Source organism: Urocitellus parryii, chromosome 14 (assembly GCF_045843805.1).
Source record: "Urocitellus parryii isolate mUroPar1 chromosome 14, mUroPar1.hap1, whole genome shotgun sequence".
In the NCBI taxonomy this organism is placed as follows: Eukaryota; Metazoa; Chordata; class Mammalia; order Rodentia; family Sciuridae; genus Urocitellus; species Urocitellus parryii.
The window spans coordinates 2265509-2385269 of NC_135544.1; the positions used below are offsets into that span (position 1 = coordinate 2265509).

At 36.8% G+C, this 119761-nt stretch overlaps 3 protein-coding genes and 1 pseudogene across 3 annotated transcripts; 2 read left to right on the forward strand and 2 right to left on the reverse strand.

Annotated features, from left to right (window-relative positions):
- Positions 1-262: 262 nt before the first annotated feature.
- Gtf2e2 (general transcription factor IIE subunit 2) lies at positions 263-76546 on the reverse strand. The gene is made up of 8 exons (XM_026414050.2): positions 75728-76546; positions 71741-71910; positions 52786-52877; positions 33010-33117; positions 30219-30401; positions 21370-21463; positions 2040-2155; positions 263-797 (listed from the first exon to the last, which is right to left on the reverse strand). The coding sequence occupies exons 2-8, from the start codon at positions 71904-71906 to the stop codon at positions 681-683; spliced, it is 876 nt and encodes a 291-aa protein (XP_026269835.1). The 5' UTR covers positions 71907-71910; positions 75728-76546; the 3' UTR covers positions 263-680.
- Lin28a (lin-28 RNA binding posttranscriptional regulator A) lies at positions 25031-25659 on the reverse strand. Its single transcript, XM_026414051.2, is given in 2 exon segments — positions 25031-25560; positions 25563-25659. Coding segments are annotated over 2 exon segments (627 nt in total).
- Positions 64971-65325, forward strand: Smim18 (small integral membrane protein 18). The gene has a single exon (XM_026414052.1). The coding sequence runs from the start codon at positions 64971-64973 to the stop codon at positions 65256-65258; it is 288 nt and encodes a 95-aa protein (XP_026269837.1). The 3' UTR covers positions 65259-65325.
- A 3821-nt stretch (positions 76547-80367) lies between the features above and the next one.
- Positions 80368-81880, forward strand: LOC113200559 (programmed cell death protein 5 pseudogene; annotated as a pseudogene).
- Positions 81881-119761: the final 37881 nt, after the last annotated feature.

Genomic DNA, 119761 nt, shown 5'->3' on the forward strand with positions numbered 1-119761 from the left:
AGCATTATTTTCTAAATCCAACAGGCTATAACACCAATTTGTCCTTTTAAAAGATAACATTAACAATTACATCTAGTGTATTTTTTATTGCATTACTTGCTAATGAGAGGCATGTCTTGTTCCAACTGGGAATCCACATGCTCAGTACCAGAGTAGACTCCAGTCTCCATAACATCCCAAGCACACACCCTGAGCAAGTCCAGGACTGGAGCTGGTTGCTGCCATTTCGAAGAATGAAAAGAAACAAACGGAATTCATTAACTTCTTCAAAATCCTTCTACAATGATTTTATTATAAATATGTTCTTTTGGAATAAACAAATATTGCATTCAAGACTATCTGCCAACTTGCTCTAAGGTAATAAAAGAGAAAAAAATGGAACCAGGAACCATCTAGAAGTAGAGACAAATAGCAAAGACACCTGCATATCGTGCTAAGTGCCTTTCTCCCAAGAAGGAACAGAAGGTCTAGAGGGAATATCACATTTCTCATTAGCCTATTTGATTAAAATAAGCTGTGAGTTTGGTAATTTGCACTTGTTCTGTAAACTGAACTGCTCCTTGCCTCAGTCCTAAGAAGCAGAATGGGAAGACAGCCAGTCTTCAGATCCCGAGCATCAACAACAACAACAAAATCTTGATTGTGTGTTTGTAACTCTTTGTTCAAGACAAAAGTGTTCCCTATTTGCCAGGAGTAATGTCAGAGTAATCCTTCAGCACTCCAGCCAAGTGTTCGTTGTGAGTCTTAAAACGTCGTTTTTTCTGTGAAGCAGGTTTTTTCCTTCTCTGAATAGGAGCCTAAAGGAAAAAACAGAAACAACAGTAATTCCCAGGTGGTTAGGATAGTCAGGATTTAATAAGCAAGCTCAGAAACCTGCAGCAAAGGATGCAGAGTTTCCCCTGCTCTGTGACCCAGCCTCACATACACCCATCCACAGCACACATGCCAACCTCCAACCAGACTCAGTACTTTCTGTTACCATAAAGTGTGAACCTACATCAGCAATAAACAGGTTGGCCCCATAACTTACCAGAACTATTCTAGGCACTAAGTGGATAAAACAAAAGAGAGGCAGTGAAGCTCTTGGGTTTTTGTCTCTGTTAGACTTGAGTCTAAAAATATATCCACCATCATCAATTTAAAGTGGGGGACCTGAAGTAAATACTGAGATATAGCAAAACAGAAATGGAGAGACACAAAGATTTGTACTATTATTCTCCATTCTGTATATTTAAAATATTAATAACACATGATTAAAAATCAATAAACTAATAATAGGTCATCATGAAGGGCTGTAATTACACATTTGTGGACAAATCACTGGCATTAAATCTTCCTTTTTGAGTCCTAAAAATTCACTAAGGCACACACTGCACACACCCAAAAAGACACAAAGCATGATGATGGCAAAGGACAGAGGGAGAGTCTCACATGTTAGTAAATTACTCCCCACCTGGCTCCATTCTTGAACTACAGGAATCTAGGTTTTGCTTAGCTGATACACAGCAATTTACCAGTTTTATGTGATTACTAATGCCTCCTATGAGAAGAATTTAGGCACTACAAAGAAAATAATATCGGGTTCCCAAGGGACCTGAAAATCAACAAGGACAAGTCAACATGATCAGAGACAGCAGAACTAAGTGACGAGTCTACAAAGCTCACAAAGCAAGGGGAAGAAAGCACAATTACAGTGCTAAAGGCCAAGCAGATGAAGATGCAGGCTCCTGTAGAAACTGGGATAAGTGTGTGCAGAGAGTAGGCAACACTGAGGCCCCAGAGTCAGGGAGGCATGGCTGGAGCTCAAGAGCTGACATAGTTAGAACAGGCTAAAGGCAATGGGAAGCTCTCCCCAGCCTGGAGAACAGTACCCAAGGGCAGTTCAGTTGCAGACATGATATGGGTTACATCTGACCAAATCACTGGACGAGACAAAGAAAAAACTGGAAGGGCGACTGACTACTGGCTTTTCAGAGAGCAGAACAGGAAGCAACTAACAGAGAACAGAGGATTGATTTTTTTTTCTAGAGATTACACACCACTTTCTTTGGTCCAGATTCCTGCATAGAAGAAATACCCTGTCGCTTCAAATATTCTTCAATTTTCTCCTCATCCATTGAATCCACAGTGACACTCCTCCAGAGTTTCTGGAATTCTGTATCATACAATAAGAAAGCAGTTATTTTATCATTTATTTTTACAAGTCATAGAATCTCTGTAATCAAAATCCAGGCTTCAATATTATCACCTCTAGGCCTGAATGAGTACATCTGAGATTTCCTTATAAAAACAAAGGCAGACAAGAACATTCCAGTGTCCGGACACTAAGCGGCAGAAGGGCCTGGGAATAGAATGGCATACACACAGACGACGTCAGTGGCGCTCTATTTTTAGAGGCCAGAAAGCAAAGGGTGATGTGATAAAGCCTCCTGCTCCCTTAGGCCTTCTCTTTCCTGGGGAAGAAAAGGCAGTCAATACTCTCCTTTATTTCTAAAGTCAGTTCCCTCCATTTTAGGCAAACAGTTCAATTCCTGCTCATCTGCACTGAGCTCAATGTACTCCATTTTCTCTCCCACTGTTAGTAAGAAACATGCAGAGAAATGAGAGAAATTCACTTGCAAAATCTTTTGAAATCAAGGGATTGGTGACTAAGAGGATAACTGAGATGGAAACACTGTCTCACAGCTCCCATGAAACATAGAAGAAAGGCTACTGTCCAGCCTACATCTTGTCCTCAGAAACCTATGGTCCCTCTGAAATATATTTTTGCAAGCCAAAAAGATCACACTTGGACCATGTCCAAAGTGAAAGTTCTTTGCCTCTTAATTCTCCTCCTAAAGACAGATTCTAATAAGTGGATTCACCTATTAGCATCTACTTTCAAAAACAAAACAAAAAACTTCTTGTGATGGAAAAATCACAAGACTCAATACCCTGAGGAGAAAAAAAAAAAAAAGAAAGTCCTTAGCACTGAGGTGGTTCACTGGACCTCCAGTTCACAAAACCTGCCATGCCTACCTGCCTGCCCCCTACTGAAAACCCTCATCCCACCTTCTTTCCTTCTAGGGCCATTAATTTTCCAGCATAGTCATTCACAAGCTATAAATGAAGTAGACATCAAATAAAGTGCTGGACTAGATTTTTTATTTTCCTTTGCCCTCTTTTCTAAGTTCCTTCCTTTTTTTTAATTTCAGTACATCCTATATGAAGTAAATGATTGGGAAACAGAAATCCAGTGAATCTATTAGGGTGCCCCACACCCTGAAGCTTTTGTTGCTAGTGACCAATTGCAAAAATAACATAATCTATTACAAATAATTCAACCTGGGCACAGAACATCTCTAAGATGTCTGTATTTCCACAGATATATATTAGGGGTTCTTTATACTATTACACTCATTGAACTTTCATCTGCACATATTATAGACATTAACTGATAACAACTGTTTGCATGATGCAGGGAACTCTATTTTCATCTGATTCCCACGGTAGCAGGCACTGTTCCTACCATGTTGGCAGGTACTACAACTCACTGTGAACATATGAAATACTATTGTCCACAAAGGCCTAGACACCATAGGCCATTTTCTTTTTACATTTTTAATATTTTTATTTAAAATAAATTTGCACCAACAAAAAGTTACAAAGTTAGTATATAGGTCCCTTCATACCTTTTATCCAACATTCCTTAATAATAGCACCTTAAATAACTGTGTATCTATTGAAAACTTATAAATACTGACATAATATCACTAATTGACAGGCACTTGAAATGTATTATTGTTAGCAGGAACACCCCTTCTGGTCCAGGAACCAATCCAGGATCCCACCCTGCCCTAGTCATGTCTCCATATTCTCTTCAAATCTCCCAAGGGTACCCAGTCTGTCTTTGTCCCTCATTTCTGAAACACTTCTAAAGAGTACTGGTCAGTTATATTGTAGAAGGGTCTTCATCTGGCTTTGTCTGATATTTCCTCTAGACTGAGATTTCTGCATTTCTGGCAAAAATAACACAGGAATAAGGCTGTGTTATTCCTATCAATGTGCCTTATTGTCAATATATCTTATTACTGCAGCTGGTTAACTGATTATTGATTAAGGGGTATCTATTAGGATTTTCGGCCATGAAGCTATTAGTTTTTCCTCTGTAATTAATAAGTGTCTTAGGGAGAAATATTCTGAGACTATGCAAATACCTTATTTCTCATACTTTCACTAACTTTTGCATATATTAGTCACTCTTGCATATAATAATTATTATTTGTGAGTGCCTACTGCAAATGATTTCCATCATTTCTTCCACACTTATTATAGCTCTACTGCAGGAAGTGCTGCTTTCTCTAATTTGTTTTTTAATTATTAAGTGAATAAGGTCACATGGATATAATCCATTATCATCATTATTTGTGTTGTTGTTCAAACATCCCAGCTTTAGTTGGTTCCAGTGTCTCTGGCTTGTCTTTGTTGGGGGGAAAGACATTCTTACTTCTTGGTACCAAATAATGTTCCAGGCTTATCTTGAATTTTCCAAAATTTGGAATCAATCATTTCTCTAAGGATTCAAGACTTACTTTACTGCAGAATGGTATTTACAAACTAAGATCTATGCATTCTATTTTTTTACACCAATTTTTCTTTTTTGAAACTAGAAAATGACAAGATAACATCAAATTTGAAGATGCTTCAATTTAGGAGAAGATCCCCAAGTACAATGAAAATCAGGTATGTTCTAAACTCTACAGTTAAATAAAATCAGAACTAATTGATAAACCCACTGTCTCTTAATAGAAAAGAGAACAGGCTAGAATTTATAAACTCTGCCATGAAGGGAACAAAGTAAGCAAACTCAATGAAGTTTCGCTGAAATTCCCATTAACTCACTCACAATTTGGCTATGCCTACTCTTTCCTGTGAAATGGTAGAACAGTGTGGTGCAGACTTCAGAGCCACATGGCCAGGGTATGACCTTAGTTATCCCATTTACCATATAAAACAGGGCAAGTTCTCATTTCTCTGCTCAGTTTCCTCATCTATAACATGGAGATAACAATAACACCTGCCTCATAGAGTAGTGAGAATTAAATGAGTTAAAAATAAGTAAGACACTAAAAATAGTGCCTATAAAGGAAAGGTGTTATCTATTATAGTTATCTCTACCTATCATCATCTAACATCCATTATCTTATTTCTATGTGCTAACGCCTTTAATAAAAGCAGTATGAAACATTTATGAAAAGGACTGCCTACTAGATTCTAAAATTTTCTTAAGCAAAATCACAAAAGTGGAAACAACCCAAATGTCCATCAGTTGAAGAATGAGTAAATAAAATGTGAATATGAACACAACATTCTTTTTCACTATAAGGATTAAGGTTCTATATTTCCCTCTAAGCACTCCATAGCTACATCCCTTAATTTTGACACATTGTGCTTTCATTTCATTTAATAATTTTTTAACTTCCTTGTTATTTATTTCCTCCTTCAACCATAGGTTAATGTTGCTGTTTAATTTTCAAATGGAGAGTTTCCAAATACACTTGTTACTGATTTCTTTTTTCTTTTTTTGGTACCAAGATTGAATCCAGTGGTGCTTAACCACAGAGATACATCCCCAGCCCTTTTTCGTATTTTATTTAGAGACAGGGTCTCATTGTGTTACTTTAGGACCTCAATAAGTTGCTGAAGCTGCCTCAGCCTCCCAAGCCACTGGGATTACAGGTGTGCACCACCATGCCCAGCTTGTTATTGATTTCTAGTCTAATTCCATTATGGTCCAAGCACACCCTTTGTATACTTTCAAAGACTTCTTTTGTGAGCTAGAATAACATCTACCTTGAGTATTCCATATGCTCTTAAAAATATTACTGTAATTACGTCAAGTTGTTAGAAGCCCTATATCCTCATTTTCCAAATTGGTTTAATTATCGAAAGAGAAGTATTATAGACTCCAGTCTTAACGACTGATCTGTTTATTTCTCCTTTTAGTTTTCCATTTTTAATCTATGCATTTTTAAGGTCTGTTGTTAGATATATACATACTTAAAAGACTGTAGGAGAACTGATCCCTTTATCATTGTTTAATGTACCTCTTTATCCTTGGTAGTTTTCTTTGCTCTGAAGTCTATGTTATTTGATATTAACATACATACCCTAGCCTTCCTTTGATTTGTGTTTCCATGTATATCATTTTTCACATCCTTTCACTTTTCATTTACTTTAACCCCCCGCCTCAAATTAGGGATTGAACCCAGGGATTCTTGACCACTGAACTACCCAACCTTTTTTTTTTTATTATTAGAGGCATGCACCACTACGCCCAGCCCATGTCTTTATATATAAAATTGTGTTTCTTTCAAATAGCATATATAAGGATTTTGCTTTTGTATTCAATCTGAAAAATCTGTCTTACTAGACTTATACCATTTATATTTAACATAATTATTAATATGGCTGAAATAAAATTGTTCTCTTGTTCACTGTTATTATCTGATCCATCTACTCTTGGTTTTTTCCCCTATTTCTTTTTTTAAATTAGATTAACCAAATATATTTCTATGATTCCATTTTACCTCCATTATTGGCTATTTATTCATGCCTCTTGAAAAAAAATGTTTTAGTGGTTGTCCAAAACTTTATAATTAATCAGAACCTCACCTCAAACTATGCCATTTCTCACATAATATAAAAGATATTACTACAGTATATTCAAAACTAACCATCCCTTATATTACTTTTGTGTGTGTCGTGCATGTGCACTCTAAACACAAAATACATTGCTGATATTTTTGTTTTATGGTCATCTTTCAAACCAATGAAAACTAAGAAAAGCAAAAAAAATTAATAAGTAAGTCATGAATCTTATATCTTTGTTTATTCTTTCTCCAGCACACTTCATTATTTATACAGATCCAAATTTCTAGTGTTAAATCCCTTCTGCCTGAACAACTTCCTTTTATATACGTCTAAACTCTTTCAGTTTCTGTTTCTCTGACACAGTATTTCTCCTTCACTTTTGAAACGAGTATTTCTGCAGAGTAAAGAATTCTGAGTTGAAAGATTTTACCTTGGGCCATTTAAAGATATCACTGCTAGAGTTCTTTACTAATTATTAACATGTAAAAATAACATTTTCCAAGTTTTCATTTGTATTTTTTTAAATTTTTTTTTTAGTTGAAGATGGACACAGTATCTTTATTTTATTTGTTTATTTGTATGTGGCGCTGGGGATTAAATCCAGTGCCTCATGCATGCTAGGCAAGCGTTCTCCCACTGAACCACAACTCCAGTCCCTTCACTTGTAGTTTAACTGAAGTGTTTTGACATGCAACTTTATATTTTTATGCAAATGTAACCACTCTTTTTATCATTTTTATTACCAAGGAAATGCCTAAATAAACCCTCTAGCTTCAAAAATTAAAGATGTCACACGTTATTTTTTACTTTGCACAGATCTAATGAGAAGTCTTCTGTAATTCTTTGTTCCACCAAAATGAATCAGAGGGAAACTCTGCATTTAATATTTTGTCCTTATTCTTAATTTTCGCTGTTTGAATAAGCAACACCTAGGTGTTTTTCCTGTCTTTTGTCTGATTTGAGGATAACCTCATGTTCTTTGAGCTTTTAGGACTCTTGGTTTGGTGTCCATTATTAATTCTGGAAAACTGACCACTGGTCTTCAAGTATTTCTTCCACTCTCTTTCTCTTCTCCTTTCAAGACTTCAATTATACATTCAGGCCATTTGCTAACATACCACAGCTCATGGATGATGCTCTGTTCTATGATTTTTTACACTTGTTTCTCTTTGCATCTCAGCTTGGATAATTTGTATTGGCTTATCTTCAAGTTCTCAGATTCTTCCTTGGCTATGCCAAGTTCATTGATGAGCTTATTGAAAACATTTTTCATCTGTTACTGTGCTTTTCATTTCTGGGGTTTTCACATGATTTTTAAAATAGTACCTTTGTCTGATCATGTCTGTCTTTTTTAATATAGACATTAAATTCTATATCTCATAGTTCCAATACCTGTGACTTTAGTTTGCTGTTTTTCCTTGCTTCTTTTTATGCCTCAAACATTTTTTTGAATGCAGGATATCCTCTGTAAGATGGCTGACACTGAGGCAAAAGTTTTTATGCCTTGAAGCAGGTGTGCCTTTCCTTTTGCCAAGCCTTAAGTGACAGGAGGTTGAGTCGATCCAGTCAGGACATGAGCTTGGTTTGAAACCTGTTGCTGATATGGTTACCCATAATGCACCACAGGCTTCCAATTCAGCAAGCTACACCTCATGTTCAGGGCAGAGTCTGTTTGCCAGATGTATTTCTCTGAATGTATTTAGCCTTCAGTTTTATGTCCTTTTAATATTATACCTTAAATAGTCTGCCTCCATGTTCCTGCAACTCACAGAATTTCACTGTTACCTGTTATTCACAGTTATTAGCCTCCTGGGGGGTAGGGATGGGGATGGGGTTTTCCTCTGATACTCTTATGAAGCCTCCATCTTAAGCAAGCAATGAGTTCCTTGGTGCCCAGGGTGTGACCTTTTCAGTGTTCTTCTCCTGCTGAAGTTCTGGACCCTCCCACAGCAAGTTTAAGGCCTTTTGTCTCACAGGAGAAAAAGAGGGGAGAAGGACTTTCCCTCATCCAGGCCTATCCAGTGAGGGACACTTTCTCAATACCTTCACTCTTGCCTCAATTCTCTACAAGATACCAGTCTGTGTTGAAGAGACTGTGAGTGGGAACAAGTACCCCTGTTGTGCAGTGGTCTATGTTCTCTTGCTAGTCTATACTAAGTCTTTTGCAGTTCACTAAAAATTTTAACAGAATTCTTCTGATTAGTGTTCACTCTGTATCAGGTAAAAAGTACTAAGATCCTAATTTTCCTTGGGGGTACCTGTCTTTTCTAAGACTTTGGGTTGGATGGCTGTCCTACCATCTCAGCTCTCTGATGGATTTAAGAAATCTACATATTTGTAGATTTCTGGAGTTTGTTATCATTGTTTTAAGTGCAGGAGCAATGATTTTTCTAGCTTTCTCCATTCTAAAAGGAGGCTACAAAGTCCCCAACTACCTACTTTTAGTCAAACTTTATAGACAGTGTGACGAAGGTGACTAGCTCATCTCACTATAAATAAAGAAAACTATGTCAAGTGAAACTTCCAACTCAGCAATAAAAACATCTTATTAATTCTAATAAAGCACACAAAATTATTGTTTTAAATTATGTTGACAAATATAAAACTTTTTTAATTTATCATAGTTTTAAGAACTGTGTCATGTAAAATGCATTTTACCATACATTTATTAAATTCTAATTTATCAACATAAAAACTGCATTAATTTAGAATTTGGTTACCTTACATCTGTATAACAATTCAACTGTGTACTTCTCTCTGTATAAAAGGTGGGGGACCTGGGTTGTGGCTCAGTGGTAGTTCACATGGCCATGGGTTCAATCCTTACCACCACATAAAAAATAAATAAATACATATTGTGTCCAACTACAACTAACAAATACATATTTTTTTTAAAAAAAGTAAATGGGGAAAATACATGTGACAAAAATACCTTGTATTCATTAATTTTATCAAGCCTCTATGTTGGCAGCACTGCATAATTTTAGCTCCTTGAAGATCGAAACTACTTGCCTTTCTATCTGATAATGAACAGAAGCTTATATGTTGAGGATCTCCTAAAATACAATAAGAGGCAATAGTACCTCCTAGAATAATGACAGAATTGTCTTCAAAACTAATCTGTATATCAATGTACAATCCAAAATAATACACAACACTATAAATTTTCATGGCACAATGGAATTAAAATTGTTAAAACAAAATTTTAATATTTCATTTTGCTAAAAGAATGTTAGTCAAGCTATTTTCAGAAGAAAATCCCTGAACAAAACTCTTCTGTTTATTTATTTACTTTTTTGGCAGTGCTGGGAATCAAACTCAGGGCCTTACACCTGATAAGCAAGTACTCTACCACTGAGTTATATTTCCAGCCCCTTTAGTGTATATGTGTGTGTATAGATATATATACACACACAAATATATTTTATATTCAATCCCTGACTTTCCTTAGTTAAATGCTGCTGCAGTATTTTAAATGTTATATATAGAGCCAGGTGTGGTGGCACACACCTGTCATCCCAGCAGCTTGGGAGACTAAGGCAGGAGGATCTTGAGTTCAAAGCCAGCCTCAGCAACTTAACAAGGGCCTAAGCAACTCTGTGAGACTGTCTCTAAATAAAATACAAGGGCTGGAATGTGGCTCAGTGGTGTGAGTGCCCCTGAGTTCAATCCCAGGTACCCAAGAAAAATAAAAAAATTTGAAAAAAAAAAGTTACATCTATAATGTAAATATATTATAGCTACATAAATACTTTAGATGAACACTGAGACACAGGCAAAATTTTAGAAGCAATATTTCACAAGATTCCAAATTTAATTGTTTATACTATATGGAGAGATGCTCAGCAGACAGAAATGCAAAGAAAATAAAATTTTTCTTTAATTTTATAAAATTGGTATAAGAAAGAAAAACTAAAAACAAAATAATCTTTAATTTTCTGGCAAAGTCATCTAAAAATATCTATTAAGCTGGGCATGATGGCATATTCTTATATTTGGCATGCTGAGACAAGAGACTAGCTTGAGCCCAAGGCTTCAAGGCCACCCTTAGCAACAGAGCAAGACCCCCATCATTCATTTATTCATTCCTTCAGTGAGACACTATCATTCATTCATTCATGTATACACATATAAATAAATACATAAAAATACTCATTACGGGTGAGGATATAAACAAATGGACACCTTCTCACATACTGCCATGAAAGTATAAACTAATTCAAACTTGACAATGGACATTGGCAAGATGTTGAAAATATTTAACTAAAAGTGCAAATACATGCACATGCAAGCATCATTTATAACAACATGTAGCAAAAACTGCATTGAACTTTCCATCTGTAGAGGGTCAGAAAAAATGTGCTTATGTATGCCCACAAAATGGAACACCATAGAACTATTAAAAAATGATTAAAAGCAGCATCAGAGCTCAAGAGCAACGACTCAGAAGTGGTAGTTACTTGGGGCTGGGGCTGTAGCTCAGTGGCAGAACACCTACCTAGCATGCGTGAGGCACTGGGTTTGATCCTTAGCATCACATAAAAATAAACAAATAAAATAAAGGCATGCTGTCCATCTACAACTACAAAAAAAAAGTTAAAAAAGAAGAAGTGGTAATTACTAGAAGGAGCAAAAAATAAAGGTAAAATTGTTTAGGATCCTAGTCAAAAAGAACATGTTACCACCAATGGGGGAAAGGTCACATAGTCATTAGTACCTTTATCAGGAACACCAAAAAACAATACTAGGGGCTGGGGTTGTGGCTCAGTGGTAAAGCCCACTTGCCTAGCACGTGTGAGGCATTGGGTTCAATCCTCAGCACTGCATAAAAATAAATAAAATAAAAATATTATTCCATCTTCAACTAAAAAAAATTTTTAAATTCATAACTGTATATTGCAAATACGGCCTCAGACTGCTAAATGGCTCTGTCTTTGCCCTCTAATTAAATGCAAAACTATAAAATCATGAGTCAATGATCAAATAGATAAGTAAATAGCCAAATAAGGAGAATTATACACTAGTATTTTATATCCTATATTTTCAATACTACTAATAGCTAACACTACTGTGTTCTTACTATATGCTAGGTTTTGTTCTAAGCTCTAGAACTTGTATTTACATTATTCATTTAATCCTCATAATGAGATACCATTATTCCCATTTTACAATTGAGGAATTGCAGAAAAAGAGTATTTTGTGTAAGCTAGAAAGCAGCAGAGCTAAGATAAAAACTACAATTTCACTTCTTGATGGTCTTCTTGACCACTGAATTCATATTGCCTCTAAATGAATAAGATTTTGATTAGGGAAATAAATATCTTTGTGAAATAAGATGCACTTCTAGGTCCAATATTCTGTGTTCACCTCTCTGTTTAATTTTTTAAAATACTATGCAATAAACTGCCTCCTTACTTTAGCTGTGTCTCATCTTAAGGACATCTGTGTCTAATACAGATAGAATAAAGGATGAATCTTCACTGGGCCCCAAACTTTACTCACTCATGGCTCCTCTCTACAGCTAAGACTGCCACCTAGTGTCTAAAATCAACATTAATACAATCAAAAAAACCAAGCATGTTGAGAAGCAAAACATGAAAGAGAAAAGAGAAAGACAAATGTTAAAATGTGCCAATTCAACCCCAGGCCTTGCACACACCGGACAAGAGCTCTAATAAATACTAAGCTCCATCCCAACCCCCAAATGTGTCGATTTTCAATGAGTCTTAAGTGGAAATACACATTCTTTGTATTCTTAACAAAAACTCAGATTTTTTAAAACCATTTTTTAAACTGATGATGTGACACTGACATGTTCAAGTAAATGAATGGTATTTTACCCTTGAGATTCCTGGACATATTTCCTCTGGTGTCCTTATAGCATTGTACCATTGAAATTATAATACGCAACATGTTGTACTATACAGAGGCTCCTCAACTCACAATGAGGTTACATCTCAATAAATCGACTGCAAGCTGGAAATATTTTAAGTCAAAACACATTTGATACATCTAACTATACTGACCATCAGTATTATGTGTTCCTATGTCATTCTCCCTCCTCAGCATGTAAGCTCAAGGACAGAAACTTTATTCACATTTATTTATTCATTTATTCATTCGTTCATTCATTCATTCATTTTGTTTGGTTTGTTGTTGTTGTTGTTTATTTGTTTGGGGTTTTTTTGTTGTTGTTGTTTTGTTTTGTTTTGTGGTGCTAGGGATTGAAATCAGGGCCTTGTGCATGCAAGCATTCATTTATTTTGTACCAGGGATTGAACCCATAAGCACTTAACCACTGAGCCACAAACCCAGCCCTTTTTTGGGGGGCGGGGTGAGTAGTACTTGGGATTGAATTCAGGGGCATTCAACCATTGAGTCACATCCCCAGCCCTATTTTGTACTTTATTTAGAGAAAGGGTCTCACTGAGTTGCTTAGGGCCTTGCTAAGTTACTGAGGCTGGCTTTTAACTCATGATCCTTGTGCCTCAGCCTCCCAAGCTGCTGGGATTACAGGTGTGCGCTACTGCAACCAGTTATCCTAATACTTTGATATCCCTTTGCTCACTAAGTGTTGAATGACAGAACCTATGAAAACAGAGCTTGAAGACAATGAATATATCTCAATCTTTCTTTATTGTATAAAGTGTACCTTTAATTCAATCCTCAACCTGGACAAGTTTGTCCCCCAGGGTAAATTTGGAAATATCTGAAGAAACAATTTTTATTTTCACACTGTGAGGAAGCTATGCTAGCCATCTAAAGAAGCCAGAGATGCTGACAAATATCCAATGCATAGGACAACTCTCAACAACAATAACAAAAAATTATTTAGCCCCAAAATGTCCAATACTGCCAAGTTGAAAATCCTGCTTACCTTCCACTATCTATCCTAGAAAGTATTAATTAATGAAAAAAATACCAGTTTATAATATTACAGCCTACAATTTAATTGCGTGCATGGATGTATGTATTAACAAAGTACTCAGTGTAATGCTTTAATACACACTTCATTTTCTCAAAATATACAATGCACATTGTGTAGTCATAGAATAGTTTACTTTTGGTTAAATCACAGAAAAGCTTCATTTTGCATTTTTCAGAGTTTTACCAGGAGTTGTATACCACTTAGGGAAAACACTGGTTATGGTTTATAAGTTGCTTATATGTCACTTAAATCAAACATTTATGATAACAAATTCATGGTGACTCTATATATGAAGATAAATAGGTGTTTTGTTTATATTCCACTTTTAGTAAAACTGTGCCTGACCATTTATAAATACTGAAAGAAAATTTAGAAAAATAAATTTCCTTTTACTTCTTTATGTTACTTAAGGTTTTATACTGATCTTTAAAGAAAATGTGTGTTCATAGTTTATATTATCTATGAATTTCACAAGAGCAAAAATGGTGTTCACAAAACATGTGTCATTAAAAGTGTTCAATAAATCTGATGAATCAAACACCGTTAGTATAGGGAGAAAAAGAAAAAAAAATAGAAGTTTTCCCTTTTGTCTTGCCTTTGCTATTCCCTCTACTTGAATACTCCCCCTAAAACTGTAACCATATGGGCACTATTCTGAGACTTACAAGGTTGGCTCTATTTCATTCCTTAGGTTTTAGCTTACCTCATCTCTTTTCAGCAAGTTTGTCTCTGAACTTTCCCAATGATTATACAGCATGGCAAATAGCTCATTTATTTCCTTCCTAGCATTTTATACAATCTATAATATTTTTAAGTTTTTTCTATTTTCCCCTGTAGTGTGTAAGTTCCATGAAAGCAGAAGAGTAGTTCATCTTTTTCACTACAGTGTCGCCTACATTTAGCAAAATGACTGGAGCACACAGTAAGAGATAAATATTTGTTGAATAAATTCATGAATAAACATTAATAGATTATAACAAAAATCCCAGAAAATGTCAACAAGGAAATAAAAAGTCAATAAAGAGTAAGAAAATAAACATAAATTACACAACTTCTAAATAAATAAAAGGGAGAACACACCATATAACAATGATATAAAATGAGACTCAGAACCGATTCAAAAACTTAAAGATAACCACATGCCACCTACAAAGGAAATGCCTAAAACAAAGAATACCGGTAGAATAAAATGCAAAAATCTATCAGTTGTGTTGGAAGCTGGGTAAGAATTAAGGGTTTGTTTAAGCCATCATAAGGCAGGATGGTTGCTTTTCTGGGAACCAGAAAAAATTTTACACACGTAAAATTCCCAGATCATGCTGGTGCCCTGTCTCAGCTCACAGCCCAAAGTTCAAAGGCAATTGCCCCCTTCAAAGCTGCCAAGCCCCAACCAACTTGTTTTCTCCATTTTCATCCTATTTTCCTAAAGAAGCTCCTCAATGAATCTCTTTGATGTGCTTAACTAAAGGATCCATGGGCTTTTCCCTTTGTTAGGATCAGACCCATCAAGTCTCCTCTACCCATCATCACAATGCCTCTGCTTTGAATAATTTCTCATCTTTTGTGCTTCTTTTTTGGTACCAGGGGATTGAACTTAGGCGCACTCAACCACTGAGCCACATCTCCAGCCCTATTTTTATTTAGAGACAGGGTCTTACTGAGTTGTGCCTCGCTTTTGCTGAGGCTGGCTTTGAATTTGTGATCCTCCTGTCTCAGCCTCCAGAACCACTGGGATTACAGACTTGTGCCACTGCACCAGGCCTGTATTTCTTGATTTTTTTTTAAATTTTTTTAGTTGTAGATGGACACAATACCTTTATTTTATTTGCATATTTTTACGTGGTGCTGGGGATCAAACTCAGTGCCTCATGCATGCTAGGCAAGTGTTCTGCCCACTGAGCCACAACCCTGGCCCCTTATTTCTTAATACTGCTTTTCTAGAGTTTATTTCCAGCCGGTCCACACTTCCAACGGTCACCTACTCCCTCCCTATGTAGGCCATGGCCGGGAAGTCACATAAAACAAAAGACAAAGGTTATGACAGTAATGACTGATAAAGTAAAATTAAATATAATTCAAGTAAAATGAAATATAAAATAGAGGTACACTTTATAATAATATGGATACAATCCTTAAATAAACTATAATGGCCAAGAACATACACATACTAAAAACTCATTAAAAAAAATAAATAAAAATAGGGCTGGAGTCATGGCTCAGTAGTAGAGCATTTGCCAGGCATCTGTGAGGCCCTGGGTTCCATCCTCAGCACCACATATAAATAAATACAAGATCTACTGATAACTAAAAAATATTTTAACATAAATAATGGGGGTTGGGGGTTGTTCAATCCCCAGTACCACATTAAAAAAAATAAAATAAAGGTACTGTGTCCATCTACAACTTAAAATTTTTTTTTTAAAACTAAATACATAAAATAAAACACCAACTATAGGAAATACTGAGAAGACTTTAATGCCCGCTCAGACAGAATACATAGTCAAAAATTAGTAATGTAGAGTGACAGATTATTGACAGATTATATTTCTGTTAAAATTAAAACATAGTATACAATAAAAGTAAAACAATCCAATAAGTTACTTAACAAAGAAATAAAGAATACCCAAGTACACCAAAAGCTAGCAAAAAAAGGCAACATAACAGAAAATAAAACAAGTTCTAGAACCATACTCTGCAAAATTTAATGCTAATAAATTTGTAGTTTCTAAATGAATTAGTTTGAAAGAAAACACAGTTTCTAAATTGACTCACAAGATAGAAAACTCAAAAGACACAGCCAAATATGACACTAATAATGTTGTTTAAAAAACACAAACCAGCGGCTGGGCTTGTGGCTCAGCAGTAGAGCACTTACCTAGCAAGTATGTGGCCCTGGGTTGGATCCTTAGCACCATATAAAAATAAATAAATACAGGTATTGTGTCCAACCACAACTAAAAAATAAATATTAAAAAAAAAAAAAAACACAAACCAGCCAGGCACCATTGTGAATACCTGTAATACCAACTAGGAGGCTCAGTCAGGAGGATCACAAGTTCAAAGCCAGCCTCAGCAACTTAGCAAGACTCTGTCTCAATAAATAAAAAGGGCTGAGGATGTGACTCGTGGTTAAAGTGCCCAAAAAACAGACACAGACACATTTATGGGTATATGTTTTCAAATCTTCTCCTCAAATCTAATATTCTCACAAGAAAGGAGCGGAAGGGAAAAAGAAAGAAGGAAGAAGTGTTCTTTTTTATTAATCCAGCATAATAGCCATACCAAAAAAAATCCTAAAAATGTTAGTATAAAAATTCCAAAGTACATAAGCCAAGGGAAGGGTATTCTAGGAGTATTAAGGATGATCTAGTACTAAGAAATCTGGGGAAATATTTCACCATTTATTAAATAAGTCAGCAACTATAAAGACTCTGGGGAGGCAGATATCAGGGATTGAACTCAGGGGTGCTTAACCACTGAGCCGCATCCCCAGCTCTTTTTAATTTTTTATTTTGAGACAGGTTCCCACTAAATTGCTTAGGGCCTTGCTAAATTGCTGAGGCTGGCTTTGAACTTGTGATCCTCCTGGCTCAGCCTCTAGAGCCACTGGTATTAGAGGAGTACACTACTGTGCCCAGCTAAGTAAAGATCTATGTTTTTAATTATTTTATTTTATTTATTCTAGTTTGTTATATTTGAAGCAGAATGCAAATCAATTCATATTATACAAATTGGTTATACACAAAGTAGAGTCACACTATTCATGTTTCCATCCATGTACTTAGGGTAATGATGTCCATCTCATTCCACTGTCTCCTATCCCCACACCCCCTGCCTTCCCCTCCCTCCCATTTGCCCTATCTAAAATTCACCTATTCCTCCCATGCTCCACCTCCATCCCCATTTTGAGTCAGTATCCTTATATCAGAGAAGATATTTGGCCTTTGGTTTTTTGGAATTGGCTTACTTCACTTAGCATTATATTCTCCCAACTCCATCCATTTACTTGCAAATGCCATGATTTTATTCTCTTTTTTTAAATATCTATTTTTTAGTTATTTTTTAGGTGAACACAGTATCTTTATTTGTATATGGTGCTGAGGATTGAACCCAGTGCCTCATGCATGCTAGGTAAGCACTTTACCACTTAAGCCACAATCCCAGCCCGATTTTATTCTTTTTTAATGCTGAATAATATTTCATTGTGTATATAATACCACAGGGTATCTAGGGTGGATCCACAATTTAGCTATTGTGAATTGTGCTACTATAAACACTGGTGGCTACTATAAACACTGAGGTGGCTAAGTCCTTCGGGTATAAACTGAGAAGTGGGATAGCTGGGTCAAATGGTGGTTCCATTCCCAGTTTTCCAAGGAATCTCCATACTGCTTTCCAGATTGGTTGCACCAATTTGCAGTACCACCATCAACATAAGAGTGTGCCCTTTTCCCCACAACCTCATCAGTACTTATTGTTGTTTGTATTCTTAATAGCTGCCATTCCGACTGGAGTGAGATAAAATCTTAAGAGTAGTTTTGATTTGCATTTCTCTAATTGCTAGAGATGTTGAACATTTTTCATGTATTTGTTGATTGATTGTGTATCATCTTCTGAGAAGTGTCTTAAAAGAGGCAAATATATTTTATCAATTTAGTTCTTCAATTTCTTCCTGATTAATACAGTTACTTCATTAAAATAAAATAACACACATATCAATGTGTAAGATGTATAAGGATATTTGCTGCAACATTGTTAAATATTTTAAAATCTCAACAGGTACACAAGGTGGAATACTAAATAGCCATGCATCATTTCAGACTATCTACAATACAGGGAAAGTAGAACAAACATCAAAATACAAAACTTGTTCCTGGATATGTGGAATTTTACTAATAAGCACATGTGATTACTTTTAAAATCTAGGGGGAAAAGTGAAGACTCTCATTTTATCCCTATCAGACAAACAATGAGGAAATGTGCAGAGTTTGGGCTAAAAATTAAAATAAATATTAAGAAATAGAAGTAAAAGAAAAAAACCTAAGCAACATTAAACAAAGTATGCACACAAAGGACAGAAAACGGTAACAGCTTAGTTTAAGGATTACAAGAACAGCTGGGCCTATTACTGCTAAACACAATGTACATCCCTAAAACACTCCACTGAAATACTACCAAGAATTTCTAGAGTTTCAGTCTTCAAGAGCTATACAGTCTCTTTCCAATTGACCATTCGCCTTAACTCAAACATCCACCTATAGAAAAGATAAACTATCCTATGCTGCCATCTGCTGAGCAGATTTAATACTAAAAATTTCCACTGAGAATGTTGTATCTTGGCTACTGACAGTACCAAAGTAAATCATGGAGACAATAAAACTAGAGGTATGTTTACAGAGGGAGAAGAAAGAGACATTGGACCAGAGTGATGATAAGAATGTCATTACAAAATGTCTGAGGTTTTAAAAATCAAGAAACAACCGCATCTGCGAATTATTTAGCATTATGGAGAAAGTCACCAAAAGAATGCAAAATAAAAATATTTAAGTAGTTGACACAAAAGGGACTGGAACTAAAGACAAGCACATCTGCTTTCTAGTGTAAGATCTTACTATTTGAACCTGTGATAAGTTATTTTTTAAGTATGGCACATTTTTTTCAAAATGTAACTATGCCTAAGAATATGAGTTCTTTCTTGGAAGGATGTTTTTTAACTTAGAAGAATCTTAAATGTTTTTAAGACAAGAAATGCATCTAACAATTATAAAACTTAACAATAAGGCAAAATTTCAAGGAAAGAAGATTAAAAGCAATACAAAATTGCTAAGTAGTACACAAAACTTGGCTTATTAAGCATCTCCTGCTACAAGAAATAGTTCACTACTTGTTTATAGAAAAAGTTTACCTTATTATTAGAAACGGCAACAAATTGGGGCTGGGGTTGTGGCTCAGTGGTAGAATGCTTGCCTAGCATGTGTGAGGCACTGGGTTCAATTCTCAGCACCACATAAAAATAAATAAAAGTCCACCAACAATTAATAAAAGAAAAAAAGAAACGGCAACAAATTGCTATTCTGCAGCAGAGTGTTCTGCAAATTTCTATTTAACTAACATTTATTGAGAACTAACTTTATGAATTACTCAATCAGGATTTTCACAAAAATACACATTTTATGTCCTAAAATAAATCATAGTCATCTAAGTAAAGCCTTACCTACTAAGCACCACAACCCTGAATATCTCTAGCCAAATAAGATAAAAGAAAAACCAAGGCTGAGGGTATAACTTGGTTATTGAGCACTTCCATCACATGCATGACACCCTAGATTCAATCAACAGCAAAGAAAGAGAAAAACTTATTATTGCAGAAATTACAAAATTATAATCTAAGCATTTATTAACTACTAAAGAGACAAGAAACCCAGCATGGTGGCATATAACTGTAATACCAGCCACACAGGAGGCTGAGGCAAATTTGAGGCTAACCTGGGCAACAGTGAGATCCTAAGTAACTCAGTCAGACCTTATTTCAAAATTAAAAAGGGCTGGGAATGGAGTTCAGTGCCAAAGCACACCTGAGTTCAATCCCCAAAACTGCAAAAATAAACAAGTAAATAAATAATAGACAACATTTGTTACACAAAATTGCTTATTCAGTAGAATCTCAATTTTGTCATAAAGCAACAATAATATTACAATATGCAAGCCACAGCAATAGTCTCATTATTTGTAGTCTAATATTACTATTCTTCTCTATGTTATTTCTTTCTTTCTTTCTTTCTTTCTTTTTTTTTTTTTTTTTTTTTAAGAATTTAACCTTGGGGCTGAGGTTGTGGCTCAGTGGTAGAGCATTCGCCTCACATATGTGCAGCCTTGGGTTCAATCCTCAGCACCACATAAAAATAAATAAATAAAACGAAGGTATTGTGTCCAACTATAATTAAAAAATATTTAAAAAAGAATTTAACCTTTAATTATGTGTTGTCGTTTATTTGTTTTTATGTGGTGCTGAGGATCAAACCTAGGGTCTCATCTGTCCTAGGCAAGTGCTCTACTTCACAACTCCAGCCCTCTCTCTGTTATTTCTATATTGTTAGAATACTTTACTGAAGGTTCATATTACTTTTAAATTTTATAATTACATTCAGATTCATTTCTTGTCATTTTACAACAATTCAAGAGCAATACAAATTACAGTACATTACCCCCGTACTTGTTTAAATGGGAATTTCTGCTTGAATCTGTGAAGAAAATTTCTTTTCACTAAACATCTTCAGTTATATTTTACACAACCAATATTGCCTCCAAATAGTTGAAACAAAAATCCAAAACAACATAGCTTAGTACCCGACTCTACAACTTCCAGAAAGAAAAGAAAAAAATTATCTTCTTCCTTATCCAATGTGATAACTGAAAATTAATAAGTTAAGAAAATACCAGTCACCAACGTAAGTTTGTTCTTTCATGCATTCTGCATCAAGCTTTCTTATTGAAACATGAAGTGACATTTGTAAAACTACAGACATAGAAAAATAAATACCTATTTGGTACAGTTGAGCAATAAACAAGAAATCATGAACTGTTATATTGTGATTGCAAGTACAATTAACCTAAAATCTTTTAAATAACATTTTGAATTGCATTCTAAGAAACAACATATTAAACATAATGTCCTTTAGCTGTATTCTAAGATAATGCTAAGAAAGCAGTAACATTTAAATTATAACTGTATTATGAATATTATAAATTTATCACACTAAAATTGCCATGTACTTACAAACTAAAGAAAGTAAAAAGAAAAGGCTCACCTTCATCTACAGAAAATTGACAGCTCTTATCGTTGAAAAAAAGTATTTTCTTCTTATCAGGACGATTTACGAACAGTATCTGGTCCCCTAAAGCCTTAAAGATAAAGAAAGATTTTTCAGTAAATTCTACATTACCTTGCACAAAAAAAAAAAAAAAAAAAAAAAATGTGTACAAAAAAGAATTCTGGACCCAGTTTCAAACCATCTTTGAGTCTCTTTCTTGAACAGTTTTATTTTTAAGGATTGATATTTTAAAACCTTTTGTTTTTTGAGTCCAAAGAACAAAAAGAAAAAAAATGTTAATGGAATTAAACTTAATTAATTACCATTTTGACCCACTGGACCCTTTTATTAATACAAGATACACTATGGGGTCTTTGTGTACTTACTTTTCCTCTACCTTGAAATAGTTTGCTGCTTACTCATTACTCATTATTACCAATCAATTATTTCTACTTATGTTTTTAAAAAGCATTTTAAAATATGAAAATGGAAGGGTGATTAACTCATCTAGAAGTAGGAGGCAAAGCAGAATAATCATTCTTCTAATGACATTGCCCACATACTACAATTATTTTAAGAAGCTTACTATAAGCCAGGTGTGGTGGCGCACACCTGTATTCCAGCTACCTGGGAGGCTAAGGTAGAGAACCATTTGAGCCCAAGAATTCAAGGCCAACCTAGGTGATATAGGAAGACTGGGTCTCAAAAAATGGAAAAAAAGTAAAAAAGAAAGAAAGAAAGAAATCTCCAAAAGATTGAAATACTGGAAGAAGCTCTGCTGTCTTTTAGCTTTCATTGACCAAATTTAACAATTCAGAACTCTGTATCTCCTATCAGAGGAAAAACAAGAAAACTGACAGAAGATATTTTACTATTATTAGATGAATCAGAATATGAATTCAAAAAGCCAGTTAGCAGCATTCTAGACTGCTATCTAATGAAATTCATCACAGAAATAAAGTCTTATTTATTTATTTATTTATTTATTTATTTATTTATTTATTTATTTATTGGGTACCAATAAGTCTTTATTCATTGATTTTCCCAGGGAGAGGAGAAGGAAGGGAAGAGTCAGCATGTGTGTTATAAAATGATGAGAAAATAGGAAAGGAAGAAAGTATCTGGGTACAGCAAAATCAAATCATAATATAAAACACCCCAATGGTGGGGGTCACCAAAGCCCAAGGGGGCTTAGTCTCCCGTATTTCAGGAATGAGGGGAAGAGATCAGGGAAAGAACAGATAGGTACATACTTTCCCACCCTTGCTCCCTCCCTCCCTCCCCATAAAATTCAAGATTTCACACAAAGCTTTGGTTTCTAGCAGTAAACATGGAGTTACATTTGTCTGTCTCCTATTAAACAATCTTGTGGCCACTTTGACAAAAGTTTCTTGCACCTGAATAAAAGTTCCTGAGTGACTTGAACATACATTCATATTTTCTTTCCTGGTCTCCTGACCCCACTTTGTACATGGAAAGCCCCCAATTGCTTCTCTCTACTTTAGAATTACAGATTAAGTAGGTTTGATCCACGCAAACAGTAGTGTGGTATTTGGCATGAATTGCATCAAGAGCTGGTCTTGACTCAGGAGGTTAGGAACAAGGGGCAGGGAATCCCAGCTTCTTTAGGAATTCTGCATAAGTCATTTAAGAGTTGTAGAGACACTCAAAGGATTAAATGTGTATGTAGGTTTTCTTTTGAGGAAGAAGGTAGGATAAGAGTCAGGCTTTTAGGACAGAAGATCTGGCCCAAAATAGCAAACAAGGAAAGAGGAAAATAAAAGATGGTTTAAGACCCCCATTTCAAGAAGAGGGCCCCCCAAACTTATGTTTCAGATCCTTTTGCCTGGTGCAGAACCTTCTGTCAAAGATGCTTTGGCTATTTTTCTCTCAATACAAAAAGAAGTTTGTAAACAATAAAACCCCAAAAGAACATGGAGAAAGACCAACACATTATATTTACACAAACTAGGCCACCTAGCAATCACCAACTCAGAGACTCAGTAAAGTCCTACAAAGCCCAGACAAATATAATAACTAAAGGGGGGCCGCATCTGGGGGAGACAAGAAACCAGGATCAGACACACACCACCCAATGCATTCTATTGCATTTATCCCATTTCAACACAGTGAGGTAGGTTTGTGGTGATCTCACAGCATGTAAATGAAACCCCCTTTCTTTCCTCTTTTAGCTACCATGACACTACTCATAATTATTGCAGCAGGGCAGGACACTGGCTCTGGGCGCCACAAAGATTCCTTGCTATGGGTCTCCCTGGAAGCCAAGAGTTTTGGAAGGTTAAGGATTTTAGCCCTTTGTTCATATAGCCTTCCTAGTACAGCACAGGGTGGGATAAGGGTACTGGTCTTTGAACTCATCCTTACTCTCCTTTTTAAAAAAAATTTAAAACAAAAACACATATACACCCTGTTGTACATGGTAGGCCTAGGCTAATCTGGTGAAGGATGGGTCTCTGTAAAGCAAGTTCCATGCCCTAGCATTAGACAACCATCACTTAACTTTGGCTTCCTCTCTGGGCCTGCTACCTGGCTCCCACCTCTCAAACTTCTCTGCACCACTTTTTTTTGTTTAGACTAATTTCCAGTTTTCCAGTACAAGGAGATCAAGTCATGGGGCAACTCAATTAAAACCTAGTCTCCTATGAAACATTTAAGATGGAGGGGGTTTCAAGAGGACAGTATAGCAGAAAATCGAGCTCTAATTGGCAGAAATGAGGTAATTCAATAGGCTGTGCACTCCAAATGGTTGCTCTCCATGGTGATAAAAATAACAACAAAAATTATTCCTGCTGTGCAGACCTGGAGCTGCTGCCACCTTATCCCTGAGATTGCTCATGTACCTGAGAACACAGTGCAGGAATGAGGGCCTTAGATTAAAATATACAAAAATACAAAACCAGAATATTTATATTAAGGGGAAAAAAAAGTTAAAATGCATAAGATACGTCATTCGCACACAGATAGTGCAGTTGGCATCCTGGAGAAAGTGGGACCCAAGGTGCAGTTATCCAAGGGAGCAAATAAATAAAATCACATTGGCCCAGAAAGAGTGGGAGTGAGCTAGGAGCAGTGGGTCTGCAGCTGTTTCCCCAACCACCCCTTTTGCCTATCCTCACAACCCATGACTTGGGACAGTTTCCAGCACTATATTCCAAGATTGGATTGTGAGGAAGGAAACAAGATGTAAAAACCCTGCTTTGCTCCTGAGATTCTCCCACAGAATGTGGTAGTTTGTGGGTTGGGTCCATTCATCTGATCTTCTGTGTTAACTGTTTCATGCCCTGGCAAGGGAAATATTATTACATTTCCTTCTTTGAAAGGAAAACAACCTCCCTATCCAGGCCACTTTCAAAAGCTAGAGGTTTTGGGTGAAGACTCAGATAAAGCACACAGGTTTTAAGGTGGCTTTGCCCCAAAGCCCTTACTTGCATTTGATAGAGCATGGTTGGAGTTCCTCTGCCTCGCCCCTTTCCCCCACTGAAAGGGAAGATGGGATGATGAGGGGAACCCCTGCCTAAGAAACTTGGCACTGCCAGCTACCCCCAACCCACCCTTATCCCCACTTTCTCCACTCTGCCGACTGATGCCTGCTCCTTGAACTCCTGATAGCAAAAGAATAGCCCCCACCCACTATGGCTCAATTCTGGGCCTCTGCAGGGAGCAGGGCAGGGCTGTGGATCTCTTCTTCTTCCTCACGGAAATAGGCTGGCTTGCCCTGGGAGCTGGGCGCCTGCTGGGCCTTCAGTGGACAAGAGGCTACCACATGATTGATGCTTTGGCAGAAGTGGCACTTCTTGGGCTGGGGTGGCTTGCATTCCTTGGCATGATGATCTAGCCCACCACAGTTGTAGCTCCCGTCTCCTTTGGATCTGCGTTTTTGCATGTTCTTCCCCTTTGGCCGCCTCTCACTCCCAATACAGAACACACCACCAGGGCCAGTAACACGGATGGATTCCAGGCCCTTGGCAGACTTCTTAAAGGTAAACTCCACTGCCTAGCCCTCCTTCAGGCTGCGGAAGCCCTCCATATGCAGCTTACTCTGGTGCACAAAGACGTCCACTGGGGGGTCGAGCGCGACCCCAGCGCAGGCGGTCATGGACGGGAAGCCAAACCCCATGCGCACGTTGAGCCACTTACTGATGCGGGCATCGTGCAGCAACTGCGGTTGTCTGCTGCCCGGGCCACGTCCACCGGCGCCTCCTCGGGCGCCTTCTCCACCGCTTTGGTGCAGCCACCTGCAAACTGCTGGTTGGACACGGAGCCCATGGTCGTCTGCTGAGCCCGTGGCCCCGGGCCCTTAGTCAGGCGGCTGCTGGCCCCAGAGAAGTCCGCAGGCAAAGGGGTGGTTCGGAGAAGAGGCTGCTACATCTTCCCCCCAAAATAAAGTCTTTAGATGACAACACAACACATAAATCATCTCAATCTTCAGAATCAATGAATGGCCAGACATGGTAGTGCATGACTACCAGTGGCTCAGGAGGATAAGGCTGAAGGATAACAAGTTCAAAACCAGCCTCAGCAACTTAGTGAGGCCCTAAGCAACTTAGCAAGACCCTGTCTCAGAATAAAAAAATTTTTAAAAGGCTGGGGATGTGCCTCAGTGATTAAGCACATCTAGGTTCAATCCCTGATACCAAAAAACAAAACAAAACAAAACAAAAATTACTGAGTAAATGAGATACTTCTAAGGAAAAAACAAAGTATTCTCATCCAGTTATTCAACAGAATAAACGTCAGCATACAATATATTTTGTGATAAGAATCTTTATCATCTCACTCTGATAAAAGGATGTATTATAATATTCTTTCTTCTTGATGTGCATTTGCCAAAATTTAACAGATATTTGTTATGTTAGAGTCAGAGTCTCTCTCTTTCTCTCTCTCTCTCTCTCTCTCTGGTAGTGCTGGGATTGAACTCAGGACTTCACATATGCTAAGGACATGCTATACCAACATGCTAAATTCTTATTAAAATGTATTATGAAACTGTACTTTTTAAAAATATTCATAAAATGACTTAAAATATTTAAAAATGATAAAATTAAGTCCATGGGACCCAAGTGGTAAATGGTTATGACTGTACTGAAGATACTGCTAAAAGAAACTGAGGAAGATACAATTAAATCAACAGACTTCCATGTTCATGGACTGGTAAACTTAATATTGTTGGGATGTCAATACTACCCAAAGTGATCTACAAAGACCCAATGTATTCCCCATCAAAATCCCACTAACACTTTTTGCAGACATAGAAAAATCCACCCAAAAATGTATATGGAATATCAAGGAACCCCAAATAGCCAAACCAACCTTGAAAAAGAACCAAACTAAAGATCTCACTTTTCCTTATTTCAAAAGATATCACAAAGGCTGGGGTTGTAGCTCAGTGGTAGAGCACCTGCCTATCACATGAGGCACCACATAAAAATAAATAAAGTTATTATGTCTAACTATAAATAAAATTTTTAAAAACTCACAAACCTACAACAAATAAACATTGTAGCGCTGGCATAAAAGCAGACATATATACACTAATGAAACAGAATAAAGAGCCTAGAAATAAACCTTTGTATACATGGTTAAATGATCTTCAACAAGAGTGCCAATACCACTCAATGGGGAGAGGAGAGCGGCTTCAACAAATGGTGCTAGGGAAACTGAAAAATGTAAAAGAATAAAGTTGAACCCTTATCTTACCTCCCTAAACAAAAAATAAACTCTCAATGGATTAAAGACCTAAACTTAAGACCCAAATTATAAAACTCATAGAATAAGATAGGGGAAAGTTTCATGGCATTAGATTTGCTATTGATTTGGACAAGACACCAAAGGCATGTGCAACAAAGTAAAAAAAATATATAAATGGGACTACATCAAATTTTTTAAAAAATGCACCAAAGAATACGATCAACAGAATGAAAAGGCAACCTACACAATAAGAGAAAATATTTGCAAATCATGGGTCTATGAAGAGATTAATATCTAGAATATACAAAGAACTCCCTCAACTAATCAACAATAAAACAACCCAATTCAAAAACTAAGGATTTGAACAGACATTTCTCCAAAGATGAAACCATCAATAAGTACATGAAGATGCTCAAACTCACTAGTCATTAGAGAATGCAAATCAAAACCACAATGACCTCCATGCATGGTGGTGTATGACTGTAATCCCAGCAGGTTGGGAGGCTGAGGCAGAAGGATCAGGAGTTCAAAGGCAGCCTCAGATACTCAGTGGGGCCCTAAGCAACTCAGGAGAGAGCCTATCTCTAAATAAAAAACAAAAAGGGGTTGGGGATGTGGCTCAGTGGTTAAGTGTCTCTGATACCAATCCCTGGTATAAAAAAATAAAAATAAAAATCTATAATGACCTATCACCTCACACTCATCAGGATGATCACCAGAAATAAAAAGAAAATAACAGTGTTAACAAAGATGTGGAAAAACTGGAACCTTTGTACACTGTTGGAGGACTACAAAATGGTACAACCACTAAGGAAAAACAGTATGGCAATTTCTCAAAAAATTAAAAATAGAACTAACCATATGATCCAGCAATTCTATCTCTAGGAATATATATATTTAAAAAATTGAAGGAGTTTCAAAAGAAACATTTGCACACGTTAATAGCAGCACCATTTGTAATGGTTAAGGTGGAATTAATTCAAATGTGCATCAATGGATGAACAGATAAACAAAAATGTGGTATATACATACAATGGAATATTAATTGGCTTTACAAAGGAAGGAAATCCTGACATATGCTACTACAACATAGATGAACTTTGAGGGTATCACATCAAATCAAATACTCTAGTCACAAAAAGACTGGATGATTTCACTTATATGAGTAGTCAAAAATAGAATGGTGACTTGCTGGAGACTGTGAGAAGAGGGAAAAGTAGTTGTGTAAGAGGTACAGGGTTCAGTTTTGTAAAATGTAAAAATTATAGAGATTTTTTGCATTACAATGCAAATATACTCAAAACTATTGTACACTTAAAAATGGTTAAGATGCTAAATTTTATAAGTTTTCTACCACAATTAAACTTACTTTTAATTTTAAAAAAGAACAATATAGATCATTCAATACATCATCTTTAAAATTAATGTATCACATCACAAATACAGATTAGCTGAATAGGACTATGCTGGCAGTCAGAAAACCCCCAAATAACAAATACTGAGGGATGAGTAATCTGAATAGTCACTAGTTTTCTTCCTTCTTTTGTTTTATTGCTTTTCCACAAACCTTTGTGCTCTTTGCTAGCACTATATCATACATTTCTTCAAAGCACTGTATGATCAACAATGAAGAATAATTATCTTCCATCTCTAAAAGGAACTTAAGAGAAACAATGCACAAGGGATTTAGCTTAGGTATGCCAAAAAACTCCTTGATAGAACACACCTTTATATTTATGTGTGTGTGTGTGTGTGTGTGTGTGTGTGTGAGTGTGTGTGTGTGTGTGTGTACATACATATATTTGAGGGGGTGCTGGGGATAGAACACTCAGGGCCTTGTGTATGCAAGGCAGGCACTCTACCAACTGAGTTATATATCCCCAATCCCCATAGCTTTATATTTTTAAAAACAGAATTGAAATTCTGGGTTTCAAACAATCCTGCTTTAAAATAAGAACAGACTATGTACTTTTTATAACCCTTTCAGCTGTAATCCTAAGGGAACAGAACCAGGGAAAATAGAGTATCAAAGTGACTTTACATCACAAAATTAAGGAATTATCGGATTATAGCACTGCCACATTAGAATAAAAAGTCTAATGTATAGTAATACTGGCCACTATCAAAATAAGAGAAAGAGTGGAGCAGGAAACATATAGTCTTAAAAGTTTAGATTCAGTAGCTTTACTTTTCAACATGCTCTTAAAGTTCATAATTTATCAACTTTTGTGACATGTCACTTTTCACATTTGTATAGATTAAGTTAAGATATTTTAAGTTAAAAATCTTAGGAGGGTTCTTCTACTGGCGAGGCCAAGTAGCTCCTAAAGGACCAATCCTCCAACAGAAATCACCATAAAACCCTTAAAATATTTTAAAAATCAAACTACCAAAAGGAACTGAGGTCAACCAAAAGCAGGCAGAAAATGGAGGAAGAAAGAGCCAATCTGCAGTTAAAACTCAATAAAATCCTCAGTGTGTCTAGAGAGAAGAACCAGAAAACAGAGAATGGGGCAACCACATGGAAAGTGAAAGTAGGAAACTCTATATAAATAAATTTGATCAGAGGTAAAAATTCTGCCCAAATCTCTTGCTGCCTTAAAATACTCATGAATAAAAATGCTCCAAGAAGAAGAGTTAAGGCTAAAAGAAAAGAATGGATTTGTCATATGCTGCTCATATGTAATATACATCAGTATAACTTTTATTGACAGCAACTTCAGCATACCGAACAGCCAGCCTATTCAACTAATGCTTTTGTGCTTTCATGCAATGTCTACTAGAATTGTTGAAGGAGCTCTTGATTACAAACACAACTTGACAAAGAACACTAATATCGTTGAGGAAAAATTTTCAGAAATATTCTGAAGAATCAAATAATCATACTACTATAGCAACAAAAGAGAGCTAAGTTACACAAAGATGGCTACCCTCTTTCCTGCTCTATGGCACAACACATATTTCAAGTCTCTGAGTGGCTATAAACACACACACACACACACACACACACACACGTGCGTGAATGATAGAGGCTTTAAAAATGACTTAAATATTTTAAAGTTAAAACCAAGAATATATTTTTTAAAAATATTTTAAAACATTTTTCTATTAAGACACAGAAAGAAAACAGAGGTTACCTTGACAGCTTTCTGGGAATTGGGCAGTCCTTCTTCAATGTCTTCTAAAAGAATTCCTCCTAATCCTCGCTGGTCATGCTGATCTAAGAGCCTAAGTAGGGCCTTCTTATCTTTCAAGTTGTACTTGGGCTTGAAGGCATACTTCCCATCTACTACTTTAATTTTGGGATTGTTGACTAATGCCTGTAACAATGACACCATTTGAGCATATCAACAAAAGGAAACCTCATATGTGTACTATTTATATACATTTTTTGAAGAGAAATAAACCATCTTATCCTAAGAGTTTTGAAGAAAACTGAACCCATATTCTTGTGGAAGACAAAATAAAAATAAAACACCTATTAATATTAATAGACAAAGTGAACTGGGTATTACCCATCCCACCTCCAAAGTATATATATGCAACATGAGAAACATTACTCTGGGATGAACAAAGCAATAGTCAGTCCTCCTCACCTGGTTATCACTGGCATTAGCAGCTGTGGAAGGAACTAAAAAGAACCAGACTGGTACATATAAGAATTTTACCTATAATGCCAGCTTGAGAATGAAACTGAGTAAGAATGCAGGAATTACTGAATATAATTATGCTCCTACTCAGTTGTTTTATACAGCTAATAGCAGAAGGAAAGCTCTCCAAGAAAGAGCAACTTTACTTATTTTCTTCTGCAGCTGTCAGTCTGATCCTGAAAGGAGAAAGAGAAGAAATGCAGAAAGGAGAGAGAATAAAATAACAATATAATAAAAATAATCTTTTATGTTGGCAAGTCCATGAAATTTCCGTATTAGATAAACCAGCAATTTTAAATGTGGGTTACCATTATTCTACACCACTAATATCTACTACCATTATGCAACATTCATGCAAGCTGATTTAGACCAAATACTTTGAGGCTAAAAATCTTGACAGTTATTTTTCTGGTAATAGCCTAGTAGCTTCTAAAAGACCAAGTACTTCAATGATTAACTGGTTCATTTAATATTATGAAAATGAGGGGGCTGGAGTTGTGGCTCAGAGGTAAAATGCTCACCTAGCATGCGTGAGGTACTGGGTTGGATCCTCAGCACCACATAAAAATAAAATAAAGACATTGTATCCACCTATAACTAAAAAATAAATATGAAAATGAAGAGCTGTAAAATAAATTTAACTGAATTATATTTTAGGAATTTTACATTTGGTCTTTTAGAATCTTACTGGTCCTGGAAAGTAGTCTCCTTTGTTGTCATTTAATATATAAGCCCAAAAGAAGCAACTATCTGAATGTTTAAAATGTTACTCATATCCCCCACCTCCATAAAAATAAATAATACAAAGTGCTATTCATTTCCAAATTACCACCATCAACAGTACTAGAGTTACCCACAAGGATGGATGTATGTTCATACACAATATTCATACATAATCATCTTTCTAAGTAACTTTCTAGAGGTAATAATTTAAATATCAAGCCATAATAGTAATAGTAGTAGTACAAAGCATCTTGCTATCCCTATGGTACCTAATGCTTTAAATTTCCCAAAACAAAAATATAATTTACAAGCACACAAATTATAAATTTAGCAATTCAAAATAAACCAGTTATTCTGTAAAAATGAAAGTGGAATTGGTATACTGACTTCTTCAAAACTTTTGCTAGTCTTCAAAATTTTTAAGGGCTGAGGCTATAGTTCAGTGGTAGAGCACCTTCCTAGCACATGTGAGGCACTGGGTTTGATCCTTAGCACAACACAAAAATAAATAAATTAATGAAATAAAGGCCTTGTGTCTATCTACAACTAAAAATTTAAAGAAAAAAATTTTTTTAAACATCACACACAGTGGGGCACACCTACAACACCAGTGACTTGGGAGGCTGAGGCAGGAAGATTGCAAGTTCAAGATCAGTCTCAGCAATTTAGCAAGACTCTGTCCCAAAATAAAAAATAAAAAAGAATGGGGATGTAACTCAGTGGTAAAGCATCCCTGGGTTCAACCCCTAGTACCAAAAAAAAAAAAAAAATTTAAACAAATAGTTACAAAAAATTACAAGAAAATCAACAAGTCAAACAATTTAGAAACATGTATGTTTAACCAGAGGTGGTGGAATGCACCAGTAGTCCCAACTACTCAAGAGGCTAAAATGGCAGATCACTTGAGCCCAGGAGTTCAAGTCTAACCTTAGCAATATGGCAAGATCCTGTCCCCCAAAAAGAAAGATATATATATGATGTCTGGTGAATAAAACAAAGACTCTTTTAAGAGAAACAAAACAAACACTTATTTTAAGAGAAAACTAAAAAGCATTATCAGATGGTCATGGCTCAGTGGTAGAGCTCTTTCCTAGCATATGAAAGGCCCTGGGTTCAATTCCTAGCAATGCCAAAAACAAACAAAATAGCACTTACAGCAACCATCACTTGGTAATCTACTTTTGTAACAAGTGTGTGTGGGGAGTGGTTTTACAAGGAATTGAACTCAGTGGTGCTAAACCACTGAGACACATTCCCACCCCTTTTTATTTTGAGACAAATTCTCACTAAGTTGTTTAGGGCCTCGCTAAATTGCTGAGGCTGGTGTGAACTTGCGATCCCCTTGCCTCAGTTTCCCAAGACATTGGGACCAACTAATTTTTTTCATAATATTTTTAAGACTATTCTTGAGGCTGGGGTTATGGCTCAGGGGTACAGCACTCGCCTAGCATGTGTAAGGCACTGGGTTCAATTCTCAGCACCAATAAAAATAAATAAAGTCATTGCATCCATCTACAACTAAAAAGGAAAATATTTAAAAAAAAAATATTCTTACCTCAGTCATTAGCCATTGTTTCTGCTTGAGTCCAATATCTAAATGCTGTGTTTCATCCAAAATTTCTTCTAAAGTTAGAGGATGTGTATCTCCTCGCTGATGCCGTGTCTATTGAAGGAAGAAGTTATCATTAGAAGAGTTTTTAAATGCTAGATGCATTAAGTCAAAGTGATGCATTAAGTCAAAGTTATGCATAAATAAATCTTTTCAGGAATATAGAACATATATTATTTTAGAGAGCACAATGATATGATAGTGATCAGAGCATTAAGTAAGCTAGCACAGTGGCCCACACCTGTAATCCCAGCAACTCAGAGGCTGAGGTAAGAGGATTTAAAGTTTGAGACCCTGCCTCAAAATAAAATAAAAAGGGCTGGGAGTATAGCTCAGTGGTAGAGCACCCTTGGATTCAATCTGCAATACCAGAAAATTAAAAAAAAAAAAAAAAAAGTGTGGACAAACCAGAATCAAACCCATGGCATTATGAAGTCAAAGGATAAACAAAAAACACTTGCAATTCATATCACGAAGAATTAATCTTCCTAATATTTCAACAGTTCCAAAACATAATCTCAAAATATAAACAGAAAAAGAAATGCAAATTACTTTTTTTGGTACTAGATATTGAACCCAGGGGTGCTTCACCACTAGGCCAAACACCAAAACCCTTTTTTTTTTCTTTTAAATCGTGGAACTGAAGTGACTGAAGGTCAGTGCATGTTGGTTACCAAAGGAAAATATCAGAAATAACAAGTGGCCATCAATAAAGGACAAACTAAATAAACTACAGCACATTCACAGTAGCCTTCTATATTCAAAAAGGCAGAAGTGCTCTATATGCTAATCAGAAAAGATGTTCAGGACACATTAAATCTAACAACACATGTAAATACCAAATGTTGAAGAATGCAGGGAAGAACAGAAAGTCTCATTCACCCTGGTAGGAATACGAACTGCAACAGTCACTTTGAGACAATTAAGCAATCTGGGGTGCAGGGAAAGTACTGGGGATTGAACCCAACAGCATTCTACCTTTGAGTTACATCCCCAGCCCTTTTTTCTGTTTTTTGGATATTTTAAATTTTATTTTGAGGCAGGGTCCCCGGTGGGCCTCAAACTCGTGATCCTCCTGCCTCAGCTTCCAGAGCAGCTGGGATTATAGTCATGCACCAACTTGCCTGGCTCAGTTTGACACAATCAGAAATATACTCTTACCATTCCATCAAGCTAGCAATCAAGTTCATTGGTATTTAACCAAATGAGCTGAAAATTTATATACACACAAAAACCTGCAAAAAGATATTTATGGCAGCTTTATACCATACTGCCAAAACTTGGAAGCAACCAAGATACCCTTCAGAAGGTGAAAGGATAAATTGTGGTACATCTAGACAATAGAATATCATTCAGTGATAAAAAATAAATGAGCTATCAAGTCAAGAAAAGACATGAAAACAAGAAAAAAAAGACATGGAAGTTTCAATTCATATTAGTAAATGAAAAAAAGGCAATCTAAAAAATGTTTTCTACTCTACAGTTTCAACTATACAGCTTCTAGAAAAGGCTAAACTATGGAGAAAATAAAAAGTCTGGTGGTTGCCAAGGGTTAGAGGGAGGGAGGAACAAATAGGTAGAGCACAGAGAATTTTTAGTGTACTGAAATCACCCTATGATACCATAATGGTGGAACTAACACTATACATTTGTCAAAGCCAGAGAATGTACAACACTAGCAGTGAGTTCTAATGCAAACTATGAACTATGAGCGATGTGTCAATGTAGGATCACTGATTATAACAAATACACTATTTTAATGTGGGATATTGATAGAAAAGCAGGAGGACTGTATAAAATCAGTTTTACACTACGGTTGAAGCCAGAATTAGACAGCAGTCAGTGTAAATAGTTATAAATCAGTCGGGTCAAGGAGGCCAATTTTGAGTGTGTCTGGGAAGTTGGAGACTGTCCCCTGAGGGATCTTATCAAGAACCTGCCCCTGCTCCAACCTGTTGCCAAGGTAACCATCCCAGAAATTCCCCTCCTTACAGGGAGCTATAAGGTTGTTAATATGTCCTTGTCTACTCCATCCTACCCTTCCCCCTTCAGCCCACCTATTTCCCACCTTTTGGCCATCCCACTGAACATTCCTGGGCCTAGTCACATACGCAGGAAGGAGAAAGATAAGAGGGGAAAGGCAGGAGAACAAAGGAAGCCTAGGACTTATAAAAAGGGTAGAACACCTTGCTTCTTGGGATACCATGATACCAGCTATAGCCCCCTTCTCCCTAGTGGGAGAAGTCTATGTTACCCCTTTTTAAATAAATCCTGCTTCATATGCTTGCCTTGGCGTGCTTCTCTAATGTTCAAATTTCAACATGTGGAGAAGTAGGACTCGTCACAGATAACTGGCGATATCACTGTGATCAAAATATCTGACAAGACCTAATTAAAAGAAAAAAGTTTTGGGGGGCTCATAGTCTCATAAGTTCAGTCCATGTTCAGCTGACTCCATTGTTCTAGGCCTGAGAGAAGGCAGAAGAACATCATGGCAGAAGGGAATGGGAAGGAAAGCTGTTCAGCTCATAGCAGCCAGGAAGCAAAGAAAGAGAGCTGGGGACAAGAATTCCCAAAAAATTCCCAAGAGCACAATCACCCCACCCCAATGATCTAATTCTTCTAGCTACATCCCACCACCCAGTAATCATTAGTCCATCAAGAGTTAATCCACAGATTAGGTCACAGCTCTTATAATCTGATCATTTTACCTCTGAACATTCCTGCACTAACATGAGCTTTTGGGGGATACCTCATATCCAAATCAGAGACAGGGGGAATATACAAGAATTCTGTACTTTCTGCCATATTTTGCTGTAAATCTACACCTGTCTAAAAACTAAAGTCTATTTTTTTTAAAGTGAACGTAAAATAAAAAGTACAAGTTAAAAAAAATGTAGTATGAAACTTTTTATATAGGAAAAGGCAAAAATAGTAATATATAAGGCTTGGTATAGTGGCACTTGCCTAAAATCCCAGTGACTCAGGAGGCTGAGGCAGGAGGATAGCAAGTTCAAGGCAATCCCTCAGCAACCTTGGCAAGATCTTTCAGCAACTTAGCAAGATCCTGTCTCAAAATTAAAAATAAAAAGGACTGGTGATATGGCTCAGTGGTGAAGTGCCCCTGGGTTCAATACAAACAAGAGTACAAACAACAACAACAAAGAACATATAGGGGCTGCAGGTACAGCTCTGCGGCAGAGCTCATGCCCAGTATACATAAAGCCCTGAGTTCAATACCCAGCACCCAAAACAAAACAAAAAACATATTTTTCTTTGTTCCTGCATAAAGAACCACAGGAAAAGTCACAAGAAACTGATAAAAAGGGATTACTTGGGGGCTGGGGATATAGCTCAGTTGGTAGAGTGCTTGCCTCACATGCCTGGGTTCAATCCCCAGCACCACGAAAAATAAATAAATGGATAAATAAGAGAGATTACTTATAAGAAACAGGACAAAAGAGAAAGGAAATACGTTTATCAGTGAAAATGAGACCTCTTCCTTTATATCTTTCATACTATTTTTCTTATTCTATTAAGAGATATACTTCTAGCTAGGTGTGGTGGCTCACACCTATAATCCCAGCAGCTCTGGAAGCTGAGGCAGGAGGATCAAGGTTCGAAGCCAGCCTCAGTAACTCAGTAAGACCCTGTCTCAAAATTTAAAAAATAAAATATAAAAGGGTTGAGGATGTGACTCAGTGGTTAAGCAACATTGAGTTCAATCACTAACACAAAAAGAGGAGGGATTAGGGGGAGACAGAAATTTCTTATTCAAAATAAAAATAACTCTCCAAAAGAAAAATTCTTTCATGCTCTAACTTTCATCTCCTTGGGCAAATTACATAAACTCTCCAGTCTCTAAAACTATAATAATCACTTCTTAAAACCAAATGTTTGGAAAGCAGAAAAAGACATAAAGCCTAACACATCACACATAAAAACCATTTACTGAGCATTTGCTATTAATTCATTCACTTATTTAGTGGTAACTATTATGTCCTCGGAATACAGCAATGAGATATACTATGAAATGTGAACTACTACTCTGCCTTTCACAAGGTCCCAATAGAGAAGTTAAATATATATCAATGAATGTTAATGGGCAGAACTTTGAATGATGACCAGAATAACAAGGGAAAGGGAGCAGCTATACAAGTCAGTATATAACTCAGTCAATCTGGATGATTCTACAGAAACTTTGCTAAATTTTTAATCTAAAACTCCCATTAAAAAATTATGCTTTGACTGCAAATTGGTGCAACCAATCTGGAGTACGCAGATTCCTTGGAAAACTGGGAATGGAACCACCATTTGACCCAGCTATCCCACTCCTCACTTTATACCCAAAAAACTTAAATACAATGTACTACAGGGACACAGCCACCTCAACGTTTATAGCAGCACAATTCACAATAGCTAAATTGTGGGTCCAATCTAGATACCCTTCAGTAGATGAATGGGGTAAGAAAATGTGGTATATATACACGATGGAATATTACTCAGCATTAAAAAAGAATAAAATCTGGGCATTTGCAAGTAAATGGATGGAGTTGGAGAATATAATGCTAAGTGAAGTAAGCCAATCCCAAAAAACCAAATGCCAAGTGTTTTCTCATACATGCTGATTCATAATGGCAATGTGGGTGGAGCATAGAAGGAATAGATGAACTTTAGATAAGGCAAAGGGGAGGGACGGGGTATGGGGGTGGGAAAGACAGTAGAATGAGAGGGACATCATTACTCTAAGTACATGTATAAAACCATAAATGGTGTGTCTCTACTTTATGTTCAACCGAGATATGAAAAATTGTGCTCTATTTGTGTAATATGAATTGAATTGCATTCTGCTGTCATATACAACAAATTAGAATAAATTTTTTTTCATTTATGCTTTATGAGCTAAGGTTGTAGCTCAGCAGAACGCTCACCTAGCACATTCGAGGCCCTGGGTTCAATCCTCAGCACCACATAAAAATAAATAAATAAAATAAAGGTGATGTGTCCAACTACAACTAAAAAATAAATATTTTTTTAAAATTATGCTTTACTAATGTTGCAGGCTGACAACCATATCTCTCTTGGCTCATGTCAGGTGATTTACATTTCAGAGGGTGACCTGCATGGAGAAATCCTGATGGAAGACTAGGAATCCTACACGAAATAGGGACTAGCAGACAAGGTTCACTCATCCCTTCATTTTCAATATTCTACAACATACTGTAGTTTATCTACTACCAGATGAATTGTGGTAAATTTTTGTTTTAAAAAGAAAGACCTTTAAAATGGAGACACTGTACATCACTTCCATAAAGCTTTAAGGAATGACTACTTAGAGCTAAATTAAAAATTTCCTTTTGCAAAAAGGCAAAAGTTTCAAATCTGCTAGATATTCTGTGAGTACAGAAACTTTCTATAGTTTGCAATTAGTTTTAAAATAATTATAAGCAACAATCTGTTCCTTCAAAGAAACACTACCATTTTAACAAAACATGAAAGTAACGAAGGAACTGATTTTTGAAAGAAATTAATGCAGTGAACAAAGCTCTCTGAAAAAGAATGTTTTTTTAAATAATCCCATCATTATATGATTTCTAAGTTTAAAGAGTTTAAAAAGAAAAATTCTTATATCTACATATATTTAAAATTTTAGAAATCATTTTCTAACCTTTATTTTTTTAACTTTTCCAAATAAACCTCACCTTGAGTTCTCAGTTTGTCAAAAAAATAAATTATATAACTCCTTTTACACGAATTGAAATATAAAAATGAAAATTCACTTAACCAAACTGACTAGTAGGTAAGATGGGATTTTAAAAATTAGAGTCCATGCACAAGGCCCTGGGTTCAATCCCCAGTACCACAAAAAAAAAAAAAAAAAAAAATTAGGGTCCTAACTTGGTAATGTGCTTGTTAGTAGACAATAATTCCTCCTTTCCCTTAAGACTACATCTAAAGCCCCTGTGTGGCAAAAGGGATTTATTTTGCTAGTGACTAAATTAAGGATCTTCATATGGAGACATTGTTGTGAATGGGGGGGGGGGGTTTGAATGTAATCAAAAGTGTCCTTATGAGGAAAAGAGGAAGGCAGGAAAATCAGAGTGCATAAAAGAGCTACTACAAGAAAACTAAGATGCTTTATGAATCCTAAAGATTAGTGCTCTGTCTGATGTGCTTGTGGTACAGATTTGCTCCTATTTTGTAGGCTCTCTATTCACCTCACTGATTGTTTCTTTTGCTGAGAAGCAGCTTTTTGGTTTGAATCCATCCTATTTATTGATTCTTGGTTTTAATTCTTTAAAGAAAAAAAAAATTTTTTTTTAGTTGTAGTTATACCCAATACCTTTATTTTTACTTATTTTTATGTGATGCTAAGGATCGAACCCAGGGCCTCACACATGCTAGGCAAGCACTCTACTGCTGAGCCACAAACCCAGCCCTATTGGTTTTAATTCTTATGCTATAGGAGTCTTATTAAGGAAGTTGGGGCCTAATCCAACATGATGAAAATTTGGGCCTACTTTTTTTTCATTAGTCACAAGGTCTCTGGTTTAATTCCCAGGTCCTTGATCCATTTTTGAGTTGAATTTTGTAGATGGTGAGAGACAGAAGTTTAATTCCATTTTATTACATGTGGATTTCGAGTTTTCCCAGCACCATTTGTTGAAGAGGCTATCTTTTCTCCAATGTACATTTTTGGCGCCTTTGTCTAATATAAGATAACTATAGTGATGTGAGTTAGTCTTTGCATCCTCTATTCTGTACCATTGGTCTACAGGTCTATTTTGGTGCCAATGCCATGCTGTTTTTGTTACTATTGCTCTGTAGTATAGTTTAAGTGTTAGAGTCTGTAAACAAGTCTGGATGGCGCCTGGCAAAATGCCAGAGGGAGTGGTTTGTGAAGTAACGCCAGCGAGCCACTAAGTGTGGAGATTCCTTATTGGTTGACTGCTGTTAATTAAGATAAGCTGTGTGGAATGTATAAATACCTCTGTTGTCCTACAATAAACGGCTCCTACTCCTGCTGTAACAATGTGCACAAGTTGCTCGTCACCCCCCAGCTATTTTGCTGCAGCCTGACTGCGGCATTTAAGGTCTAGAATAGTAATGCCATCAGCTTCACTCTTCTTGCTAAGAAATGCTTTGGCTAACATCAAAAAAAAATAACCCAATCAATACATGGGCCAAGGAATTGAACAGACCCTTCTCAGAAGAGAATATACAATCAATCAACAAACATATGAAAAAAATGTTCAACATCTCTAGCAATTAGAGAAATGCAAATCAAAATTACTCTAAGATTTCATCTCACTTCAGTCAGAATGGTAACTATTAAGAATACAAACAACAATAATTGTTGGTGAGGATGTGGGGGAAAAGGCACACTCATACATTGTTGGTGGGACTGCAAACTGGTGCAGCCAATATGGAAAGCAGTATGGAGAATCCTTGGAAAACTGGGAATGGAACCACCATTTGACCCAGCTATCCCACTCCTCAGTTTAAACCCAAAGGACTTAAATACAGCATACTACAACTATACCAATGTTTATAGCAGCACAATTCACAATTGATAAATTGTGGATCAAACCCAGATGACCTTCAATAGATGAATGCATAGGGAAACTTTGATATATATACATAATAGAACATTATTCAACATTAAAACAGAATAAAATCATGGCATTTGCAGGTGGAGGTAAAGAATATCATGCTAAGTGAAGTAAGCTAATCCCAAAAAACTAAAGGCTGAGTGTTTTCTTTGACATGGGGATGCTGACTCATAATGGTGATGGTGGGGGAGCATGGGAGGAATGGAGGAACTTTAGATAGCACAAAGGGGAGAGAGAGGAAGGGAAGGGAAAGGGGTGCGAATGAAGATGGAATGAGTTAGACATCATTACCCTTACATGTATGAAGACACGAATGGTGTGAAAATACTTTGTGTACAACCAGTGACTTGAAAAATTGTGCTCTATATGTGTAATATGAAATGAATTGTAGGGGCTGAGGATGTGGCTCAAGTGGTAGCACGCTCGCCTGGCATGTGTGCGGCCCGGGTTTGATCCTCAGCACCACATACAAACAAAGATGTTGTGTCCGCCGAAAACTAAAAAATAAAATATTAAAAAATTCTCTCTCTCTCTCTCTCAAAAAAAAATTTTAAAAAATAAAATGTAAAAAAAAAAAAAAAGAAATGAATTTCATTCTGTCATCATGTATAACAAATGAGAATAAATAAATAATTTAATAAAGAAAAAAATTAAGTGGCCTTTCAAGTAAGAAAGAAAATAAAATACACTTTCTCCAAACTAAAAAAGAGGAAAGGGCCAAGAACTGGGAAATGCATATGCATTCTAAATAATAAATTAAAGGAGACAAATGCTTCCCTCAGCCTCCAAAAGGTTAAATGAAGATTTTTCAGACATAATAATACTTGTAACTCTGCTTTAGTTCAACAAAGTTGCTTTCTATACTGCTAAATAATTTAAGAATAGCCTTTATTCTTCCTTTTCCCTTAGCCTTTTAAATTTCTATGTGTGTGCAAGCTTGTAGCATTTGTAATGTATAATCATAATGCTACATTAGCACATCTATACCCTAACGTTAGCCAGGCAAGCCTGCTTTTCGACCTCCGATTCCCAAAACAGAAAAACAATTTTATAACAAACTGCCACAAATTTAAGTCATTAAATTTCTGGAAATTTGTTATAGGAGCAATAAGAAACTACTCTCTTCCCTTTTAGATCTATAAATCTTTTTTTTAATTATTTTTTTGTAATTGTAGATGGACAGCATGCCTTTATTTTGTTTATTTTTATGTGGTGCTGAGGATCAAACCCAGTGCCTTACACATACAAGGCATATGATCTGCCACTGAGCTACAACTCCAGCCCAGCCCTAAATCTATAAATCTTTATAAAGTTGTTTATATTTAAAACAGTAATTAAAACAAAAGATCTAAACAAACTAAACTTAAAATGAGCTCATTTCATAAAAAAAGGTTAAGTGAAGATTTTTAGACATAATAATACTTGTAACTATGCCCTAGTTCAACAAAGTTGCTTTCTATGCTGCTAAATAATTTTAAAATAGCCTTTATTCTTCCTTTTACCTTAGCCTTTTAAATTTCTATGTGTGTGCAAGTTTGTAACATATGTAATGTATCATCATAGTGATACATTAGCACTTGCATAAAGAATAAACTAAAAAATTAATGTTTTTATTAGTGTATTATAGTTATACATAATAGTGCAGTTCATTTTGACATCATACTAAGTTAAAAAATAAAAATTTTTAATAGAGGTGGCCAATCAAAAAATGGTTAGGATCAGTGCAGGAAACTGGAAGTACACACCCTAAAAGAGAAGAATGAAGGACAGTCAAAATCTTTCAAAATAATTTTTCTATATTGATTGATATTACTAAATCTGATATATTTTCCTTTTTTCTTCAGATTAAAAGTTTTTTCCCCATTATCAAATATCACCATCAAATATAAATTATCAAAAGACCAACTTATCCTGGAAAGACAAACAATAAGAATAAATACATTTCAAAATCCCAGAGTCCCAAGAAAAAAAGCAGCAGCAAAAACATAAAAACTAAAAAAGCACTGTCCCCACATTACTGTTGTTGTTAAATTTAAAATAAATGGGATTTTTTAAATCAAAACAACCTCAAAGACAGAATAATCAATATATAAAAGCCTAACCATTTTTACCAAGCTATGTAAGTAGAAGAGCCCAAAACACAGCTATTATACTGTCAAGGGAAAAGCTATTAAAACAAAATGAATGAGAACAATAACAGCACAAGAGAAACTCACACTTAGGTTCTTATTTCTTTGCTTTTAGACCAGGAATTAAAATGAAAAACAAAAGAGCACTTATGGGAGCATATATGGGGAGCTAAAGACATACTTAATTTACAATGAAGAGGTATCACACATCTTTGTTAAATTTCTTCCTAGTTACTGAATGACTACGGATGTACTACGTTTTACATTTTATTTCATTTTCTAATTTTTCCCTAAAAATTTTAGAAAACTTATTGCTGCAGATTCTTAATCAGTTTTACTTCTTCCTTTCCAATTTTTATGTTACTTCTTTTTTCATATCTACTGCACTGAGTAGGACGTTGGGTACAATTCAGAATAGAAGTTGTTGCAAAACATGAATATTTAGTAATAAAAGTAAAATAAATTGTGAAGTTTTCATGTTTCGCAACTTTCCTAGTTTTTATTTTTCACTTATTATTTATTAGCATTTGCATTTTATAAACATGTCTGACAGTCTAGTATGATGATTTCTAAAGATGAGATTTGTAAAGGGAAGATTCCAAACCTAGGCTCATAAAAAATTCTAGTAAAGTTAGTAATAAAGAACTATAATCGGGGGTGGAGTTGTGGCTCAGCGGTAGAGCACTCGTCTAACACTTGTGAGGCCCTGGGTTTGATCCTCAGCACCACATAAATATAAATAAAATAAAGTATTGTGTCCAACTACAACTAAAAAAAAAAGAAAGAAATATTTTTTTAAAAAGAACTATAATATTCTGAGCCATTTTACCCATCAATGTGATAAGAGATATAAAACAATAACCTGCTACTACAATAAAACATCTGATGAGTTTTACATGTGCTGTAATCCAACGTTGTCTTATTCCACCATGCACCATCTATGCAAACAACATAAAACAGTTCCAGACAAACTGAAAAGACACATAAATATAAATCACACTCACTGGACAAGTCAAGGTAAGTGCCAGAATCTCAATTAAACAAAGTAAAACTTTTGTGTTGTTTTGTTTTGTTTTGCTTTTAAGGGCTGCAGATATAACTCAGTGGTAAAGGACATGCCTTGCAATGAATGAGGCCTTGGTTGTGATCCCCAGCATCTCAAAAGAAAGTCATATCAAGTGAAAAGGATCAGAAAGAATGTTATTAGTATCAGAACTAATTGCCCAGAAAAAGGGTGAAAGGGATAGGAATCACACAGATGTTGGGACATAAAATGATAGTGAATAAAACACCCAGCACAATATGAGAAATGGAAAAGGTTCTACTCTCAAACAGTGTAAGTCAACATACTGATGGCCTGGCATATGCTGAAGAGATTTGTTTAATAAACTGAGAAATAACAGCTTGTCTATTCAAGTTGACAAATCAACAGATTTCACCAATATGTGTCAGGTAGTAATTTTAAAAAATATTTAAGTGATAGTGAATTCCAAGAACAACTTTTCACGTGGCAAAGAACTAATACCAACAAGCAAAGTCATATTAAATGTGGTGTCTTCATTTCAGGAAACAAAAAGTCTGTCTTGGTGAAACAGTGTTGGCATTTACACTGAGATGGCACTTTAGTAGTTTCCTCAAGGCAAAGATTCACTCCTCTCATGAGGGGAAAATAAGAACATCCTGATGTTGTGACAAGACATTGTTTTCTTTTTATTTTTTAATAATTTTTAAATTGTCAATGGGCAACTTATTTATATGTAGTGCTGAGAATCGAACCCAGTGCCTCACACATGCTAAGCAAGAACTCTACCACTGAGCCACAACCCCAGCAAGACATTGCTTTCTTCATAGAGGTACAACATTAAAAACCCTTGGAGGGCTGGGGCTGTAGCTCAGTGGTAGAGCATTTGCTTAGCATGTGTGAGGCACTGGGTTCAATCCTCAGCACCACGTAAAAATAAATAAATAAAATAATGCTTTTTGTTTGTTTTTTTTTTAAAACCCTTGGAAACAAAATGGAAAATGTCCTGAATGATGCTACAAAAAATGATCTGCTTTATTAAACAAAAGACCAGCACACATGAGCAATTTCCCACCACATATAGAAATCCAGTGGCTTAGCAGAGGACTTCTTGATAGGGAATTTAGGCTGAAAGGTGAAATACAGAATTATATTCAAGGAAATAGTAGGCCATCTTTGTTGAGTGAAGAATGACTGCAGAAACTAGCACTCTTGGCAGATTTTTTAAAAAATGGGCTGGGGTTGTGGTAAAGCGCTTGCCTAGTGCATGTAAGGCACTGGGGTCAATCCTTAGTACCACATAAAAATAAGTAAAATAAAGGTATTGTGTTACTCTAAAACACATACACACACACATACACACATATGTATATATATATATTATATGAAGTAATTAAACAAGTTTAGCAAAAAAATGCTTTGACTTCAAGTAACAAGACTATTTTCCAATTTCAAAGAAAAACTGAATCTTTGGGGGAAAGCATGTGACAAAATCTTGTAATGTTGCTTTGGCGTGAAAATAAGGAAGATATGAACAAATCTCAAACATTACTAACAACCATCTGAAGAACTAAAACACAAAACTAAACAATATTTTCCCAATTTTTTGACACAAATCTAATGTGTGGATTTAAAAAACCCTTTTTTCTGCTCATCTAAGAAAAAGTTGAACTAATTGATAAGGTAGAAAAAAATATCAAGTAGAGGGGGAAAAAAATTTACCTGTACTACAGACTTGTAGTAGAATTGTTATCCTTTCTAGGGAGGAGGAGTCACCAAAAAATAATTTTATATGCATGTATATATACATACTAAATAAATTGAGCAAAATACAAAGAAAAATAACATTTTATACTCAAAAAAGATTATTAAGAACTTGGATCCGTAATTTACTGATTAATATGTATGAGTGTGAAGTATAACAATTGTTTGCAGAGGATGGAAGCCAGTACCTCACACATACGAGGCAAGTATTCTAGCACTCAGCTACAACCCCAGCCCGTTTTTCAATCTGTTCTTTTTTTTTTTTAAGTTTTTTTTTTTTTTGAGAGAGAGAGAGAATTTTAATATTTGTTTATTTTTTAGTTTTCAGCAGACACAACATCTTTGTTTTTATGTGGTGCTAAGGATCGAACGCAGGCCGCACGCATGCCAGGCGGGCGCGCTACCACTTGAGCCACATCCCCAGCCCGCCATCTGTTCTTTTTTATCTATTCTTTTCAGTTATAAATGACAGCAGAATGTATTTTGGCATATAATACATACAGGGATATAACTTTCCAACTTACACTGATTTTCAAGTATGAGCCACCTCTACATGTCTAGAGTAAGGTCTATTTCATCACAATGTATTTATGATCAGATTCAATTTGTTCCTACCTTGAGGGTTTTTATACCTATGAAAGATATTGACATATAATTTAAAACTGTAAATAAATCCAGGTTCTTAAAGCAGCTCTACTATTCACCAAAATTTGTGCCTATGAGCCAGTCAATTAATTTCTACACTTTCAAAATTCTAAATTAACTGCTGGAATAAAATCAAAGGCTAGGCTAGTGGTCCTCAAGCTTTAGCTTGCATCATTCACCCAAAGGGCTTGTTAGAGACTACTCCTAAGCTGCACTCCCACTCTCACAGTTTCACATTCAGTGGGTATAGGAAAGGTCCTAAAAATGTGCATATCTAACAACTTACCAACTGATGCTCATATTGCCAGGTGGAGAATGACATTCTGAAAAACACTGATAGACTAAATCCAATTAATCAAAAATTTTTTTGAGAGTTTTTTAATATTTATTTAGTTAGTTAGTTAGTTAGTTTTCGGCGGACACAACATCTTAATAACTGAGATACAACCACATAAAGGAATAATGGTGAAATGAAGAGAAATATTCTATCAAAACAGAGTAGACTCTGATTTATCATCTGAGAACTAAAGTATCTCAAGAGGTATCCATCTTAAGGGAATTTTTAAGATAAGTGCTTTTAGGACTTACTCTTTTAAGCAATAAAATTCATTTTATATAAACTATTTCTATAAAAATCCTTCTAAAATGGACCACAAACTTCTTCTATGTTCCTAAACAGGCGTCAATGAACATAATTTAATCTTCTTGATGTCAGTTACTATTATAATCTAAGTTACTAGGCTGTAGAGCTCTGGAGATGTGTTGGGTAATTTGTCCCTGTGCCAAATGTTCTCAAGTATTATGATTATGATTCTGAACTTCTTGTATCTGCCTTTACTTTTCTTTCTTTTCCTTTATTTTTCTTCCTTTTCCTGTTTATCACTTTCTCCAAAGCTGTCACTTCTTGCTGTAAATCTCACTATGTCTGTCTCAGTTCCCTGATGACTCCCCTTATATGTCTTCCATATAATGCTCATTAAGCAATTAAATGGTTCTTCCATAAGTTAAATATACAAACTATGGGGAGGAGCATTTTTATTGTTATTTCTTTCCTAAGTTCTTGGTTTCATCAGATCTTCAAAAACAGTAAAGGGTAGTTGAAGATTTTGCAAGAATCAGTTTACAAATTAACTACAATCTGTACCTTTTCCCTTTCAAAACAGTCTCTCCACTCCTTGCCAAAAATAAAAAAAAGGTACAGCTCACCTGTACTCAGAATTTATGATAAAGATATGTCAAATTCCAGGGACCCAAACAAAAGGACAGGTCAAAAGAAACTTAATGATAATTAAGATGGCAAAAACTACCCCAATCTAGGGCTTCATTTTTTTTTTTTTTTAGTTGTAGACAGACACAATACCTCTATTTATTTGTTTTTTTGTGATGCTGAGAATAGTGCCTCACACATGCAAGGCAAATGCTTTACCAACTGAGCTACAACCCCAGCCCTATCTAGGGATTCTTGTCTTTTCCAGCCTCATATTTTTTTTAAGAGTTAAAATTAGCACACTTTGGCCTCAGCTGGGACATTCTAAATAATTTGTAGACAATTGATAGTTTCCCTTAGTTTCTTCTCTTTTATCCCCACACCAAATTCACTTGGTATTTTCCAAGAACACAATGCCCTTAGAGCAGCCTGATAAAAGCAAAGCAAAGAGAGGACTAGTAAGAAATGCAATGATAAAATAGACGTTTTTCAAGAATTTAAATATGTTATTATGAATAATTCTAAAAACATAATTCTTAAGTACATATTTGCTTAAAAAGCATATTTAAAGAGCTAAAGCAATATCAATTGAGAGTGATTCCTTTAAATTTAACAAACATATATAACAAATTAGAATAAATAAATAAATAAATAAATATAAATAAATATAAATAAATTTAACAGATATTTTCCAGGACTACCAAATTATTCAAAATTATGCTACATAAAACCCACAGATGAAACTATATACATTCTAAGCTGTTAGACCGAATGTACACTGTCCTTTTTTGTCGTTGTTGTACTAGGGAATGAACCCAGGATTGTTCTATCACTAAGACATATCCCTAGTACTTTTCATTTTTTTTATTTTGACACAAGATCTCACTAAGTTGTCCAGGCTAGCTGAGGCAACTTGAGATTCTTCTGCCTCAGCCTCCCAAGTTGTTGGGATTACAGTTTGCTCCATCATATCATGCCCATCTATAAAATTTTTATTCTAATTAGTAAATTCTCATTACTTCTTTTAAATAGTTTAATATCTACCTCTTATTAACAAAATACAAATTATACACTAACTGTAAGTCTGTTTTTAGTAATAGTTATATTTCTCTTTCATTAATTATCCCAAATAAAAATATATGGAGTTATTTCTGAATCATTTCCTTTCATTTATATATAAGAGCTGGGCATCAGAGACCAGAAGATGTTAGCTAGGCACAGTGGCACACACCTGTGATCCCAGTGGCTTGGGAGTCTGAGGCAGGAGGATTTTAAGTTCAAAGCCAGCTTCAGCAATTTAGCAAGGACCTAAGGAACTCAAAGATAGCCTGTCTCTTAATAAAACATAAAAAAGGGCAGTGGTTAAGTGACCCTGGGTTCAATCCCTCATACCAAAAAAAAAAAGAGGGAGAGAGAGACCAGAAGATGCAAACACACTAAAAAGGAATAACACCTTTCATTGTGTCCCTTGATTCATTAATATCCATAAATTACTTTAATAACATCTTTTAGTATGCATTCCATAATTTATTTCTCAATGATTTTGTACCACTCAAAATATGTATTAACTGTTTAAATGAACTTAAATATATAAGACACTTTATATCATACAAAGCAAGGTAGATATGGATGGTTGGTTTCACAATGGAAATTAGCTTTGTTAACCAAGAGATACTTTTCATAAAATTAATAAGCTAAACTTTCATTCAGACAAAATCTATTTAAACACATAATAAAAGTTTATCCAAAATTTGCACTGGCAAAGATATACTGAAATTAATGTTTTCATTTTCTCAATTACTTCTTGGTATATCAAGTTAAACAAAGTATCTACAAGGGAAAAGATGAAAGCCACATATGATAAGTCTTAATAAAGCCTGATCTTGGTTTTTGTATTGCTGCAATAATGGGAATTGAACCCAGAACCTTGAACATACTAGGAAAGAGCTTTACCACTGAACTATACCCCCAGACCCTGCCTTTCTGATATACTTCCTACACGATAAGAATTATTAGAGACCTGGTAATGATGGCTTCCACTGTTTGCCTATCTTGAAACTGAAGAACTTAACAGAACTGTCCGTCTACTGATGGACGTTTCATGAGTAATTTTTGGCAAATAACTTGGAACATTATCTATCACAAAACTTCCATTAGAATTAACTTATTTATATAAACATTTATTTCTCAGCACTTAACCGTACAAAATCTAAAAACAGGAACAGATCTGGGCCAAATTCTATTTAATTCTATAAATAATATAAAACTCCAGATACAAGAACTGTTGGAGAAAGAGAAAATACATTCATTCATTTCATTAAAGGATGGATTTGCGGGCTGGGGATGTGGCTCATGCGGTAGCATGCTCGCCTGGCATGCGTGCAGCCCGGGTTCGATCCTCAGCACCACATACAAACAAAGATGTTGTGTCCGCCGAGAACTGAAAAATAAATATTAAAAAAAAAAGAATGGATTTGCTATATACAAAGTGAAATTTAATAAAAATTTTAATATGTTATTATAAACAGCTGTGTACACAAAGATATTTTTAATACTAAGAAACTTCTGATAAGAAAATATTTTAAAGTTCAATTTATTTATTTTTTTTTTTAAAGAGAGAGAGTCAGAGAGAGAGAGAGAGAGAGAGAATTCTTTTTTTTAATATTTATTTTCTAGTTTTCGGCAGACACAACATCTTTGTTTGTATGTGGTGCTGAGGATCGAACCCAGGCCGCACGCATGCCAGGCGAGAGCGCTACCACTTGAGCCACATCCCCAGCCAAAGTTCAATTTATTTACACATCATTTATTAAGAGATGATCAATAAATGATTTTAACCATAATAATAAACAACATTAGGATAAAACTCAAGAACAGAGTGACATACAAGTTTCAAGAAAAAAAAATAATTAAAATTTTGAACCTTGAAGGAAGATTATTTTTATATTTTAAAATTAATAATGGCATATTAAATTAGATAAATTTAAAAGAGTAATATATCTCACTGAGCCAAGTGCCATGGCAAACACCTATAATCCCAGTAGTTTGGAAGGATAAGGCAGGAGGATCCTGAATTCAAAGCTAGCTAACCTCAGCAATTTAATGACGTCCTAAGCAACTCAGTGAGACCCTGTCTCTATATAAAACACAAAACAGGGCTGGAGATATGGTTCAGTGGTCAAATGCCCCTTAGTTCAGTCCACAGTACCAAAAATATATATATATATAAATAAATATATATATAAATATATATATATAAACACACACACACACACACCCCTCATTGAAATATTACAACATGCCAGAAATTCCATCTCTTTTTTTTTTTGGTACCAGGGAATGAATCCAGGGGCTCTCAATCCCTGAGCTGTATCCCCAGCCCTTTTTTGAATTTGATAGGGTCTCACTAAGTTGCTGAAGCTGGCTTTGAACTTGAGATGCTCCTGCCTCAGACTCTAGAGCCACTGGGATTACAGGCATGCACCACCACCACCGCCACCGGCAGAAATTCCATATTTCTGGTTGCTATTTAAAATTTTTGTTAAAAAATATGACTATTTAGACTTCTGTTAAATTACTATAGTTATTAATCTATGTATGTAGAAAGGCGTAAACAACTTTTCAAAACTGTTTTAGGGAACAGAAGGAAAAACTTGAGGATAATTGTTCTCAAAAGTTATAAGTAAGGCAGCCAGATAAATGAAGACTGTTAACAGGGTAGCAAAAAACATGACAATTTAACAATCTCTCTCTGAAGACTGACCGCCTCAAGGAAATGCATTTTTTTTCTAAATATTCCCAATTAGTTCTGAGAAATTATAAACTAACATATTTCTGCTTTCTGTCAAATACAAACCTCAGAATTCAGATGTAGCCAGACACCATGTTTCTAAAATTATAAAAGATAAGTCTTACCATGGTTAAAAACTGATTTATATTTTATGCAATAGATGGATGATATTAAAATAATAACAATACAGCACTTTCTCTGACTTTTTCAAGAGATGCAACTAGTAATTGAATGGGAGTAAGAGTTCAGCACAAGGAGACAAATTGGAAATCACCAATCTTCACTCAAGTGGAATTTCACTTTAATAAATGAAATTAAGATTCAAAGTCTTAAGTCAAAACCTATCTTCAAAGTTAAAGTTCAAAAACTAAATCTGGGCTGGGGATGTGGCTCAAGCAGTAGCGCACTTTCCTGGCATGTACGGGGCGCTGGGTTCAATCCTCAGCACCACATAAAAATAAAATAAAGATGTTGTGTTCACCAAACACTAAAAAATAAATAAATAAAAACAAAAAAAAACTACTAAATCTTCAAAACATTAAATTCTAATTCTTTGAGAGTCAATATTTTCCTAAGACCCTCAGTAATTCTCTAATTTGCTCCCCCAAGAGTCTATCACCGCCATGTCTGAACTATGTAGTTTTTACTTCTCGTGTCAATGGCACATAATCTTGAAAAAACATTCACATCTTCCCACTGGCTTTGCCAGCAGTTATTGACTAATTAAGAAAGGGGTGGGGGCGCTGGGGTTGTGGCAGCAGTCCGGCGCTCACCTAGCACATGCGAGACGCTGGGTTCAATCCTCAGCACCACATAAAAATTTTAAAAATAAAGGTATTGTGTCCAACTACAACTAAAAAAATATTATTAAAAAAAAAAAAAGAAGTGATGTGGGGGGCTGGGCCTGGGGCTCAGTGGTAGACTGCCTGGCATGCATAAAGCCCTGGGTTCTAGTCCTAGCACCACGAATATATAAATAAAGATATACAACACAACAATTGTCTTCTGCTTTGTGTAGGTACCCGTAAATAAATAAGCAAACAAACAAAAAAAAAAGAAGTGATATGCGCTGGGGTTGTGGTTCAGCAGTAGAGTGCTTGCCTAGCATGCATGAGGCACTGGGTTCGATTCTCGGCACCACATTAAAATAAAATAAAAAATGTTACTGTGTTCACCTACAACTATTTATAAACAAATTTAAAACAAATATTAAAAAAAAAAGTAGTAGTAGTGGTGGTGGTATATCTACTGCCTGGGAATACTCCTTTTATGTGAAATGGTGGGCTTAAATTATGTACTTGATATATGTAAATTAAGTATATTTATATGAATTGCTGCATTGCCAATTTAACATAGTGTAAAAGGCTGGAAACATTAAATATTTTTTATAGTCTTACTGAGGCACACAAAAATAAATTCCACACACTGAAAGTGTAGAATTTAAAAAGTTATAACATGCATACAAATTTAACTTCTGAAAATCCCAATCTCCCATCCTCTTCTTTGGCCAAAAAGTTGAAATAGAATTTTTGTTATCCAAGCAAAGTACTTACTTTCATGTAATTCACAATCTTGGCAAGAACACCAAACTTATATCCAGAGCTTCCTGAGAGAGCTTTCAAGTTAAATGATCCATTGCTATGATCTGGAAATAAAATTCAAAAACAATCATAATATTTTCACATTATATGTTATTATAACTTTTAAGCAGCCAAGATGATTTTCAATATGGTAAAATATTTATTTTTTCTTCTAATAAATTCTATGCTATAAAAATGTGATGAAAAATTTCTTTGCATATATATTAAACTATCAATTTTCTCATTAAGTATAGAAACAAAGTATAAATAACTAAAAAGAATTAAAACACTGCATGGGGGATGGTAGTTGGGGTGAGGTAGTGGTATTAGGGATTAAACCCAGGGCCTCACGCATGCTAGCCAAGTGTTCCACCACTAGGCTCAAAATACAGTTCTTTTGTAAGTATCTTTACCTCACTCTTACCTCAAATTTGATCAACCCCCCACCAATAATTAGATATTACAAATCTCAATCTAATCCACATGGTGTTTTTAACAGATAAAATGAGTCCCTCACCTCTCATAAAGGTTCCTCAAAGAGAGAATTTGCTTTAGACCACCTATCACTTTGTTGCATACTTATAGGCAGAAACTCTAATGCCATCATTGCATCATAAACGCATTTCAATAGTCACAGGAATGGTAAAATATATATTTTTATACTATATATTAAAATATATAATGTATACAGAATACATAAATATGTATATATTCATCATTAATACTAGAAAAACATTTCAGAAGAACACCTTCTATTAGCAAGGCATCACATCAGACATTATAAAGTTTCCATGTGGCTGGTCCACAAAAAAGAGAGGTTAAACACAAGAGAAGGAACCAATGCCTGGCATCAGCTTGGTAATAATCATTTAAACAAAAGATTGCATTAGAACAACCACAAGTCAAATGTAACCTTTGTCAGAGATCCAAAAGAGAAGCTTCTAAATGGCAACATAATACTCATTTGAGGTTACTTAGTGAAAAGTGTTTATTGATATGCTTTTTAGAGACTAAAATGAAACTTCATATGCAATTTTCCCTTAAAATGACTGTCATAATTTTGACAAATAATTGACCCACTGAAGTCTACTATGTTTCCAAAAATAACAATAATTTTAAGAATGCCTGGGGGCTGGGGTTATAGCTCAGTGGTAGAGTGTTTGCCTAGCATGTAAGAGGCACTGGGTTCAATCCTCAGCACCACATATAAATAAATAAAGGTATTATGTCCATCTACAAAAATAAAAAATAAAAGAATGCCTTACAATTATGTTTTCACAGTCACTATTTCAATTAGGAAATATTATACTGATCTGTTTTCCCAGGGTGTTCAGAACACATTTTGTAATAATAATAGTACCTGAGATTTACTGAACACTTATTACATGTCAAACACCTTCCTAAGTGATTTGCCCATTTAATCACTCCAAAAAATTCTATTTAAGAAGTGTTATTGTCCTCTTTTAAACATAAGAAAATTGAAGGTGTATAGAGTCAAATCCAGTTGTAAACCCTGTGATATTGCCTTATATAAGACTTAACTGGCCTTTACACAAATTATTCTGTATGAAACTATCTATTCTGCCAGAGCACAGAAACTAATAAATGCATATTTCACGTCTCAGGTTTTCACTAAGTAAAAATACTATAAAGCTTTATCCTTACAATACTGTATAAACAACCTACTGGGAAGACTACAAAAAAAGAAATGACAATATATTAAGGACAAACACCATTTTTAAAAGGGATAATTATGAACCACATACAGTTTTGTTTACCACGGGGTCTCTAGCTTTTAATGCCAACCATAGTCAATGCTCAATAACTATTTCTTGAATGAAAGTATGAATGTAATAAGGTATTTCCATGTCCCCCTTTTTAGCCCCAAAAACTAATGTACTGATTTATCTATGATTTTAAAAAACAATACTGTGTAGCAAGGATTTACCCAGTCTGTTGCAGTTTTAACAACCACTCCCTTAGTTAAAAATCTTGACTGTTAATTTAGATCAAACTCTAAATACATCATAATTTAAAACATTCTATCTCTGAAGAGCCAACTGGAGGTGACTTTGTCATTTAAATTTCACCAGGCAAGCCTGTAATTCCAGTAATTTGGGAAGCTGAGGCAGGAGGATAGCAAATTTGAGTCCAGTCTTAGCAACTCATCAAGACCCTATCTCAGAAAATAAAAAGGGCTGGTCACTCTACATTTACCAATCCACCATTGAGCCTTAACCCCAGCCCCCAGGCTGGGTGCAGAGGTACATACCTGTAATCCCAGTGGCTCAGCTCTAGAAGCTGAAGCAGGAGGATCATGAATTCAAAGTCAGCCTCAGCAACTTAGAAACTCAATGAGACCCAGGCTCTAAAAATATTTTTTAAAAAGGGCTGGGGATGGGTTGGGGCTGTGGCTGATCAGTAGCGCACTTGCATAGCATGTGTGAGGCACTGGGTTTGATGCTCAACACCACATACAAATAAAAAGGTCTATCAACAACTTAAATTTAAAGGGGGGGGGGGCGCGCCTGGGGATGTGGCTCAGTGGTTAAGCACCCCTGGGTTCAATCCCTGGTACCAAAAAGGGGTGGTGGGGGGGGTGCTGGGCATGTAGCTCAGTGGTAAAGCACTCTTGAGTTCAATCCCCAGAGCCAAAAATAAATTATTTCATAGACTGAGGCTGGAAATGAAACTTGGTGGTGAAGCACTTACCTAGCATGCATGAAGCCCTGGGTTCAATCCCCAGCATCTCAAAAAATAATAATAAAAATAAAAATAGCCCTGCATGAAATCCCAGCAGCTCCAGAGGCTGAGGCTGGAGGATCGAGTGTTCAAAGCCAGTCCCAGTAATTTAGCAAATCCCTAAGCAACCCAGCAAGACCCTATCTCTAAATAAAATATTAAAAAGGGCTGGGGATGTGACTCAATGGTTAAGCACCACTGGGTTAAATCCCCAGACCCAATAAATAAATAAATAATTTCACAGACTGCTTTTTAAATATAAGTAAAATATCTGCCTAAACTAACCCTCTTACAACTTAAAAGAGCTGAAAAATGTACTATTTCCCTGTGAATTTCTCCTAAGTCCAAACACAAAGAAATAGTCCCTTAGAGGGCTGGGATTGTGGCTCAGTGGCAGAGCGCTTGTCTAGCATGTGTGAGGCACTGGGTTCAATTCTTAGCACTACATATAAATAAATAAAATAAAGGTCCATTGACAACTAAAAAATAAAAAAAGAAAGAAAGAATCCCTCAGAGAAGGCAAGATTTATGTATAGAACAAATATTGAGAGAAACATAAATTTTCATTTATAAGATTTTATGCAGGGCTGGGGATGTGGCTCAAGTGGTAGCGCGCTCGCCTGGCATGCGTGCGGCCAGGGTTCCATCCTCAGCATCACGTACAAACAGAGATGTTGTGTCTGCCGAAAACTAAAAAATAAATGTTAAAAAATTCTCTCTCTCTCTCTCTCTCTCTCTTAAAAAAAAAGATTTTATGCACACTTCTTGGAGGAAATATCAAGCCTGTTAAACTGGACCCTTGTTTCCTACGTTACTTTATCTTCTAGTCCTAGAGCTGAAATAGTCACCAAAGGACATTCAATTTTGTAAACACTAAGGAATCACCAATTCCTATAAAGAAATTAAGCTTAAGCATAAAAAATAAAGGAGAAGCAGTGACAGTTGATATAGCAGACAGCTCTATTCGCCTTTATGAATGATTCACTCTTCAGGGTATCAGGTCTTAATGCAAATGAACATAGAGGAAACTGTCAGCTGCATTGTGTTCAACCAATAGAAGCACAGCTCCATCTTGGCTGTGCTGTAGACTGCATTACAAACAGACGATACCATCGCTTCCATCGCTTCAACAGCATCCTTTCAGACAAGAGGTAGGTTTATATGATCTTTTTTATTTAGTACTCCATGTCCTTAGGATGGTAAATATTTCACCATGAAAGTCAATCAGAAAGCCTTGTTCCTTATAAAGACCCAAAAAAGAACAATGTTTTCATTCCACTGCTTGGTAGAATTTTATTATAATATGAAGACTGCCTTGTGCTATTTGATAAGCACCTTACTATCCTGTGCCTTAATGGAAAATTCATTACATTTTGTACAAACCTGATCTGTATCCAGGCCTTCAGTAAACCACAAGCATTTGATGTTAACTGCCTGGTTACTTGCTAATTTGTTTTTCTCAGAGCAATTTCATTTCAGCAGTTCAGTCTAAACAAAGGATTTTTCTTAAAGAAAAATCTAGATTAAAAGCAAACCCTGGATTAAAGCTTTCTGATTACATGTGCAAATTATTCCAGCAGTTACTAGTGAGAAAGTTTACTATATTTTAACAAACATGAGAAAATAGTTCAAAATTATTTTATAAAAATGTAGATGCAGAAAATGCTAAATTATCACAACTGTGATTTTTATACAAAATATTCAGACCTTAAAAGGTATCATTATATGAACTGTGTTTTACTGTAACCAAAGAGGATGTACAGAGCTTCAGATTTTCCTAACATTTTAATTATGTCCTCAAAGTGAAATTTATTTCACTGTATTATACAAATCATATTATTAAACAGAATCTTTTTTAGATAGCCTTTCATTTTTTACAAGCTACATAACAAAATTTATCACAGCATTTAAATATAATGTTGAAGTTATTCTTAAACTGATCCTCAGAATAAACAAGAAGTAAATCTTCTTGATAAACTACACTTTAAAATAAAAATACCTCCTAAGAAGAACTAGTTAAGGAAGAAGGGTAATTCTAGGTAATAATAATATTTTCATGGCTCAGAGTAATTGTTTATGTTTACTAAAAATTTTATTAACTACTAATCAATTATCTGATTTTATAGTATTCAAACATGAAAATATGATTATTTAATAGATGCTTTATACTTGCTCAATATATTATACATACTGACCTAAAGATCCAACTTTTGCCTTTATCTTGCTGCTAAATTCATTTAATCTTTGGTGGGGTTTTTTGTTTGTTTCACAATTTCTATTCCTTCTATTTCATAGCACTCAACTAACAGGAGCAGGATATCCCTTACTAAGTTCAGAGATTGCTGATATTAGAGCTCCCCAGGTTCAACACTATTGGGTTAATTACCCAGAAACCATACTGCTTCCAATACAAAATATGGCAGCCAAAAAAAGGTTTCCGCTAATGTACTTTGTGAAATAAAACTGTTAACTTAAAACTTATATTCAGGTAAATTATAAATAGAACCCTGACCACCCCACATTATTCAAACACTCTCAACAGCCTATATTTTATTTGTAATATATCCATAGTTAGTGCAGATGGATGCTCACTAGTGTTTCACTAAATGGACTTAGCAGCATGACTGATCTCGGAGAGCTCTAAAGCTTAAATTGAATGAGTTGCTCTGTATTTAAACTGATCATATTTTATCATAAGTTATCTTATTTTTAACTGATCATATTTCAAAGTGATATGCTTACAAGCACCAGAGAAGTCAAGGGTTTTTTGCCATTAAAAAAGGGTAAAGCATAATTTTATTCTTATCTGGCAATCCAAGGTTCCAGAACAATTCCAAGTCCTACCCCATATATATTCCACTGGGGTCTTTTGAAATAAGAAGAAAAGCAGGTAAAGGGAGTACATCAAAAATAACATAAAACAAAACAAAACTAAAAATGTAACTATAAAATACTGTTATTTGAGGGCTGGGGCTGGGGCTGAATAGTAGTTCACTTGCCTGGCATCTGTGAGGCACTGCGTTCAATTCTCAGCATCACATATAAATAAATAAAATAAAATAACGGTGTTTCAACAAGTTTAAATAAAAAATTTTAAACTTGTTATTTGATTTAAAACTCCCTGATTTCTACAATGCAATTTTTTTGCAATCAAAAAAACAAAAATTATAACAGATTATTTTAACATGTTTTGGCCATTTTCTCTTGCTTTTTATAAGGCATCTTTAAGCATTTAACTGATATAAATTAAATGTTTCAAAAATGTAGTCTCAGAATAGAAGAAAATCCTAATGGTATACTTATTTTTGCATGTCTAATTCATCAAAGTAAGACTTAGTCTTTACCTTAAATTTAACACAAAAAAATTACCAGTGCTCCTCTACACTTTAAAAAAATATACACATTAAATTTAAAGTAGACTAGCTGGGCACTGTGACGCACACCTGTAGCATGCCTATGATCCCACCACAAGCTCGGGAGGCTAAGTCAGGAGGATCGAGAGTTCAAAGCCAGCCTCAGTAAGGTGCTAAGCAACCTTGCAATAATGATATTTTCACATTTGAATACTATAAAATCAGATAATTTATATAGTTAATAAAATTTTTAGTAGACATAACAACCCTGTCTCTAAATAAAATACAAAATAGGGCTGGGGATGTGGCTCAGTGGTTGAGTGCCCTTGAGTTCAGTCTCTGGTACCCCAAAAAAAAATTAAAGTGGAAAATGACTCCATACCATAAAGTCTACTTTGTTTCAGATGTAACCACAAGCTAACTAAAGCAAGAATGTATTGAGATGCTCATCAATTATCAATACACTCAAGTCGCAAATTATCATAATTTACATCATAAGCCTGACATATAATTCTTTCCTAAACTGCTTAGACATTTCCCACAAAGCATACAAGTGTCTATGGAGGTGGCATACATTGCTATTCCAGTCATTACTGCAAGCAAAATCATCATATTAATTTTATGTGTGAAAAAAGTACACAGTCTAATCAAAATGACAGTGTTTATCAATTTTAATTTTTAAAGTGATACAAAAAACTCAATAGCTACATTGAATAGATACATAACATATAGACAAGGAAAAAAACTTTATTTCAAAGGCAAAGAACAGTAATCTTCTTTCTTTCAAAATAGATCGTGCTTTTGTTTAAACAAGTAATAAATACCAATGGTTCAAAAACAAAAGATAACAAAGTAAAAATTGTGCATATTCCTCTGCCCCTCTTTCCTCTCCACTCATTCCCACAATCACTGTCATTGGCTTCTAAATCCTTACAAAATTTTGGTGCAGATACAGCTAAGAATACATATTACGGGTCTGGGATTCTGGCTCAGCAGTAGAGCACTCACCTCGATCCTCAGCACCACATAAAAATAAATAAATAAAATAAGGGTATTGTTTCCAACTACAACTAAATATACATATATATATATATATACACACACACATATATAAAATATATATATATAAAATATATAAAAAAGAATACATATTATTTTCCCTTTTTCATATGCACAGTACTGCACCTCATTCTTTTAATGTAACATATTCCAAAACCCTTTCCATATCATTACACAGTGATTCAAATGAAAGGAAATCCTACATTATTTAGCCAGAAGAGTTCATAGATGGGTACAAGTTAACCTCAAACAATTTAATTTAGTTTTGTCTCTGCCTGCCTGCCTACTTTCCTGCCTGCCCCTTTTCCTTCCCCTCCTCTCCTGCTCTTTTTATTTACTTTTTAGAGGAAAGAGAGCCTTAAAAAAATTTAAATAGTTGTACCTCAAAAATAAAGAGAATAGGGCTGGGGCTGTAGCTCAGTGGCAGAGTGCTTGCCTAGCATGTGTGAGGCACTGAGTTCAATCCTTAGCATCACATACAAATAAAATAAAGGCATCTATCCATCTATAACTACAAAAAAAAATTTTTTTAAATAAAAATCAATAAATAAAGAGAATGAGATTCCTTAAACTGACTTTCTTTTTTTTTAATATTTAATTTTTTTTTAGTTGTCGGCGGACACAACATCTCTGTTTGTATGTGGTGCTGAGGATCGAACCCGGGCCGCACGCGCATGCCAGGAGAGCGTGCTACCGCTTGAGCCACATCCCCAGCCCTTAAACTGACTTTCTAACCTTTCTAAAATTTCATTTTCAAATGGCAGCTTACATTATTAAAACTTCTCCCCAGTTTTAAAGTCAAAACTAAAAAAAGTTGTCTTACAGTAAATTAAAATACAACATAATAACTTCCAAATAATTTTAGCCAGGTCCAAGTTATAGATTTATGTAGTCAATTTCCAGAGGAAAAAAATTAAAATTTTTTCTGCATTATAGAAGTAGAATTGTGGATAAGGTTTTTCATTTTTATTTAAAATTGCTATAATGGTATCTGAAATCAACAGAGAAACAACATTTTTAAATAAGTTCATTAATAATAGATTAATCTAGGGCTGGGGATGTGGCTCAAGCGGTAGCGCACTTGCCTGGCATGCGTGCGGCCTGAGTTCGATCCTCAGCACCACAGACAAACAGAGATGTTGTGTCCGCCAAATACTAAAAAATAGATATTAAAATTCTCTCTCTCTCTCCCTCTCTCTCACTCTCTAAAAAAAAAATAGATTAATCTAATTTGAGAAGCATTATATAGAAATTACTCTTCTCAAGTCTCTTTTCTCTCCCTATTACTGTTCCTTCTGCAGCTGCTTCTAATGCCAGATTTAGAAGAAAATCTTTTAGAACAGATTCCCAGATTTCAAAAAGAGATAAGGCTGGGTATTTACTCAGTGGTAGTGAGCTTGCCTTGCATGTTCAAGGCTCTGGGTTCAACTCCAGCACCAGAGGTGGGGGGGATGGAAATCTCAGTAAGGGATCAACGTAAACAGCCTTAACAGAAAGTCTAAGTATTATTTCCATAAATGCTGGAGATCGTACAGGCCTCAGGTTAGAACAGGTAAAACCATCAGCTAGATCTTTAGGTGCTTCTTCCTACTCTTTTTCCACTCATACAAGCTGGCACTTCCCTCTAGTTCCCCAAGGTCCTACTCTTCCTCTCCTTCTCTATTACCTGGGTTCTTCAAAAAAAAGACATGAAACATTTACACTGAAGTAAAGCTTCACTGTAACAATGTATGGTACCCCTCACAAAAATATGTACATTTTTTGCAATGTTGAAAATCTTATGGGAGCTCCAAATGCCTTAAAAAAATTCTTGTTGGTGCATTATAATTATACATAATAGTGGGATTCATTGTGACATGAACATAACTTGGTCAATTAAAAGCCAGACATTTTTAAGATGTGTGTACATGTGCCCAAGCACCCTCACATGCCTTTACTGTATTAGGAGAGCCAGGTCAAATAAGACCTAACTTTTGTCTCCACATGAGTAAGTTTCTATGAGTTACTTCAATAATTATGCACATAGTGATTAGAATCAAAGGCAGCAACAACCAACGAATGGCCTATCAAGACATCCACATTACTTAATACCAAGGTGCACTTGATGGTCACCCCAAGGAAAACTGTGAATGGTGCTTCCCAAAGTTATGCGAGGAAGCAGACCTGCTTTCCCATAAGAATGTGTTCTGAAGAGAAAATTGAAAGGATAAGTAAATAATTTTGAAAGGCTGGGTGTGCAGACATTGAAAATACTATAATGTAATGGGAAGTACTATACCTAAGTTCCTAACAATCTATTTTGGAGGGTTTATTTTTTTTAGTTGTAGATAAACACAATACCTTTTCTTTTTTCTTTTTTTTTAACGTGGCACTGAGGATCAAACCCAATGCCTCACTCATGCTAAGCAAGCACTCTACTACTAAGCTACAAACACAGGCCCCTGACAATGTTTTTTGTTTTTGTTTTTGGTACCAGGGATTGAACCCAGGGGTGCTTAACTACACCCCCAGTCCTATTTATTTTTTATTTTGAGACAGGGTCTCTTTAAGTTTCTTAGGCTGGATTTGAACTTGTAATCCTCCTTCCTCAGTCTCCAGAGTCACTGGTATTACAGATGTGTGCCACCACGCCCAGACAATGTATTTTTGCATGTTCCTGAACTATGAAACACAATTAATTCAATTACTACCCATTAAGTCCGTCATCCCTCACTTCAAGATGAAGGATCACCAAACACCAAAACTGAAGAAATTCTTAAATTAAAAAAAAAAAAAAAAAACATGTATTTAAGCCTTTAACTCTGCCCTCAAATCATCAATTGAATCTTCAAAATACAGGAAGGAAAAAAGGAAAGAAGCATGTTCAATCAAAGAAGCAAAGCAATTTTCCAAGAAAATTTGATTTAGGAGAGAAAACAAAAACTTTGGAAAATATTATTCTCTCAATCCAAAGATTTAAAATTATATGTATTAAGAAAACAAATTTAGGGGTTGGGGTTGTGGCTCGGCGGTAGAACGCTCACCTAGCACATGCGAGGCCCTGGGTTCGATCCTCAGCACCACATAAAAATAAATAAAAAAACAAAGGTATTATGTCCAACTTCAACTAAAAAAATAAATATTAAAAAAACAAACTTGAACAATTATATTACTATGGAGCTTGGATGCAAAAATAATATGGAACTTTTTTATTTAAAAACAGAGTCCTCATCTTTTAGAGATAAACACTGAAATATTTCTAGATTAAATGTCTGGAATTTGGGCTGGGGATGTGGCTCAAGCGGTAGGGCGCTCGTCTGGCATGCGTGCGGCCCAGGTTCGATCCTCAGCACCACATACAAAAACAAAAGATGTTATGTCCGCCGAGAACTGGAAAATAAATATTAAAAAAAAAAAAATTCTCTCTCTCTCTCTCTCTCTCTCTCTCTCTCTCTCTCCTCTCTCTCAAAAAAAAAAAAAAAGGAAAAGAGTTTTATTTAAGGGGAGGGGAGGGGAGGGGAGGGGGGATAGTAGACAATAGGACGGACAGCAGAATACATCAGACACTAGAAAGGCAATATGTCAATCAATGGAAGGGTAACTGATGTGATACAGCAATTTGTATACGGGGTAAAAGCGGGAGTTCATAATCCACTTGAATCAAACCATGTAATATGATGTATTAAGAACTATGTAATGTTATGAACGACCAATAAAAAAATAAATAAAATAAAAAAAAAATAAAAATAAAAAAAATAAATAAAATAAATGTCTGGAATTTGCCTTAAAATAATCCATGCCATAGAAGCAAGTGGGTAGAGGTATAGAGTAATCAAGAGTTGATAAACGTATGTTGTATAAGCACATGCGGATTTGTTATACTCAAACTTCTGTACTACCTTGAAGTTTTCCCCATGTGAAACATGCAAACAAGATGCCTCCAGAAGTATTTGGTACACGATGAGTAATAACCATTTGTTGTAAAGATTGCTTGCAAGTATATAGTGAAAAAGCATACCAAGTGATAGCAATCAATTGAATTAAGGAAATAGAACCATTTTTCCTCTTATTTCCAAAATTGTCTTAGTACAATCTTTTAAATTGGGTTAAAAATGTATCTTTAAAAGACCAAGATAATAAAAGTTCATTTAGCTTCTCATTAGTTCCAAACTATCAAATTTTTAATCTTTGAATTTCTATTTAAGATCTAATAAGTAGTGGTCAACAAGACCAAAACAATGCAAGAACACTGAAATTTAACTCACTAGTTTACTTTGTGAAATGGAGTAGTAATTTAATAGCAGCTACCTTATCAAGGGCTGAATTTGTATTTTTTAATATAGTATTCATGGATCATTTAGATATACAAAACAGTTAATACTATCATCTATATATCAAACAATATCAAGATTGAGTTCTCTTCACAGGAAATTTAGTCTAAAATTTTATTTTATCTTCATTCTGAAAACTGCCATTATTTGGCTTTTTCTTTCTCTACTATTTTTCATTTGGCTCCTCTTTCCTGATTCAAAACATCTGTCATTAAAGAAGTAAAAACAGAAGACAGAAATACACTGACCCAAGGTAAGAAGAATACATACAGGCAATGACAAAGCTTTTCCAGAGGCAGTCTGAAGAACACAACCTTAAAACTCCAAAATTTTTAATCAATAATTGCTCATTGATAAGTTATTTATTCATGCTTAAACAAAGTCAGCTGCCTTGTTATTAGCACTTAATTTCATATTAGCACTTAATTTCTGTAAATGGATGTTAAACACAAACATTTATTTAACCAATGATATACAAAAGTGTGGTTTAAATATTTGGCATAAAGTACTCAAAAATACAATTCAGTAATTAAATCTTTTAGATACTAAGGAAGACTCGTGTTGCCTATATAAATTTATTAAGAAATCTTAGAACTGAGATTTGAATGGACAAATCTGTAGTTTGGTTACATATATTCATTTTCTACCTTTTTATAGATTCAAAAGAGCAATACAAGAAGTGGAATCTCTAAGAATGGCTTCCAGTCACTGGAACGAAACCACCACCTCTGTTTATCAGTATCTTGGTTTTCAAGTTCAAAAAATTTACCCTTTCCATGATAACTGGAACACTGCCTGCTTTGTCATTCTGCTTTTATTTATATTTACTGTAGTATCTTTAGTGGTGCTGGCTTTCCTTTACGAAATGCTTGACTGCTGCTGCTGTGTAAAAAACAAAACTGTGAAAGACTTGAAAAGTGAACCTAACCCTCTTAGAAGCATGATGGACAACATCAGAAAACGAGATACTGAAGTGGTCTAGCTCCTACAGAAGGTGAACAAAACCTTTAAAAGCAGCTTTAGCCTCTCCGGAGATTAAAGAAAATTTCCCTGAGGCCAACTTTTACTATAAAACTGACTCTGACTTTGGGTAAAAGATTCCTAGAAGTGAAAAACAAGTGAAATATGTACTTTTTGTCTATGTATTACTCTCATTAAATATAAAGTAAAACTTCATAAATGTGAATTTACCCATTTATTTAATGTGACACATCGAGAAATGAATAAACTATTTCTAGAACAAAAAAATTTCTGGAGTTCAATACTAAGCAACAAAAGTTAAACTGGAAAACAAAGCAAGGCTAATGATGCTAAAATAATCTATACCTAAACCATTCATGTAAACTAAAAAATAGTATTTGAGTAACAAATATGCTATTTCAGATGTGTTTCTACATCCAAAATAAAATTATTCCACTTATATATAAAGTCTTGGTTATTAAAAAGCAATATTTTCTCATTTATTGAAGACAACATATTTTCTAATAACTTGAGTTCTTTGTAGTAAAAAGTCTCAAAATAATCAGAAGGGCCTCAAGTATACCTGCATAAAAGTCTCAAAAAACTGACTTCTTGTTCAATAAGAAATAAATGTTCTAGAAAAGCCCAGCCGATTTTCAAACTAAAACTTAATATTATACCCATTAAATTACACTGAAGTTTGTTCTTTCTTTTTACCTCTCATATTCACACTCTCGAGGACTAATATACTTAATGCAAAAAAGACTACAAAAAAGTGAAAATAAGACTATTATTAGAGTCAAAGATTAATATTAAAGCCACCCAACACCTATTAAGAAACACAGCAATTTCATTTCTTGAAATTTCAAGGGCTATATAGATAATATATTTTATGATCTTAATACTGTTTTGCTAACAACACATGCTCTTAACCTTAGCTGCCCTTAGGCCAGAAATGACACTCCTGGATATTTGTCCCGAGAAATTAGTTTGAAAGATAAAGGATCACCAAGCACAGTGGCACATGCTTGTAATTACAGCCTCTGAAAAGGCTGAGGAAAGAGAAATGCATGCTCAAGATCAGTCTCAGCAAGTTAACAAGACCCTCTTAATAAGATCCTGTCTCAAAATTTAAAAGTAAAATAAAAAGGGCAAGGGATGTAGCTCAACGGTAAAACGCCCCTGAGAAAAGGGTTTGTACTAGCACTATTCAGAATAACAAAAATTTGGAAGCAAATAAGCCTTTAACTAAATATAGCACATCAACTTAATAGATTATTAAAAAGTCTCTGAATACTCTGATAACAGAAAAAATATTTGGTATATAAAGTGAAAACTAAATTCAGAATATAAAACTTTCAATACAATTATGGGTGCTATTTTAAGTTTATATTCATATAAGGTTGAAAAGAAATATGGAAAAATGAGAATAGATAATATTTTAAAAGTAATGTGAGGGTTGTGACTCAGTGGTGGTAAAGCATTTGCCTAGCACATGAGAGGGTTCAATTATCAGAAACACATAAAATAAAGGTATTATGTCCATCTACAACTAAAAATAAAAAAATAATGTGAGCGCCAGGCTTAGCGGCACACACCTATAATCCCAGCAGTTCAGGAGGCTGAGACAGGAAGAGCACAAGCTCAAAGCCAGCCTCAGCAATTTATCAAGGCCCTAAATTAGTAAGACCATGTCTCAAAAAAAAAAAAGGGCTGGGGATGTGGCTCAGTGAGTAAGCACCATGCGTTCAATACCTTGTATCAAAGAGAGAGAGAAAGAGAGAGAGAGAGAGAACATCACCATTGACCCTAGAGAAATCAAAAGGATTTTGAGAGAGCACTTTGAAAAACTCCAGACAATGTAGATAATAAAATGGATAGACTCCTAAAAAGATCCAAAGTACCAAAATTAATTCAAGAAGTAACAGAACATCTGAATAGACTAATATATAAGAAGAAGCCATCCTACAGAGCTAAACACAAAGGAAAGCTCAGGCCCAAATGGTCACACTAGAGAATTCACCCAGATCTTTAAAGAAATAATAATAAACCTTCACAAACTCTTCCAAAAATTAATAGAAGAGGAACACTGCACAAAACATTATTGAAGACCAGAATTACCCTGATGGGCAGCACGAGAAAATAAAAGTACTGACCATATCCCTCATGAATAGAAATGCCAAAATCCTGGACAAAATACCAGCAAATTGAACACTGCAACAATAAAAACGATTATATAACATGACCAAGTTGGATTTATTCCAGGAATGCAAGGCTGATTTGACAAATGAAAACCAACTGATATATTAATAGAATAAAAGAACACAATCATCTCATTTGATATAGAAAAAGCATGTGACAACATCCAAAACCCATTTACAAACAGACACTCTCAACAAACTAGAAATAGCAGGGAACTTCTTCAACCAAATAAAGGCTATCTACAAAAACCTGCAATAATACCATATATAATAGCAAAGACTAAATACTTTGCCCCTGAGATTAGAAAGATGGCAAAGACAATCAATTGTCACTACCTGTAGTCAACACCATATCAGACAGGCAAGGAAAAGAAATAAAAGACAGCATATTGGAAGGGAAAAAACAAAACTGGTTTTATTCCTAGATGCATAATATTGATTTAGAATATCCTCAGGAATTCACATAAAAACCTACTAGAAACAAAAAATAAGTTCAACAATGTTACACCATACAAAATCAATGTATAAAATGTACTGCATTTCTACATACTGGATATGAACAATCAAAAATATCAAATTAAGAAAATAATTCCAGGGCTGGGGTTGTAGCTCAGTGGTAGAGTGCTTGCTGCACATGTGGAAGGCCCTGGATTCGATCCTCAGCACCATATAAAAATAAAACAGAGGTATTATGTCCATCTACAATTAAAAAAAATATTTAAAAAAAAAGAAAGAAAACAATTCTACTCATAATACATCAAAAAGAATAAAATATTTACAAAAAAAAAGAGTAAAATACTTGGGAATAAATTTAACAAAATAAGTGTGAAATTGACTTATACATTAAAAACTCAAAACATTATTGAAATAAATTTAAAATGTAAATAAATAGAAAGATATGGAAGTTAACTAACTGGAAGACCTAACGTTTTTAAGGTAGAAATTATCCTTCAAACTGATTTATATATTGAATCTAATAGAGATTTATTAGCAACCTAGCAAGACCCAAAGTCCCAGCTGTTTTTTTTACAGATGTTGATTAACAAACCGATCTTAAAATTATGCAAAAGATCCAGAAAAAAAAAATAATAATAATCTTTAAAAAAAAGAACAAAGCTGAAGGACTAGGGGCTGGGGATGTGGCTCAAGCGGTAGCACGCTCGCCTGGCATGCATGCGGCCAGGGTTCGACCCTCAGCACCACATACAAAGATGTTGTGTCCACCAAAAACTAAAAAATAAAAAATACTAAAAATTCTCCCCCCGCCCTTTAAAAAAAAAAAGCTGAACGACTAATACTTTCTCTGTTTTATTTTTCGCTAGTACTAGGGATTCAATCCAGGGCCTTGTGCTTAGTAGGCAAGTATTCTACCACTGAGCTACATAATAGTCCATGGATTTACACTTTTTTTTTTTTTTTTGGTAGTGTAGGGCCTTATGCATGCAAGGCAAGCACTCTACCAACTGAGATATATCCCCAGTCTAGATTTACACTTTTTTGTGGGGCGGGGGGGCAAGTATTGAACTCAAGGGCACTTAACCACTGAGCCACATCCCCAGCCCTATTTCTGTATTTTTATTTCACTAGTTGCTTAGCATCTTGCTTTTGCTGAGGCTGGCTTAGAACTTGCGATTCTCCTGTCTCATCCTCCCAAACTGCTGGGATTACAGGCATGCACCACAGTGCTGGCCAGATTTATACTTCTTAATCTTAAAACTTAAACCACAACACTACCAAGAAAGTGTGGTCCTGGCATAAAAATAGACAAATAAGTCAATGAAATCAAACTGAGACTCCAGAAATAAAATGCCTCGTCAATAGTCAACTGACACACAACATGAGGGCCAATGCAATTCAAATGAGGTTAAAAATATTCTGTTCAGGGCCAGGAATTGTGGCTCAGTGGTAGAGTATTTGCTGAGCATGAGTGAGGCACTGGGTCCAATCCAGCACCACATAAAAACAAAAAAAAAAAAAAAAATGTTCAAGAAATGGCACTGGGACAGTGAAATATAATTTTAGTTCTTATACATAGGTCTATAAGTTTGAGTTAATTTTTGTGTATGGTTTAATATAAGAGCCTGAACTAACTTTGAATTCACCAAATCTACTTTGAAATTTAGGTGCTTATGTAAAACCATACACAAAAGTAACTCAAACATACCACAAACCTAAGTCAAAAAGCTAAAACTATAAAACTCTTAGAAGGAAATATAGAATCAGGGAGAGCTTTCTTAGAAATGACACTAAAAACATAAATGAGAAAAAAATTGCTAAGTTGGCTTTCATCAAAATTAAAAACTTTTAGGCAGGCCTGGTGGCACATACCTATAATTCCAGCTACTCGAGAGCCTGAGGCAAGATGATCATAAACTTTAAGACCTGCCTGGGCAACCTAGCAAGATCCTATCTAGAAAAAAAATTTGAAAAGGGTTGGGGATGGGATGGGGTTGTGGCTAGGCACAGTTGCCTACCATGTGTGAGGCAGTAGGTTCGATTCTTAGTGCCACATATAAATAAATAAAATAAAAGTCCACCAACAACTTTAAAAAAAAATTAAGGCTAGGGATGAGCTCTTCAGAAGAGCATTCATGGGTTCAATTCCTGGTAACACAAAAAAAAATTTCTGCTAATTAACTGGGCATGGTGGTGCACACCTGTAATCCCAGCAACTGGGGAAGCTAAGGCAGAGTATCACAAGTTCAAAGCCAGCTTCAGCAAAAGGCGAGGCGCAAAACAACTCAGTGAGACTCTATCTCTTAATAAAATACAAAATAGGGGGCTGGGGTTGTGGCTCAGTGGTAAAGTGTTCACCTAGCATGCATGAGGCACTGGGTTTGATCCTCAGCACCACATAAATGTAAAATAAAGATATTGTGTCCACCTAAAACTAAAAAATAAATATTAAAAAAAAAATACAAAATAGGGCTGAGGATGTGGCTTAGCGGTCAAGTGCCCCTGAGTTGAATCCCTGGTAATGAAAAAAAAAAAAACAAAAAAAAAGAATGGTTTCAAACCAACAGAAAGACAAATAGCCCACTTTTTAAAATGGGCAAAAAAAAAAAAAAAAAACAACAAATAGTTCACCAAGGAAAGTACACAATTGGTCATGTTCATACTACTAGTCATTAGGGAAATACATATTATTTTTTTTTTTTAAAGAGAGAGTGAGTGAGGAGAGAGAATTTTTAATATTTATTTCTTAGTTCTCGGAGGACACAACATCTTTGTTGGTATGTGGTGCTGAGGATCGAACCCGGGCTGCACGCATGCCAGACGAGCGCGCTACCGCCTGAGCCACATTCCCAGCCCGGAAATACATATTAATATGATAATGATACCTTTCACACCCACTAGGAATAGCTATGATCAAAAAGAAAAGGAATCACAAATGTTGATACAGATGAGAAAAAACTAGAATCCTCCTACTTTTGGTGAGATTATATAATGGTACAACCTTTTCCATCATTTTATAAAAAGTTAAATATAGTCAGGCACCTTGGCGCAGGCCTGTAATCCCAGCTACTCAGCAAGCTAAGGCAAGGAGGATCATAAGTTCAAGGTCAGTCTGAAAATTTTACAGAGACCCTGTGTTAAAATAAAAATAAAGTGGATGTAGCTCAATGGTCAGCCCCAGATTCAATCCCAGGGGGGAGGGGATCAAACATAAATTTACCACATGATCCAGAAATTCCACTCCTATTTCTCTATTCAAAAGAAATGAAAACATGTCTATATAAAGACTTATACATAATGTTCATAGCAGTGCTATTCAAGAGAGTCAAAAACTTCTTCAGCCATAAAGTGGAATAAAATACTGATATAATCCTACAACACAGATGAAACACAAAAACATACTAAATAAAAGAAGCCACAAATAAAAGCCCACATTACACAATTCCATTTATAGAAGTGTCCAGAAAAGGCATATGGAGACAGACAGAAAGTAGGTTATTGGTTATCTGGGACTAGGGTAGGAATAGTGTTGCAAATGGGCACACTGGACCTTTTGGCAATGATAGAAATGTTTTAAAATTGGAAAGGAATATATTTGAATTGTACACTTAAAATGAATGAACTATATGGAATGCAAACTAAACTTTAATGAAGTTGTTCTTTTAAAGTGATAATCTAAATATTAAACACACAACACAATTAACATATTAAGGGCTTAAATTCTCTTATCATCCCATCCCTTATATTTCACCAAATGTCTAAAAATCAATATTAATGTTGAACTTGCCATTACTAAATGGTTTTCTAAAAAATAAAAATCAAACAATCCTACATGATTTTTACTAACCAGAATTTTGTTTAGAGCCTGATGATCCTCCATGTTCTACCTTTGCTTTCTTCTTCTTCGATGATGATGATGATGACTCAGAAGACACTGAACGCTTTTCTACTACAGGAGTGGAAAGAGCTCGTTTTTTGAACAGCTCCCTTTCTCTCAATAGGCTTGGATCCATAATGCTAAAAAGATAAAAATAAATTATCTGTAGTACAGATTCAAATCACTCAAACCTGTATGCCAAATCCAAAAATGTCAACAAGATATTTCGCAAATAAAATGATCTGCTATATTAGTACTTAGTCACTTACTTATTCACCCAAAAAAAGCACTTATTATGTACTGGGCGAGTAGTAAGTGGTAGAGAAAGAAAAACCAGAATTATTCTCTAAAGCTCTCTAGAACTGTGCTGTCCAATATGGTGTTCTTATGTTTGTTTTTTTGTTTTGGGTACTGAAGATTGAACCCAGGAGTGCTTAACCACTGACTAACATCCCCAACCCTTTTTTATATTTTATTTAGAGACAGGGTTTCACTGAGTTGCTAAGTGCCTCGCTAAGTTGCTGAGGCTGGCTTTGAACTCCCGATTCTCCTGCCTCAGCCTCCCAAGCTGCTGAGATTATAAGTGCACCACAGAGTCTGGCCAATACAGTGCCCTTTAAGCATATGAAGTGTGGCTAGAATTGAGATGTACTGAAAATGGAGAATACATACCAGATTTCAAACACTTAATACCAAAAAAATGCTGTTATTACTAATGAAGATATTTTACATTAATTGCATGTTGTATTTATAATATTTTGGACATGCTGGGTTAAATATTTAAATTAATTTCACGGGGCTGGGGTTGGAGCTCAATGGTAGAGCGCTTGCCTGGCATATGTGAGGCACTGGGTTTGATCCTTAGCACCACATAAAAATAAATAAAGGTATTACATTGATCTACAACTAAAAAACTATTTTTTAAAAAAATTAATTGCATCAATTTTTACATTTTAAAAAATATAACTACTAGAAAAGTTTAAATTACAAGTGTGGGTCACACTTGTAAGCTTATATTTCTATTAGACAACATTGCTCTAAAAACAACATCAGGACCACTGGACATAAAGTAGGAGATAAATTTAGGTTTGTTGCAAAAAAAAAAAATCAGAACTGCTTATAAATGAAATGGAATACTTTTAAAACTGTTAATTCTTGATCATTAACTAAAAATAGTATCTGCTAGAAATGTCTAGAGAAATTTTCTGATTAGGAGAGGTGGAACTAAATGAGCTCTCTTCCCCTGTCCCAATGCTAAAACTCTGCTATACAACAAGCAGAGCTACAAGTCGACCAACAAGACTCTAAAAAATAATCCCGTACAGGGTCTAGGAAGAGCTCGCTCGATCTGACTAAGTGTTGAAGTGTTTAGACTGGTGTTAAGTTGGAGGGGAAAAAAAAAACTCTCATACAAGTAAGTGCTTCTTGATTTGGGGTTACCATGGTAATGGTAATAAGACCATGGTAAACTGAAAACATAAGCTAAAAGTGCATTTTGTACACCTAACCTACCGAATACCCATCTTAGCAACACAGTCCACCACAGAGTATCAGTTGTTTGCCCCCGTAATTCACGGCTGGCTGGGAGATGCAAGTTAAATGCTACTGCCCAGCATCATGACAGAATATAGTACTACATGTTGCTGACCAAGGAAAAGATTAAAATTCAAAGTGTATTTTCTCCTGAATGTGTATCACTTTTATATTATCATAAAGTCAAAAAATCATAGGTGTTTCTCCCTGTATTTTGCAAGTCTTTAAGCACAGGATACCTCAAAAAATACTTGTTAAATGAACACTGAATAGAAAAGACATCCTTCACTTGTGCTATCCTCATAATTATTGGTTCCACAAGCCTTTAGCAAAGGCTTTACTAAGAAAACTGCTGTTTGTGTGGCACTGTGCTTTAAACTTTGAAAAGTTGTGGAAAATAAATCCTTGTCTTTAGGCAGCTTAGATGAGAACGTGAAAGCACTGAACACCTTGTTCAAAGGACAATGAATAAATAAAATGTAAGTCAGGGTGCTAAAAATTAAAAATATAAATACTGATAAAGAATAATCAGGGGCTAGGGATGTGACTCAAGCGGTAACGCGCTTGCCTGGCATGCACGGAGCGCTGGGTTCGATCCTCAGCACCATATAAAATAAATTTTTTAAAAAAAAAGATGTTGTGTCCATCGAAAACTGAAAAATAAATTTTAAAAAAATAATAATTATCACCGTGAGGGTTGGGGCTGTGGCTCAGTGGTAGAGCGTGCGTCTAGCACAATCGAGGCCCTGGATTCCATCCTCAGCACCACATAAAAATAAATAAAATAAAGGTATTGTGTCCAACTACAACAATAAATATTTAAAAATAATAATAATAATCACTGTGAATTTCAGATAAGTAAGAAGTGAAGAGTCACTGGACCATGAATGAGAGTTCTACCTTCTTTCAGCTTCAATTCCTAACAGCCATATGGCTAAACAACCCACAAGACCTCTAATTTAATTTCATCATAAGTAAAACAAGGACACTAATGCATATATATTATACACATTTTTATATATATATCTATAGATATGTAGATATATATCTGTGAAAATATGTGTGAATTTTTTTCAATAATAAAGCCATAGAAATCTTATTCCCATATTGAATCTCTAAGAAATAAAAAAATGATTGGTACCAGAGTAAGGAAGATGGAAAAGCCTTGGAACTTGGAAAAGTGTGAGGTCAAGAATTAAAGAAATTTGCAAGTGAGAAGATGGAAGAAAAAAGCAGATTGTAAGCACACAAGAAACATTTGTTTATTTCACCTTATGAAGACAGATCATTAATACAGGATTTAACCAACAACTTTTAAGACAGATTAAGTAAAGCTATACGGTTCATAAAAACCTAAATGTTTACAATATTGGTCTTCACAACTGTATGAGAGAATAGTTATTAGTGTTACTACCATTTCAATGTGTGAAATCTGAAAGGAAAAGGCACAGTTAAGGTCACACAGCTGGAAGGACAAGGGTATTCTTTCTGACTTTTAAAGTCAAGTACTCCTTAACACCAGACCTAGAATGAATCCTAGTAAAGGTCTCTAAAACAAAGCAACCTATGGGGTACCATGTTCAAGGGCACCTACAACAATGTGTCTTTCACTGTAGCACCTAATTTTTCTTTTTTCAAAATTTGTATTGAGTTTTAAATCTCAGTACTGGCACATGTCGCAAACAGGACACATCTCCATGTCTATTAAAAAAAAAAAAATCAAACAAGCAAACAAATAAAAAACCACCACAACTCAAAGAAGCTGGCGGGGCTCCACAGCCCACGTTCTTCCCTCCAACAGACCTCTCAGCCTTTTTACTTTTCCTGTTTTTCTCCTCTCCCGGCCTCAGCCTCAGAGGTGCCACTGGCGCCTAAGCAACTACTATGAATAGCTGGGAGCTAAGAGGGTGCTTACCTCCTAAGTGACAGAAATGTGGAAGTGGATGAAAAAGGGACCACAACGTTCTGCTTTGGAAAACGTCTTCAGAATTTGTAGAAAACTACTATCATTAAAGTTGGGAATCATTACAAACCATTAAAAAAAAAAAAAAGGCAGCTGAAAAAAACAATCCGTGTGCCAGTCCCTAAATCACAGCCCTTAGTGGGGCACCATGTTACACACACGTTTCGCTCGGCTACTTCTAATGGAAACTTGGGGGTAGAGGAGGAGGCACAATCAGCTCACCGACTGTGAATTTTCCCTTTATCCAACCCCAAAAGTTTGCTCAATGAACCTCCGGCCTAAAAGACAATGCTCGCAGGGAACTGTTGGCATGTTTGAAATGTTTCGCGTAGAGAACGGCAGCCCAGGCTCCCGAAGGTTTGAGGACACGCTCATCAGCTTGGGTAGAGGAGGCGCGCCTCAAGACCGAAGAACAGCGATCCCCGGCTCGGCACCCCTCACTTGGCGGCCACAGCCCCTACCTGAGCGAGGAAGACAGCCCCACGCGACCCGCCGCTACAGCCTCCCTGCGCCTCCGCCTCCGCCAGCCGCCCAAGCCGGCACGGCCGCCCCTTCCTGCTCCTCTTCAGCGCCCCCGCCTGCCCGCACGCACGCCCGGCGCTGACCCACCAGGTCGGGGTCTCGCCTCTGGCGGCGGCGGCGGCGGCGGCGGCGACTCGGCCCTGGGCTCCGCCCGCCACTTCCTGATCGGGCGGCTAGGCGCTCAGTCCCGACAGCCACCGCGGTGCCTTCCCGCCTATCATGCGCATGCGTCGTCGCGTGCCCCACCTGGGGCCCCAAGGAAGGAGAACCGGCCCACTCGGGCGTCCTCGTTTCCTTGACAACCAGGGGGCGTTTGGAGGCGGGGCCTAGGATTGGACCTACGTAAGAGGCGGGCAGCCAGCGCTACAAAGGATGGAAGACGCCTTTCTACCCGGAAACTCAAAGCTTAGGAGCTCTTCCACTAGCGGGCTCTGGAAACCAACCCAACTGAAGATACGACCTTTCAACATTAGTTTTGTGACTTTACCTTAAAAGCCCCTCTCCAGCACCTGAATATTCAGAGAACATTTTTCTAGCTCTCTTACAAGTGAAGAAAGAGCACAGCAAGCAAAGCAAACCGTGACATGGAGACCAGCTTATGAACTCTCAGCCAGGGCTCTTTCCACACCTATAAATGGTCTTACAAAAGGATGTTGGACTCAGAAGCAACATAAAGGGGTGGAAGTAAAATAACGAAAAACAGCATTTGCCTTGCCCACATACTACAGCTGTGCTTTCCTCAGTCTTGGTAGTGCAGCCAGCGCTCAACTATTCTTACTACTAATAATTCCTTAAATTTCTTAACCTGTGTCTTGCTTTTTTTTTTCATTTGAAAAAGGGAATAATAATTGTTCTCTCACAATGGGTTAGTTGCATTGGGCTGTGGTTAAGATTAAATGAGTTAAGCGGGAAAAAAAAAGATTTAATGAGTTAGGGACTGGGGATGTACCTCAGTAGTAGAGCACTTACCTAGCATGTTTGAGGCCCAGGGTTTTGATTTCCAGCACAGCAAAAATAATCAATTAAATGAGATAATACTTGGAAACAAATCCACAAAATTATTGTGTGATCTTTTAAAAATATATATTTTTTAGTTGTAGTTGGACACAATACCTTTATTTTACTTATTTATTGTTATGTGGTGCTGAGGATCAAACCTAGGGCCTTGCACATGCTAGGTGATCGTTCTACCGCTGAGCCACAACCCCAGCCCTATTGTGTGATCTTTTAATTTGTTTCATTGCAGAGAAATTTTTAATAAACCCAGGTCATGGTCATCTGACACCCTCAGGAATCGTAACTTCGTTTGAATAATCATTGATTAGAGCCCCCAAAGTTGTACAACTTAGCAAAGTCAGGGATTAACTGGTAGAAAAGTGATGAGATGTAATGGGAAAAAGGGCCTGGGATTCAGTACAAAAAAAAATAATGACAGCTGGGCGCAGTGGTACCCACCTGTAATCTCAGTGGCTCAGGAGGCTGAAACAGGAGGATCATGAGTTCCAAGCCAGCCTCAGCAAAAGTGAGGTGCTTAAGCAACTCAGTGACACCCTGTTTCTAAATAAAATACAAAATAGGGTTGGGGATGTGGCTCAGTGATCAAGTGCCCCCGAGTTCAATCCCTGGTAACCCCACCCCCCAAAAAAGGATTGTATTGTCCTGAGAAACAGCGTCATTTTAGCAGTTTTATTTCAGCTTTCCTTTCTTCATCGATTATTTGAATCTCAATTTCTCATATCCTTGTGGAATTAGTTCTGTATTTTGCTAGCTCTCTTATTAATGTGAGATTTAAGAACAAATGAACAAAAGGTAGACCACATATGAAAAGACTCTTACTCACATAAACCAAACAACTGTGACTTCTACAGAAATCAGCTAAAAATGGTCAGAATTTCTTCAAGAATGTTGCCAAATGTCCTATTCTAGTCAGCCACGATCAACTAGAGAAAGTCAAATACATTTGCTAGACCAACCACATAGGATACTCACTTCTAATTAGCCTACCTCCAGCTTTCCTACAACCTTTAATCAGAACATACCAGAAGTGTCCTTTTTTCACCAATGTAAAGTTTCCCTTCTCCCTGATTTTTTTTTTTTTTTTTGGAGGTGGGGGATATTGGAGATTGAACCCAGAGGGTTTTTGTTTTTTCACTTTTTACCACTGAGCCACATCCCTAGCCATTTTTCTTTTTTATTTTAAGACAGGGCCTCACTGAATTGCTGAGGCTGGCCTTGAACTTGTGATCCTCTTGCCTCAGCGTCCAGAGCTGCTGGGATTACAGGCCTGCACCACCACACCCAGCTCTCTCCCTGATTGCCTTTGAGTCTGCCAAACTCAATAGATGGTAGCTGCCTCACTTGCAAGCTCTTAATAGTCTTTGCTCTCATTTGGGTGACCTTCATGTATTTCTACTTGTGCTAAATAAAACGTTGACACATATTTGTTATCTGTTCACTGGAGAAGTATGAATTTATTAGAGAACCATGCTTTTACAGAACTAAATCCACCACATAGAAAACATTTAGCTCATTGGTCAGAATTCTATTGATATAATCCAACTCCCAAATCTCAATTGTCTCTCCTTTACCCAGACATAAGCTATTATCATTGAAACCCTCCCATACACATTCCAACCCTGTTAAAATATATAAATTATATATGTTGTCAACCAGTGATATCCCCACGCCCCTGCTTGTACTGCTTGCCTGTTGCTACATCCTAACATTGAAGTAGTTACTTCATTCATTCAAAACACTTTGGGTGCTATCCTGTACCATGATGCTACTCCTCAAGTAAAGACAAAAAGGGGCTTACTATAACACCTATAATTAGACTCTTCTCGTGTCCAAGGTATTTACTCATGGACATCACACTACAAACTTAACAACAAATGTGGAGGGGTTCCCTTTGTATGCTGGTAATGTTTACTATAATGATGTACTCAATTATTTCCAAATAACAGTCCCAACTGCCTTGGTTTCAGAAAGTCCAATATTTGGAATAAAACACAGAGTTTTTAATCCTGCCTTCTCATCTTTATTACATACTCTAGAAACCATTCATATTGCTTCTGATGTGGCTTCTGGCCAAGACTTAAAAAGGACATAGGAAAATATTCCACTCAGAGGTGAGGGACATGATTATTAATAGATTCTGTCATACACACAGAGTCTCCACCACAAATGCTTAATTAAACCTTTATAATAATTAAAACCACCTCCACATTGGCACAGGATTTCCAGGTCAAAAGGTGTGACTAGTGTCAGATTATATGAAGAACTAACCAAACAACGAATGTTATGACACTTTCTCACCTCTTGAAAGCTTATAATATTCTTCTTACTCTTTGATAGAAAGTGTGGTGGTTTCTTAAGGGAAATAATAACTTGTATATTTTATTAAAAAATTCTTTTATTGATCTATCTAAATTCTCTAGCCCCCAAAATTAATTTATTAATCAAAAGATTCATTCTAATTTACTACATTGCAATTTTTTACTATTTATTTAATTGTGGTAAAGTATAAAAACATACACTTCCCCATTTCAGCCATTTAAAGTATACAATGGAGTAGCAATAATTAAATGAACAATATTGTACAGTGATCATCACAATCTATTTCTAATTTTTTTACCACTTTAATCAGAAACTCTATTACCAATTAAGCAATTGCTCTCCATTCCCTATACCCCAGCCCCCAGTAACCTCTAACCTACTTTCTTTCTTTAAGAATTTGCCTATTCTGGTTATTTTGTACAAGTGGAATAAATAATACAGTATAAATCCCTTTGTGTCTGGCTTATTTCACTTAGCATAATGTTTCCAAGGTTCATCCATGTCATAGCATGTATCAGAATTTCATTCTTTTTTATGTAATGGTTTAATTTTACATTTCAATTTATTACCTTATATTCCATCATTCAGAAGGGAAATTTGGGGACAACACAAATTCACTTCATTCTGCCATCAAGTAATAGCTATACTTCAACTCCCCACACCTGTTAACTATCTCAAGTAACAAGATACCTAAGTTCTCAAAATAGCCAACAAAGTGAATTAGTACAATGTAACTTGCCCCAATTCCCAGCATACCAGAGAGAAAGCCAGTATCCAAGCCAAGAACTAAAGTTATTTTACTCTTCACCTATCCTGATTTCTTTCTGATTAAAGGCATTAACAGTCTCCTCTCCTTTGAGTCCTTTTTCTCTGCCTTCTAATTCCACTTGAAGATATCTTCCCAGGATCCTAGTCCTTCTCAGGTATTCATCCTCTATTAAACTTTATCCAAAAATGTCAGTATTTCCTATTGCCTCCATTTAGTAACTTTTAATTTTCAGGGTTTAAAAACTGGCCTGATGACCAAAGACAACTAATGTAAATCTGTGTTCTACCACTTTCTAGTAGTATGAACTAGAGCCAGTATTTAATCTTCTAAAGCTAAGTTTCCTCATCTGTAATGAAAATGATTAAATTGAGTAATATGTAGTATGCAGTCAGTACATTATCATTGTTGTTATTAGGATCCAACTCCCCAGTTAAGTTCTTTTTCAAATATCATCAGTGATTTCCCAATTGCCAAATGGGCTTCTGTGGTAGGTTATATAATTGTTCATAATTATCCACTTCCTTTGAGGGAGGATTAATACTCCCCACCCTGATGAACACAAGGAGTGGCATGTGACCTGCTTTAGCTAATTAAATAAAGAACAGAGTAACATGTGTTCACTTCCAAGGAGAAGCTTTAGGAGTTTTATTATAATTCACTATCTTGCTTGTCCCTCAGCCAATAAGACCCTGCAATATTCCAGTTTGGGATGCTTCATCAGTCTGATCCTAGAGTAAAGATGACCTGTGTGACATCTGCTGCCCAATTATCCTAGGGCAGTGGGATAGGTTGCCAAGAGACCAAGGAAAATGACAGAAACAAGAGAAGATACAGGGTTTATTGAAAAATACTTACAGGGGAGGTCCAATGGAAACATGCTGGAGAGGTGTCACCAGAAAGTCCAGTGGCAGTGAGCTGGACAGGTGTCCCACTGCTGCACACCAGAGACCTCACAGAAAGTGGCACCTCCTATTCTCCCCACACTTTGTCCAGGAGCAGCCACCTGGAAGAGCACCTCCATCTCCATGATGTTCTGATGGGCACCAGTTACCACAGGGAAGGGTTCTTACAAATTAGGTCACAGAAGCAGCATTAGCTTTGTCCCATCAGCTTTGTGCCATTGGATGACCAGCATTCCAAGGAGCAGCTGTCCTGGCATGCATTCAAGAAAGTAAATTTTTACAGATAATACTAACTTGCCCAGCATACCAGAGAGAGTCAGTACCCTTCTAGTTTTTTTTCAATAAACCCGGTATCTTATCTGGGCATCCCTGGTCTAGGCCTGCTCTCCTTGATTTGGCCAGGTTCCTGGGAACTACACAGACATTCCAGGGACAGTGTCTTTCCATCCTTCTGGATGACCAACCCCAGTCTTCTCACTGACTCCAAGTGGTTAACTAAGACTTCAGCATATGCCAGAAACTGCTCTATTTTGGTTCTCATGCAATGCAACTTTATTTTACAGCAAATGTTTGATTCCAAAACTTTTTTGGGATTTGGGGATATATACTATGCATATCCAAGCTGAGTATATTCCTTGAAATTTCCTTTGTCTACTATAATATTGTAAGCAAATGTGAATCCCTCTGAGTGGACCCAAGAGCACAGCGGCTGCCAGCCAAGCTTGGAGACGCTAAGGAAGCAGAGGTTGGCCAAGCTGCAGGTGAAGCACAGGGATCCTGGCGATGCAACACAGGAAGCAAAGCACAAGGGAAAGAGAAATGAGAAACAGTATCTTGGCCCAAGTTCTCGATCAGTCAGCCTGGGGCCAGGTTAAGTACTTCAACACTTGTAAAGCCCCCTAAAAACTAAAGCCATAGAAAATTACCTTGTACAGATGGCAAGATATAGACAACTCAACAGGAAGGTATTAGAACAAGGCTTAATAGAAATCCTTGAAAAAGTAATTCAACAAACAAAAAAGAAAACAACAGTTAAATTCAACAGAAGAAAAGTAATGGACTCTGATGAAGATGACAATGACTAAACTAAAAATGTTTAGAGACTGGACCTTAATGGAACAATTCTGGTACAGAAGTTAAGATCTGTTTAAATAGTTACTTTGTTATTGTCTCTATGCCCTTAAAAAAATAAATATTATTCAACATTAAAAAATAAGTAAATGTGGGATTGTGGCTCAGGGGTAGAGTGTTCACCTAGCACACATGGGGCACTGGGCTCAATCCTCAGCACCACATAAAAATGAAATAAAGATATTGTGTCCACCTACAGCTAAAAAATAAGTATTAAAAAATAAGCAAATGTAATTATCTATATTTACTTTGTTTTCACTTTTGTTTCTGATTTTGTTGTTTGGCATCTGAAAATCAAAAATATATCATGAAAATATATTCAATCTCAGTCTTACAAGGAGTCTTAGAAATGTAAATCAAAACTCTACATGGATTGCGGTAGAGGGATCACAAGTTTGAGACCAGCCTGGGCAACTTAGTAAAATCCCATTTCAAAATTAAAAATGAAAAGAACTGGACTGGGCTATAGTCCAGTGGTAAAGTGCCTCTGGATTCAGTCCCTAGTGCCACAATCAGTCAATCAATCAACCAATAAATTAACATGTATATCATATCATAAATAAGTCAAACAGTGCAGAAGATATGAAAAGTAAAATTTAGACCAAGTATGGTAGTACATGACTATAATCCCCATAACTCAGGAGGCTGAGGAAGGAGCATAGCAAATTTGAGGTCAGCCTCAACAATTTAGAGAGGCATTCAGCAACTTAGTGAGACCCTGTCTCAAAATAAAAAAATAAACATGATTGGGAGCTCAGTGGTAGAGCACCCCTGGTACAAAAAAAAAAAGTAAAATTCTTTTCCACCTCCCCTAATCTCTCTCAAAAATTGTAATGTTCAGAGAACAAGCACTTTTAACACAAATGCTCCTTGCACATCATGCAGACATTTTTTATTTGTGTAACAAGTACGGAAATGGGTATGTGTATGTGTATGTGTGTGTATGTTTTCCTGGATACACACACACACATACATACATATACACACAGCCTGAGATTCATTGCTAGTTTCTGAGGACTCTGATTTCTCAAAGAAGTGAGTCTCTTCTTGGACAGATAAGGGCAATTCCAACAACAACTCTGTTTACTATTTTAATAGAAGATGCTTATTACACCCTTCAAAACTGGCATCTGTATAGATTCACTATCCTAAAGTGTAAATGGAGACAATATGCTTTTGAGAAGGAGTATGAATTCCTCCATAAAATTAGGAGGCATTAGCAGCCTTGAGAAGGAAAATACTATTAATATCGCCATTAAGAAAGGTATGTGCTTTAGCTGTTGGAAAAACTTTTCACAACAGACTGTGAAATTCACAATTCAATTAATGACAGAGCGTTTGGAGGCCTTGGGAAATGCAGATGGAGGCTCTAGTTCTGCAAGAACCCGGGTTAACCGGTGCCCCTGGCCTTTCTCAAGCCTGAAAGCCAAGGTTGAGAATTCTTAAGAGGGAGAAGGCATAGTTAGAGATTTAGGCTGGAAAATCTGTTTTTTGTCTGAACCATCATACAAGATTTGTCCTGCTTGACAGCCAGAGATGATCATTTTTTAAAACGCTCATTGTCTTGTATATTAAATTATTTTAATAATAATCATGTAATAATTAATAATAATTTTATTCTCTTGAGCTATTCCTTAGTTTCAAGACAATAGTTTAAAAATCATTTCCACTTTGAAGACATTATTCAAATTCAGTTAAATAGTTCATATATTAGCAAAAATAAGTATTTTCCAGACAAAAATATTGCATCTCATAATTCATACTATTTCTGTTTTGTTTTGTGGTTCAGAAGATCAAATCCAGGACCTTGGGCATGGTAGGCAAGCACTTTACCACTGAGCTACATAATGTAAAATTAAACATAAGTTTGAAGTGGTTACAGAGGGAGAAATTGAAGTAACTCAAGTACCTTTTCTTGGATTTTTCAATCATATGCAATCATTATTTATATCACACCTATACTATTTAAAAGAAGAAACATGGGCTGAGGTTGTGGCTCAGTGGTACAGCTCTTGCCTAGCACATGTGAGGCACTGGGTTTGATCCTCAACACCACATTAAAAAAATAAATAAATAAAATAAAGTGAAGAAGAAGAAGAAACATACATTGTCATAGGGGTTAGAAACAAGCTTGTCTGAATGAGCTTAAACTATTCCAAATCATTAGTCTGGAAAAGCCTGTATGCACCTGGGTCTGAGCTAAAGTATTCTCCAAATTAGTTTTCATGCAGAATACAGGGTTTATTTAAGAATAAACAATAAAAATGTACTAAGTGTGGTTTTAAGGATCAAGCTATAGAGGCCTGGCCCAGATCCACCCACATCTACCTGTGCAGGACCCAGGCTCACAGTAATCCTGGGTCCATTCCACCACCAGCAGATACCTGCCTGAGCTCAGGCCTGGCCCAGATCTGCCCACACCGACATACACGGTACCCAGGCCCATTGTAGGTCCAAATTTGCCACCTCCACACACACCTGGGAACCCAAACCTAACCCACTTCCATCTTGGGACACTGCAGACATCACCATTATCTTTCCCCATGCAGTAGCCCCCACCTTTTTGACAATAGACAGGGCCTAGAAGCAGCTACATCTCAGAGCAGGCATCCCAAAGACAGTGTAAGTCCCACCCTTTCAGCCCCATCTCTATAAGACATTGCATCCATCTTGGGATACCTCCACTATTATCTCAAGTTACTTCAGCTATTGCTACCACCACCTTTAATTGCAGTAGCATACATTGAGGGACACCAGCAGGGTCTGGAAGCCCAACATCAAGATGAGGTACAGACAATCTGCATGGGTACTCCAAGAATACAGGGTAGAAACTGTAATAGCTCAGATCCACACAGTAAGAAAGGAAGTCACATAGAAAAAACAAGGGAAGAAAGTGTCCCAAACAAACCAGGACACTACAATAACAGAACCCATGGTCAGCAAAGTTGATAATGTCAGAGAAGAAGTTCAGAAGATTCGTAATTAAAATGATCTGTGAATAAAGAATGACCTAAATGAGAAAATACAGGCAAAAATTGATCACTCAACAAAGAGATAAGAGAGCAAATACAGGCAGCAAATGATTACTTAAAGAAAGAGATAGAGGGCTGAGGCTGTGGCTCAGTGGTAGAGCACTCCCTTCACAAGTGTGAGGCACTGAGTTTGATACTCAGCACCACATAAAAATAAAGACATTGTGTCCAACTACAACTAAAAAATATTTTTAAAAAAGAAAGAAAGAGAGACTCTGGAAAAAAAATGGTCACAAATCCTTGGAATAAAGGAAAAATTAAACCAAATAGAAAGCATAACCAACAGACTAGATCACTTCGAAGAAAGAATGTCAGATTATAAAAACAAAGTATACAATCTGGAAAATAAAGTTGACCACACAGTGAAGATAGTAAGAAACCATGAAACAGCATCAAAAGACCACAACTAAGAGTTATTGGGATAGAGGAAGGCACAGAGTTTCAAACCAAAGGAATGCACAATTTCTTCAATGAGATAATATCAGAAAAATTCCCAAACATGAAGAATGAATTGGAAAACCAAATACAAGAGGCATACAGTACACCAAATGTACAAAATTACAACAGATCTACACCAAGGTACATTATAATGAAAATGCTTAGCATACAGAATAAGGACAGAATCTTAGAAGCCAAAAGAGAGAGGAATCAGATCATGTATAGGGGGAGACCAATTCGTGTCTCAGCAGATTTGTTCAACCCAGACCCTCAAAGCCAAGAGATCATGGAACAACATACCAAGCTCTGAAAGAAAATGGATGCCAACCAAGAATCTTATATCCAGCAAAATTAAGCTTTAGATTTGATGATGAAATGAAAACCTTCCATGACAAACAAAAGTTGAAAGAATTTACAACTAGAAAGCCTGCACTACAGAACATCCTCAGCAAAATATTCCACAAAGAGGAAATAAAAAACAATAATGAAAATCAGCAGAGGGAGATATTACACTAAAGGAAAAACTAATCAGAAGAGAAACCAATTCAAGTTAAATACCAAAAATAAACAAAAATGGCTGGGAAGACAAATCATGTCTCAATAATAATCCTGAATGTTAATGGCCAATCAAAAGACATAGACTAGCAGATGGGATTAAAAAAATACCCAACAATATGCTGCCTCAAAGAGACTCATCTCATAGGAAAAGATATCCACAGACTGAAGGTAAAAGGTTGGAAAAAATCATACCACTCACATGGATTGTGGAAGTAAGTAGGGGTTTCCATACTCATATCAAATAAAGTAGACTTCAAGCTAAAGTTAATCAAAGGGATAAAGAAGTACACTACATACTGCTCAAGGTAACCATACACCAACAAGGCATAACAATTATAAATATATATGCCCCAAACAATGGAGCATCTACATTCATCAAACAAACTCTTCTCAAGTTCAAGAGTCAAATAGACCACAAACAATAATTTTGGGTGACTTTAACACACCTTTTTCACCACTGGATAGATCTTCAAAACAAAAGTTGAACAAAGAAACTATAGAACTCAATAATACAGTCAATAACTTAGATTTAACTGACATATATAGAATATTTCATCCTTCAATGAATAAATACACTTCTCAGCAGTACATGAATCCATCTCTAAAATAGACCATATATTATGCTACAAAGCAACTCTTAGCAAATATAAAAAAGTAGAGTACTACCCTGCATTCGATCAGATCATAATGGAATGAAACTAGAAATCAATGATAAAAAATAAAAGCTACTCCAACACCTGGAGACTAAATAATATGCTACTGAATGAACAAGGGATTGCAAAAGACATCAAAGAGGAGATTAAATATTCTTTGAGATGAATGAGAACACAGATACAATATATCAAAATCTCTGGGACACTATTAAAGCAGTACTAAGAGGAAAGTTTATTACATGCAGTTCATTCCTTAAAAGAAGAAAAAGTCAACAAATAAATGATTTAACCTTACATTACAAAGCCCTAAAAAAAAAGAACAAATCAACACCCAAAGCAATAGAAGACAAGAAATAATTAAAATCAGAGATGAAATCAATGAAATTGAAACAAAAAAAAACAATTGAAAAAATTGACAAAACAAAAAGTTGGTTCTTTGAAAAAATAAATAAAATTGACATGCTAATGAAGAGAAAGAGAGAGAAACCTCAAATTACTACCATACGTGATAAAAAAAGGAAATATCACAACAAACACTACAGAAATATAGAAGATAATTAGAAATTATTTTGAAAACTTGTACTCTAATAAAATAAAAAATATCAAAGGCATTGACAAATTTCTAGAGTCATATGATTTGCCCAAATTGAATCAGGACAATATACACAATTTAAACAGATCAATTTCAAGCAACAAAATAGAAGATGCCATCAGAAGCCTACCAACCAAGAAAAGCCCAGGACCTGATGGATACACAGCCCAGTTCTACAAGACCTTTAAAGAAGAACTAATACTAATACTCTTCCACCATGCGACCAGCGCAATGGTTTCATTAATAAGGTTCTTGGCATAAAAATTAGCTAGAAGAGATTGAAATAAAACACACAGACTCAGTTACCTTATTTCTATTGCCAGATCCGAGACGGCTCCCCTCTCTGGTTCCCTCCTCTAACCGCCCGGCAGGGCAGCAAGGATTACTCAGGGCTAGCAGGAGAGAGAGAGAGTGAACACGCCTGGAGTAGCTTTTTATTGGGGAACAAGAGATTCATGGGAGAATTCCATCCAATGAAGATTGAGGGGGGACCGCATTCCAAGGTCAGGGTCAGTGATTGGGCCCCTGGGGTCAGTGGTCAGTCACACCCCCACACGGACGGGTTCTCTCATCAGGAAAGGGCCGGGAAAGTTCCGACACAGCCAGAACGCCTCAGACCCTTAACGGGAGTCGCCCAATCACATGTCAGAATGGCTTCCCACAACTCTTCAATTTATTTCAGGAAATAGTAAAAGAGGGAGAACTTCCAAACTCATTCTATGAGGCCAATATCACCCTGATTCCAAAACCAGACAAAAGCACATCAAAAAAGGGAAAACTTCAGACCAATATCTCTAATGAACATAGATGCAAAAATTCTGGCAAACTGAATACAAAAACATGTCAAAAAGATAGTACATCACAATCAAGTGGGGTTCATTCCAAGGATGCAAGGTTGGTTCAACATATGGAAATCAATAAATGCAATTCATCACATCAATAGACTTAAAGATAAGAACCTTATGATCATCTCAATAGACAGAGAAAAGGCATTCAACAAAATGTAGCACCCCTTCATGTTCAAAACACTAGAAAAATTATGGATAACAGGAACATATCTCAACATCATAAAAGCTATCTATGCTAAGCCCCAAGCTAACATCATTCTAAATGGAGAAAAATTGAAAGCATTCCCTCTAAAAACTGGAACAAGACAAGGATGCCCTCTTTCACCCCTTCTATTTAACATAGTTCTTGAAACACTGGCCAGAGCAATTAGACAGATTAAAGAAATTAAAGGGATATGGATAGGTAAAGAAGAAGTCAAATTAGCCCTATTTGCTGATGATATGATTCTATACCTAGAAGACCCAAAAAATTCCACCAGAAAAATTCTGGAACTAGTTAATGAAATTCAGCAAAGTAGCAGGATACAAAATCAACACCCATAAATCAAAGGCATTTCTATTTATCAGTGACAAATCCTCTGAAAGGGAAACAAGGAAAACTACCCCATTTACAATATCATAAAAAAAAAATAAAATACTTATGAATCAACTTAACAAAAGAGGTAAAAGAACTCTACAATTAAAACTGCAGAACACTAAAGAAAGAAATTTAAAAAGACCTTAGAAGATGGAAAGACCTCTTTCTTACCATGCATAAAACTCAAAGTGGATCAAGGACCTAGGAATTAAACTAGAAACACTTCGCCTATTAGAAGAAAAAGTAGGCCCAAATCTCCATCATGTCAGATTAGGCCCTACCTTCCTTAATAAGACTCCTATAGTGCAAGAATTAACATCAAGATTCAATAAATGGGATGGATTCAAACTAAAAGTCTTCTTATCAGCAAAAGAAACAGTGAGGTGAATAGAGAGCCTACTAATTGGGAACAAATTCTTACCCCACACTAATTAGAGCACTAATCTCTAGAATATATAAAGAACTCAAAAATCTTAACACCAAAAACAAACAAACAAACAACCCAATCAATAAATGGGCCAAGGAACTGAACAGACACTTCTCAGAAGAAGATATACAATCAATTAACAAATATATATAAAAAAAAATGTGCAACATCTCTAGCAATTAGAGAAGTGCAAATCAAAACTACTCTAAGATTTCATCTTACTCCAGTCAGAATGGCAGCTATTGAGAATACAAACAACAATGAGTGTTGGTGAGGATGTGGGGAAAAGGGCACACTCTTACGTTGTGGTACTGCAAATTGGTGCAGCCAATATAGAAAGCAGTATGGAGAATCCTTGGAAAACTGGGAATGGAACCACCATTTGACCCAGCTATCCTACTCCTCAGTCTATACCCAAAGGACTTAAAAACAGCATGCTACAGGGACACAGCCACATCAATGATTATAGCAGCACAATTCACAATAGCTAAACTGTGGAACCAACCTAGGTGTCCTTCAGTAGATGAATGGATAAAGAAAATGTGGTATGGGCTGGGGTTGTGGCTCAGCCATAGAGCGGTTGCCTGGTACATGCAGGGCCCTGGGTTCGATCCTCAGCACCACGTAAAAATAAATAAATAAAACAAAGGTATTTTAAAAATTTATATGTGTGTGTGTGTGTGTTTGTGTGTGTGAATATTATTCAGCATTAAAAGAAAATAAAATCATGGAATTTGCAGGTAAATGGTTGGAGCTAGAGAATATAATGCTAAGTGAAATTAGCTAATCCCCAAAAAACAAATGCTGAATGATTTCTCTGATTTAAGGATGCTGATCCATAATACGATAGGGGGGAACTAAATGAACTCTAGATAAGGGAAAGTGGAAAAGGGAAGGGAATGGAAGGGAGGGGCATGGGGGTAGGAAAGATGGTGGAATGCGATGGTCATCATTACCCAAAGTACCTGTATGAAGTACATGTATGAAGACACAAAGGATGTGACTGTACTTTGTGTACAGAGATATGAAAAATTGTGCTCTGTATGTGTAATATGAATTGTAATGCATTCTGTTGTCATATATAACAAATTAAAATTAAAAAAAAAGAATCAAGCTTCAGCTGGGCATTGTGGTATGGGCCTGTAGTCCCAGTTGGCTCAGGAGGCAGAGGAAGGAGGATTGCAAATCTGAGGACTGCCTCAGCAATTTATTGAGGCCCTAGGCAATCTCAGTGAGTTCCTGTCTTGAAAAAAAAATAATAAAAAGGGATGGGAGTGTGGCTCAGTGGTAAAGTGCCCTTAGGTTTTAATCCCCAGTACCCTTCTCCCCCTGAAAAAAAGAATCAACCTACAGCTGGGCACAGTAGTGCATGCCTGTAATCCAGTGACTTGAGAACCTGAGGCAGGATGATCACAAGTTTGAGACCAGCCTCAGCAATATAGCAAGACCCTGTCTCAAAATAAAATTTAAAAGGCTAGAAGTGGGCTGGGATTACAGCTCAGTGGTAGAGCGCTTGCTACACACGTGTGAGGCCCTGAGTTCGATCCTCAGCACCACATTAAATAAATATAAATAAAGATCTTTTAAAGAAAAAAGGCTAGAGGTATAGCTCAGTGGTAGAGTGCTTGCCTAGCATGTGTGAGACCCTGGGTTTAATTCTTGGTACTACAAAAAGGAAAAAATAATAATAATCAAGCTACATACTTAAATGAAATTAATTATATCAAGAATAAAAAGGGCTGGGGTGGTGGCTCAGTGGTAGAACATTTGCCTGGCATGTATGAAGCACTGGGTTCAATCCTCAGCACCACATAAAAATACAATAAATAAAAATAAAGTTATTTTTAAAAAATAAGAAGGAAAATGGAGACAGATGCAGTGGCAAACACCTGTAATCACAGCAACTCTGGAGGCTGGCTGAGGCAGGAGGATCACAAGTTCAAAGCCAGCCTCACCAATGTAGTGAGACCCTAAGCAATTTAGCAAGACTATCTCAAAATAAAAAATATAAAAAGAACTGGGGTATGCTCAATGGTAAAGCTCCTTTGGGTTCAATCCCTAGTATCCCCACACCATCATCACCACCCCCTCCAAAAAAAAAAGAAAGAAAAAGGGTGGGCTGGGGTTGTGGCTCAGTGGCTAAGTGCTTGCCTCTTATATGTGAGGCACTAGGTTTGATCCTCAGCGCTACGTAAAAATAAATAAACAGAATAAAGATATTGTGTCCATGTATGACTAAAAAGAATATTAAAAAAAAGAAGAGGAGGAAGAACCAAAAGAGAGCTGAGAGTGGCGGTGCTTGCCTGTAATCCCAATGACTTGGGAGGCTGAAACAGGAGGACAGCAAGTTCCAGGCCAGCCTTGGCACCTTAACAAGAGCCTGTTTCAAAATAAAAATTAAAAAGGGCACACATGGGGCTGGGGATGTGGCTCAAGCGCCTGGCATGCGTGCGGCCTGGGTTCGATCCTCAGCACCACATACAAACAGAGATGTTGTGTCCGCCGAGAACTAAAAAATAAATATTAAAAATTTTTAGAAAAGGGCACACATGCAATCCTAGGTGTTTATAATCAACCTTCCAATAATTCTTATAATAAAGAAGTACCCCTAAGACTCTAGCATTCGGGGCTGGGGATGTGGCTCATGCGGTAGTGCGCTTGCCTGGGTTCGATCCTCAGCACCACATACAAAACAAAGATGTTGTGTCCACCGATAACTAAAAAAAAAAAAAAAAAAAAAAAAAAAATTTAAAAAAAAAGACTTTAGCATTCACATAACACATGATTTTTACTCTATCAGTGCACTAGTTGGGGTTCTTCAGAGAAACAGAATGAATAGGATGTGTGTGTGTGTATGTGTATGTGTGAGAGAGAGAGAGGGAGAGAAGAGAGAGTTATTAAAGGAATTTCTCACTTAAACATGAGGTTGATCAGTATCTAGATGTGTAATCAACCAGCTGGTGGCCCAGGATGGCCTCTGGTGTTCCAGAATGAAGACCTGAAAGCTCAAGATCCACAAAAAGGCCATGTTTCAAGTTCCAAGACCAAAAAACAAATCACTGCCCCAGCTTAAGGCAGTCAGACAGGGGTAATTTCCCCCTATTCACAGCTATTTCACTGCGGGTGACAGTGAAAAGATCTGACCAGAACAATTTTAAAGGAGGAAAAGTTTATTTGAGAGCTCACAGGACAGGGAGCTTTCTTGTTCAATTCAGGCCACCTTAGGAAAGGTAATTTGCTTAATACACAGTCTCTTAATACATAGTCTAATCCAGAAACACCCTCCCAGACACACACAAAATAATGCTTGATCAAACACCTGGGTACCCTGTGCCCCAATCAAGTTGACACACAAAATTAACCACTCTCAGCCCACCTTGTGTCAACTCAGCATCCATACCCATCTTTTTAAACTCTACACAATTTCCAAATAAAGAGAAAAACAAGGTCATAATTCCAGTTAACATGATAACCATCCTATAAACTAAACATACCAACCCCTTCCCCCAAAGAAGAGTTAAAGTCCTTATGTTATGGTTTGGATGTGAGGTGTCCCCCAAAAGCTCACGTGTGAGACAATGCAAAAAGGTTCAGAGGAGAAATGATTGGGTTGTAAGAGTCTTAACCCACTCAGAAATTTAAACCCCGATAGGGATTAACTAAGAGGTAAGTGAAGTGGTAGGGTGTGGCTGGAAGAGGTGGGAATTGGGGTGTGGCTTTGGATATATATTTGTATCTGGGAGTGGACTCCCTGTCTGTGTGAGCTGCTTCCTTCTGCCACACACTCTGCCATGATGTTCAGCCTCACCTCAAGCCCCAAGGAATGGATCCATGGACTAAGACCTCTGAAACCAAATAAAGGTTTCCTCCTTTAAAATTGTTCTGGTCAGATCTTCTAGTCACAGGAGTGAAATAGCTGACTAAAACACCTTGATAGCATTTACTTTTCTCCTTGCCATCCCATAACTGAAACCTTATGCTGTACAATTAATGATACTTAAATACTGCAAAACTAAGTCAACACATCTTATATTACATGCTAATATAAAAAGAGGGAAACCCAAGCTATTTACCATATACATCATTTACAAGTGGACAGAATATTGATAAGGGAAGAATTCTGGGATGTCTTAAATTAAGTTACAGGCCAGAGGATGGAGAGAGGGAAGGGATAAGAGTTTATTTTATCTGAAAGCTTCAAGATAAGTTGAGAAAGAAAAAGAGAAATTGTTTCAGATTCCTGGGTGCTAAAGATTAGCCATTAAGGTCATATCACATTCTGCTTTTAGAACCAACCAAACTAGCAAGAGCAGAAACTTTTCTTTGTGGACTCTCCTCCCATTGTAGGATTTTGCCTGCATTGCTTTGTCCTGCCCCTCTATCGATAGCCAATGTAGGTTGAATGTGAACAATTTGTGTTTTACTCCCCCTGTATTTTTATTAAGAAATACCCTGGCTTCTTAGATTTGGTGGACATTTTGTTTCCATCTGCTATCTGGTCATGCCACTGGTGGCTTAGGAAATTTGTCCCAGGACCTGTCCTTTTATTTTTGGCTAACATCCCTAAAAGCTTAATTAAAAGCTTCATTTCAGAGATCTCTTAGTCTCAAAAAATTTGATTTAACAACATATATACATGTTCAAACATATTCATAATGAAAAAAGAGGTAATATTTATGACGATTACAGTTCTCATTTTTATGACTGCTCTCCTGGTCATAGCTGGTGTCACACTCTCTCACTCCCCATTCTGTGTTCCCTTTGCCTCCACTAGCAATCAGCTGGACCAGCTGAGTACCTCGTCCTTACCTGGCTATTACCTTGAGCTCCTTACCTGGTGGGGTGAAGTCCTTGATGATGGTGCTAATCTCTGCTAACTGCGCAGGATGCAGTATTGCTTTTGATTTACTACTTTCCTAGTAGAGGCAGGTCTTATGGTTCTACCTGGCCTTTCCCTCCATACTTCACACATCAGAGGATCCATGTGGAAATTCTGCCAGCTACTGAGCGTGCCTGTCCTAATTATGCTTTTCTTAACTTCAGAAACCACCATAGAATGAGCTCAGGAACCCACTGGGCTCACTTTGAGGTGAACCTGAGGGATAACTTTGGGCTAGAGCTGTGTAGCTCAGTGGTAGAGCACTTGACTAGCATATGTGAGGCACTAGGTTTCATCCTCAGCACCACATTATAAATAAATGAATAAAGTATTGTGTCCATCTACAACTAAACATATTTTTTAAAAACCTTCACTGTTAGCAGGGCATAATGGGGCATGCTTGTAATCCCAGCTACTCAGGAAGCTGAGGCAGGAGGATTGCAAGTTCAAAGCCAGCCTCAGGAATTTAGTGAGGCTCTCTCTAAGCAACTTCTCAAGACCCTGTCTCAAAATAAAATATAAAAAAGGGCTAGGTTCAGTGCCCCTGGGTTCAATACCTAGTACCTAAAAATAAAAATAAATTTAAAAAAATAAGTTCCTTTGAGCAGAATGGGGAAAAGATTAATAGTATGAATCTTTGGCAGTGCAGGATCTTTCCTCAAGGGGATCTGGTTTACACTTCGTTCTGTAATGGTCTGTAAACCAGTTCATGTCTGGCCTATTTATTTCCTTCCTGAACACCATGACCGAACCAGCCAACATCACAGGTCTCTACAAGTCAGGACACCTTGCCCCTTATAAGTACTTGGAGTATCCAATGGTGATACTTTGCATATCTCTATTGCCACATCACACCACAGACTATTAGTGGAGTCATTAGTGCCTTGAAATTGGATCAGATTAGTGAACCAATTCCAGAAACCCCAGAACCAATTCAGAAATCTTACCCTTAAGATTCTATCCCTGAAGCCTTGGGTTCAATCCCTAGCACCACACACACACAGTTGGTATAGTGCTTGCCTTGCAGGCACAAAGTTCTGGGTTCAATCCCCAGCACCACACACACACACACACACACACACACACACACACACACAAAGATTTTATTCCTGGGTTAAGGTTGTGGCTCAGTGGTAGAGCATTTGCCTAGCATGGGTGAGGCACTAGGTTAGATTCTCAGCACCACATATAAATTAATAAATAAATAAAATAATGGTCCATATCAACAATTAAAAAAGTTTTTTTAAAACAATTTTTTAAAACTTTATTATTTATTTATTATTTGTATGTGGCACTAAGGATCGAACCCAGGGCCTTGCACATGTAAGGCGAGTGCTCTACTGCTGAACCACAACCCCAGCCCTTGCTTTTCTTTAAAAGAAAAAAAAAAAAAAAGCCAGGCACAGTGATGCACGTCTGTAATACCAGTGGCAGAGGGGGTGGGGCTGAGATAGGAGAATCACGAGTTCAAATCCAGCCTCAGCAATGGCAAGGCGCTAAGAACTCAGTGAGACTCTGTCTCTAAATAAAATACAAAATATACAAAATAGGGCTGGGAATGTGGCTCAGTGGCTCAGCGCCTTTGAGTTCAATCCCTGATATTCCCGCTACCCGCCTTGTCAAAAGAAAAGAAAAAGAAAGATTCTTTTCCTTTGGAGACAGGTATGGTGGCTCCCACTTGTAATCCCAGCCACTTGAGAGTCTGAGGCAGGAGACCAGACTTGCAAGTTGGAGGCCAGCCTCTGAAACTTAACAAGATCCTCTATATTAAGAGAGAGAGAGAGAGAGAGAGAGAGAGAGAGAGAGAGAGAGAGACAGACAGACACCGGAGACCTAGCTCAGTGATAAAGTGCCCCTGAGTTAAAACCCCAGTGTCACAAAAGACAGATTTTCTATTCATGATTCACTGATAGAATGTGACCTACTATGTATGAAGCCTTGGGTTCAATCCCTAGCACCACACACACAAAAAGATTCTATTACTCTAGAACCACTGTACCAAAATTTATATTAGTCACTCTCCAAAGTAACAGAATCAATAGTTTGTGTGTGTAGAGAGAGAGAGAGAGAGAGAGATTAATTTTAAGGAATGGCTCACATGATTGGCAGAGGCTGGCAAATCTGAAATTAGTAAGGAAGGCCAGAGGCTAGAAATTCCAATAAAAGCTGATATTGTAGTCTTGAATCTGATGGTAGTCTGGGCCCCAAATTCCTTCCTCTTCAGGGCTTTTAAAGTCTTCAACTGATTAGGTCAGGCTCCTCTACACTATAATGTGCTTTACTTAAAGTCTACTGATTTAAATGTTAGTCACATCTAAAATACCTTCACAGTGTTACTTCCAGTTATCGGTGACGAGTCTGCTTCCTCACATGTTTGAACACTAGAGAAGCATGCAGAGGCAAGCATAGAAAGCAGGGTTTATTTAAAAAGGGATAACGAACTTCTCCCAGGAGGGAAAAGGGGGCCATAGGTATTCCTGTATCCCCAGAAGGTAGGTGTTCTGCCCTTTTTATATGTCCTAGGCTTCCTTTGCTCTCCTGCTCTCTTCCCCTTATCTTTCTCCTTCCTGGGTACTGGACTAGGCCCAGTAATGCTCAGTGGGATGTCCCAAAGGTGGGAAACAGGTGGGCTGAAGGTGGGCAGGAGGGAGCAGCCCAGGACACATTAATTAACAACTTTATAGCTCCCTGTAGGGAGGGGCAATTCCTGGGACAGGTTACCTCAGCAACTGGTTGGAGCAGGGGCAGGTTCTTGGTAAGGATGGAGGAAGGGCTCTGAAGGAATTAACATTTTAATCCCTCTGGAGACAGTCTCAAAATTGACCTGACTCATCTGACCTGACTCGATGGACCTATCTATACTGACTGCCTGTCTAATTCTGGCTTCAAGAGCAACACCTAAACTTGTTTTACAGAAGAGCTGAACAGCATGGCTACGCCAAGCTAATATAAAATTAACCATCTGTTACGGTTTGGATCTTAAATGTCCTGCCAAGGCCCATATGTGGTCACCATCCTGTGCTGCTTTAGGGAGGTGTTGGAGCCTTTAAGAAGCAGGGCCAACTGGAACAAAGTTAGGACCCTGCAGGCATGCCCTTGAAGGGGATATTGGGACCCTAGCCCCTTCCTATCTTTTTTTGCTTCTAGGCTGCCATGAGGTAAGCAGATTTGCTCTCCTCATTTTTGCTCCCTAATGTTCTGCCTCATCATAAGCTCCCAAACAATGTAAACTACCAACCTTGAACTGAAACCTCTGCAACTGTGAGAAAAAAACAACAACAACAACAAAACTTTCCTCTTTTTAAGTTGTTTTTCTCAGGTATTTTGTCACAGAAATGGGAAGCTAACACTCCATCATAGCATGGGTTATCCAGAAGTTTTAATTTTCTGTGCTGTCAAATGCAACACCCTTTCCTTTGTGGATTCTATATATGATGTCATGTGGTTCCTTTGTTTTGCTTTGTTAGGGTTTTTTTTTTCTCTTTTGTTTTTTGACAAGTAGTATTGGGGATCAAACCCAGAGCCTTTTGCACGCTAGATAAGTACTCTACAACTGAGCTACACCCAATCCTACTATGTCACATTTAAAAAGACTTTTATTGGATGAAGAGGTAGCTCAGTAGTAAAGTGCTTGCCTAATGCTTACTTGCCTTGCTTTTCTTTTTTCTTTCTTTTTTCTTTTTTGTGGATCCACAATACCACAAAAGAAAAAAGATGGAAAAAAAAGAAAAGAAAAAGGCTTTTTTAGAACTAGCTTCATATTTCCCATTTCAAATATTAGTTCACATGGAATTCAGTGAGGTATAATGTATGAGCTGGGGCCCTGTTTTCCCAAAGAGCTGACCACCTATCCTTCCAATTTTTCATCTGCTATATTATCTATTTCTTTCCTCAATGATATTAAATGCTTCCTTAATAATATATGTACATATATATTTCTGGGCTCTATTCTGATCAGTTGATGTGACTTTAGTAATATCCGGTGGATTTCTTAAAGAAGGATACACATGTGATGGTCACACATTTTTATTTCCAACAATTGTACACTAGATGGTGCTACCTTACTAAATGAATCTGCTTACCAAAAGTTAAAGACCAAAATTAAACACAAGGTCATCATATATAAAAGTATATAAAAGAATATTAACTTCTAACTTAAAATCTTAAAATTAATGTTTTAAAGATTGGTGTATTCCTTAAGGAAATTTGGCAATAAAATAATAAAAGAGCCAGAGTGGTGGCACATACCTGTAATCCCAGCCACTCAGGAGGCTGAGGCAGGAAAATGGTAAATTTGAAGTCAACATCAACAATTTAGTGAGGCCTTAAGCAAATTTAGTGAGATGCTGTCTCAAAATAAAACATACAAAGGACTGGGGATGTGGCTCAGTGGTAAAGTGCCTCTGGGTTCAATCCCCAGTATCAATCAATCAATAAATAAATCATAAAATGAGCTGGGGATGTAGCTCAATGGTAAAGCACCTCTGTGTTCAATCCCCAGTACCAAATAAATAAGAGAGTGTTTGTGGATTCACTTGAATTTTCTGTGATTGGAATTTACACACAAACAAGGAGTCTCCCATCTTATCAAGGCACAATTCAGAATCAATGCTGAATATTGTTTCTGTTTGAAATACCTATTTTTATTTGAGGGCCATGATTTTTTACTTCTTTTCTAGACAATGATATCTACCATGTTGTATTAACCATGTCTTTCATTTACTGTGTTATGATGCTTTGACATCTGAGGACTTTGCTGACCTGGTGAGACTGCTTCTCTCAGTGCTAGCCAATTCCTAGGGAAAGTAAAAGTCTAGGAATGTGTGCACATGCAAACCTGCAAAGCCAGAGCCCACATCCCCAACGGCCTTCCTTTTTAAATTTTTTTTTTTTTTTTTTTTTTTTTTAGTTATAGGTGGACACAATATCTTTATTTTTATGTGGTGCTGAGGATCAAACCCAGTGCCTCATGCATGCACAGGAAAGCGCTCTACCTCTGAGCCACAACCCCAGCACACACACACACACACCCCAGCAGCCTTCTTTATTGAGCTTTTACACTATCTACCTGCCCTAAACACTCCAAGAACAACCAGGTACCAGGCAAAGAGGGACAACCCCTATGCCCTAGAGCATGCAGAAATTATTCAATGAGCCAGTCCTCTCACCCAGTCTTGCCTGTTCCTTCCCATGGAAACCACAATAAAAATCTCTTGCTCACATTTTTCTTTTACTTCCTTTGCCCCCGGCTGACCTCAGTGCTTCCCCTTGTCTCTCCCTCACATGGCATGGCATGTCCCACTTCTTGGAATCCAGAAGAATAACAACTATATTTTTAATGGCAGTTGTCTCCCATCTGTTAAAACCTGTATTTTAAAACACATATTAAAATGCCCATGTGGCATATGTCTTCAATCCCAGAGACTCAGAAAGCTGAGGTAGGAGGATTGCAAGTTCAAAGCCAGCCTCAGCAATCTAGCGAGGCGCTTAGCAACTCAGTGAGAACCTGTCTCTAGTAAAATACAAAATAGGGCTAGGGATGTGGCTCAGTGGTCGAGTGCCCCTGAGTTTAATCCCCAATATCCTCCCCCACCCAAAAAAAAAAAAAAAGGGGCTGGAGAAGTAGCTCAGTGATTAAGTGGTCCTCAGTACAATCTCTAGTACCAAAAATAAATGTAGAATATAAATAAAACACATGTCACACTCCACTGATTACCCTTTCTTGCTAAAGGAGCCTTGAATTTGTTCAGGCTAGGAGTATCAGTTAAAATGATTGCTTTGCCAGGCTTCTTGCAACTAGGGTGTCCATGGGACACATGGCTTCCAAGACAGAAACCTACTGCCATATTCCAGGGAAAGTTTGTTTCTTGATACAGATACAATTCCTTTCTTATCCTTCATCTTGTTTGGAACACAGATGTGAGGATAGAGATGAAACAGCTGTTATGCAAGGGACAAGAATGAGGATGAAATCTACCTTCCCAGCACAGTGAAACAGAAAGATAAATGAACATCAATGACATTACTCCCTCCAGACTTCTTCCTATTGGGTTAAGCCACTACAGATGTGTTTTTCCCATAGGCACCTTAATGGAATTCATAAATGACATCCCTACTGGGGATGTAGCTCCGTGGTACAGCAGTTATAGTTGACTAGGATGTGGGAGGCCCGGGGTTCAATCCCCAATACTGTAAAAAGAATGAATGAATAATACCCCTTCATAATTATATTTACCTGGGTCTGGCTCATTGATATTGGCTTTTCTTTCTTTCTTTCTTTCTTTCTTTTCTTTTCTTTTTTGGTACTGGGGGATTAAACCCAGAGATGCTTAACTACTAAGCTACATCCCATCCTTTTTTTTTTTTTTTTTTTTTGAGACAGGCTCTCACTAAATTACTGAGGTTGGCTTTGAACTTGTGATCCTTCGGCCTCAGCCTCCAGAACTGCTCGGTATAAGCTTCTTGACACACCAGCAAAGGCCTGTGTCAGAGGACCAAGGAGTAGCACATCTACCAGAAACTGGGATCAGGAGAAATGAATCATTTGCATTTCTAGGGGGTTATTTGCCAGTAACCCCAAACCTGTCTGGGGAGGACATCTCATGTTATTATCTGTCCAGCAGCAATTTTCCTTTCTTTTTTCTGGTTACCAGCAGTTTTCTTAGACAACTACTTCCCCTTTGTTTCAATACATCTAAATATTAACTATTTCTTGATTTGTGGATCTGTATTTGCCAATTCATTCATCATTAAAATTTATTTGTAACTCAAAAATTAATGCTGGCAGTCATCGCACAGTCATTTGTAGACATGTGCAGTGGTAAAAAAAAAAAAAAATTGAGTTGCCTAATGTGCCTGTAGAACAAGATGACACTCTGCCTTCTCCTTTCAGCTCTTGTCCTTTAAATAGGTATCCTTTTCAAGGTTTATTTAGGGCTACATTTTTTACCACTTCTGTGCCTCTTGTTGGTGATTTCATTGTTTAAAATGTCCCCAAAGTGTAGAGAAGTGCTCTTAAAGGCAAGAAGGCTGTGATGTGCCATAGGAAGAAAATACCTACATTAGATAAGCTTCATTCAGGCAAGAGTCAAAGTGTTGTTGGCCATGAGTTCAATGTTAACTGGTCAACAAGATATTCCAAATAAGTTATCACTCAACAGAAACACATGAAGTAAGTTAAGCATTGATCAGCTGATAAAAATGTTGTGGCCGGAGTTCCACAGGTACCTACATCTGTATTTCCCCTAGAAACAATGCTTCACTACTTGTGCAACTCTATGGATCGTAACTACTATGCATAACAAAAATTAATTGCACTGTGGGTCTATAAAGAAAGATGATGAGGGCCAGGCACAGTGGTGCATAATTGTAACTTAGCTACTTGGGAGGCTGAGGATCAGTAATTTCAGACCAGCCTGGGCAACTAAGCAAAACCCTGACTTTAAAATGAAAAGAAATGAAAAAAAAAATAAAATAAAATGGCTGTCTGGGGTGCTGGGACTGTAGCTCAGTGGTAGAGCACTTGTCTCATATGTATGAGGCACTGGGTTCCAACATCAGTACAACATAGAAAATAAATAAATAAAGATATTGTACCATCTACAACTAAAAAATATTGAAAAAGGGGGAACCTGGGTGGTATAACTCATTGGTAGAGCAACCCGGGCTCAATCCCCAATACTGGAGGGAAAAATACAGATGGATGAGGGAAAGTAGTACCACTTAAAGAGTGAAAATTCTTGTTTGTTCAATACAATTTTGTGACTTTCATTGTCCTGGTAATTTGTAAGTGAGACCTCTTTAAATAGTTTTCATAAATTTCAGCTATTTTGAAAGCATGTTATAAGTGGTAACCAATCATCAGGAATTGGCCCTCCTTGCTGTGTTGTGCTTAAAGCATTGAAGAATCTGGTCAAAACCTCAGGGTGGGACTGGATGTAGCTCAGTGGTATATCCAGAGCTTGCCTAGTGTGTGCAAGGACCTGGGTTTGATCCCTAGCACCACCAAAATGAAAAAAAGAAAGAAAGAAAGAAAGAAAGAAAGAAAGAAAGAAAGAAAGAAAGAAAGAAAGAAAGAAAGAAAGAAAGAAAGAAAGAAAGAAAGGAAGACCCTCAGGATGTGCCCAATACACTGAAGCAGAATACTAAGATACTATTGTCTATGGGCTAATGGAAACTACTTTATTCAGAGAGAGTAAATATAACAGATATCCCATTGCCTGCAACCATTGCTGCTACCCATTAAATCAACCAAAACAGCAATCAGAAGATGGCAAAACTAGTTTTATTAAGCCATAAAGAATAAAAGTGTGCCATTTGCAGGAAGATGGATGGAACTTCAAAGCATTATGTTAAGGGAAATAAGCCAGACTCAGAAAGTCAAGGATTGTATGTTTTCTCTCATGTTATGGACAATAGAGAGAAAAAAGAAAAAGAATGGGAGAATTTTAAAAAATAGAATTTCAGGAAAAAAAATTCATGAAAATAAAAGGGAGACCAGTAGGATAGAGGAAGAGGACCAAAGGGAGGGAAAAGAGAGGAAGAAGGGAGATACCAAGGAATGAAATTGACCAAATATATAACAAGTCCCATTATTATCTACAATCATACTGTACTAATAAAAAGAAAGAGATCCAGGAACAGTGGCACATGCCTGTAATCCCAGCAATGTGGGAGGCTGAGGCAGGGGAAAGTGAGTTTAAAGCCAGCCTCAGCAACTTAGCAAGGCCCTAAGCAACTTAAAGAGAAAAGAAATAAAACTAAAAAAAAGAAGAAGAAGAAGGGGCTGAGGTTGTAGCTAAGTGGTAGAGCACGTTCCTTGCACATGTAAAGCACTGGGTTCGATACTTAGCACCACATAAAAATAAATAAAGTATTGCGTCCATCTTCAACTGAAAAAATTTCTTTTTTTAAATTTTAGTAGGAAGTAATTTTATTTATTTTTTTTTTGAAAAAAAAATCTTAGAAATTCTTAAAAAGAAAAAGAAAAAGATTACACACCCACACAAAGATGGCCAGCAGTATTCACTCCCTATCTACTGTCATTGTTTTCAGTAGCTACTTCTTCATCATTACTTATCCACAAAAACCCAAAAGCATTTGTCAGATTGGGTTGTTACTCCTGACCCACCCAGAGTGCCAGGCACGGGCTCTACCACTGAGCTACATCTCCATCCCCTAGGACTACTCTTTTCGTGGAGGAAAAAGTAGTCCTACTTTTGGGCTGGGATGTAGCTCATGATAGAGTATTTGCCTAACATGCACAGGCCCTGGGTTTAATTCCCAGCACCCACAAAAAAGAAAAAAAGAAAGAAAAGACTACTTTTGACAACATAGACCCATTACAAAATCACAAAAGTCTCATGACGCCTAAGCAAACTCACCACTAATTACACTAATTGGAAATTTGATATATAGCAGTTGCCAAAACATAAAATATGTAGGCTGGGATTATGTACATAAATACCTGTGAATTAATTAAGTATACTGAGGTACATATAGATTTGCCATACTTAAGTAAGCAAAAAAAAAAAAGGTCTTAACATATAGATTTTTTTCAGTTTTATTTTTATAGTATTGAGCCCAGGCCCTTGCACTCAGTGGGGAAGCACTCTATCACCGAGTTACTTTCTCAATCTTGTTAGAAGGTTTTCAAGGCAATGATCTTAGAGATCAGGCAACAATACCCAGATGGGAATTTTTTTTTTTTTTTGGTAGTTGTAGATGGACACGATATCTTTATTTTATTTGGTTATTGTATGTAGTGCCAGGGATAGAAGCCAGTGCCTCATGCATGCTAGGCAAGCGCTCTACCACTGAGCCACAACCCCAGGCCCATGACATTTTTGTTTTAAAATATAAGATGGATGGCAGATTGCTTGAAATAAAGGATTTTTATGCTTTACTTCACCTTTTTAATACCTTGTATGATTTTGAGTAGAGACATGGTTCATGGAAGCATAGCATCTGATACATAATCAAGCATACATTTGAGCGATTGCTATTGTTACAGTAGAGGTTCTCTTAATTGACCATCTCTACCTAATTGACAAACATACTGACTGGTGCTAATTGTACTCCAAACGGTGTGGGCTACTTATTAGAAAACTGTTAAACTTTTGCTCCCATTGGTTAAATCATTTGCTTACCAAGAGTCAACTGTGTGCCCAAACTGGTTTATGGGAGTTGTACTTGCTATTGTAATTATGTAATCTAATTCAATATTGCATAAATTGATAAAATGTGAAAGCATAAAATTGCTAGCTATTGAAAGACTTACAAAAGGTGAAGATTTTTTGCAAATTGCTATTGAGGGTTAGAGTGTAGCTCAACAGTACAGCACTTGTCTGGCATGAATAAGGCCCTGGGATTGAATCTCAGCACCATCTAATAAATAATAGCTATTGAATTAGATATAAACAAGGCAACATAATTCATTTAGAAAAAAACTAATACAATCTAAAAGGATGTGTCCTCAGACTGTTAACTTGCCTTCATAAAACTCCTATGTGTTGATTTGATACTTCTAACCTCTTTCTCCAACTAAAATAGTTCTGGATTTCAGTCTCTAACGTCCACATGGATATTCCACAGGCCCCTCAAATTCAACATATTCAAAATTCAACATACTAAATATTTTTCTCCCCAACTCTGCTCCCCTTTCTATGTCCCTTTGGGAACACTACTTGGTTTCCAGGAGTATTGGTAAAAGTGTACCTGGACTGGTGGGGAGGGAAGCCCCAATTGTAATATTCCCAATGTCTGTGGTGTCAGTACCAACTGTCATGACCAATTTCAAGCTTCTAATGCAATATCACTGAATGAGTAATTGGGAAGTAATGTGTAATACATCACTACGTAGTATTTCCACCAAACTAATACAGTGAAGGTAAATAACTTCAATAGAATGGGTAACAAAAATATTACCAGGAATGGTAAGTTTTGAGTGTTTGTTTGTATGTTTGTTTTTAAAAAGAGAGAGTGAGAGAGGAGAGAGAGAGAGAGAGAATTTTTTAATATTTATTTATTTTTTTAGTTCTCGGCGGACACAACATCTTTGTTGGTATGTGGTGCTGAGGATCGAACCCGGGCCGCACGCATGCCAGGCGAGTGCGCTACCGCTTGAGCCACATCCCCAGCCCAGAGTGTTTGTTTTTAATATCTTTATTTTATTTATTTTTATGTGGTGCTGAGGATCAAACCCAGGGCCTCACACATGCTAAGCAAGCGCTCTATCGCTGAGCCACAACCCCAGCCCTTTGTTTTTAACCTTTGTTGAATGTAATTTACTTAATTGTAATTAATTATATTTAATTGTAATTTATGTAATTGTAGGCATATGTAATTTATTTTTTTAAAAATAAAGGTTGTGTTTCACAATCAGTTCCCAGATTTTATTTTATTTTTTAATGACAATATTTTTGTTTATTCTTTTTAGTTATATATGGCAGAATGTATTTGGACATATCATATATACATGGAATATAATTCCCCATCCTTGTGATTGTACATGATGTGGAGTTACACTGGTCGTGTATTCACAGATGAACATGGGAAAATTAAGTCTGATTCATTCTATTGAAGTTCCTGAATTTTTTATAACATGCTTCAAAAAGACCAGCAGGAGAGTTTGTCTTCAAATCTAAAATTTCCCTGACTTGCTCTTTTTTGACTTCACCCAATTAGGACAGATCTACTCAACTGCTGTGTTATCACATTGATTACATTTGCAAGGCCCTTTTTCTATAATATAGTAAAAGGCATGATATCCCTTCATGTTCATGTTTACTTACATTCAAGGGGAAGAGACATCCAGAATGTCAACACCGAGTGACAGGAGTCTTGGCATTGATCATAGAATTCTACTATCATTAAGGTAAAATATTTTTGGTAAACTGAAATAGTGGTTTTCTAAATAGTTCCCCAAAAGACAAAAGTATTAGACACTTGAGTGTTAAGTTTCCCATAGGCAGAGTTGTGTCTATTGTAAGTCTCTAGTACCCAGCCTGGTACATAGGCTGCACTCATTAAGTATTAGTCAAACAATGAACACATCTGTCAAAAAGCGTTAACTTTGTAAATAAGAAAAAGATTAATGTCTTGGGATAAACCGATTCACCTGTCCCTAGAGCATGTTTTTATTCCACATTTGAGGATCAAAAACAGTGTGAGGAAAAATAAACAAATATAATATAAATAAGACACACTTTCTGTCTTCAAGATCGTAATCTAGCAGACAAAGCAACCCTACAAAAACCCAGAGTATTGATCAGCCTGAGTGAGACAAAGCGATCTGAAAGACACAACTGAAATTCATTGGAATGAAGACAGAAAACTTGCTTTGTCTATGAAGAGAGGGGTTCACTCTGTGGAGAGAGGTCAAGTTCTTAGGATGAGCAGGGTACCAGAAGAGAGATAATGAGAGAAGATGGTGCTGCCAACAGCAAAGAAATCATCCCTGCCAGATAGAGGGTGTAGGCTTGGATAGATGAGTCGTCCTTCCAGTCCAGCTGGAATGTGGAGTGTGAGAAGGCAGATAAGGATGGAACAGAAGGTTGGGGCCATTTTTCAAATTTGGGGTTGTACCTCTGAGGAACCACAGATCTATCTTGGAGGTTTGCATGAGATTAAGGAGGATAAATATGTCCTTATCCCTTAAAAAAATGTTTGGTGTTGGGTCTAGGGGTGTGGGTCAGTGGTAGAGCTCTTGCTTAACATGCTTGAGGCCCTTGGGTCAATACCCAGGACAAAAAAAAAAAAAAAAAAAAATCAGTGTTTGCTCTGAAAAAAAAAAAATCTATTCCTTTTAATTACCTTCTATTGTGCCAGCATCACCAATCTCCACCCCTTGCAGGCTGGCTCCATTTCCTCAGTAAAAATATGCACAAATTTTTCATTTTCAAATAGCATCTTTCTTCCCTAGCAGTCCTACTGATATCTTCAGAGTAAACCTTCATAGGCACATCATAAATTCTTTTGAATGATTGTTTTTTTAGTTTGCTCTGTCACTTCTTGCTCATCATGAAGTATCTATGAAATATTTTTTAAACCACCTTTTTTTTTTTCAGTGCCTTGCTAGGCAAACATTCCACTGGACTACATCTCCAGACTTCTTTTCAACCACTTTTATTTTACTTTTTCTCCCTACCAATGCCCTAAAATTGGAATCTCAAAAGTCACTAATGGTTGAATACTTTGCACATGCCTATAATTCCAGCTATTAGGAGAGCTGAGGCAGGTGAATCACAAGTTTGAGGCCAATTTAACCAGACTGTGTCTGAAAATAAAAATGTATTTTTATCCAACAATTTAGAGAAATACAGAATTTCAACATTAAGATGGGGATGTACAAAGGAATGGCTACATTCAATTTCAAAGTTCTTTTTTTGAGGAAAAAAGGATGCTAACATTTAAGATTTAGTTCTTACACAACTTCCACATCCATGAAAAGAACATGCCTTGGGTTCTCTTGCTTGCCCAGACCAAATGATCCCCAGCAGAGTTACCAGACCAAGTGTAGCAGTCAATCTATAGAGGTATGATTATCATTTTAAGCCACTGAGTTTTGGAGTGGTTTGTTACATGGCAATATAAAATCAAAACGTAGCCTGTTTGTTACTAAATTTCCAACACCAGGACTGTGTATCAAGAACATAATTGGGGCTGGGGTTGTGGCTCAGTGGTAACGCGCTTGCCTAGCATGCATGAGGCACTGGGTTCAATTCTCAGCACCACATACAAATAAATAAAATAAAGGCCCATCAACAACTAAAAAATATTAAAAAAAAAGAACATAATTAATAAACACTGAAGTTAACAACTAGTTATTGAACATCTACAACAATACAAACAACAATAAATGTTGTCGAGGATGTGGGGGAAAAGGTACACTCATACATTGCTGGTGGGACTACAAATTGGTGCAACTAGTACAGAATGTGGTATGGAGATTCCTCAGAAAACTTGGAATGAAACCACCATTTGATCCAGCTATCCCACTCCTCAGTTTATACCCAAAGGACTTAAAATCAGCATACTACAGTGACACAGCCACATCAATATTTATAGCAACTCAACTCACAAAAGCTAAATTGTGGAACCAACCTAGGTGCCCTTCAACAGATGTATGGATAAAATATATATAAATGTGATATATATATATATATACACAAACACACACACACACACACACACACACACACACACACACATATATATATATATATATATATATATATATATATATATATATATACACACACAAACACACACACATATATATGCCACATTTATACATATATGTATACACAATTGAGTATCACTCAGCCTTATTGCTGGTAACTGGACAGAACTGGAGAATATCATGCTAAGTGAAATAAGCCAATTCCAAAAAATCAAAGGCTGAATGTTTTCTCTGATATGTGGATAATAATTCACAATAAAGGGAGGGTGCTAGGGAAGAATAGAGTTACTTTAGATTAGGTAGAGGGAAGTGAAGGGGGAGGGATATGTGGGTAGGAAGTACAGTAGAATAAATAAGACATTATTACCCTATGTACATATAACAGTATGACCAGTTGGATTCTACATGATGTAAAACCAGAAGGATGAGAAATTATACCCCATCTATATATCATGTATCAAAGTGCATTCTATTATTATGTATGACTAATTAGAACAAATAAAAAATAGGTAAAATATTTTAAAATGTATATTTTCCACATTTAAAAAAATATTTTTCAGTTGTAGATGGACACAATACCTTTATTTATTTATCTTTATGTGGTGCTGAGGATCAAACCCAGGGCCTCACCCATCCTAGGCGAGCGCTCTGCCATTGAGCCACAACCCCAGCCCACTTTTCCATATTTTTTAATTGGTGCATTATAGCTGTACATAATGATGGAATTTATTATTACTTATTTGTACATCCACCCAATATAACAACGTAAATTGGCCAATATCACACCCCAGCACTTCGACTCTCCCTTCCCACCTCTCTCCCCTTGGTCCCTTTCTTTTACTGATCTCCCTTTGAATTTTAGGAGCTCCACTCCCACCTTTTTTTGTTCTCCTTTTTCCTCTCTAGCTTCCACATATGAGAGAAAACATATGACCTTCGACCTTCTGAGTTTGACTTATTTTGCTTAACATAATGGTGTCTAGCTCCATCCTTTTGACATAATTTCATGAAAATGAAAAGGGCTCGGTATGGGAGGCCCTGGGTTCAATCCCCAGCACCACAAAAAAAAAAAAAAAAGAAAAGAAAGAAAGAAAGAAAGTCATCAATAAATGCCTAAGAAAAAAAGCCTTTGACATCCAAGAATACTCTGACACCACATGGAAAAGTCATATTCTTCTCTTATTGCACATAAAATCTAATTGAACATCTAGGATCCTAGAGTGACAGGGGCCAAGTGGCAGCAACTAATTGCCAAAGGCAAGTAGGTGTGATTACTATAATGGATACTAAAGTCAGCAGTTAATCAGAAGGGCCTGACTTATGGCGTCAACTAGTTACTCATGGTGTTTCTAGAAGTGAAATAGATGGACAAGCTATTAAACCTTACGTTCTATGTATAATTGGAAGAAATCTAGGTCAAGTGAACAGAAGTATAGATAGAAACCTAAAACAGAGAGTCATAGCCCTTCAATCAACTCCTGAATTTGAGTGAGTTTATAGACCCAGACACCTTGAATGAAGCAGAGGACTGTTCCCTTGAGGAAGGACCCTATTACACCACCAAAACTTGTCTTTCTCCCATCCTCTCCCAAAAGGACTTATGATTTTTAACCTGTGCATTGGGGAAAAGGAAATAATCCAACTTTTCAGGAACACAGGGTCTGAACTGACACTAATTTCAAGGCACAAAAATGTTACTGTGTTCCACCAGTCAGAGTAAGAGCTTAAGGTCAGGTGATCTATGCAATTTTAACTCCGGTCTGTCTTCAGTGGGCCCAGTGGATCCTAGAACCCATCCTGTAGGTACTTCTCCAGTTCAGGAATATATAATTAGAATAGACATATTCTGCCACTAGCAGAATTTCCATATTGGTCCCCTGATCTGTGGAATGAGTGTTATTATGATGAGAAAGGCCAAGTAGAACCACTAAAACTGACTCTCCCTAGCAAAATAGTAAGTCAGAAGCAATATTGCATCCCTAGAGGGATTCCCCAAATTAGTACCACCATCAAGGACTTGAAAAAAGCAGATGGGGGACTTCCACTGTGTTCCCATTCAGCTCACCTGTTTGGCCTCCATTTGAAGACAGATGGAGTTTAGAGGATGACAATAGATCATCATGGGCATAACCAGGTGGGAACTCCAATTGCAAGTGCTATACCAGATGTGGTTTTATTACTGGAGTAAATTAACACATCCCCTGGTACCTGGTGTGCGGCTGTTGATCTGGAAAATGCATGTTCCCTATATTTATCAATAAAGGCCACCAGAAGTTTGTTTTCATCTGGTAAGGCCAGAAACACACCTTCACTGTCTTTTCTCAGAAACACATCAACTCTCCAGCCTGTCATAATTTAGTTCACAGGGCCCTGGCCTTTCCCTTCTTCAAGATAATCACACTGGTCCATTGAATTGAAGGCATTTGCTGATAGGACCTAGAGCGTAAGAATTAACAACTCTTTTGGTAGCATATTTACATGCCAGGGAGTGGGAAATTTACCAAAGTGAAAAGTCTAGGGTCCCACTAGTATGGGGCATGTAGAGAGATACCCTTTGTAAGGTAAAGGCTAAGTTGTTGATTCTGGTCCTTCTACAACCAAAAAGGAGTCACAACATCAAGCAGGCCTCTTTGGATTTTGAAAGCAACATATTCTTCATTTGATGTGTCACTCAAGCCCATTTACCAAGTGACCCAAAAAACTGCTTTTTTTTTCTGCGAAATCTAGATCAAGAGAAGGTTCTGCAACAGACTGATGAGAAAGGTACTCCACATCTTGGGCTGTACAAACCAGCAGATACAATGGTGTGTGAATTGCCAGTGGCAGAGAAATTGCTAGAAGCCTAGAAGCCTTCAAAAGGCCTCTTGAGGTGAACTACAAGTGCAAGCCCTTGGGATTTTGAAGCAAAGCCCTACCATCCTCTGTAAAGAATTACTTCTTTTTCTTCTTCTTCTTCTTCTTCCTCCTCCTCCTCCTCCTCCTCCTCTTATTCTTCTCCTCCTCCTCCTCCTCCTCCTCCTCCTCCTCCTCCTCCTCCTCCTCCTCTCCTCCTCCTCCCTGGAGACAGAACTCACGACCTTGCACATTCTAGCCAAGTACTCTACCACTGAGCTACATCCCCAACCTGAAGAAATAACTTTTACCACTGAGCTACATCCCCAACCTGAAGAAATAACTTTTTGTTTTCCCCCTGAATTGCTATTGGGTATTGGGTCTTAGTAGAAGCTGAAGGTTTAACCATGGGTCACTGTGAAATCTGAACTGCCCATCATAAGCCAGGTGTTATCTGATGCACCAAGTAATAAAATTGGGTGCGTACACCAGCACTCTATCATCAAGTAGAAATGGTCTATTTGACTGGTCTTGACCAGGTCTTCAAGGCACAAATAAATTAAATGGAATGGCTAAAATACCCTTGATCCTGCCACATTACCTTCTCCCAGCCTGTATCAATGACCTCATGGCAAGTTTCCTCTGATCTGATGAAAAAGGAGAAAACTCCAGCCTGTTTTACAGGTTTCTGCAGGATATGCAGGCACAACCTGCTAGTAGACAGCAGTAGCACTGTAGCTCCTCTGGAGAGCATCCCTGAAGGACAGTGGTGAGGGAAAATCCTCCCAGCAGGCAGAACTTCAAGCAGGGCACCTGGTTGTACATTTTGCTTGGGAGAATTGAACACAGCAAGTCTGGGCTGTCATCAGAGACTTGGAAAGGACATGACTGAAAACTGGTGACAAGGGCGGGACGTTGTGGTGCATGCCTATAATCTAGTAGCTCAGGAGGCTGAGGCAGGAGAATCACAAGCTCAAAGCTGGCCTCAGCAACTTAGCAAGTCCCTGAGTAACCTAGAGAGATCCTATCTCAAAATAAAAGTTAAAAAGGGCTGGGGGGCTGGGATTGTGGCTCAGCGGTAGAGCACTCGCCTAGCCCATGCGAGGCCCTGGGTTCGATCCTCAGCACCACACAAAAGTAAAATAAAGATATTGTGTCCAACTACAACTAAAAAATACATATTTAAAAAAAAGGGGAGCTGTGGATGTTGCCCAGTGGTTAAGTGCCACTGAGTTCAATCCCTTGTCCTCAAAAAAAAAAAAAAAAAAAACACAAATAAGCTGGTGTCAAGGAAATCTGGGGAAGTTATGTGAATTGACCTTTCTGAATGGGTAAAAATATATTTGTGTCCCATATCAACACACAAGTGACCTCAGCAGAGGAGTTCAGTCATCAAATGGATAGGATGACATGGTTTATAGATACCAGCCTCTTTCCCTAGCTACCTTTGTCACTACCCCAGTGCTCATGAACAAAGTGGCCATTGGGACAAGGACGAAGGATATGCATGGGCTCAGTGACACAGACTTAAAATTCATCAAGGCTGGGCTGGGGTTGTGGCTCAGCAGTGGAGCGCTTGTCTAGCACAGGCAAGGCCCTGGGTTCGATCCTCAGTACCACATAAAAATAAATAAATAAAATAAAGATATTGTGTTCAACTACTTCTAAAAATAAATATTTTTTAAAAAATTCATTAAGGCTAATTTGACCGTGGTCACTGCTGAATGCCCGATCTGCCAGCTGCAATGATCAGCAATATATGACAACATTCCCCAGAGAGATCAAGCAATTTCCTGGTGGCAAGTTGATTACATTGAACTGCTTTTATTGTATTTTTTTTCTGGAATAGACATTTAGGATAGATTTGCCATCCTGCACACAAGACTTCTGCCAAAACTGCCATCCACGGATTTATAGAATCACTCACCTACCATCATAGTACCTCACAAAGCACAGGAATCAAGGAACTCACTTCAGAGCAAATAAAGTATGGCAACGTGTGTGCTCACGCACACAGTTAAGTTTTGCTGTACTTAGCAAAACAAGGGGTTCTGTGAGAAACTATGAACTCTTTGAACTGTGTCCTTGTTGCTGTCCTAAGAAGATAAAAGAAAAGAATGTTCTGCCAAGTGTAAAATTTATATATATATATATATAAATTTATATTTATTAATATATATTTTATATATTAAATAACTAACCAGGAAATAACTAACCACAAGTTAAATGATAAGAAATACGGAGCACTGTGACCATAAACAAAGTTTTTCTGAGAATGCTTATCCATGCTTGAAAGGATTAAGCTGCTGAAAGGATGTTTTTTCTTTTTCCTTGTTTTAATCAACAATGCTGTACAAAAGAAAAGGAGAAAAAGTAAAGGCGGTGCTCATTCCTACTGGCTGTGTGTGTGTGTGTGTGTGTGTGTGTGTGTCTTTCTTTCAGCATCTCTGCTGTTACAGCCCAATCAGGAACTACAGATTGTCAGCGGGTTCTGACAGGAATGGATCTTTGGTCATGGAATATACTGTCCCCCACCATCCTGGAGTAGTTGGCTTGATGAAATCGTGGCATAGCCTTTTAAAGATTCACTTACAGTTCCAGCTTGTTGCCAATACCTTGCAGGGCAGGGGAAAGTTGTCCAGCAAGCTGTATATGCTCTGAATGAGTGTCTATCGGTGCCATTCTGCTCATAGCCAGGATTCATGGGCCCAAGAATCAAGGGAGGGCTGGGGATGTGGCTCAAGTGGTAGCGTGCTGCCCTGGCATGCGCGAGGCACTGGGTTCGATCCTCAGCACCACATAAAAATAAAGATATTGTGTCCACCTAAAACAAATAAATTAAAAAAAAATAAGAATCAAGGGTAGAAGTGAGTGGCCCCACTTGGTACTATTCTCAGTGAACTACAAGAAAAATTTTTGCTCCTTGATCCTGGGAACAAGAATATTGTATTATGGGGGGCTGGGGTTGTGGCTCAAGAGGTAGAGTGCTTGCCTAGCATGCATGAGGCCCTGGGTTCAGTCCTCAGCACCACATAAAAATAAAGATGTTGTGTCCATCTATAACTAAAAAATAAATATTCAAAAAATTTTAAAAGAACGTTGTTTATATATAATTACATATTTTTATATTACATTTATAGTACATTTTATGTAATATTATATTTGCTGATCTTGAAGTCTTCTTTCCAATAGGAGGAATGCTTCTACAAGCAGCATAACAAAGATTTCCTTGAGCTGGAAGGTAAGCCAACCACTCAGCTAGTTTGGGCTCCTCATGTCCCTGAGTCCACAGGCACAGAAAGGAGTTAGAGTGTTGGCAGTGTCTGCTTTTGACCACCAAGGGGAAGTTTGACAGCTGCTCCACAGTGGAGATGAGAGAGTGAAACACTGGAGATCCCCTAAGGTATCGCTTAGTATTATCATGTCCTGTTATTAATGTGGAAAACTATAGCAACCCAATTCAAGTTGGACTAATGGCACAGACACTTTCAGGAACAAGAGTACGGGTCACCTCCCCAGGCAAAGAACTAGCTAAGGCACTTTGTCATGAACACCAACTACAAAGTGATGGGGAATGATATTGTCAAATTATGTTATACTGTGTATTGTGTGCATTAATGAATATGTAACAACGAATCAGTATATACAACTATAATGCATTAATTAAAAATGTGTATGGGGGCACCAGCTAGAATGTGACCAGTTACAGAAAAAAAGGAGTATAAATGTCTTGAATATTTCCTCCTTATTTTGTTTGCTAGCATGTATTACACACATTATCAGATTTCTTTGTTTTCATTCTTATCCTTTATTGTGCAGTATTTAAATATTAAATTTACATCACAGAATTTAAATTATAGGATATCAAGAAGAGTAAACATGGCCTGGGGATTTAGTTCAGGGGTACAATGCTTCCCTAGCATGTGTAAGACCTGGGTCTTATCACTAGCACCTCAAGAATTTTTATTAAAAAAGAATAAACATCAACCACATACTTTTTGCATCCTCTTCTGGGAAAAGGGTTTGTGTTTTCAGTTATAGGTGTTGTATGTAAGACAGTTGTCATCATGATAGGTGAAAGTATTGTTATGGTCTAAGCTAATCAATACAGTTTATAAGAAATAAATCATAGATTAGGATGAAAAGGTATAGATTAATAAAATAAAGGATAATAAAGAAATAAGTGTTATAGAATTAATGATGTGAAGTTACCTTAGTATGCTGTAGTTGTAGGATAGAAGAAGTAACAATATATGTCTATGTAGGACATAGACATAGAATTTAAGGATGTTAGTGATAAGACATAGACAATAAAAGATGACAAGTAAGTGTGTGTGCCCATAGGTTAAATCTAGTCATAGATAGTGACAGATAAATATAGGTTACGTTACAAGATAAGTATAGCTAAATTAGACAATTATTAAATATAGGAGCTATGGTAGATAAGTACAAGTAAGCATAGCCATAGTGACTCCATTTCTACTCCATTACTCCATTTTTATCATATGAACTATTTCTGAGAAATCAAAATGAAAGCTGTTCCTTATAAATTAAAAAAGATTGGTTTTTCTGTTCTTCGTACCCCACAAATGTACTCGAACCAGGATATATGCCCATAGCAGTGCTCGAACCCAGGATGTGGTTGTCTGTCTCTTGCTCTGCTGCCTTTTCAGCCTCTGTAGCCTGCTTGCTTGCTATCTGTGAAATTCCATAGGATGTTTTCTCCCTTAACTATTCAAGCCAGTCAGATGGAGGCTGTTCTCTCAAAGACCTGTTCAGCCTCTGTGGGAAGTAGTCCCCGGCCAGGTATTAAAGCTCTCCAGTTGTTTTAAATTTGGTCTTTGAGTGTTTTCTGAGCAGCCTCTCTACTGTAACAGTATGACCTTATTACTGTCTATTTGGATTCTAGGTATGGTTTTAAGATGTCGAGCTGCAAAGTTGAAAAGGATTAGAATTGTAATGATTACTGTATTGAAAAGGATTAGAATTGTAATGATTACTGTATCAACTTAGTGGATATTTTTGGATGAGATTAACATTTATTATTAATTTGGTAAACTTTGGGTAAATCAGATTGCCCTCCATGATGTAGGTGGGCCATAATCAATAAGTTGAAGGCCTTAATAGAACAAAATATACTCTTTCAGAATAAGGGGGAATTCTTTAGCGATGGCCTTAGACTTTATCTGAAACATTGGCTCTCTTGGGTCTCCAGCCTGCTGACCCACAATGCAAATTTTAGACTTCCCTGCCTCCACGATATCATGAGCAAATTCCTTATAATAAATCTGTGTGTGTATATATATATATACACACACACACACACACACATCATATTACTCTATTTCTCTTGAGAACCCTAATACATCATTTCTCAAAAAGGTAAAAGGCTCAAATGTTTGTTCTTCTCCACTACAAATTTTAGTGTCAACAATCATTAACAGGGGCTGTGGCTGTGGCTCAGTGGTAGCGCACTTGCCTGGCATGTATGAGGCACTGGGTTCGATTCTAAGCACCACATAAAAATAAAATAAAGGTCTGTCAACAACTAAAAAATATAAAATCATGTAACAGGGGGTGAGAAAAATAGAAATTCACTGGATTATACAAAGGGGAATGAAGGGAAGGGTGGGGGGATTAGAATAAGAAAGAATCGGTATAACTTTCTTATGTTCATATATGTGAAACTCCACATCATGTCCAACCACAAGAATTAGAATGTTATACTCCATGTATGTATGTCAAAATACACTATACTGTGATGTATATCAAAAGAACAAATGAAAAAAAATCATGTAACATGTGGGAGACCAACTTTGCACGTGACTCACACTCCCTGGCTGGGTGCTGAGGTGCTCAGTCACAGAAATGTGGCAGAGCTTTCCCCACCCTTTTTGGGTTCCAGGGTCGGTGTCTTGTGCATGGATGTGTCATGCTACAGCCCCAGGGTGAAGCTATGCTCACCTGTTCCTTTGTAATATAACCCCTTGCCCTGTTTGGGATAGAATGTTCCATGGAAGTGCCTTGTGTGTGTCCCTTCTCTTACTGTGGCCTTGGGTGTGTGGCCTACCCAGATGTCAGTCAGCCTACTAACAATGAACATCATGAAGATAAGTCTCAGTCCCCTGAAACCTGACCCCTTGCCTCATTTGAATAGCTTCTCCTCAATAAAAGGGGTCAGCGTGTGTATGTGTGTGTGTGTGTGTGTGTGCGCGCTCTCTCTCTCTCTCTCTCTCTCTCTCTCTTCCTGTGGAACCTTAAGGTCAGAGAAGCCGTCACAGCTTCCCCAAAGAAAAAAGGTATTTGTGTCTCTTGTGTGGTTATTTTGTGCAGCCCAGTTAGCCCAGTTTACCTGGAGTGACCCCTGAGCCTTTTAGTCGTGAGAACAGAAACCGGGCAGTAACATACTTTGTATTCTTGCATATAAACTTGCTGCATCATATGCCAGAAATGATACTGTCACACAACATAGAAGACAGAAATGATTGACCAAAGTGGAAAATGACATTCACAAGGTGAACATGTAGCATGGACCTACCATATTGTTAGTGATAGACCCAACCTGATCTTTTATTAAAATTGGGAGCCATCTTGCCACAAAGCCATGAAAAGCTAATTTTGGCTTTACTATAAATTACTGCAAATTCTGAACCTGCTTGGAATGCCTGCCCGTGCCTTGAACTCACCCCTGCCTGGCTCTCTGACCAGATAGTAGCCCTCTCTGAAACTTTAGTGACACCTCATAAATATTGGCCTTCCCTGGCCAGACAACGACCCTCTCTGAGGCTCTAATGATCTTCATAAATTCTGATGTTGGGGCCAGCAAAAAAAAAAAAAAAAATGTAAACTGCCATTAGTCATTAGTGTGATGCTTGTCAGAGTTCTGTTATCTGTAACCCCCCTTTTGTGTAACTTTCTGGGCTATAAAGCTGGGCTGTAGGAAAGGTGGGGTTGCTGTCTTGTTCCTGCTGTTTTGGGAGGGAAAGGCAGCCCGTCTGGTCAAAATAATAAGCTTGCTTTAATTTGATTTTAATTGGAATCAGTGGTCTTTTCTTGCGTCCTGGTCTAACAGTTAGCTGCAGGGTGGGCTGAATTCCATCCCCATCCATCTGGTTCTTTATTGCTTGTTTGCCTCAAGGCTGAACACTCAACCCCATTCAAGGCTGAACACAACTCCCACCCATCTGGTGCAACACAAACCCACATTGGGGACCCCTATCCGGTCTGCCTCAGGGCAGAAGATGATACCCTTAGCAACTACTGTATGATCCAATCACTGTATGCCAACAAGGCAGCTTGCAGACTCAGAGACCCCATTAGATTTTAGCTATAAAAACTCTTTCCTGGAGGCTGGGGATGTGGCTCAAGAGTTAGCGCGCTCTCCTGGCATGTGTGCGGCCCGGGTTCGATCCTCAGCACCACATACAAAGATGTTGTGTCCGCCGAAAACAAAAATAAATAAATAAATAAATATTAAAAAAATTCTCCCTCTCAAAAACAAACAAACAAACAAACAAAAACTCTTTCCTTCCGGGCTCCCTCCATCTTCCTCTTGCACTTTGTCCCCTGCCCCTTTCTCTCTCTCCCTCTGGCTTTGCTCTCTCCCTTCTTCTCTTTCCTTATTCTCTTTTTCTCTTCCTTCCCTGTCAGACACCGCCAAATAAAGATCTCTTGGTCGCTCCAAGTGTCCTGGTTACTTTCCTTTCACATATGACAAGATAAAGTATGTTTCCATAACAACAAAACTAACAACAAAACCACTAGAAAAGCCACACAAAGGTGATGTTAAGCTTATAAATCCCAGGTATGAGTGATTAAAGATAGCTGCAAATTCATTACCTTTTCCCTTTTAGAAGTGAAGTGTATGTAATTTACTTCCTCTCACATCTGAGCTGGCCTTAGTGATTTACTTAGCCAATTATCATGTGGCAGAAGTGACATTCTAGAAATTTCAAGGTGAGGTCATAAAGCTTGCAGCATATGCCTAGGGTTCTTAGAACATTCTCTGGCAGCTCAGAGCTCTGTAGGCATTCTAGTTGCCAGTCCCAGCAGAGGCCAGACTTCCCTCATCCCCCCCCCCCAAAGTTGACAGTGTAAATAACTTAAAGACTGCAGACCAGCCCAGCTGAATTCTACCTGATGACCTCTGTTAACACCAACAGAAGATTATCTGGCTGAAACCTGATCTACTTTTTGACCACACAATCATGAGATTTAAGAAAAAGTTTGTTTTAAGCTAAGGTAGTTTGTTAAGCTGCAATACAATTCTGCCTACAATGTACTTTCTATCTACTCTTTCTCTTGTATAGTCCCGAAATTTCAATCCTAATCTTTTTTTTAAATATTTTTTTATTTAAGTATCTTTAGTTTTAGGTGGATACATTAGTTTGTTTTTATGTGGTGCCAAGGATCAAACCCAGTGCCTCATGCATGCTAGGCGAGCACTCTACCACTGAGCCACCACCCCAGCCCCTCAATCCTAATCTTCTTAAAGCCTTCCTGTTTTCCTACATTAGGATACTTTTACCTAATAATGTGTAACTAGATGAGTATTTCATTTGTTTGGAACAGTTCCAATTTGTGCCTATTTGTGTTTATTTTTGAATGCTGGGGATTTAACACAGCCTCTTAGCCTATGTTCTACCACTGAGTTCTATTCCTCTAAAAAGTGTTTTTTTTTGTTTGTTTTTTAATTTGTCAGTGCTAGGGATCAAACCTAGGGTATTGAATGTTAGGTTCTACCACTGGTAGTAGCTTTACCACTGATAAACAATCAGAACCAAAAGTATCCCATCTTAGTCAATAAACCATTTGGTC

Excerpts from the sequence above, each read along its gene's own strand:
- Smim18 (XM_026414052.1), top strand. The coding sequence starts at position 64,971 with ATGGCTTCCAGTCACTGGAACGAAACCACCACCTCTGTTTATCAGTAT.
- Gtf2e2 (XM_026414050.2), bottom strand. The coding sequence starts at position 71,906 with ATGGATCCAAGCCTATTGAGAGAAAGGGAGCTGTTCAAAAAACGAGCT. Across the intron at positions 30,402-33,009 it reads AACAATGGCTAATGACTGAG|GCATTAGTCAACAATCCCAA; the intron begins GTAAGAATATTT and ends TCATTGTTACAG. Across the intron at positions 798-2,039 it reads AATCTGGACCAAAGAAAGTG|GCTCCTATTCAGAGAAGGAA; the intron begins GTGTGTAATCTC and ends TTTTTCCTTTAG.